This window comes from Lucilia sericata, unplaced genomic scaffold (genome assembly GCF_015586225.1).
Source record: "Lucilia sericata isolate MDLA Ls3-8-SP2 unplaced genomic scaffold, ASM1558622v1 Contig000126F_arrow, whole genome shotgun sequence".
NCBI classification, from domain to species: domain Eukaryota; kingdom Metazoa; phylum Arthropoda; class Insecta; order Diptera; family Calliphoridae; genus Lucilia; species Lucilia sericata.
In genome coordinates, this window is record NW_023994158.1 from 376,009 (window position 1) to 520,187 (window position 144,179).

Genomic DNA, 144,179 nt, shown 5'->3' on the forward strand with positions numbered 1-144,179 from the left:
AAAAGGATAATATCCTGCGGTATCCTTCGAAAACATTTTTTTCCATTTTTCATCAAAAATTACCAATATACGTCAAAATAAAGTGTGTAGAGAAGTCATATTCATAAAAAGTCCAGTTGTTTAATTTGGTGCGTGAAAGGGTTAAAATACATGTATTCGACATGAACAAGTTTTATACTACCCACTCAGAAAATGAATTTAATATAGATAAGGTTTTATTGAAACTAAAATATTTGTCAAATTTTGTGAGGATTTGTTTATACTTGTTAAATATGCAATATTTTTGTACATATTTTTAGCAAACTATATTTTTCGTATATTAATCATAGTTAAGGTATTTTCAGACTACAATACTGAGTATTAACACACTTCAAATTAAAAATATTATGAAAATAATTCGCATTTTCAAAAAATCAATCCGAAAAATACATTTTATGTTTACACTATAATATTTGTAATATTTTTTTATCAAATTTTCAATTATTTATGCACTTTTCGTTCTTATTTTTAATGTATTTTACACTTTTTGTTTGTTTTTTATTGTATTTATAAAATACATACCGAATACGTTTGAAAATAAAAAGTTTTTGAATTGTTTTAAAAAATTTATGAATACGGTCGGTATGCCAAAAAAATCAGTAATATTTCTGAAAATCAAATTACAAATTATATTTAGACTAGTAAATTGTGTTATGATACAAACATTTTTGACAAGTATTAATACTCAGTATTGTAGTCTGAAAATACCTTTATTGGTATTGTTCTTTAAGACGACTTTTTTTTTACTTTTTGCTGTAAAATAGAATAAGATATCTATGGGTGTCTAAGCGAGAAGAAAAGAATTCCATATGTATATAAAATAAATGTCGTCCTCTTAGTAAAATTTTGAATAATTTCTTAATTAAAAAATTCAAAATTCCTTTCCTTTTTAAAGAATCGTAAAGTATTAAAAAAATATTTTTTTATAATAAAATCGATTTTTAACAGTTTTTTAATGCATACAATTATTAAGTCTCGTTTTTAAGCTAAAGAATATAGGGTGATTAAAAATTTAACAAATGTTTAACTTTATGTTTTGCTTAATAAAAACTAAAACAATTATTACAAGACAAACTCCTTTATATTGTAATATGTAATGTAACTTAATGAAATTTCCAAGCAAATAGTTTAAAACTACAATACCTACACAAGTTTGTTACATTTACAAAATTCATTCATGTAGCACTGCTGGCCTATATGCATACATTCTCCTTCAGTTGAACCATTTAAATTTGCCATATGTATATATATGTGTATATACGAAGTTTGTATGAAAAAATAATACTGCCTCATTACAATTGTTATACTGAACAATTATAGGGCATTGAGTTAAACAAGCGTAATTAAAATGTAATTAATTGTAATGTAAGTCATTTACGCGAATTATTGTAACATATTCATTGAAATTACTTATTCATACTTGTATACATACTAGCATGAATAGGTGTATGAATGTTTGGTTTGGTTCTACACACAAACACGTACGTATTTCGTGTAACAGCAGCTCAATATGTTTTCTTCAATACACTTACAAACATACATGTGTTTATCCATACCTACATACAAAGGAGTATAGATGTTGTTGCTATTTTATGTTTATAATTTGATGTTAAAGAAAATGCAAAATGATGCAAATAAAGACCAGGGAGTGGGAATGTAAAATGGGTTATGTGTGCTTTAAAATTTTTTCATTTCTTTTAAAACAAAAATAGACTAATTTTTATAAATTTGGATTAAGATTCTAACAATTTTTTACTGGTTAGATAAATGTTTTGATAATCCATAAATAGAAGTTTGAAAATATTCAGCAAATAGGTCTGTTATTAGCAAAAAACGGATGAAATATGCTGAACCCGCTTGGAATGAGTTTTAATTATAATTTCTAACACATATTAGAAATTTTGTCTAAAAAGCATTTATTATATATATTTAAAACTCTATCTTATATGTGTATGACCACACTTGATTGGACACTTCTGCTTTACAGCTCCAGTTGTGTCAGTTTCTTATAAAGATCCTATATCCTTTGCACTGTTTTATTTGTAATGATGCTCATTTTCACATTTGCTACGTTTTTTTTATGCCAACAGGAAATATATGTTTGTATATGGACAGAATTGGTATTATGTGCGTGCATTAACATTAATGCCTTCCCTATTTACAGAAGACTTCAATAAATATTCCCTCTGCAATGCATGCATATAATAAGAACATGATTTTTTTCTTTATATGCCCGAAGAGTTGGAGAGTGAGAATCTGTTCATGTAAAAATGTTGTAAATACTATAATATCTTGTATCTGTATTTAAATATATATAGTATATGCTTACATTTGACTTAATATTGTTTGTAATGAGAAACTTTAACACCATTAACTTGTACACACACTCTAACATACAAGAACGTACTCATACTTGTTCCATTTCAAATTTAGCGGGAAAAATACTAGAGCTTCATTTTGAAGGCCTTATAAAAGATATAGCAGTTCACACATTCTGCCATAGATGTTCCAGGGGGATTTATTTCTTCTTTAATTAAATGGCTTTAACTATAAAATGCGAAATCATAAATTCGAGAAAGTTTAGAACGATTACATCTAATCTTGTATTGAGCGGCGAGTGTCTTATATAAAGCTGTAGAAGGCAATGTGCCGACGCGAAAGATGAAAATTCGCAACAAATGAAGGGGTTTGCCTGCGGTATTGGTATTTCTTATGTAAAAGTGTTGATCTCATACAAACTTCAGCTAATCTCTAACAGAAGATGGGAAAGTAAATCTCGAGGAAGATCTAGCATTGATTGAGTTTTGTACGTACGAACATTGCTATAAATTTGTCTAAGTTTTATTTCTGAAATCTAATTGCAGTTAAAACAGGTCACTGAACATTAGGTGTAAATAGCAACTAGTTAAATACGGTTAAAGTGCTTTCAGGGGAGCTATGACCAATTATGGACCGATCGGAAAAAAATGTCACAGTAATATTTCTGTGCAATACTTGTACCAAATTTTATATGGATATCTTAATTAAGTAATGATTTATGTGCGTTTAAGTGATTTTCGGGAAGGGACCTTATATGGGAGCTATGACCAATTATGGACCGATCGGAAAAAACTTTCTTAGTAATATTTCTATGCATATGGGCAATTTTATACCAAATTTTATATGGATATATTAATTTAGTAATGAGTTACGCGCGTTTAAGTGATTATCGGGAGGGGACCTTGTATGGAAGCTATGACCAATTATGGACCGATCGGAAAAAAATTTCACAGTAATATTTCTATACATACGGGCAATGCTCATGCCAAATTTTATATGGATATCTTAATTAAGTAATGATTTATGCGCGTTTAAGTGATTTTCGGGAGGGGACCTTGTATGGGAGCTATGACCAATTATGGACCGATCGGAAAAAAATTACACAGTAATGTTTCTCTGCATATGGGCAATACTTCTACCAAATTTTATATGGATATCTTAAGTTAGTAATGATTTATGCGCGTTTAAGTGATTTTCGGGAGGGGACCTTGTATGGGAGCTATGTCCAATTATGGACCGATCCAGAAAATTTTTTCTCTGAATGAATTATATTGACATAAGATTTTAATTTGTAAAATTTTGTGAAGATATCGACATTGTGACGGAAGTTATTAACAAAAAAACCCATTTTCCGGGAATATGTACTTTTGTATGGGAGGTATATGAAATTGTGGACCGATTCAGGCAATTTTCAGCAGTGATCAAGATCTTGTGTAGAAACGAATGTATGGTGATATTCATGGAATTATCTTTCATAGTTTTCGAGAAAATTACATCAGAATGTGTAAAAAATGCTTATTTTTTCGAGGTTGTTTTAAATTTTGATTCATAACTTTTCCCGGTGTGAACCGATTTTATCCATTTTCAATAACAAACAACTTAGGAAAATGAGGAACATTTTAGGTGAATTTGGTTAAACTCTATTGCTTCGTTTTATCGTGAGCGTGTTTTACACAGACAGACGGACAGACGGACATAGCTAAATCGGCTCAGAATTTGATAAGGACCCAGAATATATATACTTTGTTGGGTCTCAGATGAATATTTCTTGGTGTTATACACGGAATGACAAAGTTATATATACCCTCTATCACCACTGATGGTGGTGGAGGGTATAAAAATGAAAGCACTGAACACATTCTCTATCATTGTCCGGCTTTTCGTGACTTAAGAAGGAAATGTAGGGTCAGTGAATAATCATGAACAAAATAATTTTTTTAAATGATGATTTGGTAAGCCTTCATACCTTATGATAACCAAAAAAACTGATATGAATGGCATAACTACAAAGGACAATTGGTAAGGTGAAGCAATTTGGCGACACAGCGGCTCTTTACTTAGACGCATGTAAGCTTTGCCTCAGGCAACTGCCAGTTTAAACTAACCTAACTCAATTTTTAAAATTTGATAGCACAGACTGTTCCAAAGAATAATATTCTTCGTTATCCTTTAAAAACATTTGCTTTAGTTTTTTTTAATTAAAATTTGTTTTAAAATACGTTAAAATAAGATATGTTGTGCGCTCATATCGTATCTCATACATAATGGTGAGCAAAAAGGCTTATTGCGGTTGGGTATCCTTGTGGCTACAAAATAAGGCCTAAATAAAGGCAACATTTTGTAACTTTATCCCGCTGGGATGTTTTTTCTCGTTATTTTTGTTGTTATTTTTATTTATTTCTTATGAACATTTTGTATAAATATACACAAATGTATTTTTACATGTGTGAGTGAATTTTGCATTTTGTAATTAATGTGTAATTCCGTAAAAAATCTCTTTTATTTAATTTATTTTTTGGATGTTTTTTTGTTATGCAACATAAACAAATACATACATATAGTATGTATATGCATACATATATAAGTTTTTTAATTGCAGTTTATTATCAACATTATTTTTGTTGTTAAACGCTGTATTTTATAAATAAAAATTACTTGTGAAATTGAGCGTAATTGAATATGAAACACTTACTTATAAAAGCAGACTAGCAGGCAGATAGATGCCAACATACGGACACAACTTGCTGCCGTTGTAAGTAACAACAAAATATAAGTATTTATAGTCAGTCAAGCCCGACAACATAATATACCCTACCAAAGGAAATTACTATAAATTTATAAATATTGAAACGATGATTTGTGAAATCATGAATTAGTTTAAACCATTATCAAAAGAATTTATCCTTGAACTAAAAATATCCAAAAATTTTTCAAATTTTTGACCTGTAGTTTAATTACAAGCTATTCAAAAAAATACTTGATCGTAGGGTAACAAACATTAGCTCAAAAATATTTTTTATACCAACTTTAACTCGATGTAGGATAACAACATACAATCATATATCGAAAGGAAATCAGCATTTATGTATATATTGTTAATAAGTTTTAACGATAGTTATAACGAATATTAATAACAATAAAATTTATAATTTATTATGATAATTAAATACTTATATTTTTTTATTGACATCAATTAATGTTCAATATATTTTCATATTTTCCCTTAAAAACAATATTATTTTATCGAAGCCGAGAAATGTTTGCGTTAATATATAAATGTTTTACTTCGAACCTTTTCAGTATATTTTTGTATTGCCTTGTGTATTTCTACCATATCTAAATAAAAGCGTTGAGAGTATCATTTCCTGCAAAAACTTACATTGAAATGTAAGGGGTTAATGCTAAAATTTACTTATACAATAGCATTTTAAGTCATTATTTTAAATCGGTGATGACATTGATGGCAAGTACTTTCGCTTGCAAATAGGGAATAAGGTAAGTACGTACTACAATCGCTTACAAATAGAATGTTAAGTAAGTAATTTTGTTTTGGAGAACAAAATTGTTTACGAGGATACGTCCACTTCCTCTATTATTAGTTTTCACAAAAAAAAAAAATTCGTTTGTGTTCAAAACAAAGTTCGAAAACCATATATCAAGGCTAAAAAGTAAGTACTTACATAATATATTATTTGTAACATATTACTAGACTCCTTCTAAGTAATGCAGACGGTATGTAGTAGTCATTGTAAAGTAAGTTGTTGAGTAAGTACAAGTCATTACGATGATTTAACTGGGATTACTTGTAAATTGATATGAAAATCATTTTGCACATTTTAATAACCACTATCAAAAAATGGGAGTATGTGTATGTATTGATTTGTTATTCAGTTTACAATACATCAAAGTATCGCTCATAGATATGCATCTACTGGGTTTTTATATGATTCTATGACGATATACCATCTACCTATTAATATGTCTGACCAACAGTCAGTCTGTATATCTGTCTGTCTGTAGATAGAGTCCAGAGGAAGACTCTATTTAGGAAAGGAAGATCAATTTGTCTAAATTCTATTCTACATTGGTTTGAAAAATGGACAACACCGTTCACAGATAGATCCACGCCCGCTCTTTATTTAACCTTATTTTCAGGAAATCATTAACAAATTACGATTGATTGATTTTTTCATACCGTTTGTAACACATCGAAATATTGATCATAGACCCACAAAGGTATATATATTCTGGGTCCTTACTAAATTCTAAGACGTTCTAGCCATGTCCTTCCGTCTGTTCGTCTGTCTGTCTGTCTGTTGAAAGCACGATAGAGTCCGAACGGAATGAGCTAGAGAGTTGAAATTTTCCACAAATATTCTCTATATATTCTCATGTGAGTCAAATTTTCTCTAACGAATTTTATATGGATCGGTCAATAATTGACCCTACTCCCTTATAAGGTCCCCCTCAGAAAATGATTTAACGCACATTATTGGCTTAAAAATTCGAATATAGCTATGAAATTTGACATAAGTAAGTCCTTGATAAGCCAAAACCTTTCTACCAAATTTTATGTGGATCGGTCCATAATTGACCCTACCCCCCATATAAGGCCCCCTTCAAATAATGACATTAACGCTCATTACTGGCTAAAAAAATACGAATATAGCGATGAAATTGGACACAAATAAGTTTCATGTGAGTCAAAATCTCTCTACCAAATTTTATGTGAATCGGTCCATAATTGACCCTACCCCACTATAAGGTTCCCTACAAAAAACGATTTTAACGCTCATTACTGACTTAAAAATACGAGTAAAGCAATGAAATTTGACATATGTAAGTCAGTGTCTTACGAGCAAAATCCTCTCCAGGAAATTTTATGTGGATTGGTCCATAATTGACCCTACCCCCATATAAGGTCCCTGGTTTAAAAATACGAATATAGCGATGAAATTCGACACACATAAGTTCCATACGAGTCAAAATCTCTCTATCAAATTTTATATGGATCGGTAAATAATTAACCTTACCTCAAATATAAGATATTCTTCAGTAAATTTGATGAGTAATAGCACCTTGCTGTTTATAGGAGAGCATTAAAAAGGCATTTTTCCAAAAATCTCCACGATGTTCTTCCAAAATCCACTTTAAACTTACGACTTCAATATAAAAATTGCATACATAATCAAATTTTTTACATTTAGCCTCATAAAAATTATTTGACTAATCTTTTTATTCTAACAATTTTATTGCAACAATAACCTAACCGCCCCATGATTAATCTCTTAATTTTCCTTCATATGGCCAATTATGTTTTAATGATTTACTTTATTTGTTGCTAAATTCTATAATTTTCTCGTATTTTTAATTTACACCTCTTCATCATATACACAGCTTGAGCGTATGTTTGGTTATTTTTTATTTTATTGCTAAATAAAAGTCAAATAAAAATTGCTAAATTTAACAGCTCATAAACAATAAAAATATAAATGACAATAGAATATACGGACTATGAACCCACACACAAAATAATCACTGAAATAAAATGTACATCAGAGTATAAAATAATGGCCAACAGGAAAAAGTTGTATTAAAAAGAGAGAGGGAGAAAAAACAAACAAAAAAGTCTAAGAATTGTTTAAACCAAAGCAATGTTAACATTGAATTGCTTTTAAACCTAATTGGCCGTAAAAATATCAAATAAAATGGACCGATAGTCAGACAGGTAGGAAGTTCTTCATATAAAGTTAATACCAAAAAATTTAAAAATGTATACCCACATACATAGAAATACATATGTATGTATGTTTATTGTTTGTTTTAGTTTTTAAGTATTAGGGTTTAAAAATTCGAATATTATTTATTGTCTTCATTAGGTTGAGGAATACTTATGTTTGAATGAAAATTAAAAATTATCCATTTGATTAATCCATTTTGATTAATATAAACTTGAGCTGCTATGCTGGTTCTGATAATTATTTTTTTTTAAATTTTTATCCTTAAGTGAACTACCGGTATGTATCGTATCTTTTATTAAAAGAAAACATATATTCTTTTGGATTTTTATAGGATTTTTTTGCAATCATTTTATATAGAAATTCAGGAATTTTGTTCATCTTCAATTTTTTTAAAATTTTTCAAATTTGAGTGCTTAAAGCTTCCATATGGAACCTTACTTGGTCTTGAATTTTTGTAAAATTTAATAGTACTAACCTTTGTCCAAATTTCATCCAAATCTTTGAGTGGAATCACTTGACACGAAATTGCCCTAATATTTAAATCTTTCAAATGATCTAGAAATAGGAAAGTCTAGAGACTGATAAAAGGCTTACACGACATGTTTAGTAAGTAATAAAATTGTACCAAATTACTGTTTTTTGTATAGATTGAAGTCAAAAGCTGTAATTAGTCATAGTCATAAAAATTTATGAAATAAAATAAGCTAATATTTCAAATCTTTTAATCAAATTAATTAAAGAAAATAAAATTATAACAACAGCTTGAAGAAACATATTAATGATTTTTAATTTACAACTACAATTACTTGACCTCAATTCAATATCATCAACAGCGGTCTTTTAATACTTTAATATTAAGTTTTCACTAATTAAAAGAAACAACAAGAATTGTGTAAAAAGTAGCACTTTTGTACACATTTTAAATAATATTCAAATCTCCTTAAATAAACTCATTATATCCTTGACCATTTTTCATTGCTTTGCATACATTTCTCCTTCTCGTACTATCTGTTTCATACAATCATAATGGAGCCTTGTTAAACAGCAGTGAGTATCCTTTAGCTGTTGTAACGAACTTTTGTTATTGTATTTTCTTGGCTACATTTAATTAATGCCACTTGTTTGTTTGCAACATTAACTTGAACAATCAATAATTATGGGGTTACATACAAAGAACAACAACTACAAACAACTACAAAAATAATAATAAAAAAAAAATTAAAATAATAAACGTATAAAACTATTTTATAAATTAAACCTTAAATGTATAGAAAAAGGAAATAGCTACTTACATTTGTATTGCTCTGTATATGAGAGTGAGAATAAAACGCAAAAGTCCTTTGTGAGGAAAAAGAAAACAGAATTTTTTAAGAAAAATTTCATTTAAACATGCAAAGTCCTAAAGAAAACAACAAATAATCAAAGAAAAAACTACAATATAAATTCCTGGGAAATATGAAAAAATATATAAAATAAACGGTGGTTAAAAAGTGATGCGAGAGAGAGGGATATTTTATGATTAAAGGTACAAATGAAATATTATATTCTTTACAAAATAAAACTAATAACCTTATTTTGTCATTTTAAATAAATTGTGAAATATTTTGTTAAATAATTATAATTTGTTAAACTTATACAATTAAAATTAAAGTTTATAGTTAACTAAGTTTTATCTTTTGTAAATCGTATTTTTAAATCCCACTGTTTCATAGCAAAATGGCGAAAACGCAAAAAAAATCCTTGTAAATTATGTTTGTGTCAGACTCATAAACAATATTTTGAATTTGCATATAATTTTAATTATAAGTCAGAAGAAAAATAAAATGGAATGAAAGGCACAAAAACAAAACAACTATTGCAGAAGGAAAAAAATAATTTACAATAAAATATATAAGAAAGTAGTATTGTTGGTTATGTCCGGATATGTGATACTCTACACTGTTATAAAGTAAATTATGAATGTTGAGCTTAAGTGCTTCAACAAATGTAATTGCAAATAATGATGGTCTGAATTTATATGTATATATCACTCCCAAGATATTTAAATTTCTAATTTCAACAAAAGCCTAACAAAGGCAAAAAAGCTCAGTGGTTTCACTATTCTCTCTACATGTTCCACATACGTCTGAATCCCAACAGGTACATGTTGCTAAGCCCTTGCTTTAGCACAGTTGCAGCCAATGTTGACAATCCTATTGAGAGGAGAAAACAGTTTTTGTGACATAAGATGTATGTTCCAGCGTAGTTGGAAATTTGGAAGATTCCTTGATTAAAGCTATGTGTCTTACCTATGTTCATTTTAGGTATCAGAGCGTTGGTAGCAATTTCGCTACGATGGAGGTTTATTTGGTCTGCCATTAAAGTGTCTTCTTCTTTGAAAGGGTAGCTGCACTTTTTTCTGGGGAGGTAGTGATAATCTTCTCGATTTTTTTAGGTAGTTAGTGTCTTTATCGGGACTTGTGATAACAGCCCTTTTAATAGACACCTTTCCAATTTTGAAGATTACAGTTTTAGTGGCGAAAAAAAGACTTACGTTTGTACTTGGCACGACTAGCCATGAAGATCTGGTCGATATCTTTTATAAGTTGAGTTTTCTCAGATTTTTCTATCCTGTAAAAGACATCCCATTTTCCACGGCCAGCTAAGTATTTTTGGTTTTAAAAATTTTTAAAATGCACTCACTGCCAATAAAATAAAGTTAAATAGTTAAAATAAATTTAACTTGTCAACTAGCTGGGTATTAAGCTATTTTTATGAAAAGTAGGAAAAAGGAAAATTAAGGAAATTTTTTTGTTATTTAGGCTTTATAAAGTTGTTTGAATAAATTTTATTAAAGCTAAACATTTGACTGGAGAAAATGTTAAATCAGCGAATAATTCGATAAGGCCTTTGTTTTTAAATATTTTATATAAAATTCATCATGTGTAAAAATTAATGTAAAATTAAGAGTATTGAATAAAGTTCAAGTCAAATGACTTGCTAAACCTGTATATACTCTTACCACTTTGGTGAAGGATTTTAAAATGTAAATAAAGAAATGGCAAAAAAAAAAAAAAAAAACAAAGAGAAACAATAAAACTTCACTTAAAGTGTTGAAATATTTACGAGTATTTGTCATTTTCATAACAATGTTTAGTCAAGATACACTACACACATAGATTTACATATATAAATGCATGCATAAGCCCTGCCAACAATTTACGTATATTTAAATCGTCATCACAACGTAACATCTTTAAGTTGAAAAACTATTGAATTTGTTGTTTTCTTGACTACATACTTATTTAGTACAATTTTTGGAACACTTTTTATAACTTAAAATTTTTGCTAGTGGACACACAGCAAAAATCTATCTATCTATCTATCTATCTATCTATCTATCTATCTATCTATCTATCTATCTATCTATCTATCTATCTATCTATCTATCTATCTATCTATCTATCTATCTATCTATCTATCTATCTATCTATCTATCTATCTATCTATCTATCTATCTATCTATCTATCTATCTATCTATCTATCTATCTATCTATCTATCTATCTATCTATCTATCTATCTATCTATCTATCTATCTATCTATCTATCTATCTATCTATCTATCTATCTATCTATCTATCTATCTATCTATCTATCTATCTATCTATCTATCTATCTATCTATCTATCTATCTATCTATCTATCTATCTATCTATCTATCTATCTATCTATCTATCTATCTATCTATCTATCTATCTATCTATCTATCTATCTATCTATCTATCTATCTATCTATCTATCTATCTATCTATCTATCTATCTATCTATCTATCTATCTATCTATCTATCTATCTATCTATCTATCTATCTATCTATCTATCTATCTATCTATCTATCTATCTATCTATCTATCTATCTATCTATCTATCTATCTATCTATCTATCTATCTATCTATCTATCTATCTATCTATCTATCTATCTATCTATCTATCTATCTATCTATCTATTCTATCTATCTATCTATCTATCTATCTATCTATCTATCTATCTATCTATCTATCTATCTATCTATCTATCTATCTATCTATCTATCTATCTATCTATCTATCTATCTATCTATCTATCTATCTATCTATCTATCTATCTATCTATCTATCTATCTATCTATCTATCTATCTATCTATCTATCTATCTATCTATCTATCTATCTATCTATCTATCTATTATCTATCTATCTATCTATCTATCTATCTATCTATCTATCTATCTATCTATCTATCTATCTATCTATCTATCTATCTATCTATCTATCTATCTATCTATCTATCTATCTATCTATCTATCTATCTATCTATCTATCTATCTATCTATCTATCTATCTATCTATCTATCTATCTATCTATCTATCTATCTATCTATCTAATCTATCTATCTATCTATCTATCTATCTATCTATCTATCTATCTATCTATCTATCTATCTATCTATCTATCTATCTATCTATCTATCTATCTATCTATCTATCTATCTATCTATCTATCTATCTATCTATCTATCTATCTATCTATCTATCTATCTATCTATCTATCTATCTATCTATCTATCTATCTATCTATCTATCTATCTATCTATCTATCTATCTATCTATCTATCTATCTATCTATCTATCTATCTATCTATCTATCTATCTATCTATCTATCTATCTATCTATCTATCTATCTATCTATCTATCTATCTATCTATCTATCTATCTATCTATCTATCTATCTATCTATCTATCTATCTATCTATCTATCTATCTATCTATCTATCTATCTATCTATCTATCTATCTATCTATCTATCTATCTATCTATCTATCTATCTAATATCTATCTATCTTATCTATCTATCTATCTATCTATCAAAATTTACTTCACACGATGTAGAGACTTTTTCGATACAGTTAAAACTTTCATTTGCTGGCAGGGTATGTCAATACATACATAGTACATACATATATCTTTATAAGTGTATGTATGTGTGTTTGGAAATGCAAATTTTAAAATACACGAACAAACGTATACAACTAAACACACTAAATTTATTGTTAAAACTCGAGTTTCATAATATTTCTTAACGAAGTAACGGTATTGGTGGCGGTAGTGATAGTGTCAGTGACGTTTGTATAATTTTCTTGTAGAGTTAAAATTAAGTAAATTTTTAGGTATGTGTGTTTGTATTTATTTGTAGTTTTTCTTAGCGTTTAAAGTTACACTTCATTTCTTTTGGTACCCACTATCGGAATGAAGGGGTATATTGATTTTGTCATTCCGTTTGTAACTCAACGAAATATTGTTAGAAGACCCATTAAAGTATATATATTCTGGGTTCTTTATATCCATTCGTTGGGGAGATGAAATATGTATATGCTCCACAGACAAGGTAGTGTTATTAAAAATAGTCAATATCACATACAAAAGACTCTCAGAATATTGCTGAAGTACTCATAAATAGAGGTCGGTCCACAATTGAACCATTAAGGGCCAATTTTGGACCAAGCGCAAATTTACAAAAGGATATAATAGATACACAAATCTAGTAAAATAGAGGTATTCGGCATAGTTGAATAAAACACTCTTACTTGCTGTTATTTAATTTTTTCTATTTTTTCAAACATGCCACAAACACTGCTACAGTCAACGACACGCATTACTATACATACGTACTTATATTTCTTCTCTTACATGGACACGTATATACATATGTATGTACATACAACTGTTTACTATAATAGAAGTGCAATGTACCTTTGTCTTTGTTGAAGGTCCTTTTCGTTTTAGTCTACTACATTGTGTATGCATCTGTAGTTTTTTTTTCATCTTAAAGAGTTTGTTGTGTTTTTCTTTGTTTTTTTATACCCTCCACCACCATCAGTGGTGATAGAGGGTATATATAAGTTTGTCGTTCCGTGTGTAACACCAAGAAATATTCATCTAAGACCCAATAAAGTATATATATTCTGGGTCCTTATGAAATTCTGAGTCGATTTAGCTATGTCCGTCTGTCCGTCTGTCTGTCTGTCTGTCTGTGTAAAACACGCTCACGTTAAAACTATGTAAAGGAAATCAACGTAACAAGTTATGAGTAAAAATTTCAGACTACCTCGAAAAAAATTACGTTTTTTTCCTAATTCTTTTGAAGTTTTCTCAGAAACTACCAAAGATATTGCAATAAATTTTGTCACACTTTATTTTTTTAGGGCAGTGATCAATTATGTTCAAAATCTTTATAATCGATCCAACATTTCCCATAGCCCCCATACAAAGTAATATATTCCCGGAAATTAGTTTATCGTTAATAACTCAATCAAATATATTGGTATCAACACCAAATTTTTACATACAAATATATATGTTTTGTGTACATACAAATCATTCTACTAAATTTTTTACGGATCGGTCCATTATTGGTCATAGCTCCCATATAAGGCCCACTTCCAAAAATCATTAAAAAGCTCATATTTCATTGTCAAATAAAGCTATTTTGATAAAATTCGACACAAATATGTTTAGTCGAAATATAAATCAATCTACGAAATTTTTTCCGAATAAAATTCGACTTGAGTAAGTTTTGTGTACATACAAATCATTTTACCACTTTTTTCTCGGGTCGGTCCATTATTGGTCATAGCTCTCATATAAGACCCACTTACGAAAATCACTTAAAAGCACATACATATTTCATTATCAAATAAAGCTATCTTGATAAAATTCGACACAAAACATGTTTTGCCCAAATATGAATCACTCTGCGAAATTTTTCCCGAATAGGCCCATAATTGGTCATAGTGCCATATAAGGTCCACTTCCGAAAATCACTTACACGCATATATTTCATTGAATTCTAAAGCTATAGGAATAAAATTCGACTTGAATAAGTTTTGTGTACATACAAATCATTTTACCACTTTTTTCTCGGATCGGTCCATTATTGGTCATAGCTCTCATATAAGGTCCACTTCTGAGAATCACTTAAACGCACATATTTCATTGTCAAATAAAGTTATCTTGAGAAAATTCGACACTTATATGTTTTGTCATTACATAAATCACTCTACGAAATTTTTTCCGGATAGGCCCTTAATTGCTCATAGCTCCTATATAAAGTCCACTTCCTAAAATCACCTAAACGCACATATTTCATTGATTAATAAAGCTATTGGAGTAAAATTAGACTTGATCTTTTTATGCTTATAAATCATTATACGAAATTGTTTCCTGATCGGTGCATAATTGGTCACAACTCCCATATAAGGACCATTTCTGAAAATTAGTTAAACGCACATTTTATACATAGGTATACAATTTTTTCTGGATCGGTCCATATTTGGTCACAACTCCCATATAAGGACCATTTCTGAAAATTACTGAAAATTAAACGCACATTTTATACATATGTAGGTATAAAATTTGACATACGGAATTTTTTCCGGTCCGGTCCATAAGTTGTCTTAGCTCCCATATAAGGTTAACTTTTGAAAATCACTTAATACCACTTAATTCGTTATTAAATTATTATATCCGGATAAAATTCGACATAAGTATGTTCTGTGTATAGATAAATCATTCTAAATTTTTCTGGACCTAATCAAAATTAGTTCCACAAAAATTTTAGCGAGTTATCTAAAAATTAGATAGTTAGATGGGTTTCAATAAAAAGTAGCTTGCTGGTGGAGGGTATTTAAGATTCGGCATAGCCGAATATAGCACTCTAACTTGTTTTTTTTTTTTTTTTTTGTTTGTTAACTTTAGTATTAAGAGGAAATTGTTAGATTTTCTTTCTGTATGTTTCTTTATTATTTTGAAGAACAATATTATTTTTACTTATAAATATTTAAGGGTATAGTTCCACCAGTTCAATATTAAGTTTGTGAAAATATTCCGTTTCTTATCGTGCTTTCAATAGATAGATAAAAGAAATGCAAAAATCAAAATGCACCATCTTTATGGTTACGTATATAAAAATTAAGACTGATATTATTCTTTACATATTACTTATTAATATGAACAATTGAATTCCATTTAAGAGACATTCTGTGAAAATTGTACTTTTAAAATATTTTCTATGTATTAAATTCTTATACGAAAATGTATAAAATTATTTGAAAAAAATCCTTTTTATTCCTAAGCAAATGATGCTTCTTTTTATTATATATATTCCTTTTACTTGTTTTATTTTTCTTTATTATTTTGTATCCTTTCATTTTGATTTTTACAATACTCTAGAGTCATTTGAGTAGCAGTGTGTATTCGATATTGCCATGGCAACTTTTTGCAGTCGGTGCATGAATGTATCAATGTTTGTGTGTATCTATGTGTGAGTTGGAATGTGTATTTATGCATGTTACATGCACCATTGATGCAATTGTATTCAACTGTAGTAAAATAAAAAAAAATCCTTGATTTTTATCTTAATTTTTTCTATGCAGTGTGTATAGTTTATGCAACTTATTCAAGTTTTTTTTGCCCCCCTTACTTTATAAAGTATAAGTATATATAGATTATATTTGGCTTTGGCTTTTCCACAAGGATTTTCTAGCAACTTTAAGTCAAAAGTAGTTGTGCTAACAAACCCTTTTATTTCTATTTTCCCCAAACACGTTTACCAACTTATCGAAGTTCTAGAATGAGGGTTTAATTGACTGTAGTGTAAATAAATATGTATGTACATATATTTGTAAATGTACATTTGTATTGTGTGTGAACAATTTTTATAAATACCAACAGATATATAGTTTTTACATATTTAGAAGTTTATAAATATATTTTTTAACAAAGTTATTTTATTACTTTTTACATCCCACAATTTATTCGAAAACATTTTTCACTGATTATCTGCATGACATTCCCCTGGCTAGTAACCATAATTGAGACAAAAAAGGTAGAAATAGTTAAGCTGCCTGTAAAATTCTAATCATTTGCTAAATTTTTTTAGCAAATGCGTTGAGAGTTTTAAATTAATTAAATTAAACATAATTTTGTTTTACATTTTAAAATTATTTTTTTATATAAATTTTTCTAAAATTCGGTTAAGCCCCGATTAAAATATTTTTTGTATGAAAACTGTCAATTTAACCTTACAATAAAATATAACCAGACATTGAGATAATGGGGTAAAAGGTTAATATGAATTTCGATCTAGAAATGGATTATTATTTTGTTTTGAAAATATAACTGGCATTTCTAAAGATCTGTTCTTAATGGAATAAAATTTGACACGGACGTAGCTAAAAATTTTTTTTTATATGAAATGTACAGCTTTTGTCGTGCACAGAAAACTAAATTAATATTTTATATTTAAGTGAATTAACTAAAAAATGTGATGTCCGCCAAACTAGAATCATAAAACTTATTTGGGCAAAATTTTATCATAATTTCTGTCTAATCAAAATTTTCCTGGAGACCAATTTATGCAGCCAATTTTCAATACCAAACTAATTTTATCTAAAGGGTATATTTCTAAAAATGTCAGCTCCCTAGCTCTTTCAATTTCTTTTCGATTTTGATGGAGCAGTTCTTGACCGATAAGCTGAAAACTTGTGTCTGTCCTACTATATACTGTCCTATATATACTAATTGGGGCAAATTTCTTCCAAATCGGAAGACATCGATTTTAAAAGTGGGGTCATTTGATATGAAACTACCCATATTTCTAAAAATGTTAACTCCCTAGCTCTTTCCCTTGGGAATATATGTACATATGTATTAGGGTATAAGCCAAATTACGCCCTATCACTACATCGTAGCCTGCAGTGTTTTAAAAACTAAAACATTTTATTCAGTGAATTTTGGTGCCAGAATTACCTATATTTCGGGGTGTTACAAACTGAATAGCAAAATTAATATACCCCTATACTTTTTGATGTGTAAAAATATGATTTTTTTTCAGAATTTAAACAATTCTATCCACCGTTGATCAAAGGCCCCTTAATGAATGAATTCAACCTTTGTATTATATAGAAATATTGTAAGCTTAAACCAATCCCTTCAGAATCATTTTAGGAATCGAGCATGTCAATTATTCGACGTACATCGTTTAATTCAATTTTAAATGAAATTTAGTAAAATTCTGCACATTAATTTTTATACCCACCATCAAAAAATATGGGGGGTATATTGTTTTTTCATTCTATTTGTAACACATCATTATGGGTCCTAGATTCTAAGACGATCTAGTCATGTCCGTCCGTCTGTCTGTTGAAAACACGATAGAGTCCAATTGGAGGAAGCTAGAGAGCTGAAATTTTGTACAGATATTTTTAGTTAATGCAGTTAGTTTGGTATTAAAAATGGGAAATATCGGTCCACGATTTCGCTTAGCCCTCATATAAGGTTCCCTTCAGAAAATGACTTTAACGCTCAAAACTTACTCAAAGTGTAGCTGTGAAAGTCTACATAAATAAGTTTTGTGCGAGTCAAAAACTCTCTATCAAATTTAATAAGGATCGGTCCTTAATTGACCCCACCCCCCATATAAGGTCCCCTTTAGAAAATGACATTAACGTTCATTACTACCTTTAAACTGCGAGTACAGCGATGAAATTCGACAAAAACAAGTTTCGTATGAGCCAAAACCTCTCAACTAAATTGTCTGAGGATCAGTCTATAATTGACCCTATACCACCAATCATCCCCCCCTTTAAGGTTCCCTTCAGAAAATAACTTAAACTTTAATTACTGACTCAACTCTGAAATACTACTATAGCGATGAAATTTCACGTAAACAAGTTTTGTATGAAAAATGTGCTCTTCATATAATTGGTGAGTATCGATCTATATTTGACCCAATTTCTTTACGAATAAACAAAGATTTATGAAGATCGGTCTATAACTATATAAATTACTTTAACGATCATCTATGGCTCAAAAGTTCTTACAAATTACTGTAGTTTTATAGGAACTGATATTTCTCAACTGAATTTGATGAGGATCGGTGATCAGAATCACTGTCCATGTAAACTTTGTGCGCAAGGTATAGGCCGCAATTTTCAAGAAAGTTTTTTGGCGCAGAGACGAAGCCTATTGAAAATGGTTGAAATCGGTCCATTATTTCACCTAGCCCCCATACAACCGTACCTCCCGATTTGGGCTTTTTATGCCATAATTCTCTCTAAAATAAGTTTTATATAAGTATAAATGAGACTGCAGATTTTCGTAATGATCGGCCCTTATTTGATCCTAACCCCCATACAAACCCCCCTTCAAAAAATGTCTTAAACGTCTAAAATTTACTTAACCACTTGTATCGCAATGAAACTCAACATAAAACATATATTAAAAAATATATACTTTTCCCAAATTTAATGAGGATCGGTCCGTGTTTGACCTATACTCCTATTTAAAGCCTCATTTAGAAAATTTGTTTTTTATCAAAAAAATTGCGTAAATACTTTGGAATTAAGGTAAAATTCAACATAAAAGTTTCTTTACGAAAAATACAAATTTTTAAAATATACTCATGGTGTAGGGTATTATATGGTCGACCCTGCCCGACTATACTTTCCTACTTGTATTTTTCTTTAGAGTTTATTGTTATTGTACGTATGGTTGACTACAGTTAACAGTTTACACTTATTATCCTTTTTAATAAATTTAACATTTTTTATATTTAGGTGTTAAGGTCAAATTACATAAATAAGTCATTCATTATAAGATTATAAATTAAAACTCTTACCTAATAATGTTCCTATGTATACCTAACCCTTGATTTACCCGCTACTCCGTTTTTTTTCATGTAATTAGAGGGATAGACATTTCTTCTGCTTTTAAAAGATTAGTTTACGTAATTAATTTTTTAATAATTTATTTCTTGGTAAATAAACCGCTGCTTTACATTATTTAAATAAAAATAAACAAAACGTTTTTCGATTTACACGATTTTCCATGCAAAATATTTTGAATTTGATTTTCAAGATTTTTTGTGAAAATTAAATAAAATAAATTTTACCTAATTTTTTTATCAAATTAAATTAACGGAAATAACACTACGCATACGTAATATTGAGATAGTTGTGTTAAGAGAAACACTACCCATACGTAATATTGATATAATTGTGTTAAGGGAAATAACAATACGTATACGTAATATTTAATTTCTTATGTATTTCCTTATAATAGCACTCATTATTTTATTTTAATTAAAAATAATTTCTCCAAAACAAACAGATTAAAAGTTAAAATTATTTTAAAAATTAAACATTCTTTTGACCTCTCAAAAAAAATTGTGGGTTTTTCGTTTTACACGATTTTCCATGCAAAATGGTTTGAATTCAATTTCCAAGATATTTTTGTGAAAATTTAGGGACAGGTGTAAAATACTTACAAACAAGTTTTATAAATTTTAGCTATTTTTTTTATCTATTTAAATTAACGGAAATAACACTACGCACACGTAATATTGATATAATTGTATTAAGGGAAATAACAATGCGTATACGTAATATTTAATTTCTTATGTATTTCCTAATAATAGCACTCATACGAAAATTTTATTTTATTTTAATTCAAAATAATTTCTACAAAATTTCATTTTATTAATAACCTATATGAAAACAATTTAAAAGTTTAAATTATTTTAAAAATAAAACATTCTTTTGACCTCTCCAAAAAAATGTTGGGTTATTAAGTGTTCCCAAAACAAAAATGAACATATTTAAATACATGTATGTCCACATGTATGTAAGCAAAACAAACAAAGTTGTTGCGTTTATAACAGCAATAACGAATTTGTTATGCCCTAAAAAATATGAAACGGTTTTTTGTAGTAAAATGGACATATAAGAAGGTAAATGCAATTATTTTTAAGCAAATATTAAACAGTTTTGTCTGTTATTATTAAATAATTATGTTACAAACTATTAGAAAAAATTATAATTTTTTTACTTTGTACTTTCACAGAAGAGTCTATCAAATGGAATGAGTAATGCAAACAAATCCTAAACGTGTGAATGTTTGCATACGTCAAAACAATACACAAAACATTAATTAAAAACTATATTTATATCCTACTAGAGTATAATAAAATTATTTTTGGGTGTTACAAATTTGAGTTTTTTTTTACTGAAAAAATATAAATGTTTAATTTAAAATTAAAATGAAATTTTGTGAACGTGACTGGAAATGTTTATAGAAAAAAAAAAAAACAAATCATAAAATAAGTACACTCACGCAGACAGGCACGAACGAATATGCACACCATAACACAGTCACTATGTGACATTTAAACAATATAAAAATTCTAATGCAAATGTATGAAGAATTGAACGATTGAATGAATAAAATCATAACACATTTTAATGGCCCTTTAGTGAATTGAGTGTGATTATTTTTGGTTTATAATAGTATGAGAATTTGTTTGTATTTCTATGAAATTTGGATGTCATTAGACACGAACATAAATAGGAATAAAGGAAGAAAAAATAGTAATGTAATTAAACACGTAGCGTAGTAATAATCAAAGAAATTTTAAATATAATTTAAATTTTTGTATATATGTGTATTATTATATACACACAGAAAAAAGGATGGTTGAAAATCGGTAATTATTACTGATATTTAATAAGGAAAACTAAAATTGTATTCTTAACATTGAAAAACTATAACCACAACAAATTTTCTATGATTGATGTTAATAAATTATAGTTACGATCAAATTGAGGATACTGGAATATTTAGTCAGTTGTGTCTACCGATTTGTACGGTTACTAAATTTATTTTAAATATTTTTGTAAATACCACCGAATTTTTTCGTCATTATTCGTAACAATTTCAAAAAGAGGTAGATGTAATCGAAAAATTATTTGTATTTAAAACATATTAATCAGAAAATATGTTTCAGATACTGCAACCAAATTAATAATTATACAAATGTAGGAATTCAGTTATGATATATTAATATACTAAAATTAAATTCGGTATTCGCCGACCATAAATATGAAGTAGTTATGTATTTTTTGAAGTTTCTAAAAAAATATTGAAAAAGTTTCATAAAAATTTCAAAATAAAAGTAAAAAGAAAATAAATTAGCCTGGAAAATGTAAAAAGATTGGATATAGGGCCGATGAATAAGGTTTAAGGTCAGTAAGTATCTTTTAAGTAAATTTACGTCAAGCTAATGATGTGTCTAATTATATTTTCCCTAATTCGATAGCTATCAGCAGTTCAAATGACCATTTGGAAGCCAAGAATAGTCAGAATCAAAGATTATATTACAAATAACGATCATTATTTCATAATCTAATGGTTATCGATCTGATTATGTTTGATTCAGCCAAGAAATTTGCAACACGAAAACCACTAAGAATATCCCACATATAGGAGATGAGAATGGAGGTGTACATTTTATTACTTTATTTTAAAATTTCTGTGTTTTTTTATTTTTCTGTTTACACTGAAAAGGAAATAAAAATGACAATTATTTTTATAATTCACAATAGAAAATATAAATATAATATTTCAATTATTACTACAGATATTCTAGTTACTGCTACCGTAAAAATTCAGTTAATCTAATCGAATTGTGGGTTTGTTGTGGTAACCGACCAAATTCGATAGGCAACAGATTCGGTTACCACAATGAATCTGTTTTCTCTGTGTATATTTTTTTTGTTTGATGTAAAATAACTTTGACCACCAAGGTCCTTTATGGTTACACATTTTTGTCGGGTTGTTGTTTTATGAACATTAGGGCGTAACAAATATTAAGTTTTGTATTTTGAAGTTTCAGAGAGCGAGTATATTGAATTCTAAGACGATGTAGCCATATCCAAAGCTAGAAAATGGAAATTTTGCACATGCAGTTTGTTTGCTATTGAAAATATGCAATATCGGAGAATTTTTTACCTAGCCCCCATAGATATGACTCCCCCGAAAACAGGTGTAAGAATAACAGTTTATTCATGAAATTCCACCAATTTTTAAGGCCATCGGTTAATAATTGACCCCCCCCTTTAAGGGCTCCTTAAAAAAATGATATAAAAACACAAATACATACTTAACCGAATAATATTTTTATATCAAATTGTATATGGATCGGTCGATAACTAACCCATGGGTCCATATTAGGACATAGTTAATTTCCGTAGTAATATTTTTCTAAAATCCAGTAATAGGAAAAACAAATACTACCTTAAAGTTTATATATGTATATTTACATAAATACGTGCGACTGATTGACAAAATATTAGTATGTATGTATCATCCATTCCTTTCATTTAATTTGTGTGAGGGAAATCCATCCTTTGTTATTGCGTCAAATTATTGGAATTTTAAATTAGTAAATGTCTAAAATAGATTTTTGAGTGTATTCCCTTGTTTAGAGGTATATATGACTAGAATACATAAATATATATGCGGAGTTTTAAATGAACAACAGTCTTAAAAACATATTCAAATCAGAACGTTTATAGTCACACAACTCCCAAAGGGTTTTTTAGTCGATTGTATTTCATAAAATTGTAATATACGTATATTAGGGGTGGTGTGGTTCTTTTCTCAAACATTTCGTAATTTTGAATTTGTGGTATTTTTTTTGTGATTAAAAAATTATGCATCACAAAAGCATGAACTTTATTTTTATGATTTTAATTACATTAAAATTAAGTCATGCCGAAAACATATTGATGATTACTATGGCCGGTACCAAATCACATAAAATTCCATTTTGGGAATTAGCTAATGGTCTTATAAAAAGGTAAAGTTTATATTGTGTTATTAATTATTTAAAATCTCTGTTATATTTTTCATCCATATTTTTTTACTATCAACAGAGGTCATCATATAACTTTTATTAGTGGCTTTACGGCAGATTTTCATATGGTGGGTCTGAAAGAGATGACCCCTAAAAGTTTAGTAAACTATATAAAAAATTTTACAGACTGGGATTTAGTGGGAGCTCGTTTAGATAATAAGGCACCTATACCAGCATGGAAGGCTTTACGTTATCCGGCCGAGGTAAATATAGCTTTTTACAACTGTTTATATTTTTAAGGGTATATTGATGTGATTGATTCCGTTAGCAATAAAATAAAGCTATATAGATGGACTATATTCCTAACTTTCCAAATATATCAAATGAGCAAATTGCTGAAGCATCGATCCAAATAAATTCAAAATTCACACATACACAAATAAGTTTTAATGATTTTGAAAAGTTACGTGCAAAAAAAAAAAATCTTAAATTAAACACAAATCTTTTTGAGGAAAAAACTTTTATGTCTTCAATTTAACTTTTAAATTACATTTATTATCCAATTAAAGTGAATAAACGAACAAAAACAAATAATAAGGAAGTAATAAAAAATTTTAAACAATACATATGTATTTGCAGTCATGCAACAGTTTGTTGGAACCTGATGCTGAAACCGGTGTTGCCGTGACTGATGAATTATTGACACAGAGATTCCATTTAGCCATTGTTGATGGTGCATTTCCGGAGTGTGCACTTGGTATCGTACATCGTTTAAGTCTGCCGTTCATGTTTATCAATACGGTCGGTTTCTATACAGGAAGTCTAGCAATTGCCGGAAATCCAATTGCGTATGCTGTGACGCCTCATGTCTTTACAGCATTAACACAAACAATGCATCTCTGGCAACGTGTAGAAAATTATGTAACACATATATTGGCCGATTTGTTACACAAGGTATGTATGTAAATATATTCACCCATATATGTAGATTTCTATGTAGATATATGTAAGTTTAGAAGTCTCTTTGTGCTTATGTACATTCGATCAACAATAGTTTGTATAACTGAATGTAAACTCCAATATATAATATAATCATGCTGGTATGGTCCTTAAATGAGCAGTACTTAAAGTGGACAAATACATAAGTTTACAGTGATACTTGAAATAATTCAACAATGATATTTATAAAAAGGAAGAGGTTGAAATTTATATTGCAGTTTAGTAAAATCTAGAAAAGTGATTATATAAAACTGACTGATCGAATGATATGAAATTAAGATTATGATTTCAATTAACATACATACATATATGCTCCTAAAACTCTATGTTATTCATCTTTTTTTTTTCGTTTCGAGAAAAATTACTGACTGATCTAATGATATGAAATTAAGATTACGATTTCAATTAACATACATACATATATGTTCCTAAAACTCTATGTTATTCTTCTTTTTTTCTTTTCGAGCAAAATGACTTTGAATGTTTAATGATATTTTAATATTTTTTAAATGACTTTTAAACAAATCGAGGGATTTAAAAAAATTAAAACCAGATTGCATACGTTAATATGTATCTAATCTAAATTGAATTTTATTTAAAAATATAATATCTAATATTCGTCATAATAAGTTTTTTACGTTTACAACAAAACATCGATATCACACCGAATATAAGGATATATTTGAAATTTGATAAATTTATATGTAAGACTTTAGTATGGCGCAGGTTTTTTAACTCTCAGATCAAAAGAACCGAATTATGCCGTCGTCTTGTTACAAACTTCGCTTATAACGAACAAAATTGACTGGTTCACGGAGTTCCCTATAAACGGGTTTGACTGTATACGCAAAACATATTCATGTTGAATTTTATACTTATAGCTTTATTTGTCTATGAATTTTGTGCGAAGTGCTTTAAGGAAGTGGACCTTATATGGGAACTATGACCAGTTATGGACAGATCCGGGTCCATATATAAACATGTTTACATTAAATATATTGATATAGAATTTTCTTAATTAGTTACGTGCATTTAAGTGATCTTCTGAATTGGAAAATATATTGGAGCAATGGCCGATACAGTATATTGTTTTTGTTATTTCGATTTTTACACATAGAAATATTAATCGTAGGCTCACAAAACTATATTCTGGATCCTTATTAAAATCTAAGACGATCTAGCCATCCGACACAATAGGTCCTAAACGAGAGAAGCTAGAGAGCGGAAATTTTGACAAAATATTCTTCATTTAAAGGAATTTGTTCGCATAGCTACCATACAAGTGGCCCCCGGAATATGGTATAAAATGTCTTTAATTGTTTTATATTCCCAGCAATTCTTTTGTAAATAAAAGCAGACATAGATCCATAACATAACCTCAGAGGAAGTACCCTAAAAATATTTCTTTAACGCTCATTGCTGACTTAAAAATATAATAATATCAATAAAATTCGAAATAAAGACGTTTAATCGTAGAAAAAATCGTTTCAACAAATTTTATAAAGATCAGTTCATAATTGACTCTACCTCATATACAAGGTCCCTTCAGAATATGCATATCATTACTGGCTTAAAAATACAAGTACAGGGATAAAATTCAACGTAAATAAGTTTCATATAAACCTTTACCACTTTATAAAATATTATGAATATTGGTACATAATTGACGCGACCAGCCAGCCTCTTTTTACTGGCTTACAAATACTGGTAAAGCGACGATATTTAAATTTCATGAGAATAGGTCTAATAACTGACCCTATAATACAAATGCTCATTAAAAATATGAGTATATTGATAAAACCCGACAAAAATCTTTTTACCAAATTTTGTGAGGATCGTTTCATAATTGACTCTTTCCTCTTGTAAGAGCTAGAGGGTTAAAATTTTACATAAATATTCCCTATGGGTAAGGTTTGCTTGGTATTGAAAATGGGCAATATTGGTCCACCTTTTCGCATAGCCCCTATACAAGTGGCCCCTCGAATAAAAGCTTTAACAGACATAACTGTTTTAAAAATAAGAGTATAGTCTAAATTTTTCCATCAAATTTTATGAAAATCGGTCCATAATCCTTATCCCCCTTATAAAGTCTCCTTAAGAAAATCACTTTAACCTCCACTACTGGCATAAAAATACAAGTATAGCGATGGAATTCATTATAAAGAAGTTTTTTGTGACCCAAAATCTTTTTAGCAAATTTTATAAGGATCGGTCCATAATTGAAAATACATAATAAGTTTCTTACGGGCCAAAATCTCTTAAACAAATTTATTGAGGATCGGTCCAAAATTTACCCTACCTACTTTAACTTTAATTACTGATATAAAGATGTGAATACAGCGATGAAATTCGATATAAGCGTTCATGACTGAAATATAAAATACGCGTACAGCGATGCACCAAATTTTACGACGACAATAGGTTTATAATTGGCCCTACCGTCCATAAACATATGTTCATGGTTTAGAAATTGGACTGTCCAAAATATCTGTACCAAATATCTGATGTTTATAAGGAAACATTTCTTTTACGGCATACGGTGAGTATATAAAATTGGGCATAGTCGAATATAATACTCTTACCTGTTTATTTTTAGGAACACAGTACAAGATTAGCTTTAGCTCTCATAAAAGACTGTATTCCAAAAATCACCGTGATGTTCATATTAATATCGATATACATACATATTTGTCAAATGTTTTAAAATTAACAAAGGGACCCATTCATAAATACATATCAATGTTTACTCAGCAAAAATAAAGCGAAGTACTTCCAAAAGAATAATATTTATTCAAAAGTAGCAATTAGTGAATTTTTTTAACTTCTGTGGAATGACTTCCGAAGAAGCGAAAATAATTTTATTTTTTCAATGCTGAAATTTTATTTTTGTGCTTCTGTTTTAAATGTATCTATTACCCTTATTAATGTAATTATTTTTAAGTCAAATTAGTTCCATTGCATAATAATACAATTTTAGTTCCGAATAACTTTCAGAAAAAGAACATAAAAATTACTTCTTAAGAATGACTTCAGAAGTAGTGAATTTGGAATCAAATTAAAAAGACATCCCTCCTATGACAAGCCTGTGTTAAAATCATCACTTCTTCAGGTCTTTTTCAGTACTTCGATGGAGTAAATTGTACTTCTTTTTCGCTTCTTTTGAAGTTCCTTTTTTTGCTGGGTTATGTACAGGGCAATCTTCCAAAATACTCTTTATTTTACGACATACATACATTTGATGGGTATACAAGATTCGGCATAGCCGAATATAATACTCCCCTTGTTTCTCATAAACATTGGCCATCGAAAAGTGTTCTTAGGACCAAGTCTATTTAAATAGTTAAATACATCATAATTTGATTAGTTGTCAGTTTTTTGCTGCACTAATATTGTAAATACCCATTTTGTGAATATGACCACAAGTGTTTCACTTTTTGAAATTGTTCAACCATAATGGAGCTTAAGTCTACGATTACAAGTAGTAAGTTTGTATGTATGTATGTATGTATGTATGTACGTAACTCGTACTTGTACTTATGTACAATGTAGTTTGTGGTAAATTTAAAACACAAGATACTGAATCACTTTATCAACGATTTAGGATTACAAAATATTTTGTGTATTTTCGTGTGTGTACTTGTGGCTTCTAAGAAGCTATACGTATTATGCTATTGGGTAAATGTAAATTAGTTACTTTCATTATTGGGTGTGATTGAACAGTTCTACCACTGGCACATACTAAATACTACTACTACTTCTACATAATACTACTCATTTTTGAAAAACAAAGAACCAGTAACCTTGTTGTATGTTTTGAAATGAACATTGATATACAATGAATGTATTGGAAAATATGCCTATTAAATATATATGTATGTGTATGTGTATGTGTTATGTGTGCAAAAATAAATGTTAAACTGAAAATAAAAAGTTTGATTATTCGGTGTGTATTAGAAAATGTTTAGGAAAAATCATATTCACTTTTGATAATTTCAAAAAAATGAAAGATGCCCCTTAGTTAATACATTTCAGTCCTTCATTCACTCAATTGTTATAGATATGTGGTTGCTGTAAGGAATTATAGATGTTAATGTGTGCTATTGGTAAAATGTAGTACATTTTTGTAGGTAGGTTTTTTGAAATTATAATATTATATGTATGTTATCAGACATTTAAATGGAACCATGATTAATGCAAAATTATTTTTGAGTTTAATTTACGTGATATACATATATTTGCACATTAGGGTGGCCCCGTTCCCGACTAAAATTAAAGTTTAATTGATTCTAAGATACCGTTTTACAAAATTTTTGTCCTGGGTTCAATATTTGGTGAACTGGATCAAAGGACAAAAAGTTCCTTTTTTGAGGTTTTTATAATTTTTTTTCATATTTCTTCTAAAGGAATGATATGAAATTTTGATATCATAAGAAAGGTAATTGAGAGACGATTCAGAATTTTTTTCGTAAAAGTAAAAGTAATCAAAAATTTCAGATTTTTTGCATTTTAACAGCATATATATGCACATTAGGGGGGCCCCGTTCCCGACTAAAATTAAAGATTAATTGATTCTAAGATACAGTTTTATAAAATTTTTGTCCTGGGTTCAATATTTGGTGAACTGGATCAAAGGACAAAAAAAAAAAAAACATTTCGGTGAAATTATATGAGGTTTATAATGTAATAATTTCAATTAATTATATTAATAATTCGATGGAAAAATTTAAAAATCTAAAAATTTGGTGAAAAATTACATCTTTTGTAATAATTTTTAAGTCGTATACAAAATTGAGTTACGCCATTGAAATTGTCTCTCAAAGGCCTTTCATATGACATTAAATATGGTTTATTTGCCAGAAATATGAAAAAGTCACAAAAAACATCAAAAAGGACGTTTTTATCATTTGATCCAGCTCGTTAAATATTGATGTCAAACAAAAATTTTGAGAAATGGTATCTTAAAATTAACTAAATTTTCATTTTCGGTGGGAACTTCCATTTTGGGTCCACCCTAATGTAGATATGTACTTTAGGGTTATGATTTTTTGCAATTTTTGCAAATATCAAAATACCATAGCAAGACCTTGTAGGGCGTGAAGAGATGTTGAGGAATATGATATTATTTTTTCGCAATCGTAAAAAAAGTTCCCGCACCAAAGGCGATGAAGTTTTGTATAAATATTATTTTTTCTGTCCAGTGATACTAGTGTTTATGAGCGAATTATCGTCATAATACCATAATACAAGCAAATATACATATAATACCGTCCCCACTATAGTGGTTTAGGGTATAATTAAACAAATAATAATATTCGGTTATCCTTAATATTATAGTGAATTACAAATTCATTTCGGACTTAGGTCTTGGGTTAACTATGGACCGTGTTTTACTGCATTTGAAATAGTAAATAACGTCTTCCAAAAATTATTGTCTAATTTCATTGTAATCAACTTCAAATTTGATCTTAATTTACAGTATAAATAATTAAAAATTTTGAACATTACATATGTATGTATGTATATCCACTAAACAGTTCTTCATTTCCTAGTATTACACAAATCAAGTACATGATGTACTTATAGCACACTTTGGCTCCAGTCTGCCACATCCCTTTACAATCGCACGTAATGTGTCATTTATATTACAAAACGGTCATGCCATTGTCACAAATCCACGACCATTTTATCCGAATGTAGCCGAAATAGCATGTATGCATTGTCGGCCAGCCGTTAAATTGTCACATGAACTGGAACAGTTTGTTGAAACAGCACCAGCGGGTGTAATATTTTTCTCAATGGGTTCATCAGTGAAACCGGCAAATATGCCCGAAAAATTTCGTAAATTGTTACTAAAAGTATTTGCACGTCTCTCACAATATCACATACTATGGAAATGGGATGAACATTCATCAACAAAAAGACTAACAATGAAATCAACAACAATATTGTCAATGAGAAATACAACAACATCAACACAGATTATGAACGATATACCAAAAAACGTATATTTAAGTGGCTGGTTGCCACAACAGGACATATTAGGCCAACGGAAACTGAAAGCTTTCATTACACATGGCGGTTTGTTGAGCATGTATGAGGCCATTTATCATGGAGTACCAATGGTAATGTTACCAGTATTTTGTGATCACGATGTAAATGCCGCTAAAGCTGAACAAGATGGTTATGCGATACGTTTATCGCTTGAAATCATAACCGCAGATAAACTATATCATGCCATATTAGCAATTATAAACAATGATAAATATAAAAGAGAAATTAACAAAAAAAGACAATTACTGTTGGATCAAATGAACACACCACTAGATACGGCTGTATTTTGGACGGAATATGTGTTAAGGCATCAGGATATAACGCACTTGCTATCACCAATACGGAATATGAGGTAAGTAGATTCTAATTTTGTAAAACAAATTAGTTTAGAATCATAATGTAATATTGAGTGATTTTATGAACATCCTTTAAGTATGCAAATTATTTGTTTGGCATAATGTTTTTTTTTTTCTTTCAGTTTCTTCATATACCGTTCCTTGGATGTTATTTTATGCCTTTTACTACTGGTAGTTGGCATATTCATAATTTTGAAAAAAATTTTGCATTATGCCTTTGCTACTACTGCCAAGACTCAAAGAGTTCCTGAAAGACTACAAATGAAATTAATTAAACAATGTTGATTTGTGTAAAATTTAACTTGATTATGTTAAATTTAAGTTTTATGTATAAATTGCTAATTACGTTTTTTAAAATTAATGCGCACAATTTATTCAAAAGTATATGTACTTTTTATTATACATAAAAATAAAGTTGTATATAATTAATATTATGAATTGAAATAATAAGTAATGTCTTAATAAATTGAATTTTTTTGCAATGTAAGCAATTGCAGTATAATAAATTATACATTTAATGATTGAAGACAAAATGGAATTTATATCAAAATAATAAAATAAATCATATTCAAGGGTGATTATATAAAATAATTTGCAGAAAATTATATGATTTATTTATGAACAAACGAAAAATACAACTAAACATTTCTCACATCGGTTTACATATGGGGAATTTCGTGTCAAGTGAACCAAGTTTAAAAATCGATATCCGAAAACCGATTTGAAATTTGCACAGACACAAATTTTCAGTTCTATCGGTCAAGAACTGCAGGTCTTTGAGATGGTCAAAGTTGGACTTTTTGGTCATAAAGGATTTTATTTAAATGAGTGTAAATTTTCACCTATTGGTTCAATTATGGACCTATCCACATAAAAGTTGGTAAAGAGATTTTGGCTCGCGGAGAACTTAATTGTGTAAAATTTTATTGCTATATTCTTATTTTTTATCCAGTAATGAGCGTTAAAGTAATTTTTTGAAGGGGACCTTATATGAGGGGTAGGGTCATTTATGGGCCGATCCTAAAAAAATTGGTTAAAAGGTTTTGGTTCATAGGAAACTTACTTATACCGAATTTCATCGCTATACTCGTATTTTTGGGCCAGAAATGAGTGTTAAAGTCATTTTCTGAAGGGGACCTTATATGGAGGGTAGGGTCATTTATGGGCCGATCCTAAACAATTTGGTAGAGAGGTTTTGGTTCGTAAGAAACTTACTTATACCGAATTTCATCGCTACACTCACATTTTTGGGCCAGTAATAAGTGTTAAAGTAATTTTCTAAAGGGAACCTTATAGGAGGGGTAGGTTCATTTGTGGGCCGATCCTCAAAAAATTTGGTAGAAAAATTTTGGCTTATATGAAACTTATTTATGTCGAATTTCATCGCTATACTCGTACTTTCAAAGCAGTTATGCCCGTTAAATCTGTTTTTTGGTGGTCCACTTGTATGGGGGCTATCCGAAAAAGTGGACCGATATTGCACATTTTCAATACCAAACCAACCTTAATAATAGAGATTATTTATGCAAAATTTCAACTGTATAGCTCCTCCCGTGTGATCCCTATCGTGATTTTAACAGACAGACGGACGGACATGGCTAGATCGTTTTAGAATTAAATTAGGACCCAGAATATATATACTTTTATGGGTCTATGACCATTATTTCGATATGTTACAATCGGAATGACAAAATCAATATACCCCCAAAAATGTTCCCTTATTGTCATAGTCTAGTAAATTTAAGACGCGGAAAATAAATCTAAATATTTCTTGTAATTTTTCTTTAAATTCCAATAATCAAATAGAGTAAAAGAATATTTGGTTGCTTTTCATATGACTGTCATAAGTTTATATAACTTGTCAAAAGTGTTCAACAAAATAAGATGCTGCAATGTCTTCATAACATTTATGAAAATGTCACAGAGATAAAGAAAATTTTAGTTTTTATACATATTTATGTATACATATAGGAATATATAATATTTTCATAAATATATATACAAACATACAGTCATGAGCATAATAAAAGTTAAACAAGTAAAAAAAAAATTGGTCAACTGATCAATAACTGATCGAGGTCTATTATAAGAGAGAAAAAAAAAACAAATATTAACATTATATTACAATATTCTATTAAAATTTTCTACACAATCAAAAATATCTATCTATAAATTTACCATACTCTGTGTGTTCGCAAATAAACATATATCTGATGTTATAAATAAAATGAAACAATAACGGATACAGAAGTTAAAAGAAAGACAATTTTTGTTTATAAATGTCACAATGAAATGATGAATCTTTAAAGCAGTTACAAAAAATAAAGTAAATAAAATATACATAAATAAATCAAATGCTTCAAAATTATATATTTGAATACGATGAAAAATTTATTTAACTAATGCTTGCAGAAAATATTTTAAAAATAAAACTATTAAAAATTAAAGCAAAAATGTACGTATATGAATAATGTACATTATACATATTTATATACAACAAGTTAAGTCCACATCCTTTTAACCGCCATCTTGTTAAAGTCATTCGCATTGTAAGTAGAAAAGAGTTTGCGTATACTTGTATGTATACATATTAGGGTCATGTTTAATTTTTATTAAAAATTTTACCTATCGCTACTTGAAAGGCAATCAAAGTTACAAATTTTGTTGGCCTCAGATATCTTCCAAATCCAAATCCTGGATTATTCTATTAAATAATCTTTTAAGAATTTTAATATTTAAAACAAATAAAATCGGTCCATAAATATCGGAAATGTGATCAAGATTCCGACAAAAAATTTAGAAAAAAATTCATCTTGATTGGTGTTAGAACTTTTTTGATAACATTTAACAATGTGTTTTGTAATATTTTTACAAAAGCAAAAAATTCTAAAAATGATCCCCCTAATGTACATAGTATGAATGCGTGTTTGTAGCGATAACAACAATTCAATCAAAATGACAATACAATTCATTCAGATAGACATACCAATTTACACTAAGAAAAAATCTCTTACCAGTTATTGTTTATATATAAATAACTAGCGACAATTTCACTCTTTTTTGATATTAAATATTTATATAATATAATTTCAAAATTAACATAAATTAAAAAGAATTAGAAACTATAAATTTTTCATAGTGTAAATTTACACATCCAATAATTTTTTGTCATTTCGTTTGTAACACATCACGTCAGGGCCTGTTTGGTACTGAAAAAAGACAATAACTTTAAAATATAGCTGTGAAATTAGACTTAAACAAGTTTTATTAAAAGAGATCTATCTATGAAATTTCATCAAAATCGGTCCATATAAACCTTTTTACAATAAATCGATTTATTTTTAATAAATCGTTAAATTTCTACAAAAACGAAATCTTACTCTCTCTAATTCTGTAGATTTCGGTACCCAAAGTTCATATATAAGACCCGCTTTCAAAATATTCTTCTAGTTTACGACATATAGGTTCGCTGTAACCGAATATAACACTCTTATTTGTTTTGTTCTTACTCTTATTCGGTTACTCCTTATGCATATGTGTGTTTCGGTCCTGATGACGGTAGTGTATTGTAAAATTTTATGTTGTGAATCAATCCAATTTTTTATGTGAGACAATAAATTTTCGTCTTTATTCACTCAATAAACTATTGCAGCAGCAATAACATTCACTGCAACAACACAAGCAGTAAAAAACGTGAATGTCATTGTTCAATTAACTTGTAAGACTTTGGTTAGGATAAAAGGTTATTTCGTATTTCAGATAGATATATCAGGCTAAACAGCGAAAACTCACTAAATGATTTTCGTAGTGATAATGATTACATTCTATTAAAAGTACATAGAGCTTTAAAAGAACCCTTATATTAATGATAATCGATAACTGGGCTGCAAACCCCGTGAAGATTTTATGCAGATATCATGCTAAAAAGCTCTTTCATAAATACAATATTTCCTACTAGTTTTATATGAACTATAGCACAGTAAGTATAAATATAAGAGTGAATATATTGCGGTGAATCCTTTTAACCAAAAGCAACCATTCAATCATATGTTTGTCTTTTAGTATATAAAAATTCTACAATATCACTATCAAAAAATAAAATGACAGCAAAAACGTAATCAAAATCAACAACATCATAATCGTCTTTAGAAGTGTGTAAGTAAGGGAGTGTGTGTTTTTAAATGTTATAAAAGGGAAGACCATATTTTTGTAATATTATAGGACTTTCGTAGTATGAATGATAATTAAAATTTAAAAATGTTGGGTAGTAGTCATGAGAGTAACATATCGTCGCCCCGGTGTTTAAGTGCTCTATACGCCATTTTGACAATTTTGAGTTAAGGACGCCACGTTTTCAGCTATCTCGTCTGGTTGCTGAGATATATCGTGTCTGTTTTGCTCTATATCCATCAAAATAGAACTTTTTTATGTCATTTTGCTCTATATGCCATTAATACAAAATCTTGAAATTGATTTGTGCTGAAAATTTTGCTCAATATAGAGTTAAAATTGTTTAATACTAATATTTTTCAATATATTCTTCTATTATAAGTAATTATTTGGAGTTCTTCTTTATGTATAGAATACTGTTGTATTTTACAAATAAAACTAAATAAATACATATCGCTCATATACATCATATAATCGAAAAAAGTCGTCTTAAGAAAAATTGCTTTGAATATTTAATGAATTATAATGAGTAAAATTAAAATTTTAATTTTTTTTGTTAAAATTTTTAGGTGTGTTTTATTGCTTTTCTAATGCTATTTTGCCCTACGTGTATGTATTTGCAAGGAAATGTGCTTGAGATGGCGTATAGAGCAAACGCCAATGTTTTTACCGTTAAAAAATATCCCGTTGTAGATGAGATCGGGAGATAAAAAATTTCCCTCAGAATCTTCATTTCAAAACAAACATATGGTAAAAAAAATCACAAAATACTATCGAGCAGTTTTTGAGAAAAATTATGTTAAACTTCAACATCGATTTACTCGAAATGCATTTTTGGCATATAGAGCACTTAAATCCCCGGGCGACGATATAAGTGTTCATATACATAATCAATTAAAATATTTATTGATCTCTAAATAAGGTAAAGTTTCTGTACAAAAGTACTGATCAGGAGTAAGTACTGATCATAACTCAATCATGTTCCAGAACACAAAAAAGAATTAAAAATTTAATTACAGACAGTCTCGTTCAAAGACTACTCGCCATTTGTGGCATAATCTCAGCATTTTCCCATTAAGCTTAAACTTAAGAAAATCCGATAATTTTTTAAATTTATTCTTCAACACCTGGCTATCTTAACAAATATATGTATTTTTATTTTTTTATTATGTTGTTCATGCAATAGTTTTTGCTTTCTTTTTTTATAATAAAAATTATTTTTATTTTTAAATGCATGTACCTGTCATTCATATAAGAAGTTTTTCATCATTTCCTTTTTGTAGTTGGAAAAATAACAAGAGATTGAAATGAAATACAATAAAATAAAGTGCTGTTCATTTTATTTGAAGTATGAGTATTCCTGTAAAAGTACATACAATCATATTGTTAAAATATTCGTTACAATCAGCAAAACTCTATTTTAGTAAACTTTTTATAGCGAAATTTTTGCTTTAGTAAACCTAAATCAATAAACAAAAAAGTCGTTTCCACAAAAAGGCTTTGAATGTTTAATGACATATTGCTATTTTTAAAATAACTTTAAAATCGAATTGAATTGAATTTAAATTTATATTTAGCTAATATTCATGAAAATATGAGTTTTAGTTTTTACGTTTACCATAACAAATCTTTGTCACACTGACATATTTGATATTTAATAAATCTATATTAATTTATTTTCAAGACATTTATTTTATTACATATTTTAGCAATATGAACTTATTTAACAACATGAGTATATTTGTATATAAATGCGTTGGATTATATACATACATAAGTATGTACTATATGTATGTGTGAGATTGTATTATATATATGAATGTCATTTGTGCCGCAGATGGAATTACTTTCTTTAGAAAAGAATCAATCAATATGTGCAAATGTATGCATTTCTTAGGAAAAATTGTTCAATGCACATTTTCAAATACATAAGTATATAATCATGTACTTATAAACTTCCCTTACTATGTATGTATAAACATATAAAAAAAGGTATATGTGTATCCAAATGACACTGATAAAATTAAAACTACGCTTTGGAAATATTTTAAAAGGAATAAGTAAAAATTTATTATTAAAATTCTTACATTTAATAAATTTTATTTTGTATTTTCCTTAATCCAAAAACTACTCGCCTGTAAAAATCATTGGAGTACATGATCCGTTGAGTAGTCCTATGTAATTCAGGCATGAATCTTGTTTATTATTTTTGAAAACAACATGATCTATAGCCTGCATTGCATAGGATCATGTTGCGGATCATGTATTCCAATAACTTCAGCAAGGGACTAGTTTTGGGATAACTCCGATGTAATGTATTGATGGACATCACAATGTTAAATGGAGCATGTTTTTTCACATACATATTTGGATTAGTTTTGGTCCAGTCGTAGTCCTTTGAGGAGTACTCTTTACACGCGTTTGTAGTAGAGTGGTATACATTTTTGCAGGGTTAATGCAATGTAAAATTAATGATTAGATAAAATCAAGATTAAATTTATAATATAAATTTATAAAATAGATATAACTTTTGTGTTTATTTGTAACACATTGGTCATAGAACCATAAAATTATATATTTTATAAATGGGCAATTTTGTGTTATGGTTAGTACTATTGGATAGTAGGCCAGAAACAAACATTCAGCTCTATCTGTCAAGAAAAGCTGGACTTAGAGGGGATCAAAGTTGGACATTTTGGTCATACAGGGTTTTATTGAAATGAGTGTAACTTTTCACCTATTGGTCCTAGCAAAATTTGTCCAAAGAAGTTAAGATAGCTGTTTCACCATTGTTTCCCTCTCGTATCCCATTATGGGACTATAAAGCCTTTAAAGGAAATTGTATAAGATTTTTTTGAGCACGAAAAGGAGTATTATTTTTTTTTAATTAAAAAAAAAACAGTTACATACCCACCATCAAAAAAACCTTTCTATCAAATTTTGTGTGTATCGGTCAATAATTGACCCTACCCCAAATATAAGGTCCCCTTCAGAAATTACTGTCTTAAAAATACGAGTATAGCGATGAAATTCGACAAACATAAGTTCCATGTCAGTGAAAATCTCTCTATCAAATTTTATGTGAATCGGTCCAAATTGACCCTACCCCCTATATTAGGCCCCCTTCAAAAAACGACTTTAACGCGAGTGGGAGGGGTGCCTGTTTATATAGTATTTCACCGCTGTACTTACATTTTTGAGTTAGTAATGAGCGTTAAAGTAATTTTCTGAAGGGGATCTTATATGGGGGGTAGAGTAAATTATGGACCCATCCTCATAAAATCTAAGAAAATGGTTTTAGATCCTAAAAAGCTCTTTTATGTCGAATTTGCTTCTTAAGGTCAGTTATGAGCATTAAAGTAATCTTCTAAAAGGGACCTTATACGGGAGGTACATTATAGATCGATCCTTGTAAAATTTGACGAAGAGATTTAAGTTCCTATGTAATATGTTCCTGTCGTATTTCACCGCTATAGGTGCTACTTTTAGCCAGTTATGAGCGATTCTGAAGGGGGCCTTATATGGGGGCTAGGCGAAATCGTGGACGTATTTTCCATTTTCCATACCAAACAAACTGTATGAACTAAAAGTATCTGTGCAAAATTTCAGCTCGTTAGCTACTTCCATTTGGACTCTATCGTGTTATCAACAGACAGACGGACATGGCTAGATCGTCTTAGAATCTAATATGGACCCATAATATACATAATTTTATGAGTCTTAGACGAATATTTCGATGTGTTACATACGGTGGGTGTAAAAATATACAGAATTTTTAACTTGTGTTTAAATTAAATAACTAATGCTAAAAAACTGAAAACAAATAATATTGGCCAAAATTAAATTTTTATTAAAGATTGTTGTTGTTATTATTACATTTTCGTTTGCAAATAATTAAGTTAATTAATAAATAATCAAATGAATAAATAAATAAATAAATTAATCAATAAATATTTTATTCATTTTAATAAATAAACTTAAACTATAAAGAAATTTATAGCACTCGCCTTTTATAATTTGGTTGGAAAAATTCCAACGAAAAAGGTGCTAAACATAAAAAAACACAATGAGTATGTCAAGTATTAAGGATCTGGTGATCAATAAATTAATTAAAGCTAAAATAAATAATATAAGCAAGTTAAATGAAAACATTTAAATAAATATTTTTTAAAAATAAAACTCAATAAATATGAAATAAATTAATTAAATAAATAAATAAATATTTAGGCACAAAGCAATGGTTTCTTTATATTGCAAAAAGTTTTTTTTTTAATAATTATACACTTTACTTATGACTTTAATAAGTTTGAAAAAAAAAATATTTAAAATATATAATAAATAAAGCAATTATAGGTAATTATACTATGTATAAAAACTTGTATAAAAATTAAGTGGCAAATTGTGTTATAAATGCACTTATATATTTTTATTATTATATAAATAAATAAATAATTTAATAGTTTAAATAAATATGTATAAAAAAATTAAATACGTTTTAAAAGCAATAAATAAACATTTGAGCTTTTTTCCATGATAGCTTTTTGATGCTTACAAGCTAAAAGAAAATAAATAAATTTATAAATCCCCAATTGTTTAACATAGATTTGTTTAAATAAATAACCAACCACCTTTGTTTTGTAATAAATAAATATCATAATAAATAATTTAATAAATAAATAAATTAATTAATTAATAAATAAAAAATTTAATAAATTAATATTTCAATAAATATTGTTGCTATATAAATAATTATAAATTATTAAAGTAATGTTTTCATGGCAGAATATATTCTGTTAAAAATATATATGTATATAAATCGTTTAATAAATAGTTTAATTTAATTTCTTTTAACACTTTTAATATTTCTTTTCGTTAAATAAATAATTAATTTAATTTGTTCATAGAACTTTTAATAATATAAAAAATATGTTTGTTTTTTAACGGTCATATATCATAGATATATTTCATTAATAGTTTTTTCTTTATTAATTCAACAATTGTTTATTTAAATATTGTTTTGTTTTTGTAATTATGTATATTATATGAAAATATATGATAATCTGTTTGTGCTATAAAAAGGATTTTGCATAAGATTTTTTATATTGTAAATCATAAGTTGAAAATGTAAAATCACAACCATTTTTCAAAAAAAAACTTATAATAATAATGAATTCTATTATAAGTTCTTTTTAACAAACAAATTTCTAAGTCCACAATTGTTAGAAATGTCAGTAAATATGTGGGCAATTTCATGTCAAGTGACTTTACAAATTTTGTAAAAACTTGTTCCATTGATATTTTTATGATTTATAAAACCTGTTTCTATTAGAATCGAAACATTATATTTTAAATCACATTTATAGCACAAATAAATTTATGAATTTGATCTATTCTAGTACTAGTACAACATTGGAGTTCTGATCAAAATTTTAATGAAAAAAAATTGTTATTAACATTTTTCATTAATTTGGTTAACTTTTAAATTTGACTAGTACCATAATAGAACTATAAATTTATAAATAATATACAAACATTAACCCCTTTCAATCAATCAAATAAATAAATGAGTTACAATAAATAAATAGCAATAAATAAATAAATAAAACTTAAAACTAATATTCGCACATTTCACAAATATTTGGATTGTATATGAATAAATAAATAAATATTTTTATAAATTATTAAATAAATAATTAAACACTAAAATATATATTTTTCACAAAAATTATTTTAAAATAAATAAAATAAATTTCAATAAATAAATTAAATAAATAGTTATTAAGAAACAAAATATTTCAGAAATAAATAAATTAAATAAATAAATAAGTTAAAATAAATAAATAAATAATTTCTTTTTTTGTTCCCAAAATATTACTGTGTAACATTTCATAAACCCCACTTTAATGTTGCATTAAAATTTCAGCTCACATATGATATGGTTGACAGAATTGATATACCAATCTTTGTGATCTTTCTGTCTTTTTCATAATGCCCTTCTTGTAGTATTGACGTATGGAACGTGATAGTTTATCATAATTCATGGCTGGACGATTTTTGCGTTTACCCCACAATTTGGCCACTCTCACTGAATCCTCTATCTTAAAAATGCCCTTGCTGCGATCAATCCAACGTATGGCTGTGCCATTAATATGGGGTGCCGCTAAAAGTTCTTTTAGAAATTGCCATAAATGTATGTGAGATCCACCGTTGCGGGTGCCAGCACGTTTAACTGGCGTTATGGTATTGATTTCATTAGTAGTTGTATTATTATTGTTGTTGTTGATATTATTATTTGTGTTATTGCTGTTGTTGTTGTTGTTATTTATACCATTGGAATTTGTATTGATCACCTCTTCATTATTATTAAATTGGCCGTTAACTTGTTGTTGTGCGTTTGCCAGAGAGTTGTTAGTGTTAGAGTTGTTGTTGTTGGTAAGAAAATCATCTTCATCTGTAATTGTTTTTTTATTGTTACAAATATTTATTTAAATTTGTATTAAATGTTTATTTATTACCTTCGGTATCTTCTTCCATGCTATTATTGTATGCATGCAATATATTGCTTGTCCACATATTATGTGTTTGTTGCATTTGATTTATAGTTGTATTTTTTGGATATTCGGGTGAATATGTTAGTTTCCATATTTCCAATTGAGCATGCAAAGTACTACCACCCTGTAAGAGACAATAAAATTAAATGTTTAAAATATTTTTGTGCAATAATTTGAAAATGTGACCAATAATCAGATATTTAACTAAATTTCGCTGATAACACCTAGTTTCATATGAACCGATATCTCTCTACAAAATTTTATAATGATCTGTCCAAAACTAACACCACCCCCCTTCATAAAATGACTTTATCACTCATTACTGGCGTAAAAATACTATTGCAAGGACAAATTCAACATGAACAAGTTTTTATATCGTCTTATCGAATTTCATGAGAATCCCCTTTCCCAATATAATGTCCCCTTCGAAAAATAACTCTAACGTTTATAACTGAGCTAAAAATGCCAGTATAGCATTGAAATATGACATAATCGTTTTTTATATCAACCAAAATCACTTTACCAAATTTATGACGACAGGTCCATAGTTGACCCTATCCCCCATATAAAGCCCCCGGCAGAAGATGAACCCTTTCACGCACAAATCTAAACCGCTGGACTTATTGTGGATATATATGTATATATTCGTCATTTGTTATAAAAAAGGTAGAAGTTTTTTCGAAGGATATCATAGGATATTATCCTTTTTAGCTTGTATTGACATAAAATTCTAAAAAATAACTTAGTTTTCTTTTGGAAATAACAATTTACTGTACCTGTGAGCTCAAAATTAAGCTCTAAATCGAAAAAAATCAAGAAAAATCTTGAGACACCGGTGTCCCGTATACGTGTAAAAGTTAACCGAAGTCTCTCTTCTAAGTTCTATGAGGAACGGCCCCTAATTGATAACCCCTATATATAACCCTTGAGAGAATTATTTTAACGCTCTTTACTGATTAAATAAAATTTGTAAGAATATCTGTCTGCCAAATTTGATGAGGATCAAAGCATAATTCACCCTAAATATTAAATTTTATAATTTTGAAACTATTTTGGTGTTGTTATTCTATAAATAATTTCCCCCTTCAGAGCTGTTGTACCACCAGTTAACGTGGTCTTATCGTCCTAAATTTTCCAGAATGCATTTCAATAACTTAGAGACAGATACGGCCAATATTCGCAACTTCTTTGAAATTTATATTTCGGACACAAATATACAGTCATGAGGACAAAAGGAACAAAATGTGGATAATTGGTTGGTGGTACGACTTTTTTATTTCCATATTTGGAATCAGCATTCCAAATAATACCGGGAATAATGAAAATAAATTTAAAAAGTTTATACATCGATGGCCCGTGTAATTATTACATTTCATTTCATAAAAACTTAATAAACTCTTTTGTTTTTTTTAAACTAACCTGAATTGCTACATATTTATGAAAATATGTATAATGTACATATGTATAAAAACAAGAAAAACTTCCTCCTACACAATAAAATTCTCATACAACAGTTCATCATCAAACAGTAGAAAATTAAAACAATGAAGCTGTTTTAACTAGAAAAAACATTAAGCAAAACAAGTAAGAAAGTATAGTCGGACTAGACCGACCATATGATACCCTACACCAGTTATGAATATTAAATGTGATTTATTTCATAATAAAGCATTTATCTTGAATATTACCTTGATTCCGATTTATTTAAGCAATTTATTGACGAGAAACTTATTTTCTAAAAGAGGCTTTGTATGGGGGATAGGAGCAAATGTGGACCGATCCCGATATAATGGGCTGGATAGATTTTTGTAATAACAGTGGTAATAAATTAATTGCGGATATTCAAATCACTTTCTGATGGGGGTCAAATGTAGTCCGATCGAAATTCAGCAAGGTCATCAAGGCTTGTATAAAACTTAGTTGTGCGAACTTTCATCGAGATACATTTATATTACACATAATTATTAGCTCAAAAGCCCTTTTCGGAGGGTTCAGTTGTATGGGGGCTAGGTGAAATAATGGACCGATTTTAACCATTTTCAATAGGCTTCGACCTTTGGTCAAAGCAAATGTGTATTCCAAATTTCATCAAATTATCTTGAAAATTGCGACCTGTACTTTGATAACAACGTTTACATGGACACACGGACGGTCGGACGGACGGACGGAGATCGTTAAATCGACTCAAAAAGTGATTCTGAGTCGATCGGTATACTTTAAGGTGGATATTGTATTAATACTTTAATGCGTTACAAACATCAGCACAAACGCATAATACCCTTCCCACTATAGTGGTGTAGGGTATAAAAAGTAATCAGGTTTAAAATTCATTAAGTCATTAAAATAAAGTAAACTAAATTAAGTTGAAAAAAAAAAATAATAATAATAAAAAATGCAAACAAACAAAATCATAAATTTAAAACTGATCATAAACTGTAAAAAAAATGCAATGCACTGATATAAAATTTTGTGTGTTTTCATACAAGTACAAGTGAATTTCTGGTCTGACACAAGTTATTTTTAGTCTTGGTTACTGTTTTTTTTTTATTAGTATAGTTTATGAAATGATCATCAAAATGATGATAATGATGATCATCATCATCATGATTAGTGTATAGGTAAATGATCATTATTACAATATGATCATAATGACGACTCACTTTCACCTTGCAATGTCGTTGCTGGTCGTTGCCTTACATTATATTCAATTACAATAACAAATTTATTATTACTTTAGTTGTTGTTGTTGTGTGTTTTTGTTTTGTTACACTTTTGTTGTTGTTTCTAATAAATCTAGTCTAGCCATTGGTACTTAAAGGTTTCTTTACCTGTAAGTTTTAAAAGTGGCCACAATTGTAACCTTCTATTTTTTTTGTACTTTTTGTAATGCGTCATGCAGTTTAAACACAATCACTTGCACTTCACAACAACAAAGATACATACATACAGTTTGTAGTTTTTTGGTTTTTGTGATTTTGTTGTTGTTGTTTTTTTTAAATTTTTTGGTTTCTTTGTTTATTGAATGGGTTTTATTGTGCTGCACTGTGGGCAGTGTTTGTAAGAATAGTGATAGGAAAATTTCATGCACATATTTATTATATTAAAACGATTTATAAGATTTTTATTCGATACTCTGCAGTATGTAATTAAATTTAATTGTAAAAATTATTTTGTTTTTCTATACTTAATTAATATGTACAAGACTAGTAAATACTTTTTTATTTTCGAAAGGATTTCTATAGTTTTATTTGTAAATTAGGGGAAAAAGTGGCCTCCGAAAGGTTAGTGGTTAATGTTCTAGTTTGGTACACCGGAGGTGGTGGGTTCGATTCCCACCTGAGGCCCTATAGGGATCTAGGTGTATTTCTTCGGATATGATATATATGTACATCCTCCTTTCAAACTAACTAACCAAACTCTAATCTAAAATAATATAATTTAACGAACATATTGATTACGTTTTAACAATTCAATTGTTTCAAAAAATCAACAGTATTTATAGGGAATCATGATATATTTTTGGTATATATTTATTATATTCACAACCATAGTGCAATTTAACAACCGTTACTGCAACTTGTTCAAACATATGTGATATGTGTAGTATTCGTGTCTTTGCTGTCGCTTACACACAGCAGTTTCACTAAACAACCTTCACACATTCTTTTCTTTACCTTCAGCCATGACCACGGTTACTAAATTTTTGTGTTTTTTTTTCTCTTTATATTTTTGTTATAATTTTATTTTCACATTTACTTTTCCTTCTTTTTCCCCAAAAAAAAAAAAAAGAAAGAAAGAAAAAAAAAAAAAAAACAACCAACATGCTCCAATAAGATGAGTTTGAAATGAAGTGCTTGTTTCTTAAGTCTTTTGTTTTGTATACGAGAGTAAATGAGTGAATATAAGGTTTGGGTCTTCAGTCTTTCAAGTATATTGAGTGAGAGTTGTTTTTATAATTTTGATATTTTGTTTGGTTTGTTTTGATTTTGATATTTTTTTTTAAATAATAAATATTACTCATTTTACTCTGGCTGCTCTCTTTTTTTCGTTTTGCAAGTTTTATTAGATAGTATTTAAAACGAAAGCTTTTATTTACTTTCATTTTTAATACTCTTCATTTTGTTGTGTCTTTTATAATATTACCATGTATTAAAAAAAAAAAAACATTTATAACTGTTTTAGTTATTAAATGCAGCTTTTAAGTATATTTCTGATTTTATAAAATTTTGCTTGTTTAACAAATAAAATATTTACTCATTTTATTTGTAAATGACGTCAACTTTAAGATGTCGTAACTTGTTATTTAAACTTTTAATATTGTTTTGGTTTTGTTATCTTTATCTCTTTTACTCTTGCTTAAGATTTTGTGATTTTTTGTAGTAAATTGTCTAACATAGAGAAAAAAAAACAAATTTCTTCTTTTGCCCTCCCATTCTAACCCCGCACAGCTGACATAAGCTAACGAAAGAAACATGTGTAAAACGAAACAAAAACAATATCTTACATTGTTTCTAAAAGCTTAGTTTGTTGGTAATCATTAAAAGCTGGTACGACCTTGTCTTAATTAAAATTCACATTTAATTCCATCGATTTGAATCGTTTAGCATATTAAAAAACCACAAACTTACTAGTATTATGTTTTCTTTAAGCATAAAAAATAAATTAATAGATTCTTGGTATTGCTTACCTCTGGTATTCTTTTGACAAATTCATCTTCAGTTAGTTGCAATAACTCAGCACCATTTTCAAGAAATTTATTTTCAATATCATCAATTATTGGTAATTTGAATTGTTGTAGGGTGGATCGTAACCATGCGTGTACTTGATTTGCTGACCAAGCCGAGGGATCTGAAACAAATAAAAATTAATTTAAATTTAATTTAAAATTTTTATTCAATGTTTTTGTTGAGTCATTTGGCCATTGGAAAAACTAGTTATTAGTTAAAGGTTAAATTGGTTCATTTGTGATTATGGCTATTATGGTGAAAAAATTTTATAATTGATTTTTTTTGGTATGTTTAATAAATTGTTTAACTATGAATCATTATTAATATAATTTTAGACAAGCTACTTGTTAAGAAGTTATATTTAAATAAGTTCAATATAAAAATATTAAACATTACTATAGTTGGTGTGTCCTTTTATAAATTGCCTTACTTCCGCTGTATGTTTATTTAGAGATTTTCTGAAGACGAAATAATTAAGCGATTTATTAATTTCTTGCGGGACTTAGAACTTTGATAAACTTTAACACTTTAATATAATTAATGTCACAATAGGCTGTTGATTAAATTGTTTTAACTTATGTATGTGTTGTTACTAGATAACCTGTGAGTAGTTTGAGTAAAAATTTTACAATAACAAAATACAAATAAAATTTGTGCTCAAACTACTCGCACGTTATCTAGAAGCAACATATTAGGCTCTCTTTTTATTCAAAACCAACAAAACGCTAAAAGCATGAGTACCCAGCAGAGAATAAAAATAAATATATGTCAAGGATCATTTTATTATGGGGACTTTGTATAGGCAATAAGTTAAAATATGGCCCAACAATAACGAAAATTGGTAATAGAACCTATAATGGACACACAGACGGACGGACAGATGGACGGACAGACAGACAGACAGACAGACAGACAGACAGACAGACAGACAGACAGACAGACAGACAGATGGACAGATAGACAGACAGACAGACAGACAGACAGACAGACAGACAGACAGACAGACAGACAGACAGACAGACAGACGGACGGAAAGACTGACAGAAGGGCAGACGGACAGACGGATAGACGGATTACTGTGGCGAATGGAATAAAAATATATTACAAAAAAAAATCAAAAATACTTCGAACGTTTAATTAAATGAATTTCACTTACCCTGTGATATTTGCAATTTAGCACAAGTAGCATCAGCTTCACGTTTCGCATGTTCTAATGCTAATGTAATAACTGGTTCGATATTATCACGAACCTCTTCCAGGCCACCAATAAACGACTCCAGAGCCAAAGGTTTCAGATTGTGTCGTTTTTGGAACGTTGTATCTTCCAAATATTCGCGCAATAATTGATGATCTGCTGTCACGGTGGCACTACACTGTGATTTATTCAAATCATTAAACGTTTCAACATCGGAATCGAAAGGTTCTGATTTGAAATCGAAACCACTGCTACAGCTACTATAGCTAGACTGTGGTGTGGGAGTATCACAGTTGGATTCGGGTGGTGAAGGTGGTAATATGTGTAATTGCTCTTGCTTAATCGTTTGGGCATCAATAGAGGGACACGGTGAGGAGGCAATATTATATAGAGAATTGCGAGATGAACTTAAAGATTCATAACAGGCAGACGAGGGCGATGATGAGTATTGTGTGTGGGAAAAATTATATTCTGATTGAGCGGGGCTAGATTGCGGCGACGGATAGATTTGTACTGGATAAGCGGGTGGTGGTGGTACAAGTTGATTTTGTTTCGTATTTAAAGGAAAATAGCTTTGATAGATTTGCTCTTGTTTAATTGTGTTGAGAGAAGGACACGAAGACCAGGTTTGTTCGATTTTTATATCGGGTACAGCAAGTGAGTTGGCTTTATCTTGTTGTAAATGTTGTTGATTTATTGTCGTTGTATCGAAATTGTAAACTGTTGTGGGTATATTATCTATATGATTCGTTTGCTTAATATTTGTCGTTATTGTTGCTGTTTGTGTTGTATTGTTATTATTATCATTATTGTAATCCTGAGGTAGTAGCGATAGATCAAAATTATCTGTATATGTTGCAAATGGATCATTTATAGTTCCACTAGCACTTGTTGTTGTGACGGCAAATTGTGTCGACTGATGTGTTTGTGAAAATTCATATGAAATTTCTGGTATTTGAGGGGGTAAAGTTACCAAACAGTCACCTGTTTGAGGCATCTGAAATTGGAAGAAATAAACAAACAAAAATTATTAATTAAAATTCAAGATATAGATTGTTTAAATATAAAAATATTGTTTTTTTTTTTTTATTTTAAAGTTCATTGATCTGTTTGGTTTGAAAAAGTTAACAAAAGTATCAGGTGGTACCAGTAACAAACAAATTTTAAACTTGTTAAACATATATTAAGTAAGTTCTATTGATAAGTAAACAAATTGAGAATTAAATAAAATACAAATTATATTGCTATGAATTTACATCATTTCTGTTATATTTCTAGTAACTTTCGATATAATTTTATTATAATTTTTTATAATTGTGACAATTAATTATTTTTCTAATTCATTTATGTTGACATTTTCATTCTCTTTTATGCAATGTATTTCTAATGTCAAGTGTTTTTTTAACACATTTTCATTGTGTTTAAAAAATGTATTTAAGTTTTTATTTTTAATAACTTGTTTCTATTAAAACTAATTTCATGTTTTAAAGATAAGAAAGGTCTTAATCGCCCCACATAGTAAAATTATTTTTCAATAATGTGTACCGTTGTGAAATTAATGTTGTTTTGTTAGGTCGACTTATAATTCTTAACTAATCGAGGTGTCTGAAAGTTTTTGTGTGTCTGCTTTGAGATAGATGAATATTTAAAGTTCTTATCACTAATGGAAACTATTTATTTTTTATGTTAAGTAATTGTTTTCTTATACCCTACACCACTTTAGTGGGGATGGTATATTGGGTTTGTGCTGATGTTTGTAACATACAAAAATATTCGTCCTATACCAGTCCTTAAAGTATACCAATCGGCTTAGAATCGTTTTCAGAGCCGATTAAGCTATGTCCGTCCGTCCGTCTGTCTGGCTGTCCATGTAAACCTTGTGCGCAAGGTACAGGTCGCAATTTTTAAGATAATTGGATGAAATTTGGCACACACGCTTCTTTTGGAGGATGAAGGTCGAAGTCTATTGAAAATGTTTAAAATCGGTCCATTATTTCACCTAGCCCCCATACAACGGAACACCCCGAAAAGGGCTTCTGAGCTCATAATTATATTAAATATTCCGATAAAAAGCGGCACAACTACGTTTTATACAAGTCTTGATGACCTTGCCAAATTTCATAAACATAGGGCCTCATTTGACCCTAGCTCCCATACAAAGACCCCTTCAGAAAATTACTTCAATGTCCAAATTTATCATATAAACACAAATATCGCGATGAAATTCAGCACAAATAAATATTATATATAAATTATATTTTCAGACAATTAGTTTTTCATCCATAAATTGCTTAAATGTATCGGAACAAGGTAATATTGAAGATAAATGCTTTATTATAAAAAATAAATCACATTAAATATTCATAACTGGTGTAGGGTATCATATGGTCGGTCACGTCTGACTATACTTTCGTACTTGTTTTTATTTTCATTTATAAAAATATATAGTTATTTATGTTTTGATTTTATTCAATATCAAAAATCTTTTTAATAAACAAATTTTTCAACATTTTTTTAATTTTTAAAATTTTATTTTTAATAATTTTTAAAAATTTTTTTTGTATGTAATTTTATTTATTTTTTAATTTTTCATTTCAGCTGTATCAAGTTTTGTATATAATAAAAGCAAAATAACAAAAACTGTTTGTTGTTGTTTACATTGTGTTTTGCTATCTAATGGTAAAAAAAAATCGCTCATGTCTCCGTTATATATAGACCGATTTTGCTGAATTTTTATAACAAACTTCTAGAAGAATATATTAGGATTTCATGAAATTGGTTTTAACAGACAGACGGACAGAAGGACATAACTACGTTATCTATATGACAAACTTGAATTTATATTTTATATTAAATAGTTCTTGACCATTGTTTTCTTAAAAAAAAACTAACACTTCTCACTTATAAATAAATAATTGTATTTAAAAAACTATTTATTAAACTATTTTAATGACTTTAAAACACAAAACTAACTTAAACTTACCAACTTTCAACAAAACAAAAATACTGATTTAGTTAATTCGAATTATTTTATAGATTCAAAATAATAAAAATCATAGATTTTTATAGTGAGATCATTATGTGTGTAATACAAAAAAAAAACTTGTTTAAATATAAACAATAACAATATTATAATTCACACCTTTTTACAATTGCTTTGTAGATGTAAAGATTTTTAAAAATTTTTAAAACTTAAAATTATTGAGATTTTACGCTTTTATAAAGCTTAGATATTATTATTATTATTTTTTCTTTAAATTTTGTTTTAAATATAAACAAAAATATACATATGTATGCTTTAAACATATAAAACAAAAAATACACAAATTGAATATAGACAAACGAACGAAGAATGATCGAATAAAGCGCGAATTACATATTTTTTTTTTTTCAATCAAAACTTAAAACGTTCTTAACGTTGGTAACAAGCCGTTATGCCGGTAAAAAGCCAACTAAATATAAAAAAATATTTGCTAACATTTATCAAGCTTTTACTACCAATCTAATAGCCATTCCACCAAACACCCAGACAAACAACTAGTCTACAACTAGAACCTTTCCAACGAGCTTGTAGTGGAAACAATAAAAAAACGCAAAAAAACCCTAATAAAAAATACAATAAACAAAATAAATTAATGACGTTTTAGAAAAAAATCACTAACATGACGTTATAGTTCTATAGTCATTTAATTCTGACTGAAAAATAAGAAGAAAAAAACCCAAAAGCAAATTGATCGTGGAGAATTCATTGTTATTGTATTTTAGCTACACCTCCCAAATCCCCTTTATTTTAGATGGACAAAATCTGCTCTAGAGATGAGAAGAGAAAAAAAACACAACAACGCGGGAAAGCTTTATTTTTTTATTTCAAAGTTTTTAAAATGTTTGTTTGAATTGCGATTTTGCAAAAAGGTTTATTACATTTTGTTGGCTCATGTATATTTATATGTATGTATCTATGTGTTGTGTGTTTGTAAAAATATGTGAATTTGTTGTAATTGCTGTGATTGACTGGTTTTTGTAAATTACGTTAAATGACAACACAGATGCTTGGTAATACCATAAAATTAATGACGATTTACAATAGAGTACTCTACTACTTATTGTAAGGTGTTGTGGGATTTTTAAATTATTATATTTATATTAATTAGAAAGATCTTTTGCTGATCCAAGAAGTATTTTGGAATTAATGATCTTAAATTGTTTGCTAATCTGTCAAACTACTTACATAGCTAAAACTTGGTAATGACTTGAAGTTAAACAATTCCATTACTCTAATAATATCGCTCTTGTAGTAAACAAGACTGAGATAATCCACAATTCGGGTTTTTTAAACTGAGGGTACTAAAGTCTTTCTTTTAGTTTCAACAAATTTCATATAAGTCTATTATTTTCGGTGTGTGATCAAGTTTTGTTTTCAGATAATCTCTCGAACCTGGTTTAAATCCATTGATTTGCTTAAAAGTTATTAAAATAATATATATAGTAAAATGTCATTAACCATTCAAAGTCATTTTTCACGAAAAGGCCTTTTTTGAATTATGTCTGTCTTGTATTAAATGAGCTTACATACATAAGTATTTCTGAATAAATACTGATTTGTCGTACAGAAATACGAACTATCTATTTAACCTACCTACCACTTATGGCTATCCTTAGCACCCCAACTACCTGATTTGCTCTTTGTAAATGCGATTGAAGATTGAGGAAAGCAGAGAAAGTCATCACTTTACTGTGCCCAAGTAATGTATAGAGTAGGCACTTAAAAAAAGGCAAAGGTTATTACCGTGTACTGACTCCTTTCCTTTTCTGAATAACTTTTTTGTAGTCTATAGAGTGATGATTGACTTCCCACTAGAACAAACACATGCTAAAGTCATCTGGGTAGTCGGATGTATACGAATTATTGTTTTTGTCACTCCGTTTGTAATACATCGAAATATTGGTCTAAACCCAGAAAAGTTCTTCTTGATTCTCATTAGATTCTAAGTCGATCTAGCCATGTCCTTCCGTCTGTCTGTCTGTCTGTCTGTCTGTAGAAAACACGGTAGAGTCCGAACGAAAAAAGCTAGAGGTTGAAATTTTCCACAAATAATTTTTATTGATACAAGTTGTTTGGTATTGAAAATGGGCAATATCGGTCCAAGTTTTCGGATAGCCCACATACAAGTGGACCCACCGAAAAACAGGTTTAACAGTCATAATTAGATAAAAAATATCCGTATAGCGATGAAATTAAAAAAAAAAAAACTAGTCATATACAAACCAAAATTTCTCTACCAACTTTTATGAGGATCGGTGCATAATTGACCCTATCGCCCATATAAGGTCCCATTCAGAAAATTATTTTAACGGTCATTACTGGCTCAAAATTGCGTGTGAAGCGATGAAATTCATGAATAAGTTTTCTTCTAGTCAAAATTTCTCTACAAAATATGAGGATCGGTCCTTAATAGACCCTCACCCCATATAAGGTCCCATTCAAAAAATGATTTTAACTGCCATTACTGGTTTAAAAATACGAGTAGATATATGAAATTTAACACAAACAAGTTCTATATGAACTGAAACCTTCCAACCGACTTCGATTAGGATTAGTCGAAAACAGTTCCTACCTTCCATTTAAGATCCCCTTCAGGAAATTAAAATTAACCCTACCCCCATATAAGGTTCACATCAGAAAATAACTTTAACGCTCATTACTGGTTAAAAATACGATAACAGTGATGGAATTCGATATAAAAAAAGTTTTATATGAACTGAAATCTTTCTACCGAATTTGATGAGGAACGGTCGATGACTGGCCCAACCCCCATAAACGGGTTTCTTCAAAAAATTACTTCAAATTTTAAAAAATATTAAAGATACGAAGACAGCTATTAAATTGTTGTATAAACCGATGAGGATAGCTCCAGAATTGACTCAACTCCCATAAACTCAATAATAACAAAAGCATCGACTCTTAAATATTAAAGTTTATTTATAAAGAAGCATTCCTTTTCGGAAATGATTTGATGGTGGGTGTATAAGTTTCGGCACAGCCGAATATAACACTTTTACTCGTTAATGTAAGTTTTTACTGGGTAATATAAGGCCATAAATCTGGTATTATTTAATATTGGTTGTAACTCGAATGGATAGAACTAGTTTTTAAAATTTTTGACACCAAATGTTACGTATTAATAAATAATAATTCTTCCTTATATTTTTATAAAAGATTGATTTTCTAGGGCTTCGTTTTTAGGTGACAATTGTCAATACAAACTACTTGAATCTAGATATAGTATTTGGGAAAATATTACTTGTTAAGAAAATGTTTTATATATTGCAAATCTTAAAATGTACTAAGTAAAAGACTGTAGTTACCCTTTAATTCGAATTTATCATATACAAAAAATTCACATTTGGAATAAATTTAAAATTACAAATAATGACCTCACAACATTTTGCAGTAAATCTATTGTAATATAAATAAAAAAATCACATTTAGCACCCTCTTGCTTATCATACTCTACTCTAAAATAACTCGTTTTATATTTGATTTTTATAGAAATTAAAACTTATTAATCTCTCTATATTAAATATAATAAAACTCTCTCTATAAATAAAAGCAAATTTCTACAAATGTTTTTTTTTTCTATATTTTTCACAAAAAAGTACTTTTGAATAATGAATTTTATTTAAAAGGGTTTTTTCCCTCGTGTTCATTGTTGTACTCATATATAGTTAGTTGTCTATAATTTATACTTGTTTTATAATTAATTGTTTTATTTATAAATATTAGTATGTATTTTTACTATAATTGTCTATTAATAGTTTACTACTGATATGTGTAATTTTTGATGAAAATTGAAAAAAATTCTCATTTTCATTCACATTTCATGTCAAGTCATTGGTTTTTCCACAATTTAGAAAATACTAAAGCGTCAGTAATTAATTTTGTAGTAATTTGTGCATTTTTTGTTTTAATAATAATTTTTATTATTTATATTTTCAATTTATTTATATTGACTTTATTACTGTTGTTATGAGTGACTGTGTGCAGATTGTTCTGTTTATAAAATAATTTAGTTGAATTTAAGTGCAATTTTATTTGTAATTAACTAAAAGCTATGCGGTTTATAAAGTACACTGGGAGAAATTAATAAATACATTCGCTTGAATGTTAGAAAATTTAATTAATTAGGAATGATTAGATGATAATAGGTAAACATAAAATTTTATAAAAATAACTTTTATATAAACTTAAATACTTGTATGTAGTTAATTTTTTGACGATCGCATAATATTTGACTTTAAACAACAATTCAGAAAACTATCTCATGAATTAATTCGACAAAAATAATTGCACACATTTTTATACTCTATACCACTATCAGTGATGCCAGGAGATTTTTTTCAGAAATCCCTACGCTTATGAGAAAAAATCCCTTTTTTCCCTACACCCACTTTTTATTTTCCCTACATTTTTCCCTACACTACTTTTTTCCAAGTTTATCTTAAAAAAATACAAAAATAACATAAAAAACTAAAATATTAGCTCCGTTTTATAATATATGTACATATATACATATATATGTATTTTTTTTTAATTTTTAGGAATGAAATTTCTAGAATTAAATTTTTTTTTTCTGTTAATTTTACATAATACAAATCTTCCAAGCCTGACTCTTCAGTTAAGATTAAAAAAACAGTATCACGATTCGATGTTAAAAATTTATTTTATGTTTTTTAAGGTTTACTTTCGCGTTTACTTTTGCGGTTTCTTTTTGCGGTTTACTTTTATAAATTTTTAGAACATTAAATCTATATGAAAGATTTTAGTATGTCGCATGTTTTGTAGACCTCAGTTCAAGAAACCCGAATTTTGGATTATGCCAGTCTTGTAGCGATATGTAGGTACATATATTGTAGAAATTACAAGCGGAATTTTTACTAACGATACACTTAAAACTGATTTCATTTTTAATTTTAAAGTTTAATACATGAAAGGGTATATTTTTAGTTGTTAAAAACTATGAAATTGAAAAATCCCTACAATTTGACAATAGTAAGAAATCTTTCCCTTTTTCCCTACACGTGAAATTTTTGAAAAAAGTCCCTACAAAAAGGGAAAAATCCCTACACTTGGCATCACTGACCACTATAGTGCGGAGTATATTATGGGTTTGGGGTGATGCATGTAACGCATAGAAATATTGGTTTTACATCTTAAAGTATAGCAATCGGCTCAGAGTCATTTTCTGAATCGATTTATAGAATTCTGCATGTTAACCTTGCAATCAAACTCCAAAAATTTCGATTTTAGAAACGGCTGAACCGATTTTCTCACCGATCTTCCTGTATGTCTGGTAATAACTAGATGTTACTTTTTATTAGGCGAGGAGCCACGCCGCGCAGCAAAATATATGTATATGTATATATATCATAAACGCCTAGAGTCCTCAACAATTTTGACATCCATATGAACATTTGGGGTCAAAATGTGCGGCCTAGGTACAGCGTTTGACACCTCCGATATAAGGAAAGGTTTAAAATATGAATATCTTAGAAAATATAACACTTTTTTCTAGCCGCCATATTATCAATGTGAACATTTAAGACCAATAATGGGCGTGCTTGGAATGTGGCACCTACCATGTGAATTAAGTACAAAACATTGTATATCTGGGAAATTGTTAGAGCTGGAACCCTCTAATTTTGCAAGAATAACTTTCACATCCATGTGAACATTACAACAGGGGGCGTGGCACATGCCATAAAAATTAAATAGAAAAACTCGTATATTTGGGAAACTATTAGAAGAGGAATCTTCAAATTTTGCATGGGTAACATTAAAATTTATATTAAGATTGGTTTGGCATCTCCCATATGAATCAAAGATTCGCATATCTGAAAGACTATTAGAGCTACAATCCTCAAAATCGTAAAATGTTTTTTTTTTATTTTTAGTGTTTTTAAGGTAGCAAAGCACATTGGGTATAGCCAGTAAAATATAACTAGAAATCACATGTGCTTTCATTTATTCTTTATGTAGGGTATCATGCGTATATTTATACCATACCCCACTATAGTGGGGAGGGTATTATGCGTTTGTGATGATGTTTGTAATACCCATATATATTGGTCCTACGCCCAACTTAAAGTATACCAATCGGCTCAGAATCACTTCCTGAGTCGTCCACCTGTGTGTCCATATGTCCATACTCTTCAATTGACCCAAGAACGAAGTCTCTTGAAAATGCTTAAAATCAGTCCATTATTTCGTATAGCCCCCATACAACAGTAACCCCCTTCAAAAAAAGGCCTGATATAACCCCTCTTTTAGAAAATCTCTGTTTTGTCAACAAAGTATTAAAATATTTCTGAATTAAGGTAGAAATTAAATTAAATACTTTATTATTAAATAAACATGTTATATATTTGGCTGAGCCGAATCTTAAATACCCTCCACCAGCTACTTTTATATTAAGACTTTTTTAATTGATTAAATATTTGTAGAAATAAGTTTTCTCATGTCTTAAATAGAAAAACAGCTTAAATCTATTACAATTGCAAGATGATTGACCGATCGTAAAAAATCTTTAAGTAACATTTCTGTATATAAAAGCTATATTTTAGTTAAATTTTTTATCTATATAGCGTAATTTAGTAATAAGTAATGTGTGTTTAAGTGATTTTCGAAAGGGAACCTTGTATGGGACCGATCGCAAGTTATATATACCCTTTATCACCACTCAAGGTGGTGGAGGGTATAATAATCAAAATTTGTAACATAATCATCGGGGGTAGTGTATCATATGGTCGACCATGTCCGTGCTGCTGATGTTTGTAACATGCAAAAATATTCGTCCTATACCAATTACTATATCAAAAGTATGCCAATCGTCTTAGAATCGTTTTCTGAGTCGATTAAGCTATGTCCGTCCGTCCGTCTGGCTGGCTGTCCATGTAAACCTTGTGCGCAAGGTACAGCTCACCATTTTCAAGATAACTGAATGAAATTTGGCACACACGCTTTTTTGGCTCAAGGACGAAGCCTATTGAAAATATTTAAAATCGGTCCATCCCCGAAAAATGCTTCTGAGGTCATAAGTATGCTAAATAAACCAGTATATCGATAAAAAGCTTCACATTTAAGTTTTATACTAGCCTTGATGACCTTGCTAAATTTCATAGAGATCGGGCTTCATTTGACCCTATTCCCCAAACAAAGTCCCCTTCAGAACATTACTTGAATGTGCAAAATTAACTTATAAACACAAATATCGCGATGAAATTCAGCACAAATAAATATTATATATTCACAAAATTTTATGGGGCTTGGTCTATATTTGCCCCTAGCCCCCATATAAAGCCTCTTTCAGAAAATTAGTTTTTCATCCATAAATTGCTTAAATGTATAGGAACAAGGTAATATTGAAGATAAATGCTTTATTATGAAAAATAAATCACATTTAATATTCATAACTGGTGTAGGGTATCATGTGGTATGTCACGCCCGACTATACTTTCTTACTTGTTTTCTTTTGTAATTCAACGAGACATAAAAATATATTAATTGATGAGTTATTTTAAGTGTACTGATATTATAAATTATAAAATTAAACTATTTTAACTAATAGTAAATGCTGCTAAAGTGTGGTTAATTTTTTAAATGCAATTTTATTGTTTTCTAATGCGATTTTTATGTACACAGTTAATTTAAAATTTTTATTTAAATATTTTATAGGTTATAAATTATTTTATCATGTCCTTAATAACATAATTTTAATGTTCATTTGTGGTAACTGTAAAAGGAAATGTAATGAAAAAGTGAGCAAATGTTAAAAAAAAAATATTCTTTTAAAAAGGTACTAAATACATAAAGTGACAGGATGTTTTAGTAGGATTTATATATATACATAAATAGATAAAATTTTTCTGTTTGGACTAAGTTAAAACAAATTTAAGGACGATTCAAAAGCGTATTTCCATCATTTCGACTTTTTAATTAACTCTTCTTTGTGTGTAATGTTTTTTAATAATGGAGCCAAAAAACCCTTATATTAACGTATGTATATTAAGTAAAACTATAAATCAAAATGACGTTGAATAATATTATTTCTTTAAAATACCCAATAATTTTAAATTCTAAAATATGTTTCAATATAATTAACGTTAATAAACAACTAACTCTAATTAGAATATATTCCATGGAGAGCTCGAGCGAAAATAAAAACACTTCCTAGTTGCTATTTTCAAAAGAAAACTCATAAGATTTTCTTAGAAATCCAACCATGTTGTTTGACAATCACTATACTACAACTAATTAAGATATTGTTTATAACTACCAAGTTAACAGCAGCATCGTTTATCGTAATTTATGTGAGCTTTTCTAATACAAACTGCATAGCTAACCGAAATACTAAAAACAATTATTCTATTTATTTTTTCTGGTTATAAAAATAGAATGAATAGCTTGTCAAGTGCACTAATGCTTATTTTTGTATTCATACATTTCATTATATTTAATACGGGTTTAAGTAAAGTAAAATTAAATATATTTATAGAATAGATTTTTTTTGTTTTATTGTCTAACGATCATAAATAATTTAATCAAGACAAACATAAGTGTAACGAATTACCGATACATTGTTATTTTATGTTTTAATTGAAAACACTTCTGACCAACATGAAATAAATAATATTCTTTCTTTGTACTCCGTTTTAAATTCTATACCCTACTTGTGATATTTTTATTTAGAAGAGCAGTTGTCGTGCAGTTGAAATCCAACACGATCACAATGAGGAATATATATATGTATGTACGGTTTATAACACACCGAAATGTTGATCGAAGTATATATTTATAATTTTAAAATCTGTCTGTCTGAAATTGATCCGTTAAAAATGTTAACAAAATATCCTTCTATATGACATCCAAATACAATAAGAATTTTAAAGATTTTTGGTAATAAACTTAGTCATAATCTTGGAGATATTTTACAAAAATAAAAAAAACAAGTAAGAAAGTATAGTCGGGCGTGACCGACCATGTGATACCCTACACCAGTTATTAATATTAAATGTGATTTATTTTTCATAATAAAGCATTTATCTTCAATATTACCTTGTTCCGATACATTTAAGCAATTTATGGATGAAAAACTAATTTTCAGAAAGAGGCTTTATATGCGGGGCTAGGGGCAAATCTGGACCAAGCCCTATAAAGTTTTGTGAATATATTTATATAATATTTATTTGTGCTGAATTTCATCGCGATATTTGTGTTTATAAGTTAATTTTCGACATTCAAGTAATTTTCTGAAGGGGATTTTGTATGAGAACTAGGATCAAATGAGGCCCGATCTTTATGAAATTTGGCAAGGTCATCAAGGCTTGTATAAAACTAAATTGTTTTTATCGATATACAGGTATATTTAACATAATTATGAACTCAGAAGACCTTTTCGGGGGGTTCTGTTGTATGGGGCTAGGTAAAATAATGGACCGATTTTAACCATTTTCAATAGGCTTCGTCCTTGAGCCAAAAAAGCGTGTGTGCAAAATTTCATCCAATTATCTTGAAAATTGCAACCTGTACCTTGCGCACAAGGTTTACATGGAGAGCCAGCCAGCAAGACGGACGGACATAGCTTAATCGACTCAGAAAACGATTCTAAGCCGATTGGTATACTTTAACGGTATCAAAGGAAGGGTTATTATACTTACATACAAAAATTTTGAGTACTCTTTAGTCGGCCTTTTATATGATTTGTTTCTTTAAATTGTTAATAATTTTATTTATTATACAATACATACATACATGCATATTTAATGGTAATAACATACATATAAAAACAACAAAAAATATACATAAAAAATTCCAGTATGCCCATTCAGCCGGCTGCTATATTTTACAAAATACCACAGACAGACAGACAAAAAACAGGTTCAAATTATTTAAGGATTGTTTATATACATATGTATATATGTATGTATAAAAAGACTAAATAAATTGTTTGTTTTTTAATGATTTCTTAACTAATTCAAAAATAATAAAAAAAATAACAACAAAAGCTAAAAGTGACATATTGCTGTCGTGATTCAATTGGTTTTTACCCAACAATTGTATCGTTATAGTTTTTTTGTTAGAATTTTTTTTTCTGCATTTATTTCTATTGTATAAATGTCTAAGATAAAACAAAAATAAATGCAACAACAACAACAAAATGAAATTTAATATGTTCTCTTAATGATCAAGGAAGCTTATGGAATTTCCATAGTGATCTAATTTATCAAATAATTCTGTCATGATATTTTTTTCTTCATATACATAAATATTGTAAAAATAAATATTAAATTTATTTTGGGTTTTTGGAGTTTATAAACTTTGTTGTTGCTCTTATAGTTGTAGAGTAGCTGTAATTTTAACACCTTTTTTATAGCCGGAACGATTGGCTAGTTGGTAGGTTGGAAATTTTTGAAATATTTTTTTAGATCACTTTAATGAAAATAAATTTATGATTTTATTGCTTTAAAAAAAATTTAAGTTTTGTTTGTGAAATAACGGGTTTTTTATTATAAAAGTTTTATTATTGAAAAACTGGCTGTTGTAAAATATATAAAAATTTCCTACAGGTAATGTATGCCTCCTAATTAAGTACTTATTTAAAAATAATTATAATAATTATAATTATTTCCTGTATTTTTTATTATATTGATATACTAAGTCCACTGTATCTAGAAAAATATTTATTTTAACATATACAGGACTCAGTATTTAATAGTAAAGAGCAAAATATAAAGAAATCAGAGTGGGACAATGAGGGAATCTCAAGAAAATCAGCATTTAGTAAAATGATTAACATCATTTCCATACAAAAATCAAAATTTATAAGTTTTTGTTAATAAACAATTTAATATTTGTTTAGAATTTTTCAGACTTTTCGTGTGTTCATTAAGAAATAATATTATAAATTTTGAAATTTATATGGAAACTATAATACCCTATATGGAAACTATAATATAAATCAAAATTTATAAGTTTTTGTTAATAAACAATTTAATATTTGTTTAGAATTTTTCAGACTTTTCGTGTGTTCATTAAGAAATAATATTATAAATTTTGAAATTTATATGGAAACTATAATACCCAGGGTGCTTCGCTACCATAATCAAAATTAAACATAAAAAATTTGTATTACTTTTATTTAAAATTTTAATTGATTAAAAGATTTTTTGATGTTTCTGTTTTTTATGTTCAATATTATCGAAATTTATCACGTGAATAAATTCGCATTTTATTCGTTTAGCTTCCACATTATAGAAAATTTTGAAAGTTCTATTTGAGAAAGGAAAAAATATTATGAAATACATCTTAGAGATTCTCATTCATTCAAAAATTCTATGTTTCTGTGTTCAATATTAAAAGAAATTCAAAAAATTTAATTTTATGAACGAAAAAGTACCAAAAGTACCTTTTTTAGATTTTCATTCACTCAGGTCTCCACATGTTAAATTTTATATTTCTATGTTCAATTTCGTAAAAACTTCAAAAAGTACTATCTGAAAAACGAAAATGTATAAAAATGTTTCTCAATAAATTCTCATTTAATAAGGACCCTGTGTCATTTGTTCCTGTTTCCCATTATAGATAATCAAAAAGGTACCATTTAAAGAATGGAAATGTATCAAAAGTGGAATAAATTCTACAGATTATTATTCTGTCAGGACCATGCATATTAAAATTTATGTTTCTAGGTTGAATATTTTAGAAAATTCAAAAGGTACCATTTGAGAGACAAAAAGTACATAAAAGTTCTCTCTTGAAGAATCTTATTCAAAAAGGAACGTGTATGTTTAATAATCATGTGTTTTGGATTCATATTATTGAACATACAATGAGTATCATTTGAAGAAAGAAAAAGTACCAAAAGTGGAATAAATTCTACCTTTGTGGAAAGTACTAAAAAAGTACTCTTTTTCATTTTCCCCCTTTTCGCCTAGGAATAGATTTTTTCGAGAATTAATTTTACTAAATATTCCGTGTTTAAATCTATATATCACAGATAAAACCAAAAAGTACCAAAAAATTTTCCCTGAATTTGGTCCTATGCAGCGTTTTGTATCCGAATTCCAAAATAATATAACAATGAGTGTGAATAAATTAAATTTCCTGTTTTTCTGTTTTTGGTACTTTTTTCTTCAGTGAAATAGCAAATATTTTGTTTCAATAAATATTACAACGTTAGTACGTAATTTAATAGGTATACTTCAATAAATCGAAAAAGTTTTCTTAATGTACAAAAAAAGTACCATAAATACAGTTTTCTCCCTTTTACACTAAAAAAATACTGAATTTTAACAAAGTACGAAGCAGGTGTCTCATAATTTTGGAAGATATATTCAAAATATTTACAAAAATGTTATTATATTTTTAAGTTAAAAAATTATAAAGGGCCAAAAGCGGTACCAAAATCACATTTGTTACACATTTTTACCCTTGAAAGTACGAATTTCAAAAAAGTACCAGACACCCATCTGCTCATTTTAAGAGTAGATATAGGTGCATTTTGAAATTTTTCTTGTATCACTAATATTGGGTAAGATAATTAAGAAAGCTGTTTTACCCGTTTTTACCCTTAAATGTACAAATTTTCAAAAATCCCTCCTTAGTGGATCTACATAACAAAAAACTGTCAAAATTACATGATTTTAGGTTCAACCGATGTTGAATCAGTCAGGCAGTAACGCTGATCTTATATATGTATATTTATAGATAATGTGGATTATTTTACTTAAAGTTGATTTATTTTGAGATCCCCTCATTGTGCCATTCCATCGGTCGAGAACTGCCGGAGTTAGAGGGGGTCAAAGTTGGTTGGTCATTTTGGTCATACAGAGTTTTATTTAAATGAGTATAATTTTTCACTTATTGGTGAAACAGTGAAGAAATAGCTATCTGAACTCCATTCGACAAATTTTTCTTCTCATAAAGAGGAATTCATAACGATCCTACCCCTTCATACAGAATACCTAATTGAGAAAATCTAGCAATGTATGATATAATTTTAAACAAATACTATCAATATCTTATAAAATAGATACACATGTATGTACTTAAGTCCTTAAAATAGTTCAACACAACATGTATTCATGTAAAGCTTACCATTTAATATATTTTCCTTTAATTTATTACATTAAAATTAAGTTAGTTCATAAAAATGTTTATAGCTTTTTAGACAATCTAACGTAAGAAAGTCATTAAAATAAACTAAACCTTAACTATATCGTACTTTATTTTGATCTATATGTCATTAACTTTTGATTCTTTCATTTGTGTTTGGTTTGTTTGTTTCTATTTTGTGAACATCTCTATAATCACGTGATTAAAATATCTACTAAAAATAATTAGAAATAAAAAATAAAAATTTATTTTATTTCAGTTTTTTTTTCATTGACATTTTAATGCATACAAAAGAAATGCAAAATCTATTATACAAACCACACTAAACGTATGAAAAACAAAACAAATAAACAATTAAAATTATCATAAATCGCATACAAATGCAAACGCAAAAAAACGAAGAAGACTTGTATGGACTTTTATTTAAATCATAAATGTATAGTGGCTGATGTGGAGTAGAAAGTGAGTTCGATAAGTTTGTTATGCAAGAAAATGAAGAATTTTTTAGAATTTGAGCATAAAGAACACCTTTTACAATTTACTTTACATATATGGGCAATTTCGTGTCAAGTGACCCAACTTTTAAAATCGATGTCTTCCGGCTAGGATGAAATTTTCACAAAGGTTAGTACTATTGGATAGTAGACCAGACACAAATTTTCAGCTCTATCGGTTAAGAACTGACGGACTTAGAGGGGGTCAAAGTTGGACATTTGGGTCATACAGGGTTTTATTCAAATGAGTGTAACTTTTCACCTATTGGACCTAGCAAAAATTGTCCAAAGGAGTTCAGATAGCTATTTTCTCATTGTTTCCAAAAAATTTTTAAATTTTTTTATAGAGATAAAAATCCAATAGTACTAACGATGTTCAGTGGTACTAACGTTGGTGCAAATTTCATCAAAATCGATTATTTTTATTTAGGTCACTTGACATGAAATTGCCCATATTTTTGAAAAAGAAGTACTTTTTTGTGCTTTAATGATTTGAAAATAAATTTTATAGGGTCCTATGTTGTGGCTATCTACATTTCAATTTTAATCTATAAGAATTATTTAAAACATTCATATTTAATAAAAAAATATATTTGTATTTATATGTTTCCATCTTCTGCTAAATGTCCCAACTAGTTCCAACCTTATTCGCATTCAAGATTCCATTATTTCTCCTTTATAATAAATTTGAAAGAAAGCGTTGAATGTAAGTTATTTAAAGAACTTTTTGAATTAACTTCGCACTGAAATACAATCATAAATTTCTAATTCTAAACACACATCTTTAAAAGCATGCGTGCCTTGCCTTTTTTCACGCTGCAAATTTTATTTTTATTTCATTCTACCAATATAGTGCATTTACATAAAGTTTACTGCATAGTAGTAGTGAAGATAATTTGCATTTGTGGTGATGTTAGTAATAACGAAAAATAATAGTACTACAAATCGATTTATGCCCAGTAGTTTGGCGGGACGAGCTGGCTATTTAACCTCTAACTTAGGGCTATCCCTAGCCACCCTTGACTACACAGGTGGAAAGCTATTAACATGTGCATGTCCTATGAGGAACGCAATCGTTACTCCATAATATACAGATATTCAGTCAGAATGCTTGTCCAAATGAGTCAAGATTTCTGCTTAAGTTGTTTTTAAGTGTCTACTCTCTAGATTACTTGGGTAGAGTTAAGTGATGACTGTCTCGTTATTTCACTTTCTGTTGAAATTCAATCAAAGTATGTATAAGTATAAGGGTATCATATGGTCGTTGAAGTCAGACTATACTTAATTGTTTGTATTCTACTTGTTTCATTTTTGTTCTTTTAGTTATAAACTTAATGCAGATTCAAAAGCGTATTTTTTTATGCAGGTATGTTTTAGTACATTATATTCGTCATTACTCATCATATTTAATTAAAAGCTATTTTTATGATCAAATAAATTAAAAAAAAAAACAATCACTAAAGATAACTATCTGTGTATTTAAAAAAGTGGTAAATCCACTATATTTTCAGCATATATTTTTAAGTAGAATCTGTATAATATGAAACTAAATTGTGATTTAATTCCATGCCCTAATCCGTTTTATATATTTTAATCTTGTAAAATTCTTTAATCAATTTAATTTAACACTTATTTAATATTTTAAAAATTAAAGAAGTCATGAGCTTTTGTATTGCATCATAAGCTCGTTTCTGTTGATTAAAATAAATTGTCAAAGTTTAATTAATAATAATATAATTTTTTGCATTACAAAAACAACTTATAGAATATAAATTGAATTGTTTTAATTACTATTTTTAACAACTATCAAAAGTATTCTTTATCGAGATACTATATTAAAAAGGTATTAACTTAACTTACCTATTTAGTGAGCATTTTTTATGAACAACTTATTTTTTGAAAGAGTGTTAAATATGGTCCAAGACTAACAAACTTTGGTATTTATTGTGATCAGAGTATAAGGATGGACAGATTTTTTAAGAATTTTATATAGGAATACCTGTGCGTATTATTATACCGAGCACGAGATTTTTTTGGAAAATCCTGACCTCTCAAAAAACATAAAGGGGGTATGTATATTACATAATAAAAGATTAGTGTTACTGACTGATTCATCATCGCACAGCCCAAACGGCTGTGATGTGTTTTTGGTTTTTTGGGATTTTCGAAAATTTGTACATTTAGGTCTATAAAACGAAAAAAACGATTAAAACAGGTTTTCTTAATTATCTTACACAATATTAGAGATATAAGAAAAATTTTGGATGTACCTGTATCTACTCTTAAAATAAACAGATGGGTATCTGGTACTACTTTTAAATTCGTACTTTTAAGGGGTGAAAATATGTAACTAGGTGATTTTGGTACCTTTTTTGGCCCTTTATAACTTTTTAACTAATTAACTTAATAAAAATTTTGTAAATTGGAAATTGACTTTTAATTCAAACTCATTGAGAAAATTTTTATAAAATTTTAAAAAGTAGTTTATTTACTCACACAAAATAAGCTAATGGTATATTATTTTGGAATTCGAGTACTTGGACCAAATTTGAGTAAATTGTGTGGTACTTTTTGAAAGCACAATTTTTTTTGGAACAAATGAATGTAGATTTGAATCCATTGAGTTTTATCTGTGATGTATAGATTTTAATAAGAACATTTTGTAAAAGGGTTGAAAATATGTAACAAAGGTGATTTTGGTACCTAATTAACATAATAAAATTTTTGTAACTATTTTGGATATATCTTCCAAAATTATGAGACACCTGTTTCGTACTTTTTAAAAATTCTATCCTTTTTAGGTGTAAAAGGGAGAAGACTGTATTTATGGTACTTTTTTTCTAGCACATTAAGAAAACTTTTTCGGTTTATTGAACTGTTCCTATTAAATTACGGACTAACTCTGCAATATTTATTGAAACAACATTTTTGCTATTTCACTGGGGAAAAAAAGTACCAAAAAGGGGAAAAACAGGAAATTGACTTTTAATTCAAACTCCTTGAGATTGAATTTTTATAAAATTTGAAAAAGTAGTTTATTTACTCACACAAAATAAGCTTTTGGTATATTATTTTGGAATTCGAGTACTAGGACCAAATTTTAGTAAATTGTTTGGTACTTTTTGAAAGCACATTTTTTTTTTGGAACAAATGAATGCAGATTTGAATCGTTTGAGTTTTATCTGTGATGTATAGATTTTAATAGGAACATTTTGTAATCTTTATTCTCGAAAAAATATATCTCTAAGCGAAAAAATATATCTCTAACCGATGGTACTTTTTGATATTTTTACGATATTGAACATAAAAATGTAAAATTTAAAATGTAGGGACCCTTTTTGGTTAAATAAGAATTTATTAGAGGTATTTTATAGTACTTTTTTTTTCAAATAGTACTTTCGAAATATTCTTTAATGTGGAAGCTAAACGAATGAAATTAAAAATACAAGCTTCTTACTGAATGCGAATTTATTCACGTGATATTGAACGTAAAAAACTGAAACATTAAAACAATTTTTAATCAATTTTTATTTTCTATAAAAGTAAACAAAATTTTGTATGTATGTAAGCACCCAGGGTAAGATAGTGATTACATAAACTAATGCATTACATGGTCAATTAAAATTACTTATAATGTGTAATTGATCCAGTTTGGTCAATTACAAATACTAATTACAATTCATAATTACAGCAAATTTTAATTGGCAAAACATTAATTACAATTACAAGTAATTGTAAAATGATAAAGCTTATCTTCATATGAAGTTATTAAATTAAATTCAATTTAAAATTGTGAACTGTAATTAGGTTACAAGGATTACATGGACAGACAGACGGACAGAAAGACTGATAGACGGACATGACCTAATCGATCCGGAAAATAATTCTGAGCCTCCCCTCAAAAGTGGTGTAGGGTATAAGGTAAATACCATACAACAATGAAACTGAAACCATTTGAAACAAAATGTTATTATTTGTGGTACAAATAAAAAAAGACAATTATTTATAAGAAACTAATTCTTTGATACGTATTTAAAAACATGCCTATATTAAAAGGTAGCAGCATATTTCTAACTATTTACATACCTACGAGTGATGGTGGAATGTGTAAATAGTATCTCATGGTTTTTCCAAGAACTTGTCACGATTCATTTCATCGTCTTTTTGCTCAGCGTGGCCATAATTAAGAAGCATGACTTGTACTGACTGTTGACTGTGTTTTGTCTTGTCTTGAGTTGACTTGAGTTTGTTATTTTGTATCTCCTAGTCAATGATGATGGATTTCAATGTATAGAATATTTTATTGTTGTTGTCATTAAAATAAGCAAATCCAAAATGAATGAACAAAAAATAACCAACAACCTACGCATTAATAATGTTCTTTGCATGAACATTGTATACCTAAATACAAGTAAGTAGTATGTAAGAAAACAAATATTTGAGTGTATTTGAATTAGAATAATAATAATAAAAAAATATATAAAAAATATGTACACAATATTCTTAAGTTGTGTAAGTAGATAATGTATACTTGACAAATGTTGTTACAACATCAATACGATACGAGTTACAGTGGAATCGAAAGACGATTTATAGTTAAAACACTCAAAATTCATTAAATAAGGTTTGACTTCCCTTGTACAATGTACAGACTTATACATAAGGAACTTTAAAAATCGATGTCTCCGATTTGGATAAAATTTGCAAGATTAGTACTATGGGATAGTAGGCCAGACACAAATTTTGAGCTCTATCGGTCAAGAACTGCCGAAGTTAGACAGATTTTTGAAAATAATGAAGAAATAGCTATCTGAACTCCTTTGGACAATTTTTGCTAGGACCAATAGGTGAAAAGTTACACTCATGTGAATAAAACCCTGTATGACCAAAATGTCCAACTTTGACCCCCTCTAAGTCCAGCAGTTCTCGACCGATAGAGCTGAAAATTTGTATCTGATTTACTATCCAATAGTACTAACCTTAGTGCAAATTTCGTCAAAATCGATTTTTTGAGTTGGGTCACTTGACATAAAATTCCCCAAATGTCTGAAATGGTAGTTGGGACAGATGCTAATAAATAATAGTAAAGGATCGGTTCACTTGAATTAACTTGAGTTATTTCTGTTAGACCACAATGGCCAGACTTCTGAATAAACTGTTATAACATACATATTTCGATAAACTGTTGTTGCTCTATAGTTTTTTTGATTAATTACCTTAACAAATTTAATCATTCACAAACTTTGCCAACATTTTAAATGTAGGGTTAGTTTCAAAAGAGAACATTAATTAAAAAATCAAATAAAAAAAAATTTAAAAAGATTAATAAAAAAATTAACCAGATATTTAATTATACATACATATCAAAATAAGTTATTATTATAAGTCTTTTATTTCATTATTATTGTTACCATTTGATGATTGTCGTGCCTGTAGTCTTTTTTATGTGATTTTTTGTATGTTTTTAACGCGATTATTGTGGATTATGTCTAAATCGTGGTTCTGTGGTTATGAATTCTAAAAATACTCGAGTATTCGACAGTCAACATACATATATCTTTATATGTATTTATGTTTAAATATAAAAATAGACACTTGTAATCTATGTTCTATCACGTTATGTTTTATTTAAATGTTTATGCACACCTGCAGGGTTAAGTAATCGCATGTTTGCCCTCTTAACTGTGATTTTGTTGGTCTAGCTTGGCCTGGTATTGCCCGGTTTGTTTCAATTTCTGTTGCAATTGTTCTAGCGATACGTGCACTAACTCTGTATAGATTTAAATTTTTATTTTGTAAATTTATTTAGCGAAAAGTTTCATTTATTGTTTTATATTATTGTTGTAGTTGTTTCAGTTTGGTTCATTAATTTATATTATAATTTAAGTTTTTTTTTGCAGTTACAGTTGCTAGTATTGCTGTCTTTTATTTAATTTTTAATTTATTATAAAAATTCATTTTTTATTTTAAAGTTTTTTTTTTTTTTTTTTTTTTTTTTTTGCATTTAAGTGCGCATTATTTTATTTTTTTTTTTGTCTTGCTAGTGTTCATAATAATGTTACGTGAGTTTAGCAAAAGTTGCTTTTGCCATTGCTATAGTTGTAGCTGTAGCAGTTACTACTATTGCTGGTTTGTTTGCTTAAGTGCATGTTAATGCATATGATTATTTTATGCAGCAACAGTAACAAGTAACAACAACAGCAGTAGCTAAGACAGCAACAACTGTTTCACTCAAGGTTGACCAGGTAGGAGTGCAAATTCTTTTAAATATTATTATTCTTTACAATTTACTCCAGCCATATATTAAGTGCATGCATAAATTGAATATAAACTTTTTTGTTTAATATAAATATTATAATAAATAGTTTTAATATACCAAATCAGAAAAAGGTGAACAGAAAAAAGCTTTTTGCTAAAACCTTGTTCTTAATTTCCAATAGTTTTTTTTAAGTTCACTGAGGAGCTAATTGATTTTACTTAAGGTAATCAAAGGAGAAGGAGGAGGTAATGAGCGTAAAGCATATGATGAAAATGTTCATTTAAAAATTGAAATCTTTAAAATATGATAAAGTAGCTAAATTTGGCAAAAATTGTCCAAGATACACAATATGTTATACAATATGGAAATATGTTATATATAATTTTAATTAATATAAAATCAAGTCTTCTTATAAATATATACATCTAAATCCCTTTCGGTTTAACAAAATATTAATTTTTAAAAACAAAATAATTTTGTCCAACCAGTCAATTATCAGTATTTAAGTTGATTAGTACAAAATTTACTTATATCGAATTTCAGCTCTAGACTCGTATTTTTACGTAAGTAATGGGCGTTAAAGTCATTTTTTGGAGGGGACCATTTATGACCGATCTTCATAAAATTTGGTAAAGAGCATTTGAATCATATGGAACTTATTTATGTTGAATTTCTTCGCTATACTCGCATTTTAAAAACAGTTATGACTGTTAAAGCTGTTTTGGGGGGCCACTTGTATGGGGGCTATGCGAAAACATGCACCATATTGCTCATTTTCACTACCAAATAAACCTTACTTATAAGAAATATTTGTGGAAAATTTAAACTCACTAGCTTTTTCCTTTCGGACTCTATAGAGCTTTCAACAGACAGACGGACAGACATAGCTATATCGTCTAAGAATTTAAGAAGGACCCTGTATATATATATACTTTTGTGGGTCCATGATCAATATTTCGATGTGTTACAAATGGAATGATGGTGGATATAAAAAAATACTACTAACGCGTTAGGTAATCTCGAAGAGGTAGACTCTCATAGAACTATAAAAAGAAGCAGCATTTCTATCACTAAACGTATTTTAACGATGACATTAAAAAAACTTCAACAATTTTTGTATGAGAACTGTCAATATATCTTAAAGTTAAAAACAAGTATGCAAGTATAGTCGGGCGTGGCCAACCATATGATACCCTACACCAGTTATGAATATAACATGTGATTTATTTTCCATTTAAGCAATTTACGAAAAGCTAATTTTCTGAAAGAGGGTTTATATGGGGGCTAGAGGCAAACAATTTTGTGATCAGATTTATATTTATAGATTTTAACCATTTTCAATTGGCTTGGTCCTTGGGCAAAAAAAGGCGCGTACACCAAATTTCATCTAATTATATTGAAAATTACGACCTGTACCTTGCGCACAAGGTTTACATGGACAGCCAGCCAGACGGACGGACAGACGGATATAGCTTAATCGACTTGATTCTAAGTCGATTGGTATACTTTAAGGTGGGTATTAGACGAACATCAGCACAAACCCAATATACCCTCCCCACTAAAGTGGTGTAGGGTATAAATAAATAGACATTGTGAAATTGGGGATAAATGTATTTAAATAACTAATATTTACAAGTCTCACTTTTAGCTAGTAAGGCCTTATTAATAACAAATTTTCGTACTAACTCTATTCTTTAAACCTTTGATAAATTATTATGAAGAAATTCTTACACTTCACCTACTGAACCCTGTTTTTTGTTTAAGTCAAACTAACCTAAACATACACTTGACACCTTTCGACACTCTAATTGAACTTTAAATTATTAACATACCAAAAGAAAATCAATCAAAACACATAATTTATTTACACTAAATTAATATCTATTAAGAAAATCACATAATGGGGCATGAACAATTCGTCACTGCCCCTTATGACACTCTAATGTAATTTGTTTATTTTCTATACAAAACATTCCTTTCCATTTCAATTCCATAGTTAAAATATTTACATAAGAATTTATTTATTATACTTAAACCACGAAAAAAAAGAAAAACATAATACACCAATCTTTTTTCATTACATTGTAAAAAAAATAACAATAATACTAGCTTGCTCACCCGTTCTCCACTAAATTGTTGGCCCATGTGTGTACCTGTCTCATAATTCTTATTCGATACACGCGCCTACAATTATATTTTCAGGAAAAAATAAACAAATAAGAAGTCTTTCTTAACTTGTCAGTTAAAGTTGACAACTTGTTTGATTTTTTATGTTTGTTTATTTGCTTTTTTCACTTATTTATTTAAGTTTCATTTTTGAGGTATTTTTTTTTCGTTTTGTTTTTTGTCTTTATGTAATTTATTAATGTTGGTAAAAAATGGTGTAAAATATAATTTATGTATAAGAATCTATCAATAACCACTGTAATTCCCTCTCCTATTTAAAAAGGGCCGCACCCTTTATTTATGGTTCTGCATAAAGTCATTTGTATAATAATTTTCGTTATCAATCTAATATTTATTATACACAGAAATTTACCAAGTTCTTTGTGTTATTCTAATGACAACAGTACAGAAACGATTATATGAATGACAATAAATGGCTTCTTTTGTTTTGGTCATTCATTTCTTGTTTAAAGATTTAACCAACTGGTTTGTGATTTTGAATAGAAAAATTATTGTGAATTGGAATTCTTTTATTGATTATTGAATAAGCGAAAATATTACATAAGGGTGGGGATTCTTGTAAGCTTATATTTTAAATTGTTATTTTTTGTTTTACGTGGTTTGATAAGAAATTTAAATAAATAATTTCTTAAATGATCTGTTGAGGTATTTAATTTGGAATTTAAAGTGCATTTGTACTTTGATGCAAAGTAGTAGTTAAAGAAACCAGTAGTAGAGAATTAAGTTAAAGAAATAAAAATATTTGAATATTTTAAAGAACTATAATATACATACATATTGCTAATTTACTACAAGACTGGCATAACTCAAAATTCGGGTTTTAAATCCAACTAAAATGTCTTGTAGTAAATTAGCGATATGTATTTCGCAAGATATTCATCCAAATACATATCGTCACCTAAAACGCAAACGACCCTATATAATATTTTTAAAATTTTACAGGAGAAGCAAAAAAACTATTTATATTAAAAAGTTTGTTTCAGTCAACGCGATTTATTTGTAGTAAATAAACAAATTATTTGATAGTGAAAGCTATCATTTGTTATCATAGTTTGACAGTGGCGTATATAAAAATGGATAAATTGGACTTTTTACCTTTAATATTTAAATGTTTTTGTAAATAGGGCCTTTTGTTTTTAGTCAATAAAATCGATAATTTTGGTCGGAGGATTCCAATTTTTTATATGGACATTTGTTTTGATGCAATACTTTAGAATCAACAATAAAATCGGTTAGTTAGGGCCCTTTGCATTTCAGGTGACGATATACATACATATGTATGAGATAGATATTGGGTATATTGATTTTGGACTTCCGTTTGTAATACATTGAAAATTCTAAGACTATCTAACTACGTTCGACCATCTGTATGTCTGTTATATGCACGATATATCCCTATCACGGTAGGGAGCTGAAATTTATTTATGCAAATTTTTATACCCACCATCAAAAAAGATGGGGGTATATTGTTTTTGTCATTCCGTTTGTAATACATAGAAATATTGTTCATAGACCCACAAAAGTATATATATACTTGGTCCTTATTAAATTCTAAGACGATCTAGCCATGTCTGTTGAAAGCACGAATATTTTTTATTGATGCAGTTTGATTAGTATTGAAAATGGGTCATATCGGTCTATGTTTTCGCATAGCCTCCATACAAGTGGCCCCCCGAAAAACAGTGTAAACAGTCATAGATGGTTTAAAAACATAAGTACATATATCAATGAAATTGTACATAAACAAGTTTTATATGTGCCAAAATCTCCCTAACAAATTTTACGAGAATCGGCCCATATTTGACCCTACCCCACATATAAGGTTCCCCTCAGAAAATTACTTTAAAGCTCTTAACTTTGTTCAAAATCCCATTAAATCCACGAAAGTCAACATTAATAAGTTTTAGGGGAACTAAAATCTCTCTGCCAAATTATGTGAAGATCGGTTCATAATTGACCTACCCCCCTAACTTGCTGCAAAATTATAAGTTTTCAGAGAACTTAAACCTCTCTGAAAAATTTTACGGAGGTCGGCCCATAATTAACCTTACCCCCTTAACCTTAGGGTTGCTCCCAAAAAAATTACTTTAATGTTCATAATTTGCTTTAAAATTCCATTATATCAATGAAATTGGCATTAACGTGTTTTATGGAAACCACGAAATTTGACATAAACAACTTCTTCAAAATTATAGTAAAGCTATGAAATTCGACATAAACAGGTTTTATAGGAACATTATTCTAACAGTTTTTTGAGGATCGGTCTATGATTGACCTTATCATCTATAAACGACCTTTCTCATGGAATGACATTAACGGCCATAACAACTGGCTTAAAAATACCAGTGTATCGATAAAATTCTTCACGAACAAGTTTTATAGGATCTAGGTCGTATTGTATCAAAGCACTCATATAAGGTTTAGAAAGCATTGATATTCGACGTAATATTCGGAGGATCGGTCCAAAATTTACCATAAGTAAATTTACAGGAAATCAAATCATTAAAACAAATTTATTAAATATGATAAAATAAGTACTATCATCACCCTGACTATATTACTATTACTATATATGATAAATCAGTTCAGAAAAAAATGCAATAAATGTTTAAATTGAGGTAGCAAAAACACCGATTTATACAGTATAGGTAGGTCCATTTTTTGAAATTCACTTGAAATTTAAGATACATGATTTGATGGTGGGTATGTAAGATTCGGCACAGCCGAATATAGCACTCTTGCTTGTTCGGTATTGTAAATTGGAAATGTCCATTTTAGACCCTATACAAGTGACCTCACGGATCTGTTAATATTGAACAAGACAGTTTCATTAAACCAGAAAATATAATATTATTCGACTCATGCTCCTATATTAGGCCTCCTTTAGAAAAAAACTTCTCTGTTAATAACTGGCTAAAAAATTGTTGAAAAGCCATCCAATTTTAAACAATGTGGGCCACATTCGACCCTAATCCCCATTAAAGATAGCCTTCAGAAAATGGCGTTAACGTGCAACACTTGCTTAAAATAGCAATATACTTAGCTATGAAATTTTACATAAACAAATTCCATAAGAATCAAATTATTTGTACAAAGTTTTATGAGAATTGGTCAATAATTGTCTCTATCTCTCATACAAAAATTAATATTAATAATTATTTTTAACCTCTAACTATTACTGATTAAAAATTTCTAGGTGTGGTCTATTAATTTCGTTATATTTAATACAAATGACATTGCCAAAGTAGAGTTTTTTTTAAACTAATACTTGAACTGTTTTACCCTTCTTTAGATCATATAAATAAATATTTCACATACATTAATTATAAAATTTAATAAAAAAACAAAGAATATTTTTTATATTAATTAGATCTTTTTAAATTTTTTTCCATTCGATTTAAATTAACAGAAACATTTTTAATCTTTCTAAAAAAATTAAACAACAAATAGCAACAACTCTTAAAAATTCATAGAACTAATGGTACAGCAATATAAACAAAAATATATATTTCTTTATAAACATACATACATATAAAATCAAGAATAACAACAATATTTTTATAAGAAAAAAAAAAATTAAATAAATAAGAATATTTAATAAAGTGTTAAAAATTCATTAGAACAATTTGCGTACGCCAACTAAACAATGACCAACAACACACCACACAATGAGCCTGAAAGCAGAGATTCACAATCGTTTTTTTTTTCTCTTTTTGAAAGTTACACTTCTGTTTTTATGATGCTATATATACATATATGTATGTAGCTATATGATTCTGATGGTCTCCGGAAGGTCAGTGATTAGTGTTCTAGTCTGTTAGACCGGAGGGTGGCCTCCGGTAGATTAGTGGTTAGTGTTCTAGTCTAGTAGACCGGAGGTGGTGGGTTCGATTTCCACCTGAGGCACTGGTTAAGGAGCGCACAACAGGCCCGATGGAGGCCTAGGTGTATTTCTTCGGATTTGATGTATGTGTATACATCCTCCTTTCAAACTAACTAACTAACTAGACCGGAGGTAGAGAGTTCGATTCCCACATGAGGCACTGGCAAGGAAGCAAACAACAGGCCCTATGAAGGCCTAAGTGTATTTCTTCTGATATGATTTTACATTCATCCTCCTTTCTAACTAACTAACTAACTATATACATAGCTATATTAAAATTCTATTAAAATTTTGTGAAAAAATTTGGCTTAAGAGGTCTTAAGAGGAGGTCCGTTAAGAATCGCTGCATACTAATATATATAATACTTTTACAAATCATACCAACAATCAAACATGATTTGGCTAGTTTTTTATTCTAAGTAGTCTTGTTATTTTTATTTTTTTTTCTGTATTTATAGTGTGTTTTTATACGCTTCACCTTCTTGAGAAGGGTATATACATAAAGTTTGTCAATCCGTTTGTTATTTTAATAATATAATTATACTTATATATTATATATGGGTCATTTCCTGTCAAGTGACCCAACTTTTAAAATCGATGTCTTCCAAATTGTATGAAATTTGCACCAAGGCTAGTACTATTAGATACTATTAGAAAGGTGAAAAGTTACACTCATTTGAATAAAACCCTGTATGACCAAAATGTCCAATAATAACCTCCTCTAAGTCCGGCAGTTCTTAAACGATAGAGCTGAAAGTTTATATCTGTACTATTCAATAGCACTAACCTTGGTGCAAATTTCATTCAAATCGGAAGACATCGATTTTAAAAGTTGGGTGGTCACTGGACACCAAATTGCCCATATACATATTTTAATAAAAAACTATAAAATATTTTCATACAAAATTTGTTCTATAAAACTTTAATAAATATTTATAAATAAGACCTGTATTACAACATTAAAAAACATTTATTAAAAATATAATATTATTAATAATATGGTGAAGGGTAAATATGATTCGTCATAACCGAATTTAGTACTGTTACTTTATTTAGTTTGTGTGTTTTTCTTATAAGTGGTTTGGTAAGAATTTATTCATGAAATGTTAAATTTTTGTTTTTTTGTTTTCTGAATAATTTTTTTTCTATAAATGACAATAAATGTGAGTGTCTGGGTAACTGAGATTTTATAGCTCCATTTATGCATATGTAAATTAAAACGATTAAACATACATACAAAATAATATGTATGTATCCATAGAATAATAATAACAATAATAAAAATAATAAAAAATAAAACTAACTATATTGATCAGATAAATAAATCTTATGCAAGAAAAATTAAACAACAACTGACAAATAAAGCAAAATTAAAAAACAGAAACATTTTAAGCTGTTTGGTGTCTAGCTTTAGGCAGAAATTTTGATACAAATAAAAACATGGCAATAAAGTTTATGTGGATTATATTTATATTTATTAAAAAGCAAAATTTTATTTAAATAGTCTAATAGTCGCACGTTTACTACTTAAAAATTTGATAATATGGATTTTTGAAAGTGTGATGCATGTCGAAGAAAGAATTCTGGTTTCTATAACAATCCACAAGGAATTCAATAACATTAAACCGATCCCCATAAAATGGTTTATGTTGTTATAAAACTATTTTTTTCATTGCTAGACTTTTTAAGCTAAATATAGATAACTAGCATACCCTGGGTGCTTCGCTATCCTAACCAAAATTAAATACATATAAAATTTTGATTACTTTTATAGAAAATTTAAATTGATTAAACATTTTTTTAATGTTTCAGTTTTTACGTTGAATATCACATGAATAAATTCGTATTCAGGAAGAAGCTTGTATTTTTAGTTTCATTCGTTTAGCTTCCACATTATAGAAAATTTCAAAAGTACTATTTGTTAAAAAAGTACTATAAAATACCTCTTATAGATTGCCATTTAATTAAAAATTGTACGTTTCTGTGTTCAATATTATAGACAATTCAAAAAAATATAATTCGATGAATGAAAAAGTACCAAAGGCCCCTTTCAATAGATTCTCATTCACTAAGGTCCCTACTTTTTAAATTTTATATTTCTATGTTTAATATCGTAAAAATATCAAAAAGTACCATCGGAAAAAGGAAAAAGTACAAAAATAATCATTTAATAAGGACCGTGTATCATTTGTTCCGGTTAACCATTATAGAAAATCCAAAAAGTACCATTTGAAGAATGGAAAAGTACCAAAGAGTGAACACTTACAGAATATTATTCAGTCAAGATCATGTATGTTAAAATGTATGTTCCTAGGTTGAATATTTTAGAAAATTCAAAAAGTACCATTTATGAGATAAAAAGTACTAATAAGTTCTCCCTCAAATAATCTATTTTTTTGTCTGTGTTTTGAATTCATATTATAGAACATACAGAGTATCATTTGAGGAAAGAAAAAGTACCAAAAGTGGAATAAATTCCACATTAGTGGAAAGTACTAATAAAAATAGTACAATTTTCCCCTTTTCGCTTAGAAATATACTTTTTTGAGAATTAAGTTTACAAAATGTTCCGTATTTAAATCTATCCATCACAGATAAAACTCAAACGATTCAAATCTGCATTAATTTGTTCCAGAAAAATTGTGCTTTCAAAAAGTACCAAACAATTTACTCGAATTTGGTCTTTATAGGCCTTAGTACTCGAATTCCAAAATAATATACCAATAACTTATTTTGTGTGAATAAATAAACCACTTTTTCAAATTTTATAAAAATTGGCTCAATGAGTTTGAATAAAATTAAATTTCCCGTTTTTCCCCTTTTTGGTACTTTTTTCCCCCAAGTTAAATAGCAAACATTTTGTTTCAATAAATATTACAGAGTTAGTCCGTATTTTAATATTAATACTTCAATAAATCGAAAAAGTTTTTTTTAAGTGCTGAAAAAGTACCAAAACTACAATTTTCTCCCTTTTACATCCAAAAAAGGACTGAATTTTAAAAAAGTACGAAACAGGTGTCTCCCAATTTTGGGAGATATATTCAAAATATTTACAAAAATGTTATTTTGTTTATTAGTTAAAAAGTTGTAAAGGGCCAAAAAAGGTACCAAAATCACTTTTGTTACACAATTTCACCCCTTGAAAGTACGAATTTCAAAAAAAGTACCAGACACCCATCTGCTTATTTTAAGAGTAGATACAGGTACATTTAAAACTTTTCTTGTATCACTAATATTAGGTAAGATAATTAAGAAAACCTGTTTTACCCCTTTTTTCCTTTTTACTTTTTTAGTGGATCTACATAACTAAAAATACATCTACTGTATATAGTTCTATATTTTTCTCTCAACGCGTCTAATATGAACGACCTATTAGACAACAGTGATGATAATAATGACAATCCTATAGCAGAGTCTTGGTTGATTAGCATTTTAGAATTACAACCGAGGAAATAAAGTATTAATTGACATTTATTTAAATTACTCACTGTTTATAACTTTCCAATTAAGATTGGTAAAATAAGTCATTGATACATCGTTCATGTACATACATACATATGTACATATATACAATTTTGTCTAATAGTACAAATATTAACATAATAATATACCTATATTGTTTGCATTTATTAATGAATAGATAATGACATACAAATCTTGATCAATACTGGAATATTTAACAAACTATAGAAATAAGGAATTAACAGTAACTGTTTAGCACTCATATAATTTAGCAATGCCCAACCCAATTCAGCTCAACACATCATTACTCAAGCCATTAAATTGAAAAGCAAGAACTATAGTAACACATAAAATACGTAATAACCTTGACTTGATAGTCAAATTTCAGTTTATATATGTACGAATGCGAACATTTATGTATTTCACTTAAATTAATAATATGGATTCAATACATACTTACTTACTTACTTACAAAATATTCAATATGTATTGAATGTCATAGAATCCATAACTATTAGTTTTAAGTTTACACTATGGTTTAAAAGACCGCTTTGTGTGGTCAAATTTATTTCGTTTTAGGTAATTTACCTTTTAACAACAAGTCACCGTACTTTTTTAACTGAAAACAAAGAATAAGTTAAAAAAACACTAGCACACTGACCTAAAAAATGTTTTAGTTCGTAAAACATGGGTATTTGATATAACCTCTTAAATCGTTAGGATTACCAATTTCATATAAACTTTTTAAAGGGTCGATCTCTAATTGTAATTTTACATTCAATTTTAGGTAAATGTATATAGAATGTCACAAAAATATATTTTTATCACTTTCATACTACAGTTTTGTTCATAAAAATTGGTTGTCTCAACCATAGTGGTTTGGTACGTAAAACTTACGTACACTCATGTAAATTACCAAAATATAGAAACAATGATTTACTTATTTATATTCAGGCCTTCGGCAATTATGACTAAATGTGAGAGCAAAAACATTTGAGGCTGGATACTGGCTAAATCATTCAATGCCATTTGAGATAAAATTAATATAAATCGATTCTATGGGGAGGTGTCATTTATTACATGGTATAATTTGATGTGTTTCAATAATACCTAAGGTAAGCTGAATATTAAATTTCTTGGGGTTATTGCAAGCAATAGTTAAAAAATTATTATAGTAATATTATAAATAACTTAATTTTTATTTTAAATAATCATTTATCTAATTTTGTATTATGTTATCAAACAACTATTCATAGTGTTACTATTACTTTTATATAAGTATCAATGTACATTAGAATGTCCCGAGGAACAGATTACGGAAAAAATAATTTTAATATTTTATACCCTCCACCACCATCAGTGGTGATAGAGGGTATATATAAGTTTGTCGTTCCTTGTGTGTAACACCAAGAAATATTAATTTAAGACCCAGCAAAGTATATATATTCTGGGTCCTTATGAAATTCTGAGTCGATTTAGCTATGTCCGTCTGTCTAAACTAAGCAAAGAAAATCAACCAAATTCACCCAAAATATTTAGTATTATCCTAAGCAGTTTGGTATTGAAAATCAGCAAAATCGGTTCACAACGTAATAACTTATGAGTAAAAATTTCAGACTACCTCGAAAAAAATTTGTTTTTCTAATTCTTTTGAAGTTTTCTCAGAAACTACCAAAGATATTATTTTTTTAAGGCAGAGATTAATTATGTTCAAAATCTTTACAATATTTCCCATAGCCCCCATACAAATGTATATATTCCCGGAAATTAGTTTATCGTTAATAACTCCCTCAAATATATCGGTATCAGCACAAAATTTTGTACATGCAAATATAATGTAAACAGAAATCATAATATCAACGTAGATCTCAGTCGGTCCACAATTGGTCATAGCTCCCATATAAGGTGCACTTCCCAAAATCAGCTAAACGCTCATATTTCATTGATAAATAAAGCTATAATTCGACACAAATAATTTTTGTCTAAATATGAATCACACTATGAAAATTCTTTCCGGATAGGCCCATAATTGGTTATAGCTCCCATATAAGGTCCACTTACGAAAATCACTTAAACGCATATATTTCATTGAATTCAAAAGCTATAAGGATAAAATTCGACACAAATATGTTTTGTATACATACAAATCATTGTACCAAATTTTTTACGGATCGGTGCATTATTGGTTATAGCTCCCATATATGGCCCACTTCCGAAAATCACTTAAAGGCACATATTTCATTGTCAAATAAAGCTATCTTGATAAAATTCGACACAAATATGTTTTGTCTAAATATGAATCACTCTACAAAATTTTTTCTGTATAGGCCCATAATTGGTCATAGCTCCCATATAAGGCCCATTTCCGAAAAACACTTGAATGCACATATTTCATTGTTATCATGGTAAAATTCGACACAAATATGTTTTGTCTTCATATGAATCGCTCCCATATAAGGCCCACTTACGAAAATTACTTAAACGCATATATTTCTTTGAATAGTAAAGCTATCGGGATAAAGTACGACTTGAATATGTTTTGTGAGCATATAAATCATTCTACGGAATTTTTTTCCGGATCGGTCTATAGGTTATCTTAGTTCCAATACAAGGTTTACTTCTGAAAATCACTTAATACCACTTAATTCGTTATTAAATGATTATATCCGGATAAAATTCGACAAGAATTCGTTCTGTGCATAGATATATAATTATATTAAAATGTTTTCGAACTGGCCTATTAATATAAATTTTTCCGGACTTAATTAAAATTAGATTGGCATATATCAATACGGAAACAACAATTTTGCCAAGTTATCTAAAAATTTGATAGTTAAATGGGTTTTAATTAAAAATAGCTTGCTGGTGGAGGGTATTTAAGATTCAGTACAGCCGAATATAGCACTTCAACTTGTTTTAAATACATTTTTTTTAATTTTTAAAGGATATGTTTTAAGCTTTCTTTTGAGTTTAAATAAAAAAACTATTTAAAGGAAATTTTTTTTTTTAATTTTTAAAAAATTAAAAAAAAAATGGAAACAATGAAGAAATACCTATCTGAATTCCTTTGGACAGTTACAGTAATACTAACCTTGGCGCACGTGACACAAAATTGCCCATATGCATTTTACAATAAACGTATCCAAAATAGATTTTGCCTACATTTTGCACCAGTATGTTTAAGATACTAATAAACAAAATAAGACCCATCTGAGCAAAATCGATATTTTTTGGACACCTCTATTGTATAAGGTAAATAAAAAAGCTTATTTGTTTATTTTAAATGTGTATGTATAATGTACATATGTAGTCATTTTCCCAGGTTTACTATTTTTTTATTCATTGACGCAGCCGAATTAATTCCTTATAACTAGAATAGTTTTTAATAAGAAAGTAATTGAATCACAAAGATATTTCATATATAGAAATTTCGCTTAAAAATCGTGCTCTTATTTAAATTAGTTTGTAAATGCATTAGCTATGTATTATTAAATAACTATCTTTATTTGTAGAATTGAAATAAATTTTATGACATTTTTTTCATATAGCAATATTTTTATATAATTAGTGGTTTGAAACATGCGCTACAAGTGCAAATCATACTACACGTGTCCATAATATTTACATTAGACCAACTCACTCTGTATGGAAAACAAAATCTGAAAGTTTACATTGCTCTATTTTATAACTATTCCCAAAATATTTCATGTGTAGCGATAACCGTTCGTGAGCTGAACCAATTTTAAAAAAGGTACTTTTTAAATAATTTTTTTAAAATTTTAGAATTTTTTTGAAGCAGTACATACAACATGGGGTATCATTTGAAAGGGTTTTTAAAGCAATGTTGTATGAATCATAAAGAACCGTTTTCTCCTCATAAATGCCACATTACAAAAAATAACAAAATCTCAAGGTTTTTTAGAAAAAAAAAGCACCAGTTTTGTACACCGTTAGACACATTTAAAAATAACTGAAAGTATCTTTTCTATAACCGATCCAGTTCATGAACGGCCATTGATAGACTCAAAATATTTTGGGAACCACCATAAAATAAAATAAAACAAGTAAGAAAATATAGTCGGGCGTGACCGACCATATAATACCCTACACCAGTTATTAATATTAAATGTGATTTATTTTTCATAATAAAGCATTTATCTTCAATATTACCTTGTTCCGATACATTTAAGCAATTTATGGATGAAAAACTAATTATCTGAAAGAGGCTTTATATGGGGGCTAGGGGCAAATATGGACCAAACCCGATAAAGTTTTGTGAATGTATTTATATTTATATAACATTCATTTAATATTTATTTGTGCTGAACTTCATCGCGGTATTTGTATTTATAAGTTAATTTTGGGCATTCAAGTAATTTTCTGAAGGGGACTTTGTATGGGAGCTAGGGTCAAATGAGGCCCGATCTTTATGAAATTCGGCGAAGTCATCAAGACTTGTATAAAACTTAGTTGTGCCGCTTTTTATCGATATACAGGTATATTTAACATAATTATGAGCTCAGAAGCCCTTTTCGGGGGTTCTGTTGTATGGGGGCTAGGTGAAATAATGGACCGATTTTAACCATTTTCAATAGGCTTCGTTCTTGGGCCAAAAAAGCGTGTGTGCTTTCATCCAATTATCTTGAAAATTGCGACCTGTACCTTGCGCACAAGGTTTACATGGACAGCCAGACAGACGGACGGACGGACATAGCTTAATCGACTCAGAAAACGATTCTAAACCGATTGGTATACTTTAAGGTGGGTATAGGACGAATATTTTTGTATGTTACAAACATCAGCACAAACCCAATATACCCTCCCCACTAAAGTGGTGTAGGGTATAACTATTTTTAAGCTGGGTAAAATTTATATCTAAACATGTAAAATCGGATATTTTCTTGAAAACTATCGATCACACTAAACGCCAAAATATTTTGGGAAACATCGTATAACATAACTATGTATGTACATATATATAGAGAGGATAACTCAAGCACCATTTTTTGGAGAGTCGGTCTAATATATGTATATTTTTGGTTTTTTTCACTGTTAAAATAACAATTTACTAATAGTGGTTAATATTACATTTGCTACATAGTTAGTTACTATTATTTAATAATATTAAGAAAAAAATGTACATATATTTATAAAAATTTATAACATTGTTCAACAATTAAGTTTGATTATTAGTTAAATGAACATATCGTCAATTTAGTTGAAAAAGGACATAAATAAGATTAGTTTTTCGAAATAGAATTTTTGTATATATGGGGAAGACATCATTAAAAATTAGCTAAGTAATGGTTAATTAACATTTTAAGTTACGTTTTCAATAAAAAACATACATATAATGAATAAAAAATATTATTTATTCATGAAGTTTTCTTTCTTTCAACCCATATTCATCTAATAACATTTACGCCTTTTCTTAATTAAGGTGACGATATACATGTATTTTCTAACCATAAAATATAAAATTTAAATTAAAATTCATATTCTGGTAAAACAATAGATTTTTATTAAATAAATACATGCATATAGAGGATTGTAAAAAAAAATATGAATAACTAATTTTGTCATAAAACTATTACAAATGTTGATAAATATTTATGTATAATTGTTTGATTTTCGCTGTAGAAATTTATATGCCCAGAAAAATACAGAAGTAAACGAGTTAACTACTGGGTTTTTTGTGTTAAATTATTTTACATTTTTCTATTTCTATTTCATTTTATACATTAAAGTTGTTTTTATTTCGCCTAGTTATTGTTTTATGTAGAAAACTGTAAATTTTTCCATGAGTGTATAATTTTGCAATTCAAATGCATCATTTCTAATAAAATAAATTCATACATTGATTGTAAATTGTTATTAGATTTTTTTTTATAAAAAAAAGTTAAAATATTAAAAAAATATATATATTTAAATTGGTAATTAACAGGGCTAAAAAATTATTATTATATTATCATGTTTTAAGGTTAGTTTGTATGTGAAATGGGTTTTTCCTTAAGATTGAAATTAATCATGATTTTTTTCTAATAAAGGTGGTTTAAAATGTATTTTGTAATGGTAACACATTAAAATAGATTTTAATTTATTGAACATTTCTGACTATGTACAGTGTGAATTACGATTTATTTTAGAATATGGGCAATTTCGTGTTAAGTAATCCAAAATTTTAAAATCGATGTTTTCTGATTTGGATGAGTGTAACTTTTCACCTATTGATCCTAGCAAAAATTGCCCATAAGAGTTCAGATAGCTATTTCTTCATTGTTTTCCAAAAACAATTTTTTTTATTTTTTTTAACTTTTTTTTAAATATTTTTTTTTTCAAAAAACCCCTTTTTTTTTCTCAGATGAAAGCTTATAAAATTTTTTTAAGGGCTTTACAGTCCCTTGCGTGTGGGATATATGCCCAGCAAAAAATCTGAAATTTTTGGTAATAGCCAGTAGTTATTTCATACATTACTTGGTAATGAGTGTTCATTATCATCCACATTATTTTATTTAGCTGAATAGGTTATTACTGGTAAAGAACAAGACAATTTGGATTTGTTATGGCTCAATTGTCTAGGTCGTTCATTTAACAAACAGGGGGTTCGTGGTTCGAGCCCTGCTGGATACTGTTTAATTTTTTCAAAATGACATTCATTTATATATTTTTGTAAAAAGCCGTTCTCAAAATAACAAAAATCAATATGTTGATGGAGCATCGAGTAAGCGGCAGGAGTGAGAAGCATAGAAAATAACTGAATGCCTGGGTTCAAATCCCGGCCGAGGAACTTTTTTATTTTTTGTTTTCTACATACAAAGTCGGCCCAAAATAACTAGTTATCACATAACATATTTGTAGGTTTATTTGTAACTAGTTATTTCGCAAAGTTTTTGTAATCAAATTAGTAACCATTTATTAATTTGTTTAAGGTAGGTACATATTATTTGAACCTCGTCGAACAAAAATAATTAGTTATTCACCCCAAAAGTAATTAGTTTCCACGTGATTACAATATTACTTTCTAGATTACTGGGTAATGAAAATTTTTGCTGAGTGTATATAAAAAAAATAATTTTTTAACTCAAGAATAAGATTTTTTTAATATTTGCCACGTAATTTTCCCCTTTTTTCAAAATGGACGTTTTTGTTGTTTTTTTGGGGCCCAAAAAAAGCTTAAAACATATTCTTTAAGAACTTTGTGGTTACTTAGTATTTTGTTTCACAAAATTTCCGGAACATACATTATCCTAAACCCCTGATTTTTGGCAGAACCGAGGTGAACAAATGATGTCGAATTTCATCGCTATACTCGAATTTTTAGCCTAGTAATGAGTGTTAAATTTCCTGAAGGGCCCGATAGAGCCAATTATGGAGCAATTTTCATAAATTTGTTAGAGAGATTTCGGTTCGTATTAAGCTTGTTTTAGACATTTTCTAAAATTGTTTTCCTGGGAGCCACACGCATAGGGGATATGCGAGAATGTTAACCGATATTGCCCTTTTTTTATAAGGAAATGGGTATAGCTCTATCCGTTCGGACTAAGAATCGTCTTGGAATTTAAGAAAGACACAGAAATCAATACACACTCCAACATTTTTGACGATTTTGACGAATAAATGCTTCACTAAATGAGAATTAAAGAGATTCAAATAACTATAAAAATATTAATATGTTGTTCAAAAAAATTATTAATTTCTTATTCTTTAATTATAATATTTTAGCTAGCGCATAATTAAAAAATACTAAAATAATCTAGCTGTGAAATTGTTTTTGTTGGAAAAAAGTTTCCTATCTATAAGCATTTATCATCTTATTTAATTTAATAATTTTACAACCATTTAAAATTGTACTAGTATTTTTCTTAACTAAAACTATTTAAGTAAATTCAAGAAAAAAGAAGAATTTTCTCCTCTACAAACTACTTTTTCTTTACTTTTCTTCTTCTTCTTGACGTTCAGAACTTTCTTCATTACAATTCATTAGCACTGCAATTGTTAAGTATATATTAGTGATTTTTTTTGTCTTTTAATACAAATAATTATACAAACAACTTTTTCTTAAAGCCAAGGCCAGTCATACTATGATGAATGCTACAATAGTTTTTTATATTTTTCATTTACTTTTGCCAATTCTAAACATATAATAGCTGCGAAAGAAGAAAAACAATACAAAAGAAACTATTTATGTCATTTGAAAATCATTTCCTTTTAAATACAAATGATGGGGCATTTAAAAAAAATCTAAAGTAGACAAATGAAAAGTGTACGTACGCACATACATACATGAACGCATTTATAGAATTGTTGTAAGTGGCAGTATTTATTTTATTATGACCATATTGCAAGGATTTCAAAACAGCCAGACCAGAGCAGAGTAGAGTAGATAAACAGGCAGACAGACACATGTATAAACGGATGGACAGACTTAAATGAGGCAGTTAAGTAGGCAGCAAAGAAAAAAAAAAAACTGGTAAAAGTGCAACGAAGATGTGCAAGGTTGTCAACTTAATAGAAGATGCTGCAGCAACACATTGTATTTGCGTTTACAAAAAAACACATGCTCGCAGTGGGTTAGTAGAGTTGCACGTTGTATGTGCTGGCATTGTTGTCACTTTAGAAACATATGAAGAAATGAGTTAAAAAAAACGTCATGTTTTGTAAACATGAGATCTTGTGGCAGCATTTAAAAGAATTCAATCTTGAAGATTGTTTTCTAATTTTTGGAATAAGATGTCATATAGAAAATAAAATGTTTTTTATATAATCTGAAATACTGATTAACGTTGTTGAGAAACAATTTTAACCTTTTACGTTATATATATATATAAATTTATTGATCTTCCTGTCAGTACTGATGTGGCGGATTTGATTTCCAGTACAACATACCAGACTTGAGTATGGCATAGGTGTATTTAAAACTAATTAATTTCTTTCTGTCTATTTTCATAATGTTCGGGTCTCATTTGAACCTAGCCCCCATACAAAGTCCTTTTATAAAAATGACTTGAAGGTGAATAATTCGCTAATAAACCCTAGAACCACGACAAAATTCTGCATACATAACTTTAATGCAAACGTAAATGCCTCTACCAATATATATAAGATTAGACCCATATTTACCGTATAACCACTCTTTCAGAAGATCACTTTTTTGTTAACAAATTGTTAAAAAATATTTAATAATCCATATTTTTACATACTACTCACTGATGTGGGGTATCATATAACCATGCACGACTATACGTTCATACATGTTTTCATTTTGAATTCATTCCTTTAAAATTGTATAAAGAACTCAACAACAATGTTAGTATAAAATATAACATTTTCTACGCAAGTGTCGCCGTTCTTTAAAATGCAGTTGTATCTGTATCTTAATACTACCAAAATACAATAATTCATCTAAATCAAATTCATGTGTACACAGTCACTTTTTCGCCAAGATCATCATCGAATCAATCACATATCACTTGGAAAATATTATTAAGTAAATATTTTAGTCGAGCTATAAACTAATGGGGACTATTTTTGGTTTGTTCGAGAATATGACACAATTCTTTAATGATGTAAATTTTTAAATGGTATTCTTAAAGATATTGATCGTTTATTTACGGTTTATTAATCACTACTTTATATTTACAAAATTTTTAAAAATCATAATCAAACTACAGGTCGCAATTTTGAAGATAATTCAATGAAATTTGGAACATGATCTTCTAAGTTACCGGAGACGAAGCCTATTGAAAATGGTTAACATCGGTCCATTATTTCACCTAGCCCCCATACAACTGAACCGCCGAATAAGGCTCTTAAGTTCATAATTATGTTTAATATATTCGTATCTCGACAAAAAGCTGCAAAACCAAGTTCTATATTATAATTATAGGGTCTCATTTGACCACAGCCCCTATACAAAGCCCCCTTCAAAATTTGACTTAAATATCCACAATTTTATTCAACAATAAATGACTTGAGTACATCTGAGACAAGGTACAATTCAACTTAAATGCTTTATTATGAAAACTAAATCACATTTTAATTTTGTAACAGGTGTAGGATATTATATGGTCGGCCTCGCCCGACTATAATTTCTTACTTGTTTTTTTATTTTTGGATCAAAATAAATCTTAAATCTTTTCCTTAGTGAGCTTTTTGGTATCTTTGTAAGATGCGTGTACGTGTACCCTTGACTCAAGTCAAGGGTTTTTACAAGGTTACAAGCCCTATTCGGGGGTTCAGTTGTATGGGGGCTAGGTGAAATAATGGACCGATGTAAACCATTTTCAATAGGCTTCGTCCCTGTGACAATAGAAGGTCATTTACCAAATTTCAAAATTGCGACCTGTAGTTTGATTACAAGGTTTACATGGACGGACGGACAGACGGACGGACATAGCTAAATCGACTCAGAAAATGATTCTAAACCGATTGGTATACTTTAAGGTGGGTATAAGGCCAATATTATTGTGCGTTACAAACATCAGCACAAACCCCCCTCCCCACTAAAGTGGTAGGGTATAAAAACTTTTGGAAACAATGAAGAAATCGTTATCTGAACTCCTTAGGGCAATTTTTGCTAGGATCAATAGGTGAAAAGTTACACTCATTTGGATGAAACCCTATATGATGAAAATGTCCAAGTTTGAGCCCTCTAAGTCCGGCAGTTTTTGACCGATAGAGCTGTGTCTGGCCTACGATCCAATAGTACTAACATTAGTGAAAATTTCGCAAGACATCGATTTTAAAAGTTGGGTCACTTGACACGAAATTGCCTATATGTATATTCAGCAAAAAAATCAAAAAAATATATATATTCATAATCTAATTCACATTAGTTGTAGCGCCTTAGTTAAACACATTTCACTACTTAATAGTTTACAATTTTAAACTAAATATTTTAATTTCTATTTATATTGCAACTTTTTGTGTGATGTGTGCTAAACACGACACACGTCTTTAAAGATTTTCTTCTATTCGATTTTGTTGCTGTTCTTCTTGTACGCAATTTTAGTATTATTGTTGTTATTGCAGTTTTTTGTTATTCCTGCCATGACATTCAGCATACAATTGAAAATTTATTATTAGAAATACTTGTGATAATGTGGTACTTATGCGAATGATAATAATGATTGCAATAATGATGTAGACGGCTACGACAATGATGATGTTGATGGTAGTATTTTGTGGCAGGAAAGAATGAACAAAAAAGTAGAAATTAGAGCTATGACGAATCTTAAATGCCCAACATCAAAGCAAATTAATGTTTGAATTTAGATCATTATAAAGTGATTCTTTGAGAATTACAGCGATTTTCGGAAAATCTTTTTTTATGGAAGCTTGAAGCAATCGAGTTAGATAAGTGATGTTCGACTCTCATGACATTTGACAAATTTTGGGAGGATTTTGATTGTTATGAAACTTGTTGATGTCGAATTGTCTGGTTTTTTAATCCAGAGACGAGGTTTATAGTCATTTTCAAAGAGGACCTTGGATGAAATATGTTCCGATATCCGGTATGTTTTACAATATTATCTACAAGAATATATATTTGTGGAAGATTTCAGCCCACTATTTAATTCCGAGTAGATTCTATAGTGCTTTCAATAGAAAGATGAGCTGGGCTGTATCTTCTTAGAATTTAATAAGGAATAAATACATATATCTATGTGTTACAAACGGAATAACAAACTCACTAAACCCATCCTATTTTTTGATGGTGGTTATAAAAAGAAGTTGCAGCAGTAGAAAGAAACCTAAGTAGGTCTCTTGTAAAGTGTCGTCTTAGCATGCATTTAAAGACCATCTTAAGAGTCATTGAATGGATGATGGCTGCAGCAGCTATTGGCTTCATAGTTTCTAACATTCAATGTAATAGAATTAAAAGAATTTTATTTATCTAAAACAATGTCTTGTTGGTCATCTAAAATGGTCATAAGATTTGCTATTTCATATACGCACATACGTACTTGGTTTTGTATTTGCAGCAAATAAGTCTGTCCATCTGTCCAATTGTCTATTCATCCATCTAACTATTTCTTGGTCTCTCCCGTCTGTTTGTCTATCAGTAGTATTATTGTTTGTTTGTGTGTCTGTATATTTTAGTTTCTAGTTAAAGCATTTGCTAAAGTGAAAATGTCATTTCAAAGAATTTCTTAATTGTTAGAATCTTATTTCTTTTCTTTTTTCGTAATAACAATATTTTGATTTCTTTCTTTTAGATTTGTATTTCTAAACAAAATGAAAAACTCTTGTTGAATAATGAAAAATATCAAAAAAAAAAAAAAAAAACAAATAATTAAATGGTATTTAGCAGATTGAAAGTTGTTGTAATTAAAAATAGTTTTCTATTCTATCAAACAATGAGTTTAAGTTATGAAGAATATTACTATTTTACTTTATTTTGTTTTTGTATTTTCATTTAGTAAAAAAAAATATATACTAGATAAATTATATTTAACAATAGCTAATTAAAAGTATCCTAATAAGCATAAGATTTCTACTTAAAAAAGCAAACAAGTTGAGATGTTTACAATTATAATATTTTAATGTATTACTATTTTTAGGGATTTACTTTAGTTGGACTTTTAAAAATATTAAGTTTAATACTTGAAGGAAAAAATTTCTAATTTTATTTCTTAAGAAGTGAAAAACTATAAATAAATATTATTTTTTTAAAGGAAACTGGGCTCAAATGAGAAGATTTTTCACATCACTGTAAAAATGTAAAAAAAAATGTCGCAATAGTAGTATTTATATGGACAATTTCGTGTCAAGTGACCCAACTCAAAAAATAGATTTGGATGAAATTTTTACAAAGGTTAGTACTATTGGGTAGTAGGCTAGGCACAAATTTTAAGCTCTATCAGTCAAGAACTGCCGGGGATCAAAATTGGACATTTTGATCATACAGGGTCACTTTTCACTTGGTGGTCCTAAAAAATTGTCCAAAGGAGTTCAAATAGCTATTTCTTCATTTCAAATCGGAATAATTCTTTCTGAAGATTGTTTAAAATACAGGCAAAACAAGCTGAAATAAATCAATTAATTATATTTTTGCGGAAAATTGCAAATTCAAACTATTTAAATTTTAATGATTAATTTTTATTAAAAATTTATCAATGAACTAAATCTGTAAAGTCATGCATATGCTAAATATTTAGCAGCATTTAAATATGTAAACAAGTAAATGTTTATTTGTAAGTACCTATTAGGGTGATCGACTCGATTTTTCAACCGGTTTTAAAACCGGTTTTTTCTGCTTTACCAGTGTCGGTTTTTTCTAAATGTTGATTTTTCGAATATCGAATAGCACGGTTTTTTCACTTTTTAAAAACCGGTTTCGAATACTTTTATTTGCTTTGTATTCAAAGATTATTTAAATTAAATTTTGAAGTAAATAATAATACAGCCCGTTTAAATTTTAAAAATATTCGAGTCCAGGAACTAGGATATATTTTTCTAAAGCACCATTGGTTAAACTTTTTTGATTTTCCTAATTAATTAAAAAATTTTATTTGTAAAATTGATAACTGTTTAATAAAATTTTATTAATCTTAAGATTATATTCCAATTACAATAATTAATTTACCGCTGAAATATTATGGAAGTGTTGGAATGCCTATGAAAATTTCCTAAAAGGGCTTTAGAATAAGCTAGGATTACATAGTACCTTATGTTTAACAGAAGTGTCCATTTTTTTCCTAATTTTTTTATATTAAAGAAATAATGTAAATCAGACGACTAGATCTAAAGTTATAATCTGTTAAACTGTTTAAAATCATTTCGGGCCATGTTTTATTAATCAAATTTAAACATAAACATTAATTTCTTCAAATTAACATATATTTTTTTATTTATTATGAAAAACCGGTTAACCGGTTTTTTCTGAATTTGAAAAATATCAACCGGTTTTTTTGAAATGTCAACTATTCGAACTATTCGAAAACCGGTTTTTGGAAAATGTCGAATAATCGATCACCCTAGTACCTATATGTATATACATATATATAAAAATTTATATTTTATTAAAATAAATAAGTAAATATTTTTTTTTTTTTTAAATCTAATAGAGAAAACAGTTTCTGTATCAAAATGATAAGAATATATTGTATGTAGAATGCAGAGTAGGGGTTATCGTCTCAACACACAATTTAGATTTTTTTAGCTAAAAGTACATACTAAAATTTAAAATCATACACACACAAATACTTAGATGCACGCATACATTTAAAGAAAATTGAGATTAAATACCAAAATAAAAGTAATACAACTTAAATAAAATATAAACATAACTTAATGAAATTAATTGCGTTTAAAGAATTAGAGAAAATATAAGACAACAACTAAAAAAACGAAAGAAATAATTAGAACAAACTCTAATTATGGTCATACATTGAAAAAAATATATATTACTATCACTATTTTAGACATACAAACAATGTGTATTAATGGCTGGGATGAACCACTTGTTACCATAAATCTTTCGGTTTGTGCATTTGAATGAACATTTATTAATTTGGTACTTTAAAAACACTTTTAGAAAATACTTCGCTTCTCAAATAAATTAGGTAGAGACACTGATAAGAAATTTGATAATTTTGTAATATTTGAATCCAATGTGAGGGACAATTTGTTTTCTTATAGTTTTCTACAGAAAAATTATGAAGACGACAATTTTTCTACAGAAAAATTATGAAGACGACAATTTTTCTACAGAAAATTATGAAGGCGACAATTTTTCTAGAGAAAAATTATTAAGGCGACAATTTTTCTAAAGAAAAATTATTAAAGCGACAATTTTTCTAGAGAAAAATTATTAAGGCGACAATTTTTCTAGACAAAATTTATTAAGGCGACAATTTTTCTAGAAAAAAATTATGAAGGCGACTATATTTCTAGAGAAAGGTTATGAAGGCGACTATATTTCTAGAGAAAAAATTATGAAGGCGACTATATTTCTAGAGAAAAAATTATGAAAGCGACAATTTTTCTAGAGAAAAATTATGAAAGCGACAATTTTTCTAGAGAAAAATTATGAAAGCGACAATTTTTCAAGAGAAAAATTATGAAAGCGACAATTTTTCTAGAGAAAAATTATGAAAGCGACAATTTTTCTTGAGAAAAATTATGAAAGCGACAATTTTTCTAGAGAAAAATTATGAAAGCGACAATTTTTCTATAGAAAAATTATGAAGACGACAATTTTTTTATAGGAAAATTATGAAGGCGACAATTTTTCTATAGAAAAATTCTATAGAAAAATTATGAAGGCGACAATTTTTCTATAGAAAAATTATGAAGGCGACAATTTTTCTATAGAAAAATTATGAAGGCGACAATTTTTCTATAGAAAAATTATGAAGGCGACAATTTTTCTATAGAAAAATTATGAAGGCGACAATTTTTCTATAGAAAAATTATGAAGGCGACAATTTTTCTATAGAAAAATTATGAAGGCGACAATTTTTCTATAGAAAAATTATGAAGGCGACAATTTTTCTATAGAAAAATTATGAAGGCGACAATTTTTCTATAGAAAAATTATGAAGGCGACAATTTTTCTATAGAAAAATTATGAAAGGCGACAATTTTTCTATAGAAAAATTATGAAAGCGACAATTTTTCTATAGAAAAATTATGAAAGCGACAATTTTTCTATAGAAAAATTATGAAGGCGACAATTTTTCTATAGAAAAATTATGAAGACGACAATTTTTCTATAGGAAAATTATGAAGGCGACAATTTTTCTATAGGAAAATTATGAAGGCGACAATTTTTCTATAGGAAAATTATGAAGGCGACAATTTTTCTATAGGAAAATTATGAAGGCGACAATTTTTCTATAGGAAAATTATGAAGGCGACAATTTTTCTATAGAAAAATTATGAAGGCGACAATTTTTCTATAGAAAAATTATGAAGGCGACAATTTTTCTATAGAAAAATTATGAAGGCGACAATTTTTCTACAGAAATATTATATAGGCGACTTTTTTTATAATATTTTATTACTTAAGATACTTTTCGAATAGTTTTAGTACCAAAGCAAAACGTAAGCAAGTTAACTAATATCACATGTTAAAAATATAAACTTTCTTGAAGAATCTTTTAGCCTTGGTCTCAAATAAAATATTAAATAAATAGTACTGTAAAGTACAATTAAATACAAAAAAGTACTTATATAAAAATCTTCTTTGTTGATATTTTACATCATTCTTACCTTTAAAGCATTTGCTGCTACTGTTTTCGTTAATTGTGATGGTGCTGCTGGTGTTGCTGTTGTTGCTGCCACTGATGATGTTGCTAATGTTGTTGTTGATGTCGTTGTGGAAAAAGAGAACATTTTTTCTTTGTTGCAGTTTTCCATGGATTATTTATTTTGTAAACAACAAAAAAGGGAATTTGAAAAATCTGCACAAAAACAATCTGAACCTCAATACCAGTGATGTTTTTCTGGTTCTGCTTTTATCTTCTTCACTTTGTTTGGTATTTGTATTGCACTAGTTTTTTTATTATTGCTGTTGTTGTTCTGGTTGTCTATTTCTAATGCTAATGTTGTTTTTGTAATTCGTTTTCTTTTTAATTCATGATCATCGTCATCATTATCGTTGTCAGCCGCGTTGAAAGAATAAGAGAGTGAGAGACACAAACAAAAAAAAAATAATTCAAATAAAACCGACTGACTGATTAAGTGGCTGACTGGTTTTAATAGAAAAAGAAAATTGAAACTAGATTTTTCCTAGACTTATAGACGTGTTGTTGTAGTTTCAGTTCTTTTCTTGTTTTTTTGTTTGTTTGCAAATTTTTGGAAAATTTATCTGTTGTTTTGAAATGAATCTCGAAACGCAAACATTTAGTTAGAAAAATAAGTCCTCTTCTTGGTTTTTGTTTTTGTGTCTGTGAAATTTATAGATCAGCTAGATAGTTGTTGGTTGGTGGTGTTTTAATTTGAGATCAGACAGTGGGAATTCTTTTCTATAGAAATTCAAAGTGAGGAGGTGGCGTTGCTGTGGATTTTAGTGCAGTTTCGTTGAGTTGTTTACTAGAATGTCTATTCATTATCTTTTTGTTTTATTTTACTTTTCACTTTAACATTACGATCGTTTTATGCATCTAAAAATATACATATATATAAGCTATGTTTTCAATATTGCACAGTGGGTTCTAAGTTGTTTTATTAATGATAATTTTTATTATTTTATTAAATTAATGTTTTTTTATACAAATAGTTTTTAATAATATTGAAAATTCGACTTTTACTTTGATTATAAGGTTTACTTGGTATGATGGACAAGATTGATCGACTCTGATAATGATTCAAAACCGATTGGTATCTTCTAAGATGACTGTAGAACCAATATTTTAGTGCATTATAAACATCAGCACAAACACATAATATTGAAATATATTGAAAAGTATTCCTATAGATTCTTTAAAAGGCAGTTCCTCAGGACACTATTGTATATTAGGATCATGACTATTTTTGATCGAAAATGAGGTGGAATATTTTACTATAAGTTAATTTACTTGAGATTGTCCCATTCTGAATTTTTTATATATTGTTGAGTACATTATAAGCATGTAAAGGAATAAAGACTAGACATAGGCTTTAATTAGAGACTAAATCGATTAAAATCGGATAAATAGTTTAGAAAATATACGATGTCAAATTTAATGCTTGTTAAAAAAAATCTTAAAAAATGTGAACTTTGAACCTTGATAAACCGTAATGAATTTGGAAATTTTGTGTGTACCAAGTCAGGTACAAAGCCTGTTCGAAAATTTTAAAAATCCCCCTATAGTATAGTATAAAGTGATATAGTATTTAGGAAATATATATTAGAGTATCCCGAGGAACAGCCTTTTTAAGAATTTTATGTAGGAATACCACTCAATCGATGCGTATTAATGTACTTTTTTTTTTTGGTCCACAAAATGATTTTTAGTGGGCTGGAGATTTATGTTATTTTCGCTTTTTATCGAAATGGGTGTCAAAATTGTCGTATTTTTCAGTTCATACAGAAAAATATTTAAAAACTTGTTTAGCATTTGGTTTTGTTCATTTCAGAATAATTTATATGTCGTTTATAATAGAATAAAAGTTGTTTTGCGGACCAGAAATACTCTAACAGAAATTTTAATTATTTTTACCAACTATAAGCTCAAAATTACGGAATTTTTTAAACCCAATTCGAAAAGATTGCAAAAATTTTTTTTAACATATTGTACTGAAATCAAGATTTTCAATCGGAGGTAGGGAACTGAGGACATTTTCAAAAAAAAAAAAAAATGATTTTTATTTTTCTCGTATTTAGTACATTGAAACGCATCGTTTTAGAGGTATTCCTCCTAAAAATGTTCCACGGGACAACCTAATATATATCCGAAGTTTTTGTAAGAACGAATGATATTATTCTCTAAACTATAAAGGTCAAACTAAATATAGGAAATATTCGTAAGACCGTAGTGAAATATTATTTAGTTTTTAACCGGTATAAATGAAATAAAGACCCATTTTTAATGACATCTAAAAAATCTAAATTAACCCTTTAACGTAAATATATTTTTATAAATGTGGGTTATAAAGAAAAGCAGAAAATAGATTCGGTTTCAGAATTGGTTTTAAGTACCTTGATTTCGTTGGCCTGTGCGATTTTAATAATTTAAAATAAATTATTATTATTTATAACTTTATTAAATCGGGTTGTAAAAAACAATATTCTCTTTATGTGTTTATATTGTGCGAGTTATGACTAGTTAGGAACTGATCCGATTTTATTTGAATATGACTTCTTAAGTAAGTTAAGTTTCGTTAAGATAAAATAATAAATAAAAGTAGTTTTAAATTATGTTTCATTATTTTGAATATTGCGTCTTATACTTTGATATGAATATAGACTAACACAGAGTATTACTACAGTTCCCCAAATATCAAAATCTATATCTATGTATGTTTTATTTTAGGCAAAAATTAAATGTAAGATAATTAATATTATATTTATTATTCTTAATTCTTAATTAAACTATAACTTTAAAACAATATAATATGTATTGTGTTTTTATAAAAAATTACCATTATCTTTAGAGCCTACTGTGCAATGTTATATTAGCAGTGATTATGATAAATGCATCGACATGATCATCATCATTAGCATGACTAGACGCATGCGCTGTGTTGTTGTTTTTTTACTGTCTTTTCCTCTAAACTTGCTGGTATGTACTTGTTAATGTGTTTACAGAATCTTGTCTTAACAATTTGGCTGTCGCACAGTGGTATAGGAAAAAAAAAAGAGGGAAATAATTCGGTAACTTCTAAACGGTTAATCCGATTTTAATGAAATTTGGTATGCACAAAGAGGAGGTGTTGTCGAGTTTAGGTTTTGAATTTGGACCTTATAGGCCAACCAGGGGCCCGGCGGGGGGTCCTCAAATTAGGACACCTCGGCTATGTTAAATTTTTAAAACGATCCTATTTCTTCATTTGAGTTCCGATTTAAAAAAAATTTCGTATATAGAATCTCCTCATCGAGCACTATAAAAAATGTCGTCGTAGCAGTAAATTATCTCTTATAGTTTAGGAGATATTCGCATTTGAATATTAAAATTTAAAAATTTTTACCGTCCTTACTTTAGTTTTTTTGATAATAGCAGGTCCAAATATTTCCGATTTTCGCCATTTTTTTTTTATTTGCTTAACAACAAGTTTATATACCAAGCAGTGAAAGAATTATGTAAAAATCATGACTGAGTCCAAAGTTATAGGCATTTAAATTTAAAAAATTAAAAAAAGGCGATTTTTTGTCATTTTTTTGGGAAAAAAGTATCTTTTTCTTTTTAAGTTATCTAAAAAGTTTCTAAGAAGATGTATATAGAATTTATACTTTTTGGAAAGCTGACTTTACATAAAATACGATAAATGAAACAAAACCTAAAAATTTTTGATACCGAGGGGACCAGGTCCATCCAAAAAAACCCTATTTTTTATGGAAAATTAAATTTTGAGCAAAAATTCTCAAATCGCATAGTCGATATCAAATTATAGTGACCTGTTTTATATGACCCAATAAGTTCTTAATCATTTTGTAACGGGTTTCGATAACCCCGCCCCTGGTATGGATATAATAGGCAAAAAACCAAAAAATCCCATTTTTGGGATTTTTTAAAACTTTTTTGGGAATTCCGGGATTTCTAATAAGAAAATTCAAAATTTTTATTTAATTTTGGATTTTGAGTAAAAAAATCTACCTAACTGTAAAATTTCATCAAAAAATATTCATAAATAAAATTTTTATTGCAATTTGAAAAATTTGTATCTTCGCAAAAACTGAATAAAAAACATTTTTTAATTTTTTTTAAAAAAAGTATTCCGCGAATTTTTTAATTTTCAAAAATTATATACAGTTTTGAAAAATAGACAAAATTACCTTTCCATTGATATATAACATGCCTACCTAATGTTTTTTAAGTGACAAATTAATTAGGGAAAACTCAACATCTTTTAGAAAATTTACCTAGCACTATTATTTTCATCCATATATGTAACAAATTTAAGAGTTAACCTTATGGATGAAAATAATAGTGCTAGGCAAATTTTCTAAAAGATGTTGAGTTTTCCCTAATTAATTTGTCACTTAAAAAACATTAGGTAGGCATGTTATATATCAATGGAAAGGTAATTTTGTCTATTTTTCAAAACTGTATATAATTTTTGAAAATTAAAAAATTCGCGGAATACTTTTTTTAAAAAAAATTAAAAAATGTTTTTTATTCAGTTTTTGCGAAGATACAAATTTTTCAAATTGCAATAAAAATTTTATTTATGAATATTTTTTGATGAAATTTTACAGTTAGGTAGATTTTTTTACTCAAAATCCAAAATTAAATAAAAATTTTGAATTTTCTTATTAGAAATCCCGGAATTCCCAAAAAAGTTTTAAAAAATCCCAAAAATGGGATTTTTTGGTTTTTTGCCTATTATATCCATACCAGGGGCGGGGTTATCGAAACCCGTTACAAAATGATTAAGAACTTATTGGGTCATATAAAACAGGTCACTATAATTTGATATCGACTATGCGATTTGAGAATTTTTGCTCAAAATTTAATTTTCCATAAAAAATAGGGTTTTTTTGGATGGACCTGGTCCCCTCGGTATCAAAAATTTTTAGGTTTTGTTTCATTTATCGTATTTTATGTAAAGTCAGCTTTCCAAAAAGTATAAATTCTATACATCTTCTTAGAAACTTTTTAGATAACTTAAAAAGAAAAAGATACTTTTTTCCCAAAAAAATGACAAAAAATCGCCTTTTTTTAATTTTTTAAATTTAAATGCCTATAACTTTGGACTCAGTCATGATTTTTACATAATTCTTTCACTGCTTGGTATATAAACTTGTTGTTAAGCAAATAAAAAAAAAATGGCGAAAATCGGAAATATTTGGACCTGCTATTATCAAAAAAACTAAAGTAAGGACGGTAAAAATTTTTAAATTTTAATATTCAAATGCGAATATCTCCTAAACTATAAGAGATAATTTACTGCTACGACGACATTTTTTATAGTGCTCGATGAGGAGATTCTATATACGAAATTTTTTTTAAATCGGAACTCAAATGAAGAAATAGGATCGTTTTAAAAATTTAACATAGCCGAGGTGTCCTAATTTGAGGACCCCCCGCCGGGCCCCTGGTTGGCCTATAAGGTCCAAATTCAAAACCTAAACTCGACAACACCTCCTCTTTGTGCATACCAAATTTCATTAAAATCGGATTAACCGTTTAGAAGTTACCGAATTATTTCCCTCTTTTTTTTTTCCTATACCACTGTGTGTCGTCTATTTGTTTATTAGTTTGCATGTGGTTAGCTTTTTGTTTATGGCTTACAAGGCAGCTTCACTTTTCTTTAAACATTTATTTTTCTTCTTTGTATTGAACACATTCTCTTTCTGCATGTTCTGTTTTTGCATTAGAAAAGAAAATTCGTTTTCTATTGATCAGATTTTTTTTATTTGTATTAACAATTATTAATAACTACATATGTACATATTTAAATTTCAGTTTGTTTTGTTGTTATTTTTAACACATTTCTTTTCGCATTATGCTAGTGGTTAGTGTAATTTCTTATTTGGATTTTTAGTTTAAACAAATTGCTGTTGTTTATTTTTTTTGTTTTGTTGTTTTTATTGTTTTTTTTTTACATAATTTTGGTTTTTATTGTGTATGTTATTATTTCATAATCGCCAAAAGACAAGACAAACAAACAAAACAGAAACACTCTCCCCTTAAAAAACACTCAAAATTTTGAACTCAAAATTTGTGAATGAAGACAACCATGTTCATGATGAGGTTTTTCGATAAAAATAAAACACAAACACACAGCGCATGCGCCATAAACTCTGGTATTAAATTTGTGATAATGATCTCTGATTTAAAAAGTTTCGTTTTTTATTATTTTGAAACAATAAATAATATTCTTAATAATCTTGAGAAAAGTTCCATTAATTTAAATAAATAAATAAATTTTAAACTTTTTTTAATTTTTTATTTACATTTTTTTTTAATATTTTTTAAGTTCGTTTTTTCTCTCGTTTTTAGTTTTTACAATTTGCAAATAAATTAAATGCTAAATTTTAAAAGTAATAAACAAATAAAATCAATTAATTTTTCAATTCTCCGCTTTATCTAACTAACCGTTCGCTTAGTAATTTCGCTCAATTGTGTTGATTGAGATTTTGCAGTTAATGTTTGTTACCGCTTGAAAATTTGATTTTGTTTTGTATGCGAAAAAGCTTTTCTTTTCTTTCATCAAGCTTCTCTTGTTGCTTACTCCCCATGGATCTTGTTTGTTTTGCTAAAAAGATTTCTTGTTGTATATATGTATGTAAGTATGTATTATTATATGAGTATATACTACATACATACAATTTTATTATTTTGCTAAACCGGTTTCTTTAATTAAGTATTTTTGTCTAAGCTTTGCCTGTGCCTCGTGTTTTCTTATTTTGTTGTTTATTTGCACCCGCCTCTTTTTGTCTGATCGATCGATCTGTACATCCATTCATTAAACGCGTGTTAAAGCTTTTCTTATGCTGGGCTAAAGACCAGTAGCTTTTGTGCTTAACTTTAAGACAAGTTTTGTTGCTGTTTACCTGTTTCTTTTTAGCTCTAGTTAGTTGTTGTATGTATGACATTTTGCAAAAATGTTTTTGTTTTACAAAAGCTGCAACTTACACTCGAAATAAAATGTTAAATTTTATTTAAGTTAAACTACAGATTTTGTTTAAAGTATGAATTGTAGGAATATAAGAACTGTATTTGGAAGTAAGATCTCTATAAGGACTAGTTTATGCAGGATTTTTTAAACGAAACAAAATATGGAAATACTAATTAACTGCCTGTTTCACAATATCGAAACTACATTTTCCTTCTTATAAACATATTGAAAACAAAAACAAAATTTTCATTTTATTTGTTGTTTTCAATATATGCATTTAGAGAAACCGGCAGTAATTTGTAAGACATAATTGATATGAACATTAAAAAGTATTAGTGTTATATATTCGGCATTGCCGAATCTCATCAAATTATATGCCCTAAAATAAAGAGATTTTCTTAAGGTTCCCTTATATACACATTGATATTTGTGAATCGATTCATTTATTAGATTTATCTTGAATTTTATCATCATTTGTATCTAGTATATCGATATTAATATGAAATAAAAACTTGTTTTTTATTTGCTCAAAAAAAACTTTTAAAACCAAAGTTTGTTTTATTTAGTTCTTATATTAAGGAAATTTTATAAAATTCAATAAATATATTTACGTTTAAGGGTTAATATAGATTGATGCCTGTATTAATATAAATATTAAAATATAAATTTTTCTCAAATTTCATATAAATCGGTTGAAAACTAAATAATATTTCACTACAGTTTCACTCAAATTTCCCAATATTGTATAACTTGACCCTTAAGGTTTATGTGTTAATATTATTCGATTTTACTAATCTTTGAAGGTTTTATATAAAATGTTGCCAAAAAAAATAGTTTACCCAAAATTCAAATCCCATGTACCGCTAATCAGAGAGAGATATTGATTTTTTTACATTTATATTTTCTTTTTCATTTTCCATAAATCACATAGAGATGTTCTAAAAATTTTTAAAAATGTTTAACATTTTTTGTTTCTACCCACCATCAAAAAAGATGAAAGATTTTGTCATTCCGTTTGTAACACATCGAAATATTGGTCATAGACCTACAAAAGTATATATATTCTGGGTCTTTATTAAATTCTAAGACGATCTAGCCATGTCCGTCTGTCTGTCTGTCTGTCTGTTGAAAGCACGATAGAGACCAAACGGAATAAGCTAGAGGTTTGAAATTTTGCACAAATATTATCTATAGAGAAAATGGTCAATATCGGTCCACGTTTTCGGATAGCACACATACAAGTGGACTGTCGAAAATCTGCTTTAACGGGCATATCTGCTTTAAAAGTACGAGTATAGCGATGAAATTCGACCAGGGTACGTAAATGTTATGACTTTTATTATGAAAGCCACAAAATAAGTGTTATTTTTGACTTTTATTTTTTTGAGCAAAAACAAAAGTTTTTTTACTTATATTTTTTCGGGCAGAAATAAAAGTTATTTTTTGACATTTATTTTTTCGATCATTAATAAAAGTTATTTTTTAATAAACAAGATTTATAGGAAACCAAATCTTCCTATCTAATTTTATGAGCATCGGTCCATAACTGAACCTTCCCCTCATATAAGGTCCTCTTTAGGAAATTACTTTAAAGCTCACTGCAGGCTTATAAATATGAGAATAGCGACGAAATGCGACATAGTCAAGTTTTAGAAAAAACATTAAAATTTTATGAGGATCAGTCCATAAATGACCCTACCCCCCATGTAAGGTCACCTCCAGAAAATAATTTAAATTAAAATTTGACATAAATAAGTCTTGTAATACCAAAGATATCTCTATATATAAAACCCCCTACAGAAAATGACTTTAACACACATAACTGGCAGGATCAGTTCATAATTAACCCTTATATAAGATCCCTATTTTCCATATATCCCCTCTTGTAGAAAATCAGTACATTGTCAACAAATCATTCACTAATGATGGTATTAAGATAAAATTCGATACAAATTACTTTTTGGGATATATTGTACACTGCACAGTGGTATAGGAAAGAAAAAAGAGGGAAATAATTCGGTAACTTCTATACGGTTAATCCGATTTTAATTGGTATGCACAAAGAGGAAGTGTTGTCGAGTTTAGGTTTTGAATTTGGACCTTATAGGCCAACCAGGGGCTCGGCGGGGGGTCCTCAAATTAGGACACCTCGGCTATGTTAAATTTTTAAAACGATCCTATTTCTTCATTTGAGTTCCGATTTAAAAAAAAATTCGTGTATAGAATCTCCTCATCGAGCACTATAAAAAATGTCGTAGCAGTAAATTATCTCTTATAGTTTAGGAGATATTCGCATTTGAAAATTAAAATTTTAAAATTTTTACCGTCCTTACTTTAGTTTTTTGATAATAGCGGGTCCAAATATTAGCAATTTTTTTTATTCGCTTAACAACAAGTTTATATATCAAGCAGTGAAAGAATTATGTAAAAATCATGACTGAGTCCAAAGTTATAGGCATTTTAATTTAAAAAATTAAAAAAAGGCGATTTTTTGCCATTTTTTTGGGAAAAAAGTATCTTTTTCTTTTTAAGTTATCTAAAAAGTTTCTAAGAAGATGTATATAGAATTTATACTTCGCAAAAACTGAATAAAAAACATTTTTTAATTTTTTTTTTAAGTATTTTATGTAAAGTCAGCTTTCCAAAAAGTATAAATTCTATATACATCTTCTTAGAAATTTTTTAGACAACTTAAAAAGAAAAAGATACTTTTTTCCCAAAAAAATGGCAAAAAATCGCCTTTTTTAATTTTTTAAATTAAAATGCCTATAACTTTGGACTCAGTCATGATTTTTACATAATTCTTTCACTGCTTGATATATAAACTTGTTGTTTCAAATGCGAATATCTCCTAAACTATAAGAGATAATTTACGACATTTTTTATAGCGCTCGATGAGGAGATTCTATATACGTAATTTTTTTTTTTTAAATCGGAACTCAAATGAAGAAATAGGATCGTTTTAAAAATTTAACATAGCCGAGGTGTCCTAATTTGAGGACCCGCTGCCAAGCCCCTGGTTGGCCTATAAGGTCCAAATTTAAAACCTAAACTCGACAACACCTCCTCTTTGTGCATACCAAATTTCATTAAAATCGGATTAACCGTTTAGAAGTTACCGAATTATTTCCCTCTTTTTTTTCCTATACCACAGTGCACTGTATCAAACCTTATAGATTCGGCATAGCCGAATATAGCATTCTTAATATTTCTTATTGGGATCAGTTTTAAAGATAATTTCACCTATTGAATTCTATGACGATTGACATACAAAGCCTTTTCATATTGATGTCAATATTGTGAAACATTTAGTAAATTTTATATCATATTTAAGTACCCTTCTGAAACGTGTTTGGGTTTCACATATACCCAACATATTTTGGCTTTCATTTTCTTCGTCTGTTGATCTGGACCTTCTTCAAAAAATATCCTACTGGAGAGACGTTTTAATTGCAAATTTTTTAAAAAACCAAAATATTTTGAGTTTAGATAAGTTTTAAGAGGGGTAGCAAACAAAGATTTTCAAAGTTTCGAATGTTTAATATTCTCCATAAAATTGATAGTTAAATATTTATAACTAATATCATTCTTTTTAATTTTATTATAAAACAGTTTAATCTAGAATTTATGATAGCTTTATCTTTTAGTATTGTTTTACATATTTAATATTTTCTTTTAAAAGTGTCTTTATGTTGCAAATGTAAAGACATCGTAATTGTACAATTATCTGCAATAACGCCTAACTAAAATATAAACATACACCCGTTATTATGTTGTAATTCAAGTAGTAATAATCATGAAATTCCTTTTTATTATTATTTGTAGTTATACGCTTCACCTTCTTGGGGATAGTAAATATAAGTTTGTCATTTCGTTAGTAATTTCCACAATATCATTTTTCAACCTTACAAAATATACGTATATCTAATAAATTTTCTAAATACCCCAGATATCTTCCGGATACAAATCTTCAATAAAAAACAAGTAAGAGTGTTATATTCGGCCATGCCGAATCTTAAATACCCACCATCAATTCATCCTTATTAATAAACTTTGATATTATCGAAACAATTTTATCATATGTCGATATTAATATGAACATCGAATTTCATCGCCTAAGTCGTAATTTTAAGTAACTAATGAGTGTAAAGTAATTTTCTTAAGTGGTCATTTATCGATCCATCTTCATCAAAGTCGGTAGGAAGATTTCAATTTCCATATACATAACTGGTTTATGTTGGAATTCATATATCTACTCGTATTTTAATGCCAATCATGAGCGTTAAAGGATCCCTTATACGGAGGTGCGGTAAATTATGGACCGATCCTCCTAAAATTTGGATGATTTCTGTTCGTACAAATATTGTTAATATCGTTTCTAAAGGGGACCCTTAATCGGAGGTCAATTATAGACCGATATTCATAAATATCTGAAGAGGCCATTTTTTGGCTAGCACAAAACTTGTTTATGTAGAATTTCACTGCTGTAATTGCATTTTGGACTCAGTACTTAATGTTAAAGTCATATTCTGAAGGGGACCTTATAGGGGGGTAGGGTCAATTAAAGACGGATCCTCATAAGGTTTAGTAGGGAGGTTTTGGCTCATACAAAACTTGTTTATGTCGAGTTTCATCGCTGTACTCGCAGTTTTAAGCTAGTAATTAGCGTTAAGTCATTCTCTGAAGGGGAACTCATATGGGTAGTAGGGTCAATTAAGGATCGATCCTTGAAAATTTTGATATAGAGCTTTTTACTCGCACAAAACTTGTTTATGTAAAATTTCAGCGCTGAACTAGCATTTTTGGATAAGTAATGAATGTTAAAGTAATTTTCTGAAGGGGACCTTATATGGGGGGTAGGGTCAATTATGAACCCATCCTCATAAAATTTAAGCAAATAATTTTAGTTCATATAACACTATGTCGAATTTCATTGCTATATATGCTTTTTAAGATAAGATATGAACATTAAAGTAATTTTCTGAAGAAGGGTAGGATCAATTATGGACCGATCCTTATAAAATTTTACAAAGAAATTTAGGTTGCCATAAAACAAGTTTATGCCAAATTTCACAGCTATAGATGCTTCTTTTAGCCATTTATGAGCGATAAAGTAATATTCAGAAGGTGGCCTTTTATGGAGGCTAGGCAAAATCGTGGACCGATATTGCCCAATACCAAACAAACTGCATCAACTGAAAGTATCTATGAAAAATTTCAGCTCTCTGTCTACTTCCGTTTGGACTCTATCGTGTTTTCGGACAGACGGACGGACATGGCTACATCGCGATGTTGGTAGAGAGGTTTTGGCTCGTAATAAACTTACTTATACCGAATTTCATCGCTATACTCGAATTTTTAGGTCAGTAATGAGTGTTAAAGTCATTTTCTGAAGAGGACCTTTATGGGGTGTAGGGTCAATTATGAACCGATATGCGACTTATTTATGCCGAATTTCTTAGCTATACTAGTACTTCTAAAGCAGTTATGCCCGTTTAAGCTGTTTTTTGGAGGTCCACTTGTATGGGGGCTATCCGAAAATAAAATTTCAACTGTCTAGCTCCTCCCGTGTGGTCCCTATCGTGATTTCAACAGACAGACAGGACATGGTTAGATCGTCTTAGAATCTAATAAAGACCCAGAATGTATATACTTTTATGGGTCTTAGACGAATCTTTCAATGTGTTATAAACGGAATGACAAAAACGACCCCCCATATTTTTTGTTGGTGGGTATAAAAAAACAAATCAGCATTATCGGCTTTTAAATAACGGAGATATGAGCATAGTTTGGAAAAAAATATGAATTTTCCAGAATTTTTAATATATTGTTCGGATTTAATGCCATGCTCATATATTTATATACTAAAAAAATAATATACATATATTCTAGAAAATTAATCAATTAAAAAAAATTTTATGAAATAAAAAAATTTAAATAAATTATTTAAAAAAATATTAATATATACAAAATATGGTAAAGGATATATAAGATTCGGCATTGCCGAATTTAATTTAATTTGTTTCTACATCGTACGAGTGTTATATTTAATAAGAATTTAAGGCATTTATCTCTAAGTATTCGTACGTTCAACTACAGAATGAAATTAAAATCTTTCGAAATATAACCAGGCAACCGTATTGTATTCTTATAGTTGTCATAAAGAAGATTACAGTGGGTTGGCATATAAGTTTTTGATTTTATTTATTCAAAATCTGTTGGATTTTGAGCATTCAAAATTCCATGGAATTGTTGTAATCTTTGAAAATATCAGTTGATAAAACTAAAAAGAAAGTTAATATATGGACCAGTCCTTACTTCATTACAAGTATATTCATATTTGTTAGACGGTTTTACATACTACTGTGCTTCGGGAGAGAATGCATTTTTCATTTCTATAGGATGTTAAAAATATTTGAATTAAAATAACAAGAATCATAAGAAATGTATACAGAAAAATACATATATACGAAAATATGAAAGATTTAATTTTCTATGGTTTATTGTAAATACCAACGTTTGTTGATTGTTTGAAATACAATAAATGAATATGAAAAAATATAAAACTGAAAGGATAAAATAACAACGACTTTATGAATATTATGGATGAATGTATCCATGTTTGTAGGTAAATTCCTAGATATTTATGTATGTATGTTTAGATATAATGTGCTTCTGCTGTCTGTCGATTTATTTTTATATTTTTCTTACAGCACCGGTTAACGTAAATTAATTTCAAATTCAAATTACAATGTTACAGCTGTGACACAAAATACATACAATTATTATTTTCATTATAACTACGTGTAATATTTTCTTTCTTTTTTTTTTTTTTGTAAACATTTCCTTATACTCTTGGAATTTTACTTACAAGTCTGTTGCTTAAGATATATATTAGAGTTATAAATGCCACCACCTACTTTTTTTTTACCCTGACAGCCACCGGTGGGATTGATGTTGTCACCATACTCGAACTCGTGTCAGTGATGTTAAAGTAATTAGAGTGTGAATAATTTTTCACCTCCCCTTTGTAGAAAATTTTCTTTAAGATTTTCCTGCTGATGCCAAAATACAGCCATTCTTTTATATTTGTAACTCTTTTGTATATATTTTCATTGTTTGGTGTCTTTTGGTTTTTGTTTTAGTTTTTTTTTTTTGTATTTTAAACATTCATTTGTTCATTCATTCGCCTAACGTCATATTTCCTTCCGTTTGTGTTATTGTTATGATATGCTAATTTGTCTTTAAATGACATTTTGTGTGAGGGTGTATGTAGGTATGTTTGTTTTCCGTCGTTGGTATTTTTGCTTTTACTACTGCTACTACCGCTAGTAATTATTAAAGGCTTTAAACCTCCCTAAAATGGTAGTAATCTTTTGAAGGCATCGTTTATTTTTAGTGAGCGCCCTATAATAAAAACGTTATGTTGGATTCTATTGAGTTTGATTGATATTGTGCTTTTAAAAATCTGACAAGCATACACCCAGGCTGGAAGCTAATTGGGCTAAGGAAAGACCAGACTAAAACAAGTAAGAGTGTTATATTCGGCTCAATTTTTGACCGATTCTTCAGAAATTTGACAAATAAATATGTTCATGTCGAATTTCATTTGAAAGGCTTGTATTTTTACGACAGTTATGTGCGTTAAAGTAATTTTTGAATATATGGAGGTAGGGACAATTATGGACCGATCCTTATAAACTTCTACACTAAGATTTTGGTTCCTATAAAAGTTGTTTAAGTTTAACGCTATGTGTTTTAAAGTAATTTTTTGAGTGAGGTTTTATGTAGGGGATTGATTTGAGAAAAAAATTTTAGCTCCTACAAAGCTTGTTCATGATGAATTTTATTACTATATGATTAATTTAGACAAGTATCAGCTTTAAAGTAATTTTTTGAAGGAGACCTTTTATGGGTGCTAGGTGAATTCGTGGGCCGATATTACCATTTCCAATACCAAACAAACTGCATCAACTAAAAATATCTGTGCAAAATTTCAACTTGCTAGCTAGTTCTGTTTGGACTCTATAGTGTTTTGAACAGACAGATTGACAGACAGATAGATAGATAGATAAATAGATAGACAGACAGACAGACAGACAGACAGACAGACAGACAGACGGACAGACAGACAGACAGACAGACAGACAGACAGACAGACAGACAGACAGACAGACAGACAGACAGACAGACAGACAGATAGACAGACAGACAGACAGACAGACAGACAGACAGACAGACAGACAGACAGACAGACAGACAGATAGACAGACAGATAGACAGACAGACAGACAGATAGGTAGACAGACAGATAGACAGACAGATAGACAGACAGATAGACAGATATACAGACAGATAGACAGACAGATAGACAGACAGACAGACAGACAGACAGACAGACAGACAGACAGACAGATAGACAGATAGACAGATAGACAGATAGACAGATAGACAGATAGACATATAAACAGACAGACAGACAGACAGACAGACAGACAGACAGACAGACAGACAGACAGACAGACAGACAGATAGACAGACAGACAGACAGATAGACGGACGGATATGGCCAGATCTTATAAGAATTAAAAAAGAACTCAGAATATATATATATACGTTTACGGGTCATAGACTTATATGTTAAAAACGGAATGACAAAAACAATATACTCCAATCTTTTTTGAAGGTGGGTATAAAAAAAATAATTTTAAACCAATGTGTAGCATACAAAACCAGTCATTTATGCCATATTTTTTTATTTTCTACAGTAAAACTAATGCATAATACAATAGTCTGTATAAGACTTAGGTAAACGTTTTTATTTTATTTTTTAGGAAAATTATGTTTCGTAGAAATTTATTTGTGTGTGAATATATTAACATTGATATAAATGCTTCACTTGTCACTGTCATTATCACCACTTTTCTATTATAATTTTAAATTTATTTTTTCCAACATGTTTCTTTTCCTAATTCGTTGCCTTTGTTTTAACAGCCAATTAAAAATAAAATTTTACTCTCTTTGTCTTTAAAGGATAAAAGGCTAATAAGTTGGTTCTTTATATTTTCGTTTTTTTCCCATTCCTTTTTATGTCAACTAATTAGTTTAATTATTGACAACTCAACTGAAAAAAAAACGAATTAAATCCACTGACTTGTTATTGGTTAAAATTGATTTTAGGGGATAAAATAGAGAAAATTCAATTTACTACTAAAGGCTTATAGTGATTATGGTACGATTACTAAATTGTTTGTAATTTTGGAAAACTATTAATAAAACTTTTAGGTTAAGTAAATTATTGCTTTGCTTTAAATATATAACACACTTAATATTTAGAATAATATTTAGGATTTTTAATATTAAACATATTTTTTTGTAATTGGAAGAAATAGAAAATGCATTATATTTATTGAATTTGTATGTTCTTTTTTTTTACTGTTCAGCAAAACTCTTTACTTTATGGTCAATATGTCATTTGTCAATATTAAGTTATATCTTTTTGTTCATTACATTTTGAAATAGAAATCAACATGAATGCACATCTCTAGTCTGAGTGCTATCAGGAAAATAAAATTTGTTTACAGTAAAATGTATTTATAAAGAAATACAAATAAAATGTCAAAATCATTTCGTATATTAAAGGTAACAAATCTCGTAAAAGGAAAAAAAAACTAAATAAAATACCAGCATTTTATGCAAAAATAAAAATATCATAAAATAGACATGTACATTAGGGTGGCCCCAAAACGAATGTTGCTGATGTTCCCACCGAAAACGAAAATTTAGTTCATTCTGAGATACCATTTCTCAAAATTTTTGTCTTGACGTCAATATTTGGTGAGCGGGATCAAAGGATAAAAAGGTCCTTTTTAAAGTTTTTATGATTTTTTTTCACATTTCTGGCAAATAAAACATAAGCAAATTTAGTATCACATGAAAGGTCTTTGAGAGACGATTTTAATGACATAACACAAATTTGTATACAACTCTAAAATTATTACAAATGTCGTAATTTTTCGGAAAATTTTTAAGTTTTTCAAATTTTTGCATAGAATTATATAATGTAATTAATTGAAATTATTAAATTATAAAACTCATACAATTTTACCGTAATGTTTTTTTCTGTTTTTCGAAATTCGTTATATTTTGTATTTGATTTTTATATTTTAAACTCTATTTTGTCCCAGGTTTTCTGCTAACTATATTTATCCAACGTACGTAATATGTACATCAGCATACGGGTAATTTCATTAGCTTTACGATGGTATATACACTTTATGGTTTCATATTACTATCAATCAAATTTTTCAGTTTAACTTAAATATTATTAAAATTTTACGAAAATTTTGAAAATTTCGATTACTTTTACTGTTATTCTGCTATACCATTGAAAGCGTCTCTCATGGACCTTTCTTTTGATACCAAAAATTTTATATCTTTTCTTTAGAAGAAATATGGAAAAAAATATAAAAACCTAAAAAAAGGACCTTTTTATACCCACCATCAAAAAATATGGGGGGTATATTGATTTTGTCATTCAGTTTGTAACACATCGAAATATTGTTCATAGACCCACAAAAGTATATGTGTTCTGGGTCCTTATGAATTGACTTTAATGCTCATTACTGGCTTCAAAATACGAATATAGTGATGAAATTCGACACACATAAGTTTCAATGAAGCCAAAATCTCTCTATCAAACTTTATGTGGATCGGTCCATAATTGACCTTACTCCCCGTATAAGGTGCCCTTCAAAAAATTACTTAAACGATCATTACTGGCTTAAAAATTCAGCATACAGATGAAAGTCGACACACATATTTTTTATACGAGTTAATACCTCTCTACCAAATGTATTGAGGATCGGTCCATTTTATATAAGAAACATTTGTACGAACGTAAATCTTCCTACCGAATTTCATGCGGAAAGTATCGGGAAGTGATATTCGATGTAAAGATGTTTTGTATGAACCAAAATTGGTCTAAACAATTTATATGAAAAACAGTCAATTATTAACCTATCTCACATATAAGGTCCTCTTCAGTTAATTCGATGAGTAATATCACTCTGATGTTTGTAGGGGATCATTCCATTAAGGCATACGGTTTGATGGTGGGTATATGATGTTCGGCACAACCGAATATAACACTCTCACTTGTTATCCTTTGATCCAGCTCGCCAAATATTGACCCCAGGACAAACATTTTAAGAAACGCTTTCTTTCTTAAACTATAATTTTAGTTGGGAACATCGACACCTTATTTTCCTCCATACAATCGGGGACACCCTAATGTACATATATTTGAATAAGCAATCCTCTTCTATGTATGTAAGTATTATATCCAAACTTGAAATCCATATAAATAGTTCTTGTTAGAATCAATTGAAAGACTAAACAACTGCTGTAGAAAATCTTATACAAGTACTTTGTTGCAACGTTTACCCTATACCACTACTACATTATGTGTAGATATTTTCAAGAAAAAATATTTTTCTGACATATCTTTCTAAATAAGACTTTTGATATTCTAAATCCAAAGTAATTATCTCTACATAATAACTCTCAAATTACAAAAAATATCGAACCAGTTCACCATTATCACTATAAAATATATAAATTCGAATTTAATTCGAAATGACAAACTTATATGCCCTTCTTTCGCAGAGTTAAGTTAAATTGGCTGTGTTTTGTTTACTGCCTAAAATTATGCTTTGAATTTTTTTTAATGTAATCTAAAGAAAACCTATTCCCATATTAGAATTTGTTATTAAACTCAAGTCAAGTCATAGAAATCCATTCCGAAATTTCATTTTCAGAAAATTTTAAATAATTCCACTTTCAATGGTGATGGAATTCTTTGATATTTCATCAATTATAATTTATTAACAGTTAAGTAATCACTTATTCGATAGTCGATAAAAACTGAATTTGGTTGGAATTTAAGTTTAATAAAAAAACAAATAAATTGTAACAATATAAGATTTGACAAGACAAGCAAAATCTTGTACATACTTTTATTCATATATGTATGTATATGTACGTGAATACAGAACAGAAATGTAAAAAAGTAAACGATATATTACATAGACATGTAGATGAAAACAAATTGTGTTGAAGTATATTTGAAAATTGTCAAAAATACACCCCGGAAAATAAAAACAAGTAAGAATTTGTAGTCGGGCATTGCCGACCATATGATACACTACACCAGTGGTTATGTTAAAAATGCTGATTATATTTTTAATAATTATTTAATTAAATTTTTACCTTAATTCAGAAATATTTTAACAATTTGTTGACAAAAGAGGAATTTTCTAAAAGAGGGGTTAAATGGGGGCAGGCGATTAATATGGTCCTCAAGTCATTTTCTGAAGAGGACTTTATATGGGGATAGAGTCAAATAAGGCCCGATAATTACGAAAATCAGCAGTATCATTAAGACTTATATAAAACTAAGTTTTGACGATTTTTGATGTGATACAAGAACTTTTAACATATTTTTGAGCTCAAAAGCCCTATTTGGGGGGTACGGTTGTATAGGGGCTATACGAAATAATGGACCTATTTTAACCATTTTCAATAGGCTTCATTCTTGAGTCAAGAGAAGAGTATGTGCCAAATTTCACCAAATAATCTTGAAACATAAACATGGACACTCAGACGGACAGACGGATGGACGGACAGACGGACGGATGGACGGACGGACGGACCGACGGATGGATGGATGGATGGACGGACCGACGGACGGACATATCTAAATCTACTCAGAAAGTAATTCTGAGCCAATTGGTATACTTTAAGATGGGTGTAGGGGGAATATTTTTGGGTGTTACAAACATCAGCACAAACGCATAATACCCTACCAACTATAGTGGTTTAGGGTATAATTATTGAAGGTGTAAATATCTAAAATTTGTGCCTGATATTTTAAAACTTTAAACAATTTGCAAAAAATCTAAATTTAAATTGTTGTTACAATATAAATTTAAATGTTTATAAAAATACTTTTTAAAAAGGCAGGAGGAATGTTATTTTGATACTACAAATTTTAAACTTAAACTTAAGGTATTACAATGGGTAAAATTATATGAACCGATCTTCATAAAACGTAGTAGAGTGTCAGATAGTAGTATTTATAAGTTCATTTTTAATGTTGGCAACAGTGTTCATAACCCTGAAGAAATCTTACTTGTATATAATTTGTGTTATAAGTAGAATTAATAAATTACAAGATTAATTGTTTGGTAGATATGAGGTTCGAATTCAGATTTTTTGTCTTCTAATCCATACTTTCCACAAAGTTATCAATTTACCAGTCCATAGTGTCCATAGCCTGGAGTTTCCAATACACTTATATATAGTTTAGTCAATGGACTACTTTATATACTACTCTAGACTAGTCTATATGGTGATATATAAACTTGTTTTTAAACTATTCAAGTTAACGGACTTGAATTTACTCAGTAAAAGCAAAGTGTATAAATATTTATCATACGTATGTAGTACAGGCCAGTGAGCAATCAAATCGACAGTAAGCACTGGCAAAAAAAAAATTGGTTTCGAACTCAATTTACTATTGTTAAAGTAATACTAAGACAATTTAGGTACTCAAATGATATTAAATAACTAAGAATTTGCTTCATTTAATATTCTTGTAAAGAAAAGAAAAGGAAAAAATAAAAAATGAAACGTCATTAGAAACTTTTTCATTTTAAATTCATTTTCTTACTGTAGGGAAAAAAAAACAAATAACAGTGAAAATTATATCGTCATATCCCAATATTTGTTCAAATATATGAAACTAACTTAGTATATTAGCAAGTATTTAAATTTTTTCGATTCATTATAGATAAAAATTTTGTAAAAAAAATTGTCATTTTCCCCATTTGGATCCTTATAGAAAGTCGAGTCGATTAAGTTTTGTCTGTCTGTATGCGTGTTGAAATTAATTTTTTTTCTCTGCATTTTGTTAAGTATCCACTAGAAGAAAATAATATATCTTTATTCTATTTTAATTTCGATTTTTGGGGATTTGGTGATATACATATCGCACACCTAGTGCAAAAGTGACTCAACTCAATATTTTATTTCTGTGTTTTTGTATTCTTTAAGCCTTAAACTATGCACCAGATACTTGTTTATATCTGAAAAAAATGTTTTGTTGTTGTTGACTGTTGAAGAAAAAATGTTATGTCTTTCTTTATGTTTCAGAATTTGTAAAAATTTTTTTCCTTTTTCTGTAAATAAAATATTTTGAGTTGAGTCACTTTTGTACGGAGTATGCGATATATTTTCTAAAAAGATTAATTTCAAAACAAAACTGATTGTTTTTTTTTTTCTTTCTTTCTCATCTCCTACCGATTTCAATCATTTTTGTTATATTCATCATAATTTTATTGTTTTCACTACTATGTTCCTTTCTTTTTCTGCACTGTTCAGATGTCAAAATAAGCTTAACTACAGTTATGCAGTTTTGTGTGTATATTCAGTCAGTTTATATTTTATTTATATAAAATCGTCTTAAAATCTTTCAAGTGTAAAATTCTTACCAAAAAGGCAATAAATTCATCTGATTCCTTTTTGTTTCCTTACTTTTTTTCCTTCGGTTTTGATGATGATGCTAGCTGGCTGTCTGACTGGTATATGATATAGAAATTTATAGTTGTATGCGAATATGTTTTCTTTTTTGTTTCGTTCATGTTGAAAATGATAGGTAGTATATAGAGTCTGCCAATAATGTTGAGCGACAAAATGTCTACCAACTGTTTATTGTTGTATGTTTTATTAATTTAAAGTAGAAAAATTTTTAGATTTTTTTTGTGCATTTCTTCTTTGAGAAATATAAACAGATTTTGCTATTGTTCGTTTTATGTTTGAGTTTACATTTCACAGTGGGGCAGAATAGAATTTTTTGGAAATAAATATGGCATTTCTAAAAAGCTAGTTTGGTCAGGATAAAATTGACATGGGAGTAGCTAAGAAGTATTCGAGTTAAAGTTTTAAAAATGGATCGATCCCACAGAAGCTCCAGGGGCGGCGCTATGAAAGCTCAAAGGACAGAGATTTAAACTGAAGTATTTTTGAATCCAATTGAGATATTTACTTAAATTTTTTTGAAAGATCCAAAATTCACTTATCTTAACAAAAATTTTCAAAACCCCATTTCAATTTTACGCTGATCAAACTAGCCGTTTAGAAAAATCCATTCTACTGCACTATGCATTGGAAAAATTCTTTGTTTAAAAGACAAAGTACATACTTAATAATATTATCCAATTTTTCCTTGAGATTTTTAGAGCAGTTAAATTGCAATATGTACAAATGTATGTGCAGAACATATCATTCATATTTCTGCAAATTATCTTTAAGGAATTTAAATTTTATCGCTTGCATAAACACAATTTTGATTGAATAATAGTTTAAGTATAATTATTCAAAAGTAATAATACCAGTAATCGTTCAATAAGCAACAACTTCTGTTGTTCCTTTTTTCTGATAATGGTTACGCTGTAAGTTCCAATTTTAATATTTTATCTAAATTTCAACTATAACACTAACATTTTTTAAAGTAGTACGATAAATTTTCTATTTAATAATAGCATTTAAAAATCCCATATGCTATGCTATGGCTTAAGTTAAAGTAGTACATATTTAATGCGAATACAAAAAACCTCAACAGCAAAGTTCAATTGACCAGGTAATATTGTGGTTGAGTATGTTTTTAGGCTTCATTTGTTTTTCATGGTTAAAACCATAAAAAATGTAATTTCATTACAATAGACTGACAATTTAAAATTGCAAAATATAAACTTTTACACACATACATACACACAAGCAGAAACGAAGAAAAGAAAAATTAACAATGAAGGCAAAAGAAAATTGTTGAAAGTATAAAACTCAACCCCAAAAAAAGAAAAAAAAAAAAACACTTTAAATGTAAGCAATCTTAGTGCAGCTTGTACATACAAGTGCCTAAAAGCAATTGATAGAGAGATGAGAAAAAAGTTGAACTAAAATCTGCGTCTTAAAAGCAAAAACCTTCCATCTAACGTGATCTTTTGCAAAGTGTATTAGGATTTTTTAGAATTTCCGCTTTAGTTTTCTTCGGTCTTTGTTTTTTTTTATTATCAATTTTCCAAATTGTTACATTTTTTTCTGCCGATTTTTTTCTCAAGTGTTTCATTGTTTTTTACTAGTATTTTTATTCCCACCATCAAAAAAGATGGGGGTATATTGTTTTTGTCATTCCGTTTGTAACACATTGAAATATTCGTCTAAAATCCATAAAATTATATATATTCTGGGTCCTTATTAGATTCTAAGACGATCTAGCCATGTCCGTCCGTCTGTCCGTCTGTCTGTCTGTCTGTCTGTCTGTTGAAAACACGATAGAGTCCAAATGGAAGTAGCTAGCAAACTGAAATTTTGCATAGATACTTCTAGTTAATGCAGTTTGTTTGGTATTGAAAATGGGCAATATCGGTCCACGATTTCGCCTAGCCCCCATATAAGGCCCCCTCCAGAAAATGACTTTATCGCTCATAACTTGCTAAGAGAAGCATCAATAGCGGTGAAATTCGGCACAAACATGTTTTATGGAAACATTAATCTCTTCGTAGAATTTTATAAGGATCGGTCCATAATTGACCCTATCCCCCATATAAAGTCCCCTTCCGAAAATGACTTTATCGCCCATAACTGACTAAGAGAAGCATCAATAGCGGTGAAATTAGGCACAAACATGTTTTATGGGAACATTAATCTCTTTGTAAAATTTTTTAAGGATAGGCCTATAATTGACCCTACCCCCCATATAAACTCCCCTTCAGAAAAATACTTTATCGCTCATAACTGGCTAAGAGAAGCATCAATAGCGGTGAAATTCCGCACAAACATGTTGTATGGGAACTTAAATCTCTTTGTAAAATTTTATAAGGATAGGTCTATAATTGACCCTACCCCCCATATTAAGTTCCCTTCAGAAAATGACTTTATCGCTCACAACTGGCTAAGAGATGCATCAGTAGCGGTGAAATTCGGAACAAACATGTTTAATGAGAACTTAAATCTCTTTGTAAAATTTTTAAGGATAGGTCCATAATTGACCCTACCGCCCATATGAACTGGCTAAGAGAAGCATCAATAGCGGTGAAATTCGGCAGAAACTTGTTTTATAAGAACCTAAATCACTTCGTAAAATTTTATAAGGACCGGTTCATAATTGACCCTACCCCCCATATAAGACCCCCCTTTAATGCTCATACCCTATCCCCCTTGTAAGGTCCCCTTCAGAAAATGACTTTAAAGATCATTACTAGCTTAAAACTGTGAGTACAGCGATGAAAGTCGACATAAACAATTTTCGTATTAGCTAAAATCTCCCACTAAATTTTATGAGGCTCAGTCTGTAATTGACCCTACCCCCCTATAAGGTCTCTTTCAGAAAATTACTTCATGACTGAATTAAAGATACAAGTACAAATACATTAGATACAAATAATTATTGTATAAACCCACAAGGATAGGGTTAGGGAAAATTAACATTTTTAATTCGGATGAGCACGGTCCATGCTTAAGCCCTTATTAAAGGCCCGCTTCCAAATATTTCCCTGATGTTCATATTAATATCGACATATGATTCAACATAGATCGATAATATCAAAGTTTATTTATAAGGATGATTTGATGGTGGGTATATAAGATTCAGCATGGCCGAATATAACACTCTTACTTGTTTTGGTTGTTTTTTTTTGTAACTTGTTTAACAAAAAAAGGCAAAATATTTTAGCATTGTAAATTTTTGATTGAGCTTTATGTTGGTGTGTGTGTGCGTAAAAATGTTTATGTGTTTACCTTTTTGATATACATGTATGTCTGTGCAAGAATGTTTGTGAATTCCTTTTTGTTTCCCCTTTTATAAGTATTTTTTCAGACTTTTTGTGGAAGGGGACAACCTGATATTTTACATTCGATTCAAATACCATTTAATAGAGATTTTTTTTCATGTTCGCAAACACTTTGACTCGATTTTTGCGGTTTTTTTCTAACATCAATTTAAATTGAATTTTTCACTTTTTTTACCTTTCAATTCATTTTGAGTATGCCGAGAGAAGCTTGGTTGATATAATGATTGCCAAGTGATTTTATTTTGTAGGCTATTATAAATTAGGCATTTAAAAAAGTTTTCCGTATTTTAGATAAGCGAATAAAAATATTGAAATTTATTGGTAGATAATAGAACTTAAGTGGACAGAAGCTAATAATATGTGAAAGAAAAATAATTTTCAATTCTTAAATGAAATTTGATTTTTATTTATTAGTTTGTATAATTTTATAATTTCTTTCATATTTAAAGATACAAAAGAAAAACTAATTTACTATTTTCCCCCTCTACAATCATGGCAACTCTATATTATTCACAAAATAGAATACTCAGCGCTTTTTTCTGCTCTAAATGATTTTTTTATGAAAGCAACGAAAAATTCAGTTAACGTTCTTGAGCTTGTGTGTACGCTATATATTTAGATGATAGCAGAATATGTATGTATATGTAAGTTGATTTTTTCGTTTTGTTTGCAGTAAATTGCTGCTTTTTGGTTATGGGTATTTTACCATGTCGGTAAACAATTTATAGTTTATATTAGCTTAATATAAAATTCACTTTACTTGGGCTGAGTTAAAAATACTTCTTACTGTTTTCACCTAGTCAATGCCGGTGATAAGTATGTCTGTATGTATGTAGTATATGTAGTATTTATACCAAGCCAAAAGCAACGCCAATATGTACATTAGAGTGTCTCGAGGAAGAGTATTTTTAAGCATCTCATTTCGATGCACTTTAATGTACTGAAGATGAATAAAATAAAAAATAATTTTATTTGGACGGTCCTCAGTTGAGTACCAGCGTTTGAAAATCTTCACTTTGGTATAATTTGTGAAAAAATTATCTCAAAATTTTTTTGAAATGGGCTTCAGATTATTATTTTTTATTTATACCCACCATCAAAAGAGATTTGGGGTATATTGTTTTTGTCATTCCGTTTGTAACACACCGAAATATTGATCATAGACCCACAAAAGTATGTATATTCTGAGTCCTTATTAAATTCTAAGACGATCTAGCCATGTCCGTCTGTCTGTCTGTCTGTCTGTCTGTCTGTCTGTTGAAAACACGATAGAGTCCGAACAGAATGAGATAGAGGGTTGAAATTTTCCACAAATATTGAAAATGGGCGACATCGGTCCACATTTTCGGATAGCCCCATACTAGTGGATGGACATAAATAAGTTCCATATGAGAAAAAATCTCCCTGCCACAATTTTGAGGATCGGTCCATAAAGGACAGAGAAAGCTCATTACTGGCTTAAAAATATGAGTATAGCGATGAAATTTTACATGAGTGAGTTTCTGACGAGCCAAAACCTCTTTTCCAAATTTTATTTGGATCGGTCTATGGACTGACCCTACCTCCTATATAAGGTCTCCTTCAGAAAATTACTTTAACACTCATAACTGGCGTAAAAATAAGAATATAGCAAAGAAATTTGACATAATCAAGTTTCTGGCGATTCAAAACCTCTTCACTAAATTGTATGTGGATTGGTCCTAAATTGACCATACTTCCATATAAGGCCTCTTTCGAAAATTACTATAACGCCCATTACTGGCTTATAAATACGAATATAGTGATGAAATTCGACACACATAAGTTTGATGTGATCTAAAATCTCTCCAACAAATTTTATGTGGATCGGTCCAAAATTGACCCTAGCCCCATATAAGGTCCGCTTCAGAAAATTACTTTAACGCTCATTAAAAATACGAGTAGAGCTTTGAAATTGGAAACGAAATTTCACATAAGTGAGTTTATGATAAGCCAAAACCTCCCTACCAAATTTTATGTGGATTGGTCCATAATAATGCCATTTACTGACTTAAAAATATCCATAGTTGACCCTACAGTCCATATATGTACATATGTTTACGGTTTGCAAAATTAACAAAAACAATTTTTTTTTAATTTCTGAAACCCATTTCCAAATGTTGCTCAAGGGATCAAGGGAACAGGAGCCATTTAAATTTACGTATCATATAAGGGGCATTTCTACAAAAAAGTGGTCCACGGGACATCCTAATGCACATGCATGAACTAGAATGTTTTGAAAGTTTTAGGATTTTGCGATGAAATATTTGAAGTTCTAATAATATAACGAGTAGCTGGGATTTTATTTTACAAAATACCTAAAGGGCTCTATCCTAAGTAAAGGATTTCATAAAAATATTCACCATAAGAAAAAAATTTCACACTTTAGGCCTTGTTGGTCAAATGCTTAAGATATTTGTTTCTGTAAGAAAGTATTTCAAACTTTTTTTTCGGCAAACTTATCAGACGTACTGTGTTATTGATGATATCTCATGCTCTCAAAAACATTCACACATATACAACTTAAATAGTATAAGTTTGTGTGAGTGTGTGTGTATGTGCCTCTTGTATGTTTCAATATCCTTGTTTGTAATAATGTTTGTAGTATATTAAATGAGCATATAAACTTTTGTGCATTCAAGTGTATTTTGTTCATTGCCCATAATTTTTCGATTTTCTACGCTGTGGTTCTTGTTCTTGTTGCTACAGTAGCTAGACATGTGTATGTTTCTATGTTCATTCTTTTTATTAGTTACCAAGGTGTTTTTTTTTCGGAAATTTAGCGGAAATTATAAAGGTTTTTACTTTTCTTTTTTATTCCATTTGTGGTTTGAATGTAAATTTGTGAAATTTTATTTTTTCTATAGTTGCTGTCGGCAGTATCATGTTAAACATGCCTAGTTTTTTCTATTCTTTTTTCCCATACTTATGTTTTTTCAGTTAAATGTTTTATTTTATAAGTGTAATAATGATGCAATAAATTTAAAACGTCTTGTATTTAAAGGAAGTTTATTAATTTTTAAATTTTATGATACGTTGATTGTTGATGTAAACAAATATTTTTTTTTATAAAATTTACAAATTGTATATAATATTGTTGTTAGAAATATACTGAATATTATAACATTGAAAATTGTATGAGCGTAAAAATGTTATTAATTAACGTATTCAAAAAATATAGAAAAAATACATAAATTAATGAAAAAACTAAAATGTCAGTTGTAGTTTTAATCTTTAATTTACAATTCATTAGTACTTCAATTGAAAAAATGGAGGATAACTAATACCGTATTAAGTCCGTCTGTCTCTATGTCTATCTGTTAAAAGCAGTGTAGTGTTCGACGGAAGGAGCTAGAAAGTTTTCACAAACATTTTTTACTGAAAAGGTATTGAAAATTAGCAATATCGGTGCACTATTTCTCCTTTAACTATTTTCAATATGTTTTGTCCTTGGGTCAAAAGAAGAGTCATTAAATTATCTTGAAAATTGCTCACAAGGTTTACATGGACACACAGACGGATAAACAGACAGACAGATAGACGGATATAGCTTAAGGTGGGCGTAGGATCAATATTTTTATACCCACCTTCAAAAAAGATGGGGGGTATATTGTTTTTGTCATTCCGTTTGTAACACATTAAATTATACGTCTAAGACCCATAAAAGTATATATATTCTGGGTCCTTATTAGATTCTAAGACGATCTAGCCATGTCCGTCCGTCTGTCTGTCTGTTGAAAACACGATAGAGTCCAAACGGAAGTAGCTAGCGAGCTGAAATTTTGCACAGATACTTCAAGTTGATGCAGTTTGGTTGGTATTGAAAATGGGCAATATCGGTCCACGATTTCGCCTAGCTCCCATATAAGGCCCCCTTCAGAAAATGACTTTATCGCTCATAACTTGCTAAGGGAATCATCAATAGCGGTGAAATTCGGTACAAACATATTTTATGGGAACATAAATCTCTTCGTAGAATTTTATAAGCATCGGTCCACAATTGACCCTACCCCCCATATAAAGTCCCCTTCAGAAAATGACTTTGTCGCCCATAACTGGATAAGAGAAGCGTTAATAGCGGTGAAATTCGGCACATACATGTTTTATGGGAACATAAATCTCTTTGTAAAATTTTATAAGGATAGGCCTAAATTGACCCTACCCCCCATATAAAGTCCCCTTCAGAAAATGACTTTATCGCCCATAACTGGCTAAGAGAAGCATCAATTACGGTGAAATTCTGTATAAACATGTTTTATGGGAACATAAATCTCTTCGTAGAATTTTATAAGGATCGGTCCATAATTGACCCTACCCCCCATATAAAGTCCCCTTCAGAAAATGACTTTATCGCCCAGAACTGGATAAGAGAAGCGTTAATAGCGGTGAAATTCGGCACAAACATGTTTTATGGGAACATAAATCTCTTTGCAAAATTGTATAAGGATTGGCCCATAATTGACCCTACCCCCATATAAAGTCCCCTTCAGAAAATGACTTTATGGCCCATAACTGGCTAAAAGAAGCATCAATAGCGGTGAAATTTGGCACAAACATGTTTAATGAAAACTTAAATCTCTTTGTAAAATTTTATAAGATAGGACCATAATTGACCCTACCCACCATATAAAGCCCCCTTCAGAAAATGACTTTATGGCCCATAACTGGCTAAGAGAACCATCAATAGCGGTGAAGTTCGGCACAAACAAGTTTTATGGGAACCTAAAAAATGTGAGTACAGAAGTAAAATTCTACATAAACAAGTTTTGTCCAAGCCAAAAGTTCTTTATCAAATTTTATTAGGATCGGTCGTTAATTAACCCTATCCCACTTGTAAAGTCCCCTTCAGAAAATGACTTTAAAACTCATTACTAGCTTAAAACTGCGAGTACATCGATGAATTTCGGCATAAACAATTTTCGTATTAGCTAAAATCTCCCACTAAATTTTATGAGGATCAGTCTGTAATTGACCCTACCCCCCTATAAGGTCCCCTTCAGATAATGACTTTAACGCTCATTACTGACTAAAAAATGCGATTACAGCAGTGAAAATCTACGTAAACAAGTTTTGTACTAGCCAAAAACTAAAAATCGTTTTAAATTTTAGGAGTATCGATCCATAATTGACTTATACGGGGGTGGGCGTATAGGAGCGCCTTTAACGATTCACTCCAGAGAATCATTTTAACGCTCATGTATGGCTCAAAAGTTCTTCCAAATTACGGAAGTTTTATAGGACTGGAAGTTTTCAACTGAATTTGATGAGGATAACTAATCAAACACCCATTTTCGGTTCCCTTCAGATAAATATTTTAAACCTCATGACAGAATAAAAGATACAAGTACAGCTACATTAGATACAAATAATTATTGTATAAACCGACAAGGATAGGTCCATCATTGACTCTACCCTCCATATAACCACTCTTACAAAAAAACAGTTTATGGTTATAAATATTGGATCAAACAAAATTAATATTTTTAATTCGGAAGAGCACGGTCCATGCTTAAGCCCTTATTAAATTCCATCTACCAAATATTTCCCTGATGTTCATATTAATATCGACATATGATTCAACATAGATCGATACTATCAAAGTTTATTTATAAGGATGATTTGATGGTGGGTATATAAGATTCGGCATGGCCGAATATAACACTCTTACTTGTTGTGTGTTAGAAACATCATCGCAAACTCATAATACCCTCCCCACTATATAATATAATCATAAAATTTATGTAATTTTTAAAATGCAAGAATTGCATAATATATATTATGGAACTATTATTTAAAGTTATACTCATATGTACATTTAAACTTGATTTTTAATTCATTCTAACATTACATTCAATATTTAATTTATGAACAGTATTTAACGAAAAAAAAAAAATCATGTTGAAAAATCAAACATTAAAGAGCTGCCTAAAACTCCACATTTACAAATAATTTTTCGCATAAAAATATGTTAAAAAATAAAACTTGTACAAGACTAAAGGAAAAATTTTTGTCTTTTTTTAAAATTCTTTACCATCCACTACTCTAATATTTATGCGCAATTTCAATTAAGCTTTTATAACACGTCGATAAATAACAGGCCGGCAATCTTGTAAACAAAAATGGTCTTCCAAGGTAAAAAAAACAGGCGGTTCTTGTTAAGAACGTACCGTCAAAAATGCTCGTACAATCAAATTACAGCGGCCGCATATTCTTTCGTTTCCATTTTCTGCACATCTAAGGGTATTTTAGTGAAAATATTGAACTGGAATTATAGTGAAAAAATATTTTTTAAAACGCTTTCATATGTGTTTGTATTTCATTTTATAAAGTGAGTTGAGCACTTAAAAATAAATTGCTATTACTTTAGAGTTTTGTAAAAGAAAATGTAAAAATATAAAAAAAAAAATCAAACAATTTAGTTGGCCCATAAAAATTAATAAATAATTTTATTTTATGGATATTTTAAAAACATTATGAGTAAAGATGTATTTCTTTTTACTATGTGATGTATAGTAGTATAAATGTTTAGTAAAAAAGAAGGTTATTTATTTAATTTAATAAATTAGAATTTTGGGACCAAAAAAAAAAAAAACGAAATATGTAACGTAATTTAACAAGCTGTTTCTAGTAACTATCAAATACAAAGCGACTTTTGGAAATATATTTGGGGAACTACAAAAGATTTTAATTTTTGAATTAAAAGAAGTTTTTAATAGAAGACATTATTTATTTAACAAACGTTACTTATAGAGAATATTTGCAGAAAATGTCCCTTTAGCTATTTCCGTTCGGACTCTGTCGTGCTTTCAACAGATAAACAGACAGATAGACAGACAGACAGATAGACAGACAGACAGACAGACAGACAGAAAGACAGACAGACAGACAGACAGACAGACAGACAGACAGACAGACAGACAGACAGACAGACAGACAGACAGACAAACAGACAGACAGACAGACAGAAAGACATACAGACACATAGGCAGACAGACAGACAGACAGACAGACAGACAGTCGAACGGACGGACATGGCTAAACGGACATCTTAGAATTTAATAAGAACCCAGAATATATGTATATACTTTTGTAGATGTATGACTAATATCAAATCTGTTAGAATGCACGTCCATTCGTAACTAATACCATTTATTATACTTTTAAGATAAGTTAAGGATTTTGGCATTGATTTTGTAACAAAATTAAATATCGATACATTTAAATATAAAATTTTGACGTATTTTTTCGTAATTTTGTAAAAATATTTTTTCTACATACATTCATGTACATTTGAATACATATATGTATGTATTTGGTTCATACAATTAAAAAACAACCCAGCAAAAACTTACATTGAAAAGAAATGAGTTAAAAATCTAAAAAATCTTTTATTCATTAGCATTTTAACTAATTATTTTAACAAAGTGATCACATTGAAGGTAAGTACTTAACATATTCGCTTATTCGTAAATTTACTGTCGTACACAAAATAAAACTGCTTAGTTATTTTATTGTGTGTCAAAAAATGGTTTTAAAACAATTTTTATGTGTGTCAACAATCGCTAAAGCGATAAAATGCAACACTTAAAATAAAATACCTACTTATGTATCTGATTTTAAAGTAAATAATTATAAGAGAGTACATAAATGTAATGTAGACGCTACAAAGTAGTTATTGAAAAGGAAGCGGTTGTGAAAGTACAAGTCATTACCGAGTTTTTGCTGGGAATATTTGAAATACCACATTGTATGCGTTTTATATTTCATGGTTATTTATTCAATCATTTTAACAACTTTTGTTACAAATTGTAGTAAATTGAAAAAATATATACATGTATATATTTTTTTATTGCCACCATCAAAAAAGATGGAGGTATATTGATTTTGTCATTCCGTTTGTAATACATCGAAATATTGGTCATAGACCCATAAAAGTTCTTATTAAATTAAATTTTGCATATTCTCTATTGCTAAGGTTTGTTTGGTATTGAAAATGGGAAATATCGGTACACTTTTTCGGATAGCCCCCATACAAGTGGACCTCCAAAAAACAGTTTTAACGGGTATAACTGCTTTAGAAGTACGAGTATAGCGATGAAATTCGACATAAATAAGTTTCATATGAGCCAAAATCTTCCTACTAATTTTTTTGAGGATCGGTCCATAATTGACCCTACCCCCTAAATAAGGTCCCCATTCAGAAAATGACTTTAACACTCATTACTGGCCCAAAAATGCGAGTATAGTGATGAAATTCGGTATAAGTAAGTTTTTTACGAACCAAAATCTTTCTAAAATTTCTTTTGAGGATTGGCTCATAATTGACTTTGCCCCCCATATAAGGTCCCTTTCAGAAAATGACTTTAACACTCATTACTGGCCCAAAAATGCGAGTATAATGATGAAATTCGGTATAAGTAAGTTTTTTACGAACCAAAAGCTTTTTACCCATTTTTTTAAGATCGGACCATAAATGACTTTAACGCTCATTATTGGCTAAAAATACGAATAAAGCAATAAAATTTTACACAATTAAGTTCCTCGCGAGCCAAAATCTCTTTACCAACTTTTATGTGGATAAGTCCATAATTGAACCTACTACTCCTATTGGGTACACTTCAGGAAATGGCTTTAACGCTCATTACTGTCTTAAAAATACGATTAAAGCGATGAAATGCGTCGCACGTAAGTTTCTAAAGATCTAAAACCTCTGTTCCAATTTTTTTTGGATGTGATACAAGTATGTAAGTTCCTCGCGAGTCAAAATCTCTCTACCAAATTGTATGTGGATCGGTCCATAATTTACCCTACCCCTCATATAAGGTCCCCTTCAGAAAATTACTTAAACGATCATTACTGGATTCAAAATATGAGTTATGAATTTCGCTCCGAATTTCATGAGGAATGTGTCGGTAATTCACCCTAATCCCCCGTATAAAATTACATCAACGCTAATTACTGGCATTAAAATGCGAGTACAGCGATAATATTCAATGTAAACAAGTTTTATATGAACCAAAATCGGTTTACAAAAAGTTATGAGGATAGGTCAATAATTCACCATACCCCTCATATAAGATCTCTTTAGAAAATTTGATGAAGAAAATTCAGAAAATTACTAGTACAGCGATGAAAATCGACATAAAAAAGTTTATACTCAGGAACATAGTTCTTCATTCCGAATTTAATGAGGACTGATCTATAACTGACCCTTGCCCCTATGAAAGGTTTCCTTCAGGAAAGTGTTTTGGTTATTAAAATACGAGTTTTCCTTATTTAAAATACGAGTATTGCGCTGAAAGTTGGCATAAACAAGCTATACACAAACGAAATCTATATACAAAATTTTATGAGTATCGGTTCATAATTGACGCATATAAAGGTTTAAAAATTGAACTAAAATATTTGGTTTTTAAAAATTAATATTTTGTTTGTTCAAAAGAGCTCTTTCCATAATTGACTTAAGCCATATTCCAAATATCACCCTGATGTTTATAGGGAAGCATTATTTTTACGGCATACGGTTTGATGGTGGGTATATGAGATTCAGCACAGCCGAATATAACACTCTTACTTGTTTAATTTTATAAATGTCTACAAAAGCATTACTAGTGTGTTTGTACGAAAAGCAATATAAAATTTATAAAAATTGTTGATTTTTTCAAGTGTCCATAACTTTTTTTTATCAGTCTGCATAATTTAAATTACTTTTCACATACATACATTGATAAATTCTCGCTTTTGAGCCTCATCCTTGAACATCTCACACCATCCTCGCATTATGATATCAATGTATGTATTTGTATGCGTATTTTATATAACGTTATATAAATTGAATTTTACATTTCAAACTAAAATAACAAAGAGAAAAAAATATTTAAATTTTAACAATTTCTTTTAGCGTTTATTTAACCAATGTGTAATTTTGAAATTAATTCTAAACAACTACAATAAAAAACAAGTAAAAATGTTAATCGGGCATGGCCGACCATATGATACCCTAACCCAGTGAGTATTTTAAAATTGTAGATTACTTTTAATAACAAGTAAGAGTGTTATATTCGGCCATGCCGAATCTTATATACCCACCATCAAATAAAGGCTTAAGCATGGACCGTGCTCTTCCGAATTAAAAATATTAATTTTGTTTGATCCAATATTTATAACCATAAACTCATACAAAACTTGTTTATGTGAAATTTCATCGCTGTAGTCGCATTTGAGCGTTACAGCCAGTAACGAGCGTTACAGTCACTATCTGAGGGGGACCTTATATGGAGGGTGGGGTCAGTTATAGACCGATCCCCATAAAATGTGATAAATAGTTTTTGGCTAGTACAAAACTTGTTTACGTAGAATTTCACTGCTGTAATTTTTCGAAGGGGACCTTATAGGGGGGTATGGTCAATTACAGACTGATCCTCATAAAATTTATTGAGAGACTGTAGCTAATACGAAAATTGTTCATGTCGTACTCAGTACTCGCAGTTTTAAGCTAGTAATGAGTTTTAAAGTCATTTTCTGAAGGGGACCTTAGAAGGGGGATAGGGTTAATTAAGGACCGATCCTTATAAAATTTTATAAAGAACTTTTGGCTCACACAAAACTAGTTTGTGCCTTAAAGTCATTTTCTGAAGGAGACCTTATATGGGGGGTAGGGTCAATTATGGACCCACCCTCATAAAATTAAAGAAAATGATTTTAGTTCCTATACAAATTTTTTATGTCGAATTTTATTGCTATATATATGCACATATGTTTCTTAAGGTCAGAAATGAGCATTAAAGTCATTTTCTGAAGGGGACCTTATATTGGGGATAGGGTCAATTATGAACCGATCCTTATAAAATTTTACGAAGAGATTTAAATTCTTATAAAACATGTTTGTGCCGAATTTCAGCGCTATGATGCTTTTCTTAGCCAGTCATGGGCGATAAAGTCATTTTCTGAAGGGGACTTTATATGGGGGGTAGGGCCCATTATGGACCGATCCTTATAAAATTATAAGAAGAGATTTATGCTCCTATAAAACATGTTTGTGCCGAATTTCACCGCTATTGATGCTTCTATTAGCCAGTTATGGGCGATAAAGTCATTTTCTGAAGGGGACTTTATATGGGGGGTAGGGTCAATTATGGGCCTATCCTTATAAAATTCCACGGAAAGATTTATGTGCCTATAGAACATGTTTGTGCCGAATTTTACCGCTATTGATGCTTCTCTTAGCCAGTTATGGGCGATAAAGTCATTTTCTGAAGGGGACTTTATATGGGGGGTAGGGTCAATTATGGGCCTATCCCATAATTCCACGGAAAGATTTATGTGCCTATAGAACATGTTTGTGCCGAATTTTACCGCTATTGATGCTTCTCTTAGCCAGTTATGGGCGATAAAGTCATTTTCTGAAGGAGACTTTATATGGGGGGTAGGGTCAATTATGAGCCTATCCTTATAAAATTTTAAAAAAGAGATTTAGGTTCCCATAAAACATGTTTGTGCCGAATTTCTTCCCTTAGCAAGTTATGAGCGATAAAGTCATTTTTGAAGGGGACTTTATATGGGGGGTAGGGTCAATTATGGACCGATCCTTATAAAATTTTACAGAGAGATTTAGGTTCCCATAAAACATGTTTGTGCCGCATTTCACCGCTATTGATGCTTCTCTTAGCCAGTTATGGGCGATAAAGTCATTTTCTGAAGGGGACTTTATATGGGGGGTAGGGTCAATTATGGACCGATCCTTATAAAATTCTACGAAGAGATTTAGGTTCCCATAAAACATATTTGTGCCAAATTTCAACGCTATTGGTTCTTCCCTTAGCAAGTTATGAGCGATAAAGTCATTTTCTGAAGGGGGCCTTATATGGGGGCTAGGCGAAATTGTGGACCGATATTGCCCATTTTCAATACCAAACAAACTGCATCAACTGGAAGTATCTGTGCAAAATTTCAGCTCGCTAGCTGCTTCTATTTGGACTCTATCGTGTTTTCAACAGACAGACAGACAGACGGACAGACGGACGGACATGGCTAGATCGTCTTAGAATCTTATAAGGACCCAGAATATATATACTTATATGGGTCTTAGACGAATATTTCAATGTGTTACAAACGGAATGACAAAAACAATATACCCCCCATCTTTTTTGATGGTGGGTATAATAAAGCGTTTATGTGTTTTTTTTTATTCCGAAATATTTTAACAATTTGTTGACAAAAAAAGTGATTTTCTGAAATAACAGCTATATGGGGGCAATGGCAAAATGGACCTATTCTTAAATTTTGGTAGAAGGAGTTCATCGTTATACTGGCGTTGATAAAATAATTATTGAACTTCAAGTCATTTTATGAAGGGGATCTGTTTGAGAGCTTGGGTCAAATGAGGCGCGATCATTACGATTTCTACCATTTTCTATAGGCTTCGTCCTTAATCGACTCAGAAAGTGATTCTGAGTCTGTTGTTATTGGACCAATATTTTGGGTGTTACAAACATTAGCACAAATGCGTAATACCCTCCCCACTATAGTGGTACAGGGTATAATAAAATTCATACAACTATAAATGTAAATTTACACATTCTTGTTATTTAAAATAAAAACTTTTACAAAAATATTTATTTTAAATATAATATCAAATTATTGTGCATATTGAAAGGAAATACGAATAGAGAAAAAAATCATCATCAGCTTTGATAAAAAGTCCTATGTGTCTTTAATAAACTTTTCAGGAAATCCAGGAAAAACTGTTTAATTTAGCTTCATTCTATTTGTAATATATCAAAATAGGTTTTAAAGACGATCTATCCGACTGTGTACTGAATAGAAGAGCTAAATATTAGAAATTTTCCATAAATATGCAATATACATACATAAGTAAGGTTTGTTGGTATTCACAATCGGACCATGTGTTCACGTAGCCCCCATTCAAGTAGCTCAACTGCTATGAGAATTGGCAAAAGATTGTTTTATGTGTCAAGAAATAATATTGCTAAGTAAAGCCAACATCGGTCCATTGCTAATTCTAGCCATATATGGTTTCCTTTAGAAAGTGTTTTTAAAGTTCATAACTAGCTTTAAAAACATTTCACATAGGACCTTCTATAAAAACAGGTTATTGTTATAAAGCCACAGAAAATGAGAAATAGAACGGAAACTATATATTTTTAGCAGCAGATTTTCTAACTCTATATTTGTTCATCTATGCTGCAAATCAAATTGTGTTACAATAGAAATAATCAATTAAATACATTGTAAACGGACGCTTTTCTGAGTAAAATGTGTTTTAGGTAAATCCTAGTAATTATATATAAAAATGCTTGAACATTTTTAATTTTTGTTATACATATGTATATGTATGACACATTTAATAGTTGGCATTTAATATATTAATGTTTCAGTGAGTGTTATATACGGCTGTGTCGAATCTTATATAACCGTATGCCGTAAAAGGAATGCTCCCCTATAAATATCAGGGCGATATTTGAAATATTGCTTAAATCAATTATGGACGGAGCTCTCTGAAACTAACAAAATATTAATTTTTAAAAACAAAATATTGTTTCCAATATTTAAACCACTGGCGTATGATTAATTTTCTGAGGGGCACCTTATAGGCGTCAATTATGAACTGATACTCATAAAATTTTGTACATAGATTTTGTTTTGTATAAGGCAGCGTTAAAGTAATTTTTTGAAGTGGACCTTATATGGGGGGTACGGTCAATCATAAGCCGATTCTATACTCGTACTTTTAAGTCTGTAATGAGCATTAAAGTCATTTTCTGAAGGGGAACTTGTATGGGGAATATGGTCATTTATGGACCGATCCTCCAAAAAATTGGTAGAGAGATGTTGGCTCTCTTTTATGTGTGTCGAATTTCATCGCTTTACTCGTATTTGTAAGCCAGTAATAAGCTTTAAAGTAATTTTCTGCAGGGGACCTTCTATGGGGATTAGGGTCAATTATGGACCGATCCTCATAAAATTTGTTAGTAAGATTTGTGCTCATTAGCAACTTATTTATGTCAAATTTCATCGTTATATTCCTATTTTTTTTTAATGGTCACTTTTTAAAGGGTACCTTATATGGGGGGTAGGGTTAATTATAAACCGATTCTCATGGAGAGATTTTGGCTCATATAAAACTTACTTATGTCGAATTTCGTCGCTATACTCGTACTCTTTAAACACTTATGCTATCCGAAACCGGGCTATCCGAAAACGTAGACTAATATTGCCCATTTTCAATACCAATGGAGAATATTTATGCAAAATTTCAGCTTTCCAGCTCCTCTTACATAGACCCTATCGTGATTTCAACAAACAGATTTGATAAGGACCCAGAATATATATACTTTTGGGGGTCTATGACCAATATTTTCATGTGTTACAAACGGAATGACAAAATCAATATACCCCCCATTTTTTTTTGATAGTGGGTATAAAAACAGCAATTTTTAGACTTATATAGGAAGGGCAATCAACTAAATTAAATGTTATTATAATCACTTGTTTCTGAAAACATTATGTTCCAAGTCCAAATTTTTATGTAATTATTGGAAATTGCATACTTTTTGACAAATGCGTGATCCTTATCTAAGCTCGAGTATCTTGATGTGATTCCGAAATATGTATATTAAGTCTTCTACCAATATTTTAATGATTCCATCATTATGATATGACACTTATGTGAGAAATTTCGTGTCAAGTGACGCAACTTAAATTGATGTCTTTCGACTTGGACTTGGACAGACACAAATTTTCAGCTCTATTGGTGAAGAACTGCCGGACTTAGAGGGGGGTCAAAGTTGGACATTTTGGTCAAACAGGGTTTTAATCAAATGAGTGTAACTTCTCACCTATTGGTCCTATCAGATATTGTCCATAGGAGTTCAGACAGACGTTTCTTCATTGTTTCTAAAAAATAATTTTTTAATTTTTTTAAATTTAGTTTAAAAAATATTTTTTTTTCAAAAAGCTCCCTTTTTTGCTCATATGAAAGTTTATACAATTTCCTATGAGGGCATCCCATAATGGGATGCGAGTGACAGATAGAGCTGAAAATTTGTGTCTGACCTACTATCCAATAGTACTAACCATGGTGCAAATTTCATCCAAATCGATTTTTTGATTTGAGTCACTTGCCAGGAAATTGCCATATACATATGTATCTACCAATTTTATTTATAGTGGGTATTAATTTTCGAAAAATAAATTGTTTCAATAATTTTTAATATTTTTTAAGAAGTTGATATAAATTTGTGAATTATTTTAAAATCTTTTAAAAATAACTAAAAGCCAACACTTTAGAAAGAAAGGTCAGATTTTGCCAGCCCCATATTTGCTTTAAATTCATTTTTTAGTTCAGCTCTTTTGTTTAAAAGTCTACTATGTAGTACAATGCTTAATACTTGTATTTTATTTAAATAATAATTTTTTCTATATTGACTGAAAAAAAAATTTCACAATTCATTGAACAAATAAAATGGTTTCACCAGTTTAAAATATATGACAAAATTGCATAGTATTTTTATTCATATACCACAAAATGTCCTATATACTTGATGCATATATAAACGAGTATGTGTATTTATGTAAGTGTGCTTGTATGTTTATCTGATTCCATATGGAAAAAACGAACACTGATCCTTATGTATTAAATTTGTTTTTTTTTTGTATTTTATACACAGATAAATACCTGTAGTTAAAGGGCAAATTTTTGTTTAATATTGAGGACACAAACGAGTTCGACAGACTCACTATTCACTTTCTCTATGCATTACATACATACGTACATATGTGACTGTGTGTATCTTTGAATAAGTGTATCTGTTAGATGAATCTATGCTATTGTGGGTGTGTAAAAGTATTAAGTTTGTATTTTGTAACTATGTGTGTTAATGCAAATTTGCCATATTGTACCAATATACGTATGTACCTACTACTATACTATAATTCTTCACATACACTTGTATACATTTGTATGTAAGTGTATAATACAAATGATAAGCGTTGATTTTTGTTTATATTCAAATGTGGTACAAAGTTCCTTTCGTTACTGTGTTTGCAATGTGGTCATTGGTTTTATTCATTGAAAATGTTTCATTTTGTAAAGTTTTCCAATGTGCAAATAATAAATTTACTTGCATGCATATGTAGAGAATTTTAACAGATGGATAAAAACTGAATGCTAAATAAGTCTTTTGCTTTTAGGATTTGATATTTAAAAAAAAAATCGTTGTCATTAAGTTTGGTAAGAGCAGGTCTATCTGTTGTACTGTAAAATGAAAACTGGAAATAAATTAATGTTTAAAAGATGCTAGTAAAAAAACTATTACTATTTTACAGGTTCTAAATTTGGAAGTTAAAATTTTTCCAATTTTTTTACATTGAAGGAATTCCATTATAAATTTAAAAGATTTTTCCCATAATCACCGATTTGAATAATTATGAGAAATAACATCTTTTCTTTTTTTTTTAACAAGTAAGAGTGTTATATTCGGCTGTGCTGGAACTCATTTACCCACCATCAAACCGTATGCCGTAAAAGGAATGCTCCCCTATAAACATCAGGGTGATATTTGGAATACGGCTTAAGTCGATTAAGGACCGACTAACAAAGTATTTATTTTTAAAAACAAAATATTTTTGTTCAATTTTTAAACCGTGAGCATATGAGTAATTTTCTGAAGAGGACTTTTATATGCGTCAACTATGAATTGATACTCATAAAATTTTTTACATAGATTTCGTTTTGTAAATAACTTGTTTATGTTAAATTTCGGTGGCGTGTCATAATGTCCAGTGACATAATGTCCATAGATCTTATGACACAATAAATTGAGTCATAATGTCCATGGACGTTATGACAATTTCAAAAGTGTCACAATGTCCATGAGCAATGAGACATAAAGTTGGTGGCGTGTCATAATGTCCAATGTCATAATGTCCATAGACGTTATGACGCACTAAATTGAGTCATAATGTCCATGGACGTTATGACAATTTCAAAAGTGTTACAATGTCCATGAGCAATGGGACATAAAGTCCATGGATTTCATAGAGTCCATTTATCAAAAAAGGCTTAATTTAGCGAAGCCGGTGTTCGAAATACCCCAGAGTTTGAAACCCCTGCGCCCGGCCGAAGGCCGGCTATCCAGGACACTTTTTAATAGGAGTCCAAAATGTAACAATTACCAAATTTAGGAGCAATTCTTTTCGGGATAAGAGCGTCCCTATCTTAAATTTTAAACAAATTTTCCAATACATTTCTGATTTCAAAGTGTCACAATGTCCATGGACATTATGACATTTTAAAAAAGTGACATAATGTCCATGGACATTATGTCGCTTTATAGTGTGTCATAAGGTCAATGGACATTATGTCACTGGACATTATGACATGCCACCCATAAAGTTCATGGATTTCAAAGAGTCCATATACCAAAAAAAGGCTTAATTTAGCGAAGCCGGTGTTCGAAACACCCCAGAGTTTGAAACCCCTACGTCCGGCAGAAGGCCGGCTATCCAGGACATTTTTTTAAAAGGAGTCCAAAATGTAACATACACCAAATTTAGGAGCAATTCTTTTCGGGATAAGAGTGTCCCTTTCTTAAATATAAAACAAATTTTGCAATACATATATGTTTTAAAAGTGTCACAATGTCCATGGACATTATCACATTTTAAAAAAGTGACATAATGTCCATGGACATTATGTCACATTTTAAAAAAGTGACATAATGTCCATGGACATTATGTCGCTTTTTAGTGTGTCATGAGGTTTATGGACATTATGTCACGCCACCTAAATTTCATAACAATACTCGTGTTTTAAATAAGGAAAACTCATATTTTAATAACCAAAACTCTTTCCTGAAGGAAACCTTTAATAGGGGCTAGGGTCAGTTATAGATCAGTCTTCATTAAATTCGGAATGAAGAATTATGTTCCTAAGTTTAAACTTTTTTATGTCGATTTTCATCGCTATACTTGTAATTGTCTGAATCATCCTCATCAAATTTATATGAGGGGTATGGTCAATTATAGACCTATCCTCATAACTTTTTGTAGACCGATATTGGTTCACATAAAACTTGTTTACATTGAATATCATCGCTGTACTCGCATTTTTTGATAAAAAGATTTTGGCTCGCGAGGAACTTACTTATGTCAAATTTTATTGCTATACTCGTATTTTTTAACCAGTAATGAGCGTTAAAGTAATTTTCTGAAGGGGACCTTGTAGTTAGGGACCGATCCTCACTAAATTTTTTAGAAAGATTTTGGCTCGCATAAAACTTATGTGTGTCGAATTTCGTCACTATATTCATATTTTTAAGCAAGTAATGAGCGTTAAAGTTATTTTCAGGTGAGGACCGTATATGGGGGGTAGGATTATTTATGGGCCTATCCCAAAAAAATTGGTAGAGAGGTTTTGGATCGTAAGAAACTTACTTATAACGAATTTCATCGCTATGGTCGAAGTTAAAGTCATTTTCTGAAGGGGACTTTATATGGAAGGTAGGGCTCATATGGAACTTATTTATGTCGAATTTCATTGCGTTACTGGTACTTCTAAAACAGTTATGCCCGTTAAAGCTGTTTTTTGGAGGTCCACTTGTATGCGGGCTATCCAAAAACAATATTGTCCATTTTCAGTACTAAAGAAACTGTAGCAATAGAGAATATTTGTGCAAAATTTCAACTGTCTAGCTCCTCCCGTGTGGTCGCTATCGTGATTTCTACAGACAGACGGACGGACATGGCTTGATCGTCCTAGAATTTAATAAGGACCCAGAATATATATACTTTTATTGGTCTATGACCAATATTTCGATGTAATACAAACGGAATGACAAAGTCAATATACCTCCCATCTTTTTTTTGATGGTGTTTATAAAAACTGTCGCAAACCTATAGCTTTAAAAGTACTTTAGCTTTGAATGTACCTATAGCATTTCAATAGTTTTGAAACAAGTTTGGTTCCTTACCCTTTATGATTTTGATAAAACTTTGTATACACATTATTTGTATAAATACGAAGCTTAAAGTTTTTCAAAACTTCCAAGTTTTATCGAGGTTCAAAGTTTATTCTTTAGATTGCCTTTTCATATAGTTAGCTAAAAAAATTACATGAAATTAAATTACAGAACATTCTATTAATATGGTACGTGGTAAATACATTATGCTACATATGAAAATATCATATTTGCATGTACAACTGTCAATATTTTCGTATGGTAAATTGTGGTATTATATTAACAAAAATTAAAAAAAAGTTACACAATTTTATACCCTACATCACTCTGTAGAGTGAGGAAATATTCAGTAAAAATAACTTTTATATCCACAGAAAACGTATTTCGAATGAATAGCCATTAACCTTTAATTTAACTAATTTTATTTGAATGGCTTCATTATTCCAAAGAAGGTGCTTTAAGAAAAATTTTAATTTATGTATACTAGAGTAAATCGCTTACAGATATTAGAATCTATATTAAATGCTTTACTAATTACTTTCATATTCTAGACTTTTTTATAAAGAACATATAGTGTATTATATATTCCGGAATAACCAACTATACTAAATTTATAGTAGGTAACTGCTGTAACTATTGTTTAACTTATGTATTTACATTAATAATGACAATATAATAATTTATGTCGAAAAATCAACTCAAACAATGGCCATTGAGAATATTATTTTAGGTTGAAAAAATAACCATAATAATCATGATGATTATAGCAATGATAACAAGCATCTATGTGTATGTATATTCATTAGGGTTATGATTTTTTTTTTATTTTGGAAAATATAAAATTTTACATTTCATAACAAATTGTTCTCCCACCAACCGAAATTTTAAATTTGCACATATTTTATCGCTTACAGTGATTCTTGTACATGATGGTAGGTTGTTAAGGGTTAAATTTGGCTCCATAGAAACCAGTTCAAAGAGTCATAAATAAGTTATTAGTCAGCAATAGTGATACAATTTTTCGCAAGTTACCTTTATACACCCAGAAATTATACTGAGTTGTATGGTGAATATCTGACCATAATTGACCCTAATTGACATTAGCGCTTATAACTGGCTTAATAATAGCAGTACAGAGACAATATTTGACCTCAATAGTTCTATAAGAACAAATATATTTCTATTGAGTTTAATAAGGATCGTTTGATAATCCATCCAAAAAACCAGCACAACAAACCACTCGTCATCTCACCACTCGTCTTCTTCAGACCTCCCAAATAAGTATAGGCTAAATTGGCCATAAACAAGTTTTATATAAACATAAATTTCTGTATCGAATTTTATGAGGTCCATAATTGACTCTATCGCCTATTGGGGGCCCCTTCCGAAATATATAACTGGCTTAATAAAAGCATTGTTGAGGCCAAGTTCGTAATAAATGGGAACAAAAATCTTTCTTCCAAATTTTATGAGCATCTGTGCATAATTAACCGAACATATAGCCCATATAAGGTTCCCTTTCGAAAATAAATTCAATGCTTAGTATTATTTATACCTAATTGTTAATCTCTTATTAAAACATAAAATACATAAGTATTATTTATCTTGTAACGCATTTCCTAACTTTGACCACAGTGGTGAACAGTTTAGATTTTATTGATTTAACAAAAATTTCATTATGCGAGTTTTTGATAAAGTGGCATAATAATATGTACGAGGATCGTTTAAATTGTAGAAAATTCACATACATCTAATTGACACCCTAATTTACTTACTTACAAATGCATATTCATACAATATAATTATGTGCATTCTACAAATGTATTTTTGGAATTTGACACGACAGTATAGCAAATAACTCGTATATAACCAAAATTATAAAAACGAATGACATTTCTATGATAAAATGCTTATGAACACAACATGAGTATTTACAAAAGATAATTAAAAAAAAATGTGTATGTGTAAGTATGAGCAGCATAGTCTAACATAGTGTAGGTTTAATAAATAACCAAGGACATACTGACGGAACAACAAACACACATTCTTTGTCTATGCTTTTGCGGACAGACCCATAGATAAATGTTATTTTAAAATGTATTTTGTATGAATTAATGTATTTGTGCAACTGAACTGATAAAATATTTGCTAAATACCATTTAGTATGAAACAAATATAATCGTCGTAAACCGTTTGTATGTTTAACTCTCATTCTGATCATCTGAACAGCAGCTAAAATAAAATGAGAAAAAAATATTGTTACAGCGGCGGCAGTAATAGCAACGCTATTCAGGACAATTTTATATAATTTGCGGATACGCATAATATGCAATTCCCCCAGGTACTCATTATTCACACATATCCGTTTTTAAATATGTATGTATATTCATGAACTCACACACACATATGTGTATACATACATATGGATTGCAGTAACATACAAAAGCAAACAAACATGTGTATAGATATATTAACACTCGAGCGCGTACCATGACATTCGAAAACCGACATTGACATGGGTATTAGTGTTTCAATACTTTTACATGGATCAATTGAGAATTATATAAACTAAGTTGAATTGGGTCATTTGTATGGGGGGCTATACGAAAACGATATTGCCCATTTTCAATACCAATCAAACCTTACCTATAACAAATATTTGTGGAAAATTTCAAATCTCTAGTCCTTTCAGACAGACAGATGGACGGACTAACGGACAGACAGCTAGATCGTCTTAGAATTTAAAAAGGACCCAGAATATATATACTTTTGTGGGTCTATCATCAATATGTCGATGTGTTACAAACGGAATGAAAAAATCAATATGGTGGGTATAAAAAGGTTTGACCGCATCAAGTTAAAAATAACTTCGTAGAGATCTACGGAAGTGAATTTGTTGTCTTACATAGTAGTTAAACTTCTACTATCACCAGCCTATTTAGAAAGAAGTTTATTTGAATTAAAGTTCGAATTAAAGGGTTTTTACATATGATAAAATAATATTTTTAGGTACTTATCAAGCGATCCACCTATTTTTATGAACCGCGGATATTTATGAAAGTATTTTACACACAATTTTGTTTTTTTTTTTTCATTTACATTAAGCATTCATTGCTCTCTGGAGTCCATCATGTATTGTATTCATATTCTCCGTCATACATACGGACGGTTTATACTTTCATTTATCAGCTCATATACAGGCACACGTACACATGTTCAACCAATAATTAATGAGCGGTAAGAGAGATAGATTAAATACATACAATAAAATAACCGTGTTGCCAAAAAAGTGAGTAAATAATATAAATATTATATTGGTCAATGTCTGCCTTTCAGGCAAGAAGAAAAATACGATGTAATGAGATGTGGATGATGATGATCAAATATGCCCTTAAAATTAAATATCTGAAAATTAAAATATTACAATTGTTGTATTTTATTAAATATGTTAACCCATGAAAAAAGGGAAAGTTAAGAGATATAGTACAATAAAATGGTCAATGGTAAAATAAACAATATTATATAACTGTAACATAGTATGACTAAAATTATTTTTTTGTCATAATTTTTGATATATAAATTTGAAAAAATTTAAAAAATAATCCTTGACAGACGTTTCCTTAGAATGTAGATCATATTGGTTTTGATATTAACATATACAACAGCAAATCATTTTATTTTTGTTTTTGCCAGTGGGTGCATACAGTAATAGTAGTATCAATAAGATATGGTATGGACAAGGTACT

General features: G+C 29.0%; 2 protein-coding genes across 6 annotated transcripts; one reads left to right on the plus strand and one right to left on the minus strand.

Annotated features, from left to right (window-relative positions):
* Positions 1–23,682: 23,682 nt before the first annotated feature.
* On the plus strand, positions 23,683–31,558 carry LOC119600886 (UDP-glucuronosyltransferase 2C1-like). The gene is made up of 6 exons (XM_037951455.1): positions 23,683–23,813; positions 23,890–24,073; positions 24,450–24,764; positions 30,359–31,212; positions 31,339–31,496; positions 31,539–31,558. Exons 1-6 carry the CDS (start codon positions 23,683–23,685, stop codon positions 31,556–31,558), a joined length of 1,662 nt encoding a protein of 553 aa, XP_037807383.1.
* Positions 31,559–41,144: 9,586 nt separating this feature from the next.
* On the minus strand, positions 41,145–103,031 carry LOC119600900 (DNA-binding protein D-ETS-4). 5 transcript variants are annotated; one of them, XM_037951478.1, is made up of 6 exons: positions 102,862–103,031; positions 96,534–97,426; positions 47,821–48,856; positions 46,625–46,785; positions 41,902–42,061; positions 41,145–41,837 (listed from the first exon to the last, which is right to left on the minus strand). In XM_037951478.1, exons 2-6 carry the CDS (start codon positions 96,678–96,680, stop codon positions 41,311–41,313), a joined length of 2,031 nt encoding a protein of 676 aa, XP_037807406.1. In that variant the 5' UTR covers positions 96,681–97,426; positions 102,862–103,031; the 3' UTR covers positions 41,145–41,310. The 5 variants fall into 5 exon arrangements, with proteins under 5 accessions (XP_037807406.1, XP_037807407.1, XP_037807409.1 ...); XM_037951479.1 differs by having other exon boundaries at positions 103,004–103,022; XM_037951481.1 differs by lacking the exons at positions 96,534–97,426; positions 102,862–103,031 and adding an exon at positions 51,002–51,128.
* Between the last annotated feature and the right edge of the window lie 41,148 nt (positions 103,032–144,179).

What these genes read in the sequence shown, in the direction of transcription:
- LOC119600900 (XM_037951478.1), bottom strand. Translation starts at nt 96,680, where the DNA reads ATGGAAAACTGCAACAAAGAAAAAATGTTCTCTTTTTCCACAACGACA. An exon ending in TAGCAGCAAATGCTTTAAAG is followed by an intron (nt 48,857 to 96,533) that starts GTAAGAATGATG and finishes TTCCAATTTCAG; the next exon opens with ATGCCTCAAACAGGTGACTG. An exon ending in CATGGAAGAAGATACCGAAG is followed by an intron (nt 41,838 to 41,901) that starts GTAATAAATAAA and finishes AAACAATTACAG; the next exon opens with ATGAAGATGATTTTCTTACC.
- LOC119600886 (XM_037951455.1), top strand. Translation starts at nt 23,683, where the DNA reads ATGAACTTTATTTTTATGATTTTAATTACATTAAAATTAAGTCATGCC. An exon ending in CTTTACGTTATCCGGCCGAG is followed by an intron (nt 24,074 to 24,449) that starts GTAAATATAGCT and finishes ATGTATTTGCAG; the next exon opens with TCATGCAACAGTTTGTTGGA. An exon ending in AATGAAATTAATTAAACAAT is followed by an intron (nt 31,497 to 31,538) that starts GTTGATTTGTGT and finishes GTTAAATTTAAG; the next exon opens with TTTTATGTATAAATTGCTAA.